This window comes from Macaca mulatta, chromosome 1, assembly GCF_049350105.2.
Source record: "Macaca mulatta isolate MMU2019108-1 chromosome 1, T2T-MMU8v2.0, whole genome shotgun sequence".
Lineage (NCBI taxonomy): Eukaryota > Metazoa > Chordata > Mammalia > Primates > Cercopithecidae > Macaca > Macaca mulatta.
In genome coordinates this window covers 175,526,033-175,655,528 of record NC_133406.1, presented here as the reverse complement: position 1 = coordinate 175,655,528, position 129,496 = coordinate 175,526,033, and the positions used below count along the sequence as shown (strand labels likewise).

Genomic DNA, 129,496 nt, shown 5'->3' with positions numbered 1-129,496 from the left:
GGGCGCGGTGGCTGAAGCCTGTAATCCCAGCACTTTGGGAGGCTGAGACGGGTGGATCACGAGGTCAGGAGATCGAGACCATCCTGGCGAACACGGTGAAACCCCGTATCTACTAAAAAATACAAAAAACTAGCCGGGCGAGATGGCGGGCGCCTGTAATCCCAGTTACTTGGGAGGCTGAGGCAGGAGAATGGCGTAAACCCGGGAGGCGGAGCTTGCAGTGAGCTGAGATCCGGCCACTGCACTCCAACCCGGGCGACAGAGTGAGACTCCGTCTCAAAAAAAAAAAAAAAAAAAAAAAAAAGGTAATGAGTCTACTGCAAGGGGAAGGAGTTGTTTGGTCCAGTGAGAAGGAACAGGCTTTCTATAAATAACTTTCCCTTCCCTGGACTCCATCCAAAATTAGAACCCATCAACCACAATTAACTACAATGCCCATCTTAGTTAATAATCCTGGATTTCAAGTAATACTACATATAAACTATAATTTTAAAGAAAAAAGTTCCAAAAGATATCAGTAGCTTTACTATATAGGCATATGACTTTTCTGAGAAATTAAATTTAAGAGTTTCCGTCTGAAGGACAGAAATTGTTAAGAGGTAACGTGCAGACCTCAGGCACCACATCATTTACCCTCCAATAATTAACTGCATTTCTCCCTAAATTCTTCTTATTGCACCTTAATTTCTCCAGCATCAAATCTTCTACTCTATAACCTCTTTTTAAACACTTCCTTTTAACCTCAATTTCCTCATGTTTTCATTATTGGGCACAATATTTATGTAATTAAACCAGAAGGTAAAAATAAATAAAACTAAAGTAATTTGCTGTGTACAGCTGTATGGAAGTGAGAAAGGTGCTCTTACATAAACCCTCTCTGCCTTCCACAATGTGTGTGTATCTACTTCCTGGTGAGTCTGAGGTTGGGAGAACTGCATCTTACTTTTCCTCCCCTATATTCCCTAGTGGGCAATATTAGAACCCAAGGGAGAAGAGCTGGCAAAGTTGTCATATCCCAAGTGGTCAATCCCTCCTGAAATGAAGGTAGGTTCACTTGGTCTTTCCTATGCAGAAATGAATATTCAAGAAATGAAATATTTTAAAAGCCATTGAAAATCCAACAAGCTCCAGCCTTGTTGAGGGAGAAAGGAATCAAGTCTCAGCATTCAGAAGCAGCCCTGGGTTCATCCTGATGAGGTCTCTCCCTCTTTCAGGGAGAGGTGGCTTTCCCTTGCTGGGAGGGAGGTGGAAGGAGGCATGACTTAGACATGGGTGGTGGTCTCCTTAGCAGGCTGGATACTGTTCATCTCCACAACGCAGTTCTTCCAGATCTATTTGCATTGTGTGCCCTCCCTTCAAAGGCCTGTGTGATATCCTCAAAAGTCCTGTAACACGTATCAGGGACTTTGAAGAAAGTAAAGATTAAGAAGGTGAAGAAAGTAAAGATTAAGAAGGTAATGAGGAAGTCGGTGAAGATAATAAAAACGTAGGCTCCTAAATAGTAAGCAGCAGAAGGGAAGAGCAATCCAACTAGGAAGTTGGAGGTCTGGTTGCAGCAGCTGGCCACTGCCATCACAGCTGGGCCAGGGCCCTGGCTGAAGAGTTCAGCCACAATAAACCAGGGAATGGGGCCTTGCCCAATTTCAAAGAAGGCCACAAAGACCAAGATAGCACCAATACAGACAAAGCTTATCCCATTATACTCATCCTTTAATAACAAACAGTCATGAGGATGGAACAAAAAGCCATCCCTCAAAGTCCTATCATATGTAGAGTCTTTCTTCCTGCCCTTTCCACCAAAAATAGGGAAACTACAGTGAAGATAGTATTAACCACACCACACCGATGGTGACACAGATAGGCTGTTGAACACCTGCACCCTTGAAGATTCCTGTTGAGTAATAGAACACAGCATTGATTCCAGCTAAGAGAGCTGGAGCATGATGGAAATGATGATGGGCTGTCGGTAGCTGGATACTCTAAAGAGCTGCAGCATAGTGACTTGCTTTTCTTGTGCCATCCTTGCACTCTCATCTTTCATCTCCTGGATGTCTTGGGATACATCCTGGGTGCCCCACAACCATTGGAGGATCTCCTTAGCATTCTCCTCTTCTTTTCTGTTAATGAGCAAGAATCTGGTACTTTCAGGGCAAAATGGAAGGGCTGCACTTTGCAGCATAGCAGGAGAGATGGGAAAGCCTAATTGCATGGGCCATAGCTCTTCAGACCCCAGGATGAATTTCAGACCAAAGATCTGGGTCACCAGAATTCCAACAACAATGCCCAGCTGGTTGAGAGTGCCAAAGACACCTCGCAGGGTAGTAGGCGAGATCTCTCCAATGTACGTGGGCACAAAACCTGTGCAGAGTCTGCAGAAGAAGCCAATAACCAAGTGGGCCAGGATCAGCATTTCAACCAACTCAGCTACTTTACACAATCGCATAAGGCAGCCACCAGTGACAGCCAACAGATTGATGGTAAGCATTGAATTACGCCTGTCAAAGCTGTTGACAAAGAGTCCAACGGAAGAGCAGCCAATCATACCACCAATGGAGAATATGGCCAAAGACAAGGACCAGAGGGACAAGCGCAACATCTCAGAGGGAGGGGTATTTGCCTTATCCTTCAAAGTGTTGACAAATTCCCTTACGATAGTCTCAGGAGCACTGATGATCCCAGTGTTATAGCCAAACTGGAAAGAGCCAATTGTAGCAATTGTGATGGCGAAGATCAGAGATGGAGTGACCTTCTGTGTCCCCCATGGCCTTAATCTAATTCTTTTTTTTTTTTTTTTCGAGACAGAGTTTCACTCTTGTTGCTCAGGCTGGAGTGCAACAGTGTGATCTCAGCTCACTGCAACCTCTGTCTCCCGGGTTCAAGCAATTCTTCTGCCTCAGCCTCCCAAGTAGCTGGCATTACAGGTGTGCACCACCACACCCTGCTAATTTTTTGTATTTTTAGTAGAGATGGGGTTTCACGACGTTGGCCAGGCTGGTCTCGAACTCCCGACTTCAGGTGACTCACCCACCTCGGCCTCCCAAAGTGCTGGGATTACAGGTGTAAGCCACTGTGCCTGGCCCCTAATCTAATTCTTTTCAAGTCTTTAAGAAAGATCTAGGAGTGTGATTCCAGAGACACCTTTTTCAACCAATGAAACCTTCAAAATTTCCTTCTTGGCAGCAAGTTTTCTCCAGGTCCTCAGGAACGCTCTAAAACTCTTACCATTACAGCATCTCCTATTTTCTGTCTTCTAAAGTTGTTGTGAAGATTAAGTTAAATAATAAGCTGGGTGCAGTGGCTCATGTCTATAATCCCAGCACTTTGGAGGGCTGAGGCAAGAAGATCACTTGAGCCCAGGTGTTATTCAAGACCAGCCTGGGAAACATAGAGAGACCCTGTCTCTACAAAAAATAATTAGCCAGGCATGGTGTTGCATGACTGTAGTCCCAGCTACTCGGGAGGCTGAGGTGGGAGGCTTGAGCCCAGGAGGTCAAGGCTGCAGTGAGCCATGATTGTGCCACCGCCCTCCAGCCTGGGTGACAGAGTGAGACCCTGCCCAACCCCCCCTGCCCCCCAAAAAAAGAATATAAAGCACTTAGTACAGTATCTGGCACATTGTAAGCTCTTTATAAAGTTGGTTATTATTTTATTATTAGCAGGGACCAAGGCCTTTACCTTGTAAGATGCAGGGAAATAACAAAAAGAAAGAAAGGCTCCCTGTTGCTGAAGAAGCCAATGCCACAGTCAGGTGCACAAGGTCTAGCACAATTTGGTTCCCAGCCAATCTTACCCTAAGGTTACCTGCACGCACTCCATGAAAACTTCCCTTAGTTCCTCAAGGTAGGCAGAATTCCTCCTTTAGTTTCCCAGAGTACTTTGCATGTACTTTCCTACTTCCCCTTATCACACTCCATTCTATTTTGCTTGCATATCTATTCACTCTACCCTACCTTATCCCAGGCTGTGAGTTTATGGACAGCAGGAACCAGCAGTCATCCTTGTATTTGCAGCCATAGGCATTCTGTAAGTATTGGATGAGGATGAAGGATGGATGGATAGAGAGATAGGGAACACGGGATAACGAGTGACTTGGTAAAGGATTAGTTCTGGGTACCCAGGGGACCAATTAAGACAGTCATTGCTTCACAAGCTTGACTAAGGCTGGATCTGAAAAGAAAAGCAGAGGACATGACATATGCAGAATTGTTTGCCTGGTGAGGGTAGTTAAGCAATCTACATGTGCCTCCAAGGGAAAAGCATGGCTAGTTGGTGACTGCTGACAGAGGTGGTATCAGGCAGAACACCTTGGCAACCAGAAGCCAAGGCAGGATGATGCCTCTAAGTTTTTGTGCAGCCTGCAAAGTTAATAGATTAGTCAATTAGGAGCAAGTCCTTTCAAGTGTGGTCAGTTTCAGGCAGACTTGTGGACAATGACTATTCTCTCTATGATTGTGTTCGCTGTAAACAATGATGCAAGATCTAAAGATAGAAAGGGGATATGAAACGTGGTTCTCACAGAAGATGGACTGTCTGGAAATAACATTTCCAAGTACCTAAAGTATTTTATAACATAGGGCAATATAGAGGGAGATGCTGTATCTTGACTTTTCAGAAACCATTCTTATTTTATTCATTTTGTTCAAAGCAATTGAAGATGATAATATTTATTGATTGATCACTTATTGTGTACCTCATACTTTTGTGTGTGTGTGTGAGATGGAGTCTTGCTCTCTCTCCCAGTCAGGAGTGCAGTGGCGTGATCTCAGCTCACTGCAAGCTCCGCCTCCTGGGTTCATGCCATTCTCCTGCCTCAGCGTCCCGAGTAGCTGGGACTACAGGCGCCCGCCACCACGCCTGGCTAATATTTTGTATTTTTTAACAGAGACAGGGTTTCACCGTGTTAGCCAGGATGGTCTCGATCTCCTGACCTCGTGATCTGCCCACCTCGGCCTCCCAAAGTGCTGGGATTACAGGTGTGAACCACTGTGCCCAGCCTGTGTACCTCATACTTTTTAAGAAAGTGATATGGTAGAGTTGGCCTTCCCTGGTTCGTGAGAGTCAATTATGTGTGTGTTTTCACAAGCCTGCCTGCATTAGAAGATTTTACATTGGCATCTTAAATTCACCCATGTCAGGAGTATTTACACCATGGAAACTGGCAAACACTAAAAATCAGGGTTTTCAGGCCCATCCCTTCTGAGAGCTGCTTGTCAAACATTTACTGCACACTACTGATTTTACAATAAATGATCCTAATTAGCCCTTCCCATATTCCTACTTTACAGATGAGAAATTGAAGTTTGGAGATTAAATAACTCACTTATTACAAACTTTTTGGTGGCAAAGGCAGGATTAAAATTTAGACCATCTGTCTCCAAAGTTCATGCATTTAACCATTTAATTATTTGCAACACTTTATTTTTAAAAATAAGGGGGAAGGCTGGGCGCGGTGGCTCATGCCTGTAATCCCAGCACTTTGGGAGGCCGAGGCTGGCGGATCACGAGGTCAGGAGATCGAGACCATCCTGGCTAACACGGTGAAACCCCGTCTCTACTAAAAATACAAAAAATTACCCGGGCATGGTGGCGAGCGCCTGTAGTCCCAGCTACTCCAGAGGCTGAGGCAGGAGAATGGCGTGAACTCAGGAGACAGAGCTTGCAGTGAGCCGAGATCGCGCCACTGCACTCCAGCCTGGACGACAGAGCCAGACTCCATCTCAAAATAATAAATAAATAAAGGGGAAAAAACCTACCTTATATCCTAATTTTAAGATTTCAAACCCTACTTAGGTCAGCAAAATGGCAGAATAGGCAGCCCCAAGCTCCTGTCCCTCCACAGAAACTCAAAAAACAAGCAGAATCTGTAAGAATTAACTTTGTCAGACTCTGGAAAAAAGTCAGAGGCTTACAGCAACCAAATGGATGCTGAATTAAGAAAAATAAAAAATGGGTCAGTTGCAGTGGCTCACGCCTGTAATCCCAGCATTTTGGGAGGTCAAGACAAGAGGATCTCTTCAGCCCAGGAGTTTCAGAATAGCCTGGGAAACACAGTGAGACCCTGTCTCTACAAAAAATAAAAAAATAAAAATTAGCCAGGCCTGGTGGTGCATGCCTGTAGTCCCAGCTACTGGGGAGGCTGAAGCGGGAGGATCATTTGAGCCTGGGAAGTCAAGGCTGCAGTGAACTATGATCTTGACACTGCACTGAAGCCTGGGTGACAGAATGAGTCCCTAACTAAGATAAATATATATATGTATATTATATATATACGTGTATATATTATATATGTATATATGTGTATATATAATATATATATAATTAATATATATAACATATATATAATAAATATATATAACATATATATAATATAGAGATAAGACTGGGCATGGTGGCTCACGCCTGTAATACCAGCACTTTGGGAGGCTGAGGTGGGCGGATCATGAGGTCAGGAGTTCGAGACCAGCCTGGCCAACATGGTGAAACCTCATCTCTACTAAAAATACAAAAAATTAGCCAGGCATTGTGGCACTCTCCTGTAATCCTAACTACTCAGGAGGCTGAGACAGGAGGATTGCTTGAGACCAGGAGGCAGTGGTTGCAGTGAGCCAAAATCGTCCCACTGCACTCCAGCCTGGGTGACAGAGACTCCGTCTCGAAAAATAAATAAATAAAGTAAACTCAAAAATGGTAGGAAAGTTTTGTGGCATTTTTATTTGCTCTTACTCCACACCTTACCTTGCAATGGTCCTGAAGACAGAAGCCCATACTGCCAGCATGTGAGTGTGGTCCCTGGTTCTAGAGGGAGCAAAGCAGACTTTATTTGTAAATTATTGTGTAGATCGGTTTTAAACTGTCTGAGGGTACATGAAGGACTGGCACAAAATACTCACCTCTGTGTAACTCTGAACTAACCCAGGTTGGAAAAGCAGCAGGCATTGCTTGAATCATCGTAAGGTAGAAGAACAAGGCCTGAGGCAAGAGGTCACAGTTGAGACATGTGATAAACCACCTAAGGCTTAGGCAAAAAATTTGAAGACAGAGTTTCTTTGGGAAGGTAGGACAAGCAGAAGCACCTGTGTATGCAGGGAATTTAGAAAGCCATGCATGGACCCAGGGCAAGATGCTTGTCAGAAAAGATGTGATAAAAACTTCAGCTTTCATCACAGTTGATTCCTAAGCTCAGTGCAAGCCTGGCTAAGTGTTGAAGGAGGGCCCCAGTACAGACCCAATAGGCAAAGACTGAGAAAAGTATTTTTGTTTGTTTGTTTGTTTCGTTTTTTAGCTCTTGACATTCAGGTAAAATTCTGTCAAAACACTCACTGAAGGCCAGGCATGGTGGCTCATGCCTATAATCTCAATACTTTGGGAGGCTGAGGCAAGCAGATCACTTGAGGTCAGGAGCTCGAGGCCAGTCTGGACAACATGGTGAAACCCCATCTCTACTAAAAATACAAAAATTAGCTGGGCGTGGTGGCATGTGCCTGCAATCTTAGCTACACAGGAGGTTGAGGCAGAATTGCTTGAACCTGGGAGGTTGCAATGCGCTGACATCATGCCAGTTCACTCCAGCCTAGGCAACAGAGCAAAAACTATGTCTCGAAAACAAACAAACAAATAAACAGACAAAAAAACCCCACTCACTGAATACAAGCTAAGGCACAGAGACTTCAGCAACCACAGCGACCATGACAAAGAGAAGTCTCTGCAAAAATAGGAAAAGTTACTAGAACAAGACTACTACGGGCCTCAACAATGAAAACAAAAACAACCACAATAAAGTAAAATAAAACAGTAAACCCCAAAGAAGGAGAAAAATCTTATTTTCAGAGTTGCTACAATATACTATTCAGAAGTCCAGTTTTCAAAAACAAACAAACAAAAAATCACAAGAAGGTACACAAAGAAACAGGAACATATACTTCAATAAAAGAAAATATGGGTCAGGCACGGTTGCTCACGCCTGTAATCCCAGCACTTTGGCAGGCAGAGACAGGCGGATTTCCTGAGCTCAGGAGTTCGAAACCAGCCTGGGCAACACGGTAAAACCCCATCTCTACTAAAATACAAAAAATTAGCCGGGAGTGGTGGCATGCGCCTGTAGTCCCAGCTACTTGGAAGGCTGAGGCAGGAGAATTGCTTGAACCTGGGAGGTGGGGAGGTTGCAGTGACCTGAGATTGCACCACTGCATTCCAGCCTCAGCGACAGAATGAGACTGTCTCAAAAAAAAAAAAAAAAAAAAAAAAAAAAAAGGAAAAGAAAAGAAAAGAAGCTGACAAAAACCATGCATGAGGAAGCCCAAATATTGAACATATTAGACAAAAACTTTAAAACAATGGTCTTAAATATGTTCAAAGAGCTAAAGGAAAATGAAGACATAAAACTAAAGAAAATCAGGAAAATAGTGTATAAACAAAATGAGAATACCAATACAAAGATAGAAATTATGAAAAGGAACCAAACAGAAGTTTTGGAGCAGAAAAGTAGTAGAATAACTGAAATGAAAAAACCACTAGAGAGGTTTGTATTAGTTTGCTAGGGCTACCATAACAAAATTTAACAGACTGAGTGGCTTGAACAACAGAAATATATTTTCTCACAGTTCTGGAAGCTGGAAGTCCAAGATCAAGATGCTGGCGGGATTGGTTTCCTCTGTGGCCTCTTTCCTTCGCTTGTAGATTGCTGCTCTCTTGCTACCTCTTCACATGGTTGTACTTCTGTGCATGCACACTCTGATATCTCTTCTTCTTATATGGACACCAATCATATTGGATTAAGGCCCTAACCTAGCCATTTAAATCTAATCATCTCAAACTAAATAATTACATTTATTTTAATTTAATTAGTTTGATCACCAGGAATGCAGATGCCTGCATTCAAAACTGCTATTCAACATCCTACTGAAAATTCTAGCCAGAGCAAGTTGACAAAAAGCAGAAAGAAAGAGCATCCAAATGACAAAGAAAGAAGTAAAACTGTATCTCTATGACCAAAGAATCTACAAGAAACCTACTTGAGCTAATAAATGAATTCAGTAAAGTTGCAGGTTACAAGATCAACACACAAAAATCAGTTGCCTATACATCAGCAGTGGATATTTGAAAAGGAAATAAAGCAATTCTATTTGCATTACAATAGCATCAAAAAGTATAAGATACTTAGGAATACATTTATCCAAGGAAGTGGAATATTATACACTGAAAACTATAAAAAAATTGCTGAAAGAGATTAATGAAGATATAAATAAATGAAAAGATACTCACATTCATAAATTGGAAGACTTAGTATTTGTTAAGATGACAATACCCAAAACAATGTACAGATTCGACACAATCCCTATAAAAATCCCAATAGCTTTTTTGCATAATGGAAAAAGCCTATCCTCACATTCATATGCGATTGTGGCCCAACACGTTGGCTTACACCTATAAGCCCAGCAATTTGGGAGGCCAAGGGCGGGTGGATCACCAGAGGTCAGGAGTTCGAGACCAGCCTGGCCACCATCGTGAAACTCCGTCACTACTAAAAATACAAAAGTTAGCTGAACGTGGTGGCTCACGCCTGTAGTCCAAGCTACTCAGGAGGCTGAGGCATGAGAATCACTTGAACCCGGGAGGCGGAGGTTGCAGAGAGCCAAGATTGTGCCACTGCACTCCAGCCTGGGCAACAGAGTGAGACTCAGTCTCAAAAAAATAAAAAATAAAAAATGCATATGGGATTGCAAGGGACCTGAAATAGCCAAAACAATCTTGGAAAAAAAGTCAAGGCTGGAGGACTCACATTTCTGATTTCAAAATTGACGAAACTACAGAAATCAAAACAGTATGATACTGGCATAAGAATAGACACAGAGACCAGTGGAATATAATTAGATGTCCAGAAATAAACCCTGTCATTTATAGCCAATTGATTTTTGACAAGGGTACCAAATCCATTCAATGGGGGAATGTATAGTCTCTTCAAAAGATGGTGCTAGCACAACTGGATTTCCACATGGAAAAAAATGAAGTTGGGCCCCTACCTCACACCATATACAAAATTTAACTCAAAATGGATCAATGATCTAAATATAAAAGCAAAAACCATAAAACTCTTAGAAGAAAACATAGGGGTAAATCTTGGTGACCTTGGATTTGGCAATGGATTCCAAGATATGATACCAAAGTATGAGCAACAACAACAATAAATAAATAAATAAGACTTCATCAAAATTATTAAAAAACTTTAATATAAACTGAGTACAACAATAATGCAAAAAGAACACTGAATAAAAGTTCTTAACAGCATTGGCAGACCATATTTTTTGTCCAGCAAAGGCTATTATTAATAAAGTGAGAAGGCAACCCACAAAATGAAAAAGATATTCACAAATCGCATATTTGATGAGGATTGACTATCCAAAATATGTAAGGAACTCCTACAACTAAACAACAGAAAGACAACTCAATTTAAAGACAGGCAAAGCACTTGAAAAGACATTTTTCGAATAGATATTACAATTCCCAATGAGCACATAAAAAATGCTCGACATCATTAGTCATTAGGAAAGTGCAACTCAAAACTGTAATTAGATAAGTACTTCACACCTACAATGATGGCTTCAAAACAAACACATATAACAAGTGATGGCAAAGATGTGGAGAAATTGGAACCCTCATACACTTTTGGTGAGAACACAAAATGCTGCGGTCCCTATGGAAAACAGTTCAAAAAGTAAAACATAGAATTACCATATGACCCAGGAATTTCATTCTTACACACTCAAAAGAACTGAAAAGAGAGATTCAAAATGCTAATATTCATTACAGCATTATTCAACAGCCAAAAGGTGAAGCAATCCAAGTCTATCAGCAGATGAACAAAATGTGGCATATGGACATTATATTTCCCAGCCATAAATAGGAATGAAGTTCTGATATATGCTACAATGTGGATATATCCTGAACATTATGCTAAGTAAAATAAGCCAGACACCAAAGGACAAATATTGTATAATTCCACTTATATACAATATATATCTAGAATAGGTAAATTCATAGAGACAAAAAGTAGACTAGAGTTTACCAGGGACTGAAAGGAGAGGGGAATGAAGAGTTATTGCTTAATGAGTACAGAGTTTTTGTTTGAGGTCATGGAAATATTTAGAAATAAGTAATGTTGCTGGTTGCACAACATTGTGAATGTAACTAATGCCACTAAAATATACACTTAAAAGTGGTTAAAAGGGGCTGGGCACAGTGGCTCATGCCTGTAATCCCAGCACTTTGGGAGGCTGAGGCGAGCGGATCACTTGAGGTCAGGAGTTCAAGACCAGCCTGGCCAACGTGGTGAAACCCCTGTTTCTACTAAAAATACAAAAATTAGCTGGGCATGGTGGCACACGCCTGTAATCCCAGCTACTCAGGGGGCTGAGGCAGGAGAATTGCTTGAACCTGGGAGGTGGAGGTTGCAGTGAGCCAAGATCACGCCACTATATTCCAGCCTGGGTGACAGAGTAAGACCCTGTCTCATTAAAAAAAAAAAAAAAGATTGGTTAAAATGGCATATTTTGTGTTATATATATATTTTTACCACAATTTTAAAACTCTGTTCATGTCTGTTAATCCCCACCTAATTTTCCAACATCTTCCTATCTACCTCCTTTGAGCCTAATTTTGCTCACTTCTCTCCCAGTTCTCAAAGTCTTTCTCCTACATGATCCTTGGTAACAACTGTGGAGAGAGGTGCAGCAGCCCACACTGTGCGCTTGCCAAATGTCACCATGTTGACAAAAACTATACAAAATAGGGCATTAGGAAAAAAGAAACCTTTAATATAAACTGAGTACAACAATATGTACAAACAGAACATTGAATAAAAGTTCTTGAAAGCACAGGCAAACCATATTTGCTAGCTTTAGAGATTTGTGTAGGGGGATGAGTGTTCTCCTGAATCACCTCCCTAAATGGTTCAAGAAACAAAGGTGTGGCATCCCAACTTTGTGAAGCTGACTGTTACCCAGGTGTCAGGCCACAAAGACTGAGTCTCTTAAAAAGATTTAGGCCCTGCGCGATGGCTCATGCCTGTAATCCCAGCACTTGCGGGGGGCCAAGGCGGGCAGATCACAAGGTCAGGAGATCGAGACCATCCTGGCTAACACGGTGAAAACCCGTCTCTACTAAAAATACAAAAAATTAGCCGGGCATGGTGGTGGGCCCCTGTAGTCCCAGCTGGGACTATCCCAAGTAGCTGGGATTACAGGCGCCCACCATCACGCCCGGCTAATTTTTGTATTTTTTAGTAAAGATGGGGTTTTGCCATGTTGGCCAGGATGGTCTTGAACTCCTGGCCTCAGGTGATCCACCCACTTCGGCCTCTGAAAGTGCTGGGATTACAGGCATGTGCCACCGCACCTAGCACCTTATTTTTTTGAGACAAGGTCTCTCTCTCTGGTGTCCAGGCTGGAGTGCAGTGGTGTAATCACAGTTTACTACAGCCTCAACCTCCTAGGCTCAGATGATCCTCCCACCTCAGCCTTCCAAGTAGCTGGGACTACAGGCACACACCACTACACCCAGCTAATTTTTGTATTTTTTGTAGAGACAGGTTTTGGCCATGTTGCCCAGGTCTCAAACTCTTGGGCTCAAGTAATCTGCCTTCCTTGGCCTTCCAAAGTGCTGGGATTGTAGTCATGAGCCACTGCACCTGACCTGTAGCCATTTTATATTGTACACAAACTTTCATCAAATAAACATTAAGTCATTTGAGAGTAGTGGCAATGTTGTGCACTCTTGCAGCCCCCAGAGCCTGATGCAGTCACACATGTAATGAGCCCTGAAGAAACATATCTTAGTTTTATGTGGCTATGAACAAAATACCTGAGATTGGATAATTTATAAAGAACAGAGATTTATTTCATACAGTTCTGGAGGCTGGGATATCAGTGTCGAGGGCTCTTCTGCTGCATCCTACCATGACAGAAAGTGGAAGGGCAAGACAGCATGCATAAGAGATGGAAAGCACAGTCTCAGCCCTTTTACAATCAGTATTAATCTATTCTTGAGGGCGGAGCTCTCTTGACCTAAACACCTCTGATTAGGCTCCATTTCCCAACACTGCTGCATTCAGGATTACATTTTCAACACACGCTTTTTGGGGCACACATTCAAACCACAACAGAACACATTTTAATTGAATGGCCAAGAAGTGACTTGGAGCCCAGGATAAAGCACTGGATTTGTCATTAAAAGACTGAGGTTCTAGTCTTGGTTTTCATATGGGTGCACTTTGTGACACTGGACAAGAAACTTCTAGGCAACTCTCATAATCAGTCTCTAAATTAGGCTAATAGGGCAGCCTTACCCACTTTCAGGAAGAATTACAATAAGAGTTAATGTGACACTATACATGTGAAAGTATTTGGTAATTCCTAAACTGCAAAAAATAAAAATAAATAAAAAATTAAAAAATTAAAAAATACCCAGAATCCATCAGGATTGTATCTTGAATCTATGTAAGCAACCAAATTCTCCTAGTGTTGTCTTTATTTTAGGCTGTTGATAAATGTTCCATAATTCTGGTGCTATAAAAAGGCATAATAAAGGAAAACAAAACCTGTTGGCTGCTAATCATTTACAATCAGATCATTGACTCAACCAATTAACCAATTACACTTAAAGCCCATTTGCAACCTACTGCCAGGATTAGGAGATTGATAGATTTTTAGTACAAAGGCGTATGCTCAAAACTCCCATTAGCAGTAATGGGAACTATGCCCGTTAGGCCCATCGAGAGATGAGAGTTGAATGTGATCTATAATCTATCTTGCTTAATGTCATCAGTTTCCCTATAGCCCCTTCAAACAATCAGACGCCAGTGAAATGCCCTAAATGGAACTAATAGCATTGAATTAGGAGAATATTAACAGCCTATTTCAGTGAGGCTTTCCAACACAGTAAGTCCGTAGGTATTTCAAATCTTGACATGCCTGTGCACGTTTTTTGTTTGTTCGTTTATTTAAGGAGGAAGGTAATCCTTTAATAATGAGAAAATACTAAAAAAGGATAATTTATATGACTATCTCAGACAAACTATTTCCCCTAATACTTGAGCTTTTTGTTATATAAAAAGTGATCAGTTGAGCCTTATACAGATTACAAAATCATTCACATTGCCTTTAGTTTACAAGAAATGAAGAAACCAAAAGAAAAGGGAAATTGGCCTTTTGTTTTGTTTTTGAAACAGGGGTCTCTCTCTGTCACTCAGGCTGGGGTGCAGTGGCATGATCATGGCTCACTGCAGCCTCAAACTCCCTACTCTCAGGTGATCCTCCCACCTCAGCCTCCTGAGTAGCTGGGACTACAGCTGTGCGCCACCCCAGCCAGCTAATTTTTATATTTTTTGTGGAGATGGGGTTTTGCCATATTGTCTAGGCTGGTCTTGAACTCCTTGGCTCAAGCAATCCACCCACCCATTTTGGCCATTGAAAGTGCTGGGATTATAGGCCTGAGCCACTGTGCCTGGCTGACATTGGGCTCTTTTTTTTTTCTTTCCTTCAATATAATCATTGAAGATACTCTTTAGACAGTCACAAAACATAATGCTTGGTTAAAATTTTCCCAACCACATAAGCAAGAAATATAACTTCTCCCTTACTCTTACACCACATGCATTATCAACTCCTGTCACATCATCTTTTAAATACTTGATAGCTGCCCTTTTCCTTCTAGTGCCATCATGCCCACCCTAGTTAAGGCTCCTTTAAAGCAGACTCAGACTGAGCCAATGACTTTCTAGTTGCTCTTCTTTAAATCTCTTGACACTTCAATCCATTTTGCACATTCTGTAATGCATAGAATGTAAAATTTTTGAGAGCAAGAACTATGTCCTATATTTCCCCATATTATAGATACAGTGATATTTCCTGAATTAAAAATCTAGACACATAATCTGACAATTACATTTATAGAGAAAAAGAAACAAATCTAAAATTGGACTTTTCCTTCCACATTTGTGGTTATTGTATCGAACAGATGCATTCTAACAAAATGCATTCTGCATCATATAAATACAATACACATCGGTTGATTGATGGGTTAATTGCTTAGTCTGTTTAGAACGGAGATTGTAAACTTATAAAGATCAAAAATGGCCCACGGTGATTTTTTCCCAGCACATTAAAACATTTTTTAAATTGTTTGCCAACACTTAAAAATTGCTGATTTCACATAAAAATCAGGCTACGCTTGAGAAATCTGAAGAACACTGGATTTTTAGACATCAGCTCAAGCTAAAGCTCACCTAAGATGGGAAAATCTAACAAAGCTGCAAACCCTAAAAGGGCTGCACTTCCAGTACGGTGACGAACAGGAAAGAAATCTGCTGCACAGAAAGGAGCAAGGAAACTTTCCCATCTGTATCTTGGCATTTGGTAAAGGAAATATGTATATTTCCTCTTTCAATAATTTATATCCAAAGTTGATACTCTCATACACATGGGTTTGCAGGTCAATTCACCCACTTACGTAGTTAAAAACAAAAACAAACAAAAAACCAAGGGAGAGAGATTAATTTGGTCCTGGGTAAGTCGTTAACCCCAGGCAACTAGTAAAAGTAAACACAAATAATCTCTGAATGAATGTAACATCAATCTATGCCTCAAGTAGTTTCTACAGATAAAATCCAAGGAAAATAAACTCAGAGTCAAAATCCACAAAACATAAAAGTAAACGGCACAATGGGTAAAAACTAGACAGAAGAGATGGTAAAAATCGTACCTGCAGTCTTCAAATGTAGAATGACAAGACATAGAATATAAAATAAGAATGTTTAATATTAACTCACATGACAAATATTATTTGAATACCTTCTATTTGCCAGGTATTGTTCTAGGCTTTAAGGATAAAGTGGCTAACAAAATAAACACCCTTGCTTTAAAGAAGGTTACATTTTAAGAAGGGGAGACAAATTACTTAATAAAAGATGTAGGATGGTAGGTGATTTTAAAAAATCTAGAAGAGAGATATGGAGTATTATGATATAGGATATTTCACTGTCCTTAGAGCCACATGGGGATTAGCTTTGGGTATGAGAGATAACCTAGAAGTCCTGGACTTTTTGTGTGACTGACATAAACAAGGACAACAGCATAATGGGTTTATAATGGTTGCAGAGAGTGGTGGTATGAGTGTGGGGCTGTGGGGGGTTGTTGTGGGGAAGATTCTCTTCTCCAGAACATACAGAGTCCTGGGCCTCCCTTTTCATTCTTGACAATGCTTATGTGAGGGATAGAGAAGGAATGTTCTTCTCCAAGGCACAGGTTACCCCAGGGATCCCTCTTGTTTCCTGCTGATGGAAGCCCAGAGCCATGAGAGAGCCATGGGGGGCAGGTCTTTTCCATGCTATTCTAGTGATAGTGAATAAGTCTCACGAGATCTGATGGTTTTAAAAATGGGAGTTTCCTTGTACAAGCTCTCTGTTTTTGCCTGCTGCCATCCATGTAAGATGTGACTTGTTCCTCCTTGCCTTCCACCATGATTGTGATGCCTTCCCAGTCATGTGGAACTTTGAGACCAAATAAAACCTCTTCCTTTTGTAAATTGCCCAGTTTCCGGTATGTCTTTATCAGCCACATGAAAATGGACTAATAGAGATGTTTAGGACCATACTTAACAATAACTACAGCACTTAAGTGTGATGAACATGGTAGTACATTCGATTGATTTTTCTGCGGTTTTCATTTCAATCCTCTTTTGGGATATTTCCCTTGTAAATCTTCCTATCCTTTGTTTTCTCTCCTCAGGAATGATTTTTGGGGTCCACAGAACACAGTGTCCTTCACTGGGTTAAGTGATGAGATCTAATTTCATCATGACCTTGAAGGTTTCATAAATCACTTTCTCTTGTTGCTATGTGAACAAAGTCCAAACCTTCTCATTATGACATAATAGGCTGTTTATTTGCCTTATGTCACTGCCCTCCTTCTCAGCTCTACTCTCAGTGCAAGCACATAAGATAACTCACATGTGTTCATTTATTTGAACACATACCCAGGCACCTTGTTTCCGTATAGGACATTCCCTTTGGCTCTCTCTTTGGCTTTCTCATCCTTCTTCAGTACTCCCCATTAACTTCCTCTCACCTCTCAATCTGTTAGTTTCAAGAAAGTCAGGTTGGGCACAAAGGCTCACGGCTGTAATCCCAGCACACTGGGAGGCCAAAGTGGGAGGCCTGAGCCCAGGAGCTCGAGACCAGCCTGGGCAACACGGGGAGACTCCATCTTTACAATAGAAAATTTTAAAATTAACTGGGTGTGGTGGCACATGCCTGTGGTCCCAGCTTCTTGGCTGACTGAAGCAGGAAGATCACTTAAGCTAGGGAGGTTAAGGCTGCAGTGAGCCATGATCACACCATTGCACTCCAGCCTGGGCAACAGAGTAAGATCCTCTCTTTAAAAAAGAAAAAAAATAAACTCTACTGGTCCTTCAGGACCCTCCTCAAACTGGGCGGGCACCTGGCTGCCCAAAGCTTTCTCTAACCGTATCTATGGCACCTTGAACTACAGTGTATTTTTTTGAGGTCTGTGCTATAATGTATCCATCTCTATATTCTGGCATGCCTGGCATGTGATGGGCACTCAAGCAATTTTTGGTAAATAAACATTATAGAAAGTCTGGGAAAATACTGGGGGTTAGGGGGAGAGAATCATAAGTCTTTTTTTTTTTTTTTTTTTTTTTTTTAAGATAGAGTCTCACTCTGTCACCAGGCTGGAGTGCAACCTCTGTCTCCCTGGTTCAAGCAATTCTCCTGCCTCAGCCTCCTGAGTAGCTGGGATAACAGGCACGTGTCACCACGCCCAGCTAATTTTTGTATTTTCAGTAGAGACGGGTTTCACCATGTTGGCCAGGAGGGTCTTGATCTCCTGACCTCGTGATCTGCCCGCCTCAGCCATCATAAGTCTTAAAAGATCACTGTAGGGCAATCCTTATTCCTGAACCCAGCAATACCACTTCCAGGAAATCTACCTATGCAAATAATTGAGAATGTGTTCAGATATAGTTACAGCTGGGCAAGATGAGTCCTGCCTGTAATCCCAGATACTTGGGAGGCTGAGGTGGGAGGATCACCTGAGTCCGGGAGGTCAAGGCTGCAGTAAGCCATGATTGTGCCACTACACTACAGCCTGGGTGAGAGAGACCCCATCTCTTTAAAAAAAAAAAAAAAAAGAATAAAAGAAAAAAAAATAACTACAAAGCTGCACACTCCAGTCCTGTTTAAATAGCAATACTTTTGGACACAATTTTTAAGTTCTTCAATTGGGCTTTGGTTAAATACATGTACAATGGAATACAAAGTAGTGATTTTAAAACATGTATAGAAAATATTTTTCCATGATATTTGATTCAAATGAAAAAGGTGACAAAGCATTGTGCTCGATGTGATTACATATAATGCTGTACATCAGATTAACAGTGGTTTTCTGGGTGGTGGGATTTCCATTTATTTTCTGATTCTGAAAAAAAATCTGATTTTTCTGCAATGCATAATAATTTTTGTGATTTTTAAACAGGAGGTTTTTTGGGGGGGTTGGATTTTTGCTTTGTTTTGTTTTTGAGATGGCGTCCCACTCTGTGGCCCAGGCTGGAGTGCGGTGGCGCCATGGAAGTTTGTTTCTAAAGGGTCCTTTCCTTTGGAGCTCCAACTCTACTAAGAGGCCATTCATATTCCCAACATTCCAGGGTGCCTAAGGGAAAGACCTGGCCAGTTATTTCAGCCTCAATTCACAAAATGGGGCCTTGGGAGGGGAAAAACAGCTGCTCTAGTTAGGCAGTGATTATTAAAACCCCCCGAAAATGGAGTGAATAATTTCCAAGATCTCATCATGTTAGAAAATTTTCATTCGCCGATTTCACTTTTCAAGTGAATCCTAAAGCCTATTTCCTTAATCTTCACAGTTCTGGACATTCCACAGCCCAACCCATGCGTTTCTCACTGGGCTGCAGTGATTCCCCTTGTTACCAAAAGGGGCCCAGTTCCCGCCAGCAGAGGCCTCCTGCGGAGCTGGCCGAGGGACTCCGGGCTGGGTCCCCCCTCCTTGTGCGCTGGCTGAGGGCGAGTTCAGTGACTGATTTCCGCTGTCCCGGAGGTCCCTGCCCACGCCACTGCCAAGGCTAGGAGGAAGTCACGTTCAGGCCTCAGAGCCGGTCTGAATCTTCCAGGAGAAAAAGAGGGGGTGCATGTGTGTGTGTGTGTATGTGTGGTAGTGTGTGTGTTGTATGTCTAAGAGGTAGCAAGTGTGTGTGCGTGTTATGTGTTTTTGAGAGGCAGCAAGTGTGAGTGTGTGTATGTGTGAGAGGTAGAAAGTGTGTGTGTGGGAGGTATGTGTGCTTGAGGGGCAGCAAGTGTGTGAGTGTGTGGTATGTGTGTTTGAGGGGCAGCAAGTGTGTGAGTGTGTGGTATGTGTGTTTGAAGGGTAGCAGGAACCCTCGCTTGGTGTCTGTCAGTAACTAGATGGTGATGCAGGTAAGTGATTTTCCCGTTGAGTGGATTAAATTCCTAGTCTGTCAGAGAGGGTGTTGACCTAGAATGACTGCGCAGGTCTCCTGTCCAGTGTTAAGGAGCGTGAGTGCCCTGATGTCCCCAGGAATGCTGCAAAAAGAGCGAAATGGCATATATCAGGCGTCCCCGAGATGCTGGCATCTATGTTAACACTATCTTATTTCATCTTCCAACTACTCCTTATGATAGGTGCCCCTGATCCCAATACAAGATTGAAAATAGAGGCTCAGAGTCTGCGGAATGCTTTCCAATATGCATACACACACACACACACGTATATATGTATGTTTGTGTGTATATATGTGTGTATATATACACATATGTGTGTGTATATGTATATATTTTACAGCCCATTTGGGCAAATAAGTGAGCCCCAGCCAGAAGCAAGTGCCCCCTCTGCCCCTGGGCAGTGGGCTTCGGGACGGCCACGCACCCATCTCATGTGTTACCTGCTCGCTGCTCTCTAGAGTCAAAGCCATTTAGTGGCTGATCCAAGAGAAGTATGAGCTAGTGGCATGTCGAGACAAACCTGGATTTGATTCGCAGCTCTGCCTTCTGTTTGACTACAAGCAAGTAACAAACTTTTGGAGCCTGTTTCCTCACTTCTAAGTGACGCTAATAATAGTATGTACGTCACAAGGATAGTGACATAAGTGATGACTGGGACCAAACTTGGATCACCAAGCCTGCACCCAGGGAGCGCTCAGTAACGCAGCGCTGAGGAGTAGGCCGCCCCAGAGGGCTCCAGGTTTGAGTGCAGGCTCCCGCGGAGCCAGCTGGATGCGTCACCATCCGAAAGTGCGAGCCTGGCCGGCGGCGGCGCAGGCGGGGGTACCGCGCTGCTGGAAGCCCGGGCGCTCTTCCCGCAAGCGCGAGCCGGGACTTCCCGACCGCGATCGATGTGGCCAGTCTGCGCCTGCCGCAGTTCCCGCTCGCACCCCGGCCGCTCGCAGAGTCCCGGGACAGCGCCGTGGCGGGCGGTCTCTGCCCCCTGGGGCGGACGCACGCACGCGCTGCTCCTTCCAGGTCCCGGCGGGGAAGCAATGCTTTCTTGGCCCGGGCTTGTGGCCAGCGGGAATTCGGCTGTCCGACCGCGCCGTCGCGCCTCGCACGGCGTGAGACAACCTAGCATTTTTTTTTTTTTTTTTTTTTTTTTTACAGAAAAGCCTTGGCACCGTAGCAGCCTCCCCCGCTTCTTCTCCACTAGGACGCCCGCCTGACTAACCCCATTGCACAATTCCTACCGTGGAACTGCCGCGTGACTCGGCGGGAGCCCAAAAGTTTCCCAGGTTTCCCTAGCCTAGAAAAGCGTGGGTGGGTGTCCTGCCCTGACCCCAGGCGCCCTTTAAGTTGTATTTCTTCGGGTAACTGGGGTGCCCTTTAAAGTGTAGAAATAGACCTTTATTTTGAAAGAAAGAAAATCTCAGGAGCTCGCTGGCCCCCCAGGTCTAGGTTGGCGCCGGGTGACTGCAACGAAACGCGTTTCTTTTCCCATGTACATTTTCAGACGGTAAAAGTGTTTCGATCTGTTTGGGGAAGAAGTCAGGCGCTGGTTTTAAAGGAGGAAGGGGAGTGATGCTTAAAAGCAGAGACACAATCTGGAGCGCTCCAAGAATCATAGTGTTTATTAACAATGATTGTGCTTAGTAGACACTGCGAAAATATCAAACAAATGAATATTTGGAGGAGGGATTTAAATGGGTGTCTACAGGCCAACGCTTTCATTCTGCAGAGAGAAAACCTAGAGGTTAAGTGATTTGCCTAAAGTCACCTGGCCAATTAATGTGGAAGGCAGGAATGGAATCTGTCTCGTTTTAACTCCAAATTTTCGTTATGAGAAGGGTGCGTTTTCCTCTCTTTATGAAAAAAAACAAAAAAACAAAAAAACAAAAAAAAACCTTCTGCAGTAATCTCTGTAAAGCCATACTCCACTCCCTCTGTCTACGCATCTAAAGCAAACATACAAAACACAAAAGAAAACAGCAATCCCCAAATGCAATGCATGCACTCAAATAGGCTAAATTTGGCAATGCCAAAACAAGATAGTAACAAGGCATTTTAGTTCTTATTCCTGTAAATAACACTTTTTTGTTTTGTTTTGTGTTTTGAGACATATTCTTGGTCTGTCACCCAGGCTGGAGCGCAGTGGCACGATCTCAGCTCACTGCAACCTCTGTCTCCTGGGATCAACTGACTCTCCTGCCTCAGCCTCCCGAGTAGCTGGGATTACAAGTGTGCACCACTATGCCTGGCTAATTTTTGTATTTTAGTAGAGACGGGGTTTCACCATGTTGGCCAGGCTGGTTTCAAACTCCTGACCTCAGGTGATCCACCTGCCTCGGCCTCCCAAAGTGCTGGGATTACAGGCATGAGCCAACCTGTCCAACCAATAGTACTTTCTTATTCACACAAAATATGTAAAGAAAAGGAGGAAGAGGAGGAGGAAACAGAATAAGCAAAACAGTGCTTCTCCAAGATGATATGGAAAATACCAAGCTCCCACTAACCTTACTTTTGTAAGTAAAGTGTTTGGTGCTCTGCATAGAAACTGCTGGACTCATGAGTGACCATCAGGGTTGCTTTAAGATTGTCAGTTATTTCACTCAGGCTTTGATTGGATTTGTTGCTCATCTTTCAGAATAGACAGATGCAATCTGTGCAAACACAAGGGACTTCAATGACAATCTTACAAATAGCTAGATAGCTTGTTGTCTTTGATGTTTCTAGGCTGACCAACTATACCAAATGTCTGATTTAGGGACCAAAATTGCAAAACAAGTAGATGTGACGATCAAAGGGAATCAAGACTATAAGTAGGGATCATGAGTAAAAATTCTTTTATGTGTTGTCCGTGATGTTTCCACCATAATTACAATGTGGTTATAATAATAAAATCCAAGTACAAGTTCTTATCCAGGAAGAAGCTGGGGCTTCTGGTGATGAGCAGACCAGAAGACCAAATTGTGAAATGTCTCATTTCAGCTAAATACGTTCTGAAATGGAGACAATTCTCATCTTTAACTCTGCTTTCTTCACTACCCTTCATTTCTGATATCATGAAGGTAGGGATGTATACTAATGTCCATAAATTTTTGAAATTCTAGGAGGCTAAATAGAATCTGTTAATTTTAGTTTGATAATCCACAATATTCCTGATATCAAAGCATCATCTCCTATATTTTTTCCATACTGTGATTTCTAGTTTGTCATTATACCAGGTTACTGAATCAGAACTCAAGAAACAAACAAACCAAAAGCATTTTATCACACGAAAACTGTCTTTTCCAATGCCAGGCATGTTGGCTCAGTACTGTAATCCCAGTACTTTGAGACGCCAAGGTGGGAGGATCACTTGAGCTTAGGAGCTCAAGACCAGCCTAGGTCTTGAATAGGGAGACCTTATCTCTGCAAAAAATTACCCAGGCATGGTGGCACTCACCTGTAGTCCCTGCTACTTGAGAGGCTGAGGTGGGAATATTGGTTAGGCCTGGGAAGTCAAGGGTGCAGTGAGCCATGATTGCACCACTGCACTCCAGCCTGGGCCACAGAGTAAGATCTTGTCTAAAAAAAAAATTTTAAAAGCCAAAAAACTATCTGTTCCAAGTCAGATTTTAAAAATAACAACCATTGTGAATGCAAATAATACTTTTTAACATACTATATATTTCATTCAACACCACTACAAAATTGATGTTGAAACTTTTTTGCTGAGAAAATATTTCAGGACAATTTCAATTGCTATCAACATTAATTTAACTATAAGATGATATCTATCAATATCATCATCCATGTTTATGGATTGGAAGGCAACATTTATTTATTTTTATTTTTATTTTTTGAGACAGGTCTTGCTCTGTCACCTGGGCTGGAGTGCAGTGGTGTGATCAGTTCAACGCAGCCTCAACCTCTGGGCTCAAGTGATCCTCTCACCTCAGCCTCCTAAGTAGGTAAGAGTATAGGCACAAGCCACCACGCCTGGCTAATTTATTTTTGTTTTTTGTAGAGACAGGGTCTCCCTATGTTGCCCAAGCTGGTACCAAACTCCTGGGCTCAAGCAGTCCTCCTGCCTTGGCCTCCCAAAATGCTGGGATTACAGGCATGAGTCGCTGTATCTGGCCAGAAAATAACAGTTAAAAATGTGAATTTGAGCCAGGCACCGTGGCTCATGCCTATAGTCCCAGCACTTTGGGAGGCCGAGGCAGGTGGATCACCTAAGGTCAGGAGTTCAAGACTAGCCTGGCCAACATGGTGAAGCCCCATCTCTACTAAAAATACAAAAATTAGCAGGGCATGGTGGCACGCACCTGTAATCCCAGCTACTGGGGAGGCAGAGGCAGAAGAATCACTTGAACCCAGGAGGCAGAGGTTGAAGTGAGCCAAGATCGTGCCATTCCTCTCTAGCCTGGACAACAAGAGCAAAATGCCATCTTAAAAAAAAAAAAAGTGAATTCTCTGTGGTTATTAGAGGCCGGGAAGGGTAGTGGGAGGGGAAGATGATGAGAGGTTACATAACAAATACAAATTTACAGCTGGATGAGAGGAATAAGTTCTAGTGTTCTATAGCACTATAGGGTGCATATGGGTAACAATAATTTAATGTATTTTTTCCAAGAAACTAGAAGACTTTTGAATGTTCACAACATAAAGAAAATCTTCAAGGTGATTGATATGCTAATTACCCAGATTTGATCATTGCACATTGTACACATGTCCTGAAATATCATTGTATCCAATAAATACGTACTGTGTCAACTAGAAATAAAGGGAAAATCAATTAATTCTTTAAAAATATGTGAGTTATCTCCAATTGACCTATAGATTTGATTGCAATTCCAATTAAAATCCCAGCAGACTTTTTGATGGAACTTGACAACTTAATTATAAAATGTATATGGAAGTGCAAAGGGCCAAAATTAGCCAAGATGATCTTGCAGAAGAATAAGTTAGGGGACTTGCCATTCCAGATATTAAAATTTTAAAAGTCATAATAATGAAGATATAAATAAGTATTGGTGAGGGATATAAAAAAAAAAATCAATGAATTTGAAGAGAGAACCCAGGCTTAAATCACTCATATATAAATGGAGGCACTAAAGAATAAAGGAGAAAGATAAAAGAAACTTTCAGTAAATGGTGCTGGGATGATTGGGTATCCATAGTCACAAAAATGAAATTGGACCCTTACTTTATACCATACATAGGAATAATTCCCAGGTGAATTAAAAATCTGGCAAAATTGTAAAAATCTTAGAAAATAATATGGGAGAAAATATGTGTTACCTTGAGGCAGGAAAGTTTTCCTAAATAAGACACAAAATACACTCGCCATAAAATAAAAGATCGGTAAACTAGAGTACATTAAAACTGAGAATATTTATTCATCAAAACTCTTAATATAACACCTACCATCAATTGGGAAAAGATATATAATTGCCCAGGTGCGGGGCTCACGTTTGTAATCCCAGCGCTTTGGGAGGCCGAGGCGGGCGGATCACAAGGTTCAAGACCAGCCTGGCGAATATGGTGAAACCCCGTCTCTACTAAAAATACAAAAATTAGCAGGCATGGTGGCGCACATCTCCCGCCGTCCCAGCTACTGGGGAGGTGGAGGCAGAAGAATTGCTTAAACCCGGGAGGCGGAGTTTGCAGTAAGCTGAAATCATGCCACTGCATTCCAGCCTAGGCGACAGAGGGAGGCTCCATCTCAAACAAAACAAAACAAACAAACAAACAAACAAAATTTGTGAGTCAATGACAGACTAACACAAGGTAGGAAAATGGGAAAAAGATTAAAACAGGTACCTTATAAAAGAGGAAACTCAAATCATCATAAACATATGAAAAGATGCTCAACCTTGTGAGTAAGAAGGAAAATGCCAAGTAGAACCACATTGAAATATTTTTGCATACCCAACACATAAATACAAATAAGCCTGACAATTTCAAATAAGGAAAATGCTGTGGAATGATGGGAATTTTATACACTGCTAGTAAGCTTGTAAATTTGTACAAGTACTCTGAAAAACAGTTTGGCATTACCTAGAAAGATTGAACATGTATATATCCTATGACTTTGCAATTCTGCCCCCAGTTATATACCCTAGAGGAATTCTTGCAGTAGGAAACATGTACTTGAATGTTCATAGCAGCATTGTTCATAATAAAAAACTGGAAGCAATCCAAATGTCCAACAAAAATACAATATATAGTCTCATGTACTCATTAAAGGGGATACTGTTACACAGCAGTGAAAATAAAGAACTAACCAGGCACAGTGGCTGATGGCTATAATCCCAGCACTTTGAGAGGCGGAGGCGGGTAGATCACTTGAGCTCAGGAGTTCAAGACCAACCTGGGCAACATAGCAAAATCCCCTGTCTACAAAAAATACAAAAATTATCCAGGTGTGGTGGCACGTGCCTGCAGTCCCAGCTACTTGGGAGGCTGAGATGGGAAGATCAATTGAGCCCAGGCGGTGGAGGCTGCAGTGAGCTGAGATCATGCCACTACACTCCAGCCTGGGTGAGTGAGATCCTGTCTAAAAAAAAAAAGAAAAAAGAACTAACATCTACGCACATCAATATAGACGACAGGAACAAAATGTTGAGAGAAGCAAGTCACAGAAGAAAACATACACTATGGGCTGGGTGCGGTGGCTCATGCCTGTAATCCCAGCACTTTGGGAGGCCGAGGTGGGCAGATCACGAGGTCAGGAGATCGAGACCATCCTGGCTAACACGGTGAAACCCCGTCTCTATTAAAAATACAGAAAATTAGCCGGGTGTGGTGGTGGGCGCCTGTAGTCCCAGCTACTCAGGAGGCTGAGGCACGAGAATGGTGTGAACGCAGCAGGCGGAGCTTGCAGTGAGCCGAGATTGTGCCACTGCACCCCACCCTGGGTGACAGAGAGCGAGACTCCATCTCAAAAATAAAAGAAAAGAAAACTACACTACGATTCTGTTTATATTAAGTGGCCCAGGCTGGAGTGCACTAAAACTAAATATTAATAAAACTTAACACTATTTTGTTTAGGGATGCACACAGGTGCTGAAGCTAAAAACAACCAAGGGAATAATGATCCTAAAAATCAGAACATTGATTATCTTGGTGGTGTAGGGAGAGGTGAGCAACTGAGGAGGCCTACACAGGGAATTTCTGCAACATGGACTATATTCTAAATACTTCTTAACCTGGAAGAGGTTAAACAGAATGCTCACTTTATTTTTATTCTTTAAAATGTACATTTTTGTCTTATACGTTGCTATGTGAGTATGGTGACTTAAAAAAATATCTATTCAATTAGAAATAAAACAAATATTGGCCAGGCACGGTGGCTCATGTCTGTAATCCCAACAATTTGAGAGGTCAAGCAGGCAGAAAGCTTGAGCTCAGGAGTTCGAGACCAGCCTGGACAACATGATGAGACCCCATCTGTTAGCCAGGTATGGGGGTGCTACTGTGGAAGCTGAGGTGGAAGGATCACTTGAGTCTGGCGGGGGGAGGGGCAGGGGGAGGTGCGTGGTCCAGGCTCCAGTGAGCTAAGATTGCGCCACTGCACTCCAGCCTGGGCAACAGAGTGAGACCTTGTCTCAAAACAAACAAACAAACAAAAACAACACAGAAATAAATTATACTAGAGGTTTTATAGTTGGGAACAAGAGTCTTAGCTCTTAGCTCTAAACCAAACCAAACCAAATAAGATTATTGTAAGTTAAGCAGTAAATACAATTTGTGAACTGTCATGCTCAGACACCAGTCACACCCATTTTAGGACATCTCACAATTAAATGTTTCACTAACCATTATGCCCACACTAACATAGAAGTAAACAATAAATATGGGCTTTCTAAGCAAGAGAGATTTTACCTCTTCACATAAGTGTGAAGAAATAATAGAGAAGTAACTGTTTCTTATAATGGAGAGTTGAGTTTGGTAAACTCAAATTGTATTTGGTAAACTAATTGATGAATCTCTTAAGGTTTTTTTAGTAGTTCACTATGTCATAAACTTAGCTTTCCCATCCACACAGACTGAAATATTTTACAGGACAGTATCTGAATTGGAAAATATCTTCAGGTCTAGGTGATTCGCTTCGTGGCTTTTCTTTAATTAAAATGGCTTCCATTCTTTCTTCTTTTTTATTTTTTAAAGATGTGGTCTTACTCTTTTGCCCAGGCTGGAGTGCAGTGATACTCTCATAGCTTACTATAACCTTGAGCTCCTGTGCTCAAGGGATCCTCCTGCCTCAGCCTCCTGAGTAGGTGAGACTACAGGTACTTGCCACAATGCATGGCTAATTTGTTTATATTTTGTAGAGATGGGGTCTTGCTGTGTTGCCCAGGCTGATCTTGAACACCTGGCCTCAAATAATCCTCCCATCTTGGCCTCCCAAAGCACTGGGATTACAGGTATAAATCACCACACCCAGCCCAGTTTCCATTCTTACAGGGGAACTCATATATCTGATTTCATATTTCTCTTTCTCAAACAGGGGCCTTATTTTGTTGTTTCAGTAGCAGGTACTTGCCATATTAGCTTAACCTGTAGATTCACTGAATTATGCCTTGTATATAAAGTATTTGATCTTCATAATATTTACCTTGACCCATCGAGAAATTATTAAATAGTAATGCACTCAATTTAATAAGCAAGTAAGTTTTGTCATCTGACCTTAGAAAGTTCCATCTAAGATGATTAACATTTTTAAAAGGAAAAAAATGTTAATCCTTATCTTCCTTATCTACAGTTCCTGTTTGCCCAGTAATGTCAGATAATCATGATTTTGAAACAAAGTGATGAAAATCAGTAGTTTAAGTTCCAACTGAGTGGACCTAATAATAGCCAAGCACACAAGTTCAGCCTGGGGCTTGGGTAGTCAAGGAAGCTTCACAGATCAAAAGTAACTGGATAAGCGCTTAAAGGAAGACACAATCAGACTCACTTTTATGAATGTAAATAGGACAAAGACAACTTCAGGAAGCCCAGTATTTGATAGAACCCAAGGCAGGCCTGTAGGTGGGTTCCAGAAAGCAAGAAGATCCGGGTGCCATACTGGAGAAACATCCAGACTTGGTCTCTTGTCTTCTCTCTGTAGGTCTGTCTTATTCTTGTTCTTTATCAGGCAACTTTGCCTGTGTGTCTGGATCCCATGGATCAGATAACCACCCCATCACTCCTGTGGTGATCCAGGTCTGGTCACCTGGAGAGAGGCTGATCCCTACTCTTATTTCTATCTTTCTTGTTTTTTTTTTTTTTTTTTTGAGATGGAGTTTTGCTCTTGTCACCCAGGCTGGAGTGCAACGGTGCAATCATGGCTCATCACAACCTTCGCCTCCTAGGTTCAAGCAATTCTCTTGCCTCGGCCTCCCAAGTAACTGGGACTACAGGTGCATGCCACCATGCTCAGCTAATTTTTGGCATTTTTAGTAGAGACGGGGTTTCTCCATGTTGGTCAGGCTGGTCTCGAACTCCTGATCTGCCCACCTCGGCCTCCCAAAGTGCTGGGATTACAGATATGATTTTTTTTTTTCTTTTTGAGACAGAGTTTTCCTCTGTCATCCAGGCTGAAGTGCAATGGCACAATCTTGGCTCACTGCAACCTCTGCCTCCTGGGTTCAAGTGATTCTCCTGCCTCAGCCTCCTGAGTAGCTGGGGCTACAGGTGTGCGCCACCATGCTTGGCTAATTTTTGCATTTTTAGTAGAAACAAGTTTCACCATGTTATCCAGGCTGGTGTCGAACTCCTGACCTCAGGTGATCCACCTGCCTCAGCCTCCCAAAGTGTTGGGATTACAGGAGTGAGCCACCATGCCCGGCCTCTTATTTATGATTTCTAAGTTCCCAGGAAATTTAGATTGTGATTAGCACAGCTTGGGTTTGGTGACAACCCCTGATCCAACCAACTATGATTAGGGTGGGAATCCAGGAAGCCACCCCTGTGGGATGGACAGACCACCTAATGATCACCCACTACAGAAGTGTAGGACAGAAAAGCCCAGGGGAGCAGGAAAGCAAGGAGAAAAGCCCAGGCAAAAGCCTGAAGACAGATATATGTATGGTGTATCCTAGTAACATTGAGTAGGGCAATTTGCAGCTTGATACATATGAGTTTATGCAAAAGTACTAAGAGATTAAATGGGAGAAATAGTTTGAGGTCACATTAGAGAAATTCCTGAATGTCAAACTAAAAGGTTTAAATTTTCTATGAAGTTCATTTTTTTTTTTTTTTAAGAGACAGGGTCTCATTATGTTTCTCAGGCTGGTCTCAAAATCCTGGCCTCAAGTGATGCTCCCACTAAGGCCTCCCAAAGTGTTGAAATTACAGGCATGAACCAGCATGCCCCGCTGACATTTCCTTATAGCTGTACAGGTTCAAATAACTAGTAGTCGTCGTCGTTGTCTTCCTCTTCTTCCTCCTCCTTCTCTTCCTCCTCCTCCTCCTCCTCCTCCTTCTTCTTCTTCCTTTTTCGTGGCAGGGTCTCACTCTTGCCCTGGCTGGAGTACAGTGGCATGATCACAGCTTATTGCAGCCTCAGCCTCCCTGGGCTTAAGCGACCCTCCCAGCTCAACCTCTCAAGTAGCTAGGGCTACAGGTGCATACCACGTGCCTGGCTAATTTTTAAATCTTTTGTAGAGACAGGGGTCTTCCTATGTTGCCAAGTCTGGTCTCAAACTCCTGGGCTCAAGCAAACCTTCCGTCTTGGCCTCCAGAAGTGCTGGGATTACAGGCGTGAGCCACTGCACCTGGCCCCTTGTAACAAGTCTTAATTGAAAACATATTCACAAAATCTTTGAAGGTTAGGAAATATATTTAAATGCTTATGCTCACTACACAGTTGTTTATAATAAAATGTTAGAAACAACCTGAATGTCCACCGATAGAAGAATGGTTAAAGCACTTATGCTATAGCCATCCTGCAGAATTTAATACAGTCATTAAAAGGAATGATGTAAAGCTATAATCACTAAGATAAAAAGATCTGTTAATTACAGAAAAAAATTGCATAGGATGATATGCATAGTTTGATTCCATTTATGTTAAAATATTTCAAAAACACATAGCTTTTAAATAGGCAGAAACATTTCTAAAAGAACATTCATGAAACTGTTAAAGTGGTTTCCTCTGGGGAAGGAAGTGGAATTGATGAGCGGGTGGAGGTGGAGGTAAAGAGTGACATTTACATTTTATGACATTTGTTAAATGCTTAAAAAGAAAAAAGTACAAATGTATCATTAAAAATTAAATTACATTGGGAAACTTACTGGAAATGAAAAATAATTAAATTAGGAAGAAAGTTAATTCCATTTTCAATAAGAGAGGGAAAAGGACATGTACCTAGTTTCAAAATTAGAATAATAATACCTGCCATTTCTGAAGTGGCTGGCAGTTTACAATTGATAACTAACACCTGCTACGATCCAGACATATGTTTAGCCTTTTATATATGCTAACTCATTTAATTCTCACAAAGACCCTATCAGATAAATACTGTCATTCTCCCATCTTACTGATGAGGAAACTGAGGTACAGAAAGGATGAGTTACTGGCCCATGGTCACATTGCCAGTAAGTGGCAGAGCTGGGATTCTGGCTCTTACATCTCAGCTCTTGATCCCCTTTGCTAAATTACACTTATGCAAAAGCATTTTTATATTGAGTCATGTGCCCCCAAACCTACTGTCCCCCATGTCACATGAGAGAAAACTAGGACCCCTATCTTAGTACACTGCAATGGATTATTTTCATGCTCATGTACCCATTACACTTTCGATGCCATCATGCAAGTAATCTCCAGTTTGTTGCTGCTATATCCTAGTTTTATACTTTGGCACACAGGAAGTGGGCAATTTTGAATGCTGTGGTGGTTTAAATTGTCCACAAGTTTTTTGGCACTCTCTTTAAGAGGTAGAATCTAATTGCCCTCCCCTTGGGTATGGGCTGGATTTAGTGACTCACTTCTAATGGATAGAATAAAGCAAAAGTGACATTGTGTGACTTCAGAGACTAGGACATACAAGGCACTGTGGCTTCCTGCTCTCTCTTGCGCTTGCGCTCTCTCTCGCATGCACATTCTCTCTCTCTCTCTCCCCCTTTCTCCATTGTCCTCCTGCCCTCAGAATGCTTGCTCTGAGGGCAACCAGTTGCCACGTCATGGGGAGAGGCCTACGTGGTGAGAAACTGAGGCCTCCAGCCAACAGCCAGCAAGAAACTAAGGCCTCCTGCTAACAGCCACGTGGATGAGCTTGGAAGTTGATCCTCCCGCCTCAGTCATGCCTTCTGATGACTGCAGCCCAGCTTTCCTCTGGACTGTATCATCCAGTTAAGCTCCTACCAATTTTGTAACCTTTAGAAACTGTAAAATAATAACTGTTCATTGTTCGAAGTCACTAAACATTGGGGCAATTTGTTACACTGCAATAGATAACCAATACAAATATTCTTTATTTTAAAAAAAATAGATGGCCAGGCATGGTGGCTCACACCTGTAATCCGAACATTCTGGGAAGCCAAAGCAGAGGAATTGCTTGAGGTTAGCAGTTTGAGACCAGCTGGGCAATAAAGTGAGACCCTTAAAAAAAATTAAGGGTCTCTTAAAAAAAATTAAGGGTCTCTTAAAAAAAATTAAGTCTCTTAAAAAAAATTAGTAAGGCCGGGCGCGGTGGCTCAAGCCTGTAATCCCAGCACTTTGGGAGGCCGAGACGGGTGGATCACGAGGTCAGGAGATCGAGACCATCCTGGCTAACACGGTGAAACCCCGTCTCTACTAAAAAAATACAAAAAAATAGCCAGGCGAGGTGGTGGGCGCCTGTAGTCCCAGCTACTCGGGAGGCTGAGGCAGGAGAATGGCGTGAACCCGGGAGGCGGAGCTTGCAGTGAGCTGAGATCCGGCCACTGCACTCCAGCCTGGGCGACAGAGCGAGACTCCGTCTCAAAAAAAAAAAAAAAAAAAAAAAATTAGTAAATAAACTAGCCAGCCATGGTGGCGTGCCTGTAGTCCTAGCTACTTGGGAGGTTGAGGTGGGAGGAAGCTATTTTCCTACTTCAAGGCCATCCAGCACTTTGAGGCTGTAGTAAGCTACAATTGCACCACTGCACTCAAGCCTGGGTAACAGAGACAGACTCTATCTCTAAAATAATAGTAATAATATATATGTTTATATTCACAACTTGAATATTTATGAAACATATTAATGTGCTTTTTTCTTTTTCATTTTCATGTATATGATCTTTTCTTTAGTAGACCAAAAGCATTCATTTGCCCGGGGGCAGTGTGTGGAGGGTGGGATTAGAACTGTCAAAGTAAAAATTTTAAAAGGGAGAGTTAAAAATCAGCTTCTGGCTGTACACAGTGGCTTATGCCTATAATCTCAGCACTTTGGTAGGCCAAGGCAGGAGGACTGATTGAGCTCAGGAGTTTGAGACCAGCCTGAGCCACATTGTGAGACCTCATTTCTGCAAAAAATCAAAAAATAAGCTGGGTGTGGTGGTGCATGCCAGTAGTCCCAACTACTTGGGAGGCTGAGGCAGGAGGATCAGTTGAGCCTGGGAGATTGAAGCTGTAGCAGCCTGGGTGACAGAGCAACACCCTGTCTCAAAAAACAAACCACCACCAACAAAAAACAAAAAACCAGCTTCTGATATCCAAAATAGGATTTTTCATTGAAATAGTTACTTAGAAAGCCAGAAGAAAGGTAAGAAAATATATTTTCCAGATTCCTTTTACTACCACTGACATATCGAAGGTTATACCTGGTAAACTAGATCATAGTTTCTTTTATAGTATAAGGAGACACATTTCTTCACTGTGATGACTAGACCATTGAGCTCACTGTCCCAGGATGGAGCAAGGATAAGACGTTGAGGAAGAGGAACGTCTGAACCTCTTCCTGTTCTAGTGGATGGCAGGGAGAAGAAGGGAAGTGGAGTTAGGAAAACTAGGTAATAAAAAGTTCTCTCGATGCCAGGAATAAATCCCAGGGAAGGAAGGTGTTTTAGACTGATTGAGGGGAAGGCTAAGGCCTGAGGGGTTTCTCTTCTATTTCTCATTTGGGATTCCAGAAGGAAATCACTAGTTAAGGTGAGTCAGCAGTACAGTTGGGTAGGCCCAGAAGAGGAAAGAGAGCAAAATAGAGGAGTCAGGAAAAGAGGGCCCAGTGTGGGCACCTGTTAGCTCCTGTGTGATGTGAAAGGCACTCAGATGTTCCTGCATCTCTGGTGGAGAACACAGAACCCAGCTCAGCTGAGAGATAACGGCTCTGTCATGGGGAGGTTGAAGTGACCCCACAGCAGAAGTGGAGAGGAAGTTGTTGAACAGAAGCTGTGGCCGAGACTCAAACAGGCCTATAGCGCTGGTGAGAACCATGGTGGTCTGTCGTCTGAGGTCTGAGGTCTAAGATCCTGACCAAGTAGAGAAAAAGGACCATCCTAGGAAATACCCCAGCTGCTGAGTAAAGATACCAGCAGAAGACGATAAAGAGCTCACCTGTGAGGCCTCAGTGGACACCAGTCCAGGAGCCAGCCTAGGGCAGCTCACCCCAGTCACCTGACTATAGAAACTGACAACTAAGAATGTTAGATTGAAGATCGAGTATCAAATATTAAAATAATTATTAGAAATAAAATTAGAAGTATCAAAGTACTCATAAGACAGTAAGGAATCAGCAGCACAAAATCTAAGGTATACTGAATACCGAAGTCACTTTTGCCCTGAGGACATTTGCCAATACAGCCAATTTGAGCCTCTAACTCCTAAGGAGGAAAGTACAAAATAAAATTCACCAAATTAGCTAGGCATGATGGTCTGCACCTGTGGTCCCAGCTACTGGGGAGGCTGAGGCAGGAAAATCACTTCAGCCCAGGAGTTCAAGGCTGCACGTGTTTGTGCCACACCACTGTACTCCAGCCTGAGCGACAGGAGTAAGACCCTGTCTCAAAAAAAAAAAAAAAAAAAAAAAAAAAAAAAAAAAAAAGCCTGGGGGCAGTGGCTCACACCTGTAATCCCAGCACTTTGGGAAGCCGAGGCAGACGGATCACGAAGTCAGGAGATCGAGACCATCCTGGTAAACATGGTGAAAACCCCGTCTCTACTAAAAATACAACAAAATTTAGCCGGGTGTGGTGGCGGCCACCTGTAGTCCCAGCTACTCCAGAGACTGAAGCAGGAGAATGGCGTGAACCTGGGAGGCGGAGCTTGCAGTGAGCCAAGATCATGCCACTGCACTCCAGCCTGGGCGACACAGCGAGACTCTGTCTCCAAAAAAAAAAAAAAAAGGCCGGTGTGGTGGCTCACATCTGTAATCCCAGCACTTTGGGAGGCTGAGGTGGACAGATCACTTGAAGTCAGGAGTTTGACACCAGCCTGCCCAACATGGTAAAACTCCATCTCTACTAAGAATACAAAAAATTAGCTGGGTGTGCTGGTGTGCACCTGTAATCACAGCTACTGGGGAGGCTGAGGCAGGAGAATCACTCCAATTGGGAGGCGGAGGTGGCAGTGAGCCGAGATCATGCCACTGCATTCCAACCTGGGCAACAGAGTGAGACTGTCTCAAAAAAAAAAAAAAAAAAACCTGAAAGAAACAAGAAAATCCATCAACAGAACTGGAATTCAAAGGCTACATTTTCCCCAAATTTCTGCTCTAAAGGGACTGCTGCTGACCAGTACAATGAGGAAAAAATTTCATATTTGAAAATTTGTAATCACTTGCTGGCATTATTGAAGTTATAACCACAGGGTGGTCCAAAGCAATTCAAGCCACAAATTTCATTTAATTTGGTGCCATATTGGTGAAGTCCCTAGGAGTCAAAGACACAAATACAAATCCATTTTAAGAAGTTACCCTCATCCTGGGTCTCAATGTATTTAATTTAACAAATAATTTTTCAAGGTTAATAAACAGTACTGGTAAAAAACAACTAAGCATACATAATAAGCACCACACACGCGAGCTAGAAGAAAGGAAAGAGTAGAAATAGAGTCAACAAGACTTCAGACAGGCACTGCACTCCAGCCTGGGTGCCAGAGTGAGACTCTGTTTCAAAAAAAAAAAGACTTCAGACACTGGAATTATCAGACACAGATTATAAAATTATGCCTACTATTTATTGTTAAAGAAATAAAAGATGAGCTTGAAAATATCTTCAAGATACTGGAACCTATAAAAAGTGACCAACAAAATTTTAAGAACAATAAAATTAAACTTCTAGAAATAAAATTTACCATTACTGAGATTGAAAGCAAAACCAAAACCAGCAGCTTAACAGCATATTAGATACAACTGAAAAGAGAATTAGAGAACAAGAAGGTTGGGTCACAAGATTTTACAGAATGAAGCACAGAAATTTAAAGAAATACAATATATGAAAGAGAAATTAAAATTCATAGAAGATAGAGTGAGAAAGTCTAACATATATTTAATTGGAGCACTAGAAGAAGAGAGATTATATGGCAGAAACAGTATTTGCAGAATACTGGCCTAAACTTTTCCAGAACCTATGAATGAAATTAATTCACACACTCAAAAGACCAAACAAATCCCAGGAAGGAAGGGGGCAGGAGCAGAAAGAGAAGAAGAAAAAGAAGAAAGGAGGGAGGGAAAGGGAAAAAAGAAGGAAAAGGAAAGAAGGAAGAAAGAAAAGAAAGAAAGAGAGAATGGGAGGGAGGGAAAGGAAAGGAAAGAAAGGAGAAAAAGAAAGAAAAATTCATACTCAGATTCAAGTGAACACCAAAGGAAAAAATTTGAGGGCAGGACAAGTGTGGAGATCATTATCAAAGGAGTGGCAGAGAGACCACTGACTTCTCAGTAGCTGCAATGGAAGCCAAATGACAATACATTAACATACTCCATGGGTTGAAAGAAAATAATTGATAATCTATTATTCTATTCTTAGTGAAAAAAATCTTTCAAGAATGAGGGCATAGTATTAATATATACATTTCCAAAACCAAATAGAAACACAGAGACTTTGCTATTAAAAGGAATTCAGAAGGGTGTCATTCTGGAAGAAAGAATGTGATCCTAGATGGATGCTCTGAGGTACAAGAAAGAATGAAGAGTAAAGAGAGTGGTAAGTACATGAATAAATGTAAACAATGCAAAATTGTGCATAACACAACATAACAATGTAATATGAGATGAAAAAGTATGATAAATACACAAAAATAAAAGCGTGCAAATTAAGAAGAGAGTAAATGAAGTTACTGTTTCGTTTTTGTGGTATTGAGCACAAGAACAACGTTAGTGACTTTTTACTTAATAGGTGATATATACATATAAACATGTTAGGCTAAACTCTAAAAAAAAAAAAGACAAAATGTAGTCTATAAACTATTAGAGTTTAAAAAAGGAATAAAAATAATACAAAAAAAGAAGAGAAAAAGAAGTATATAAAAGTAAAGCAAAGAGAAAGCAAAATGTAAAGTGATAGATTTAAAATATTAGTTACTAATATCAGTTAACTAAAATAAATAAAATATAAATGGATTAAATACTTCAGTTAAAAGACAAAGCTTCTCAGACTGGATAAAAATTTATAAATATTCAAACAGGTTGAAATATAAAAATGGAAATAGATCTACCCTGCAAATATAACTCCAAAAGAGCTGGCATTCTTATGTTAAGAGTACACAAAATAGACTTTAAGCAAAAAATCATTATTGAAAACAATTTGGCAATTCCTCAAAAAGCTAAAAATAGCATTACCATATGACCCAGCAATTCCACTCCAAAGTATTATACACATATTGCAAAGAATTGAAAGCAGGGATTCAAACAGGTACTTGTATACCAATGTTCATTGTAGCATTATTTACAATAGTCAAAAGGTGGAAATAACCCATGTTTCAAACACATGTATGAATAAAATGTGGTATATACATACAATGGAATATTATTCAGACATAAACAGGAGTGAAGTTCTAATATATGCCCCAACATAGATAAACCTTGAAGACATATGCTAAGTGATATAAACTAGATGCAAAAGGACAAAACTGTATAACTAAACTGACATGAAATATCTCAAATAGGAAAATTCATAGAAATGTAAAGTAGTAGTGCAGCCACAAATTATATAAGAGAAAAATCAGAAGACCCATACAGAGAAATGGACAAATCTACAATTATATGGGAAATTAAAAAATACATCTCTCAATAATTGATAGAACAAGAAGAAAAATCATTAAATAGGCTGGGAGTGGTGGCTCACGCCTGTAATCCCAGCACTTTGGGAGGCCTCCAAGGCAGGTGAATCACCTGAGCTCAGGAGTTCGAGACCAGCCTGGCCAACATGGCAGAACTCCATCTCTACTAAAAATATAAAAATTAGCTGGGCGTAGTGGCACAGCCTGTAGCTACTCGGGACGCTGAGGCACAAGCACAAGGAGGCACAAGCCCCCTGCTTGAACCCAGGGGGCGGAGGTTACGGTGAGCTGAAATTGCCCCACTGCACTCCAACCTGGGCAACAGAGCGAGACTCTGTCTCAAAAAAAATAAAAATAAAAATAAGTCATTAGATGATTCAAACAATAATGATTAATAAAACTGACCTAATAGAGATTATATATATTTCTTTCAACAACTGCAGAAAAAAATTCTGAAGTCCACACAGAATATTTCAAAAATGGACTCATACATAGTCATTAAAGCAAGCCTCAACAGATTTTACAGGATTAATACAGAAGATGTTTTCTGACCTAATGTGATCTAACTACAAATCAATAATAAAAAGGTAAACAGAGCATCTCCATGTTTGGAAAATTAAAGCCATGCTTCTAAATAACTCATGGGTCAAAGAAGAAATCAGAGTGGAAAAAATTTTTAATTGTGAACTGTGCCTTTTTGTTTTTTGACAGAGTCTTGCTCTTGTCGCCTAGGCTGGAGTGCAGTGATGGGATCTCACTGCAACCTCCACCTCCCAGGTTCAAGAGATTCTCCTGCCTCAGCCTCCTGAGTAGCTGGGATTACAGATGCCCGCCACCACGCTCGACTAATTTTTGTACTTTTAGTAGAGACCCAGGGTTTTGCTATGTTGGCCAGTCTGGTCTCGAACTCCTGACCTTGGGTGATCCGCCTGCCTCGGCCTCCCAAAGTGCTGGCATTACAGGTGTGAGCCACCACGCCTGGCCATGAACTGTGCCTTTTTAAAATGTGTGAGTTATTTAAAAATTACTTCATATCAAAAACTTGTAGAGTAAGAGCTAAAAATTGTTTACAGAGTTGATTTATAGCCTTACATTTTATATTAGAAAAGAAAAAAGGCTAAAAGTAAATGAACCAAGCATCCACCTCAGGATAGAAATAAACTGCAAGATAAACAGAAATAAAGTAGTAGGAAAGAGATAACAAATAAGAACAAAAATGTATAAAATAGAAAAACTATGTAATAGGAACAATAAAGCCAATAGTTGATTGATTCTTTGAGAAGACTAAAATCTTTGGTGAGACTAATGAGAGACATACATACACACACACACGGGGAGTGAGAGAGAACACACACACAACCACACACACGCTATCAGGAGTGAAAAAGGGGATATTACTCCAGATGTTGTACACACTGGAAGATAATAAGAGGATATAATGAATGACTTAATGTTAGTCCATTTGACAAAGTACACTATATGGACTAATTTCCTCGGGGAAAAATCAACAAACCTTATAAAGATATGTAAAAAACACGAGCGTGATTCTGCTAAGAGAGCATTTGAAAAACATAATACAGGCCAGGCACGGTGGCTCACGCCTGTAATCCCAGCACTATGGGAGGCTGAGGCGGGCGGATCACAAGGTCAAGAGATGGAGATTGAGGCCATCCTGGCTAACACGGTGAAACCTCGTCTCTACTAAAAATACAAAAAAATTAGCCGGGCATGGTGATGGGCGCCTGTAGTCCCAGCTACTAGGGAAGCTGAGGCAGGAGAATGGCATGAACCCAGGGGGCGGAGCTTGCAGTGAGCTGAGATTGCACCACTGCACTCCAGCCTGGGCGACAGAGAGAGACTCTGTCTCAAAAATAAAATAAAATAATATAATAATAATAATAACAATAAAACCTGAACAATCCCATGATCACTAAATAAATTGAATCGTTTACAGAAAATCCACGAAGAAAATTCCAGGACCAGAAGCCTTTCATGTGGGTTCCACCAATCTTTTAACGAACAAAGTATTTTAATATCACATAAACCCATACAAGAGGGAACAATTCTCAAACTCATAAGACACTAAAATTCACGTGAAGACTATGGCAAAATAAAATTACAATCTAATTTGACCTATGGATATATGTTGAAAAAAATCTGAAACAATATATTAGCAAACTGAATCCAGCAATACAAAAAGATAATAGAGAAAAGCAAGTTAAGTGTATTCTAGGAATACAAAATTGGTTTAATATTTGAAAATGAATCAATGTAATTTGTCATATTAATAGAATAAAGGAGAGAACCCATATGACCCCCCAAACATATTTAGGAAAAGTGAATTGTAAAAAAAGTCAATATGTATTCTTAATTTTAAAAATCACTAAACTTGAAATAAAAGGAAACTTTTAAGTCAAATAGGGTACCTACAGAAAATCTACAGCAAACATCATGCAAAATAGTGAAGTTGCTATGTCAGAAGATGCGAAGCCAGGCACATGGCTCACACCTGTAATCCTAACACTTTGGGAGGCCAAGGCGGGTGGATCACTTGAGGCCAGGAGTTCAAGACCAGCCTGGCCAATGTGATGAAACCCCATCTCTACTAAAAATTCAAAAATTAGCATGGTGCCTGTAATCCCATCTACTCAGGAGGCTAAGGCAGGAGAATCGCTTGAACCTGGGAAGCAGAGGTTGCAGTGAGCCGAGATCGTACCACTGCACTCCAGCCTAGGTGACAGGGCGAGAGTCTGTCTCAAAAAAAAAAAAAAGAAGAAGAAGAAGAAAAACAAGGCCGGGCATGGTGGCTCACGCCTATAATCCCAGAACTTTGGGAGGCTGAGGTGGGTGGATCATCTGAGGTCAACAGTTCAAGACCAGCCTGGCCAACATGGTGAAACCCCATCTCTACTAAAAATACAGAATTAGCCAGGCGTGGTGGTGCATGCCTGTAATCCCAGCTACATGGGAGGCTGAAGCAGGAGAATTGCTTGAACCCAGGAGGCGGAGGTTGCAGTGAGCTGAGATCGTGCCATTGCACTCCAGCCTGGGCAAAAAGAGCAAAACTCCATCTCAAAAAAAAAAAAAAAAAAGAAGGTGCATATAACTTTAGTTTTGCTAGACAATACCACATTCTTTCAAAGTGCTTGTGCTAATTTATACTCTCAGCAACAGCTCTTGAGAACTCTCATCACCACTCCACATTATCACCAAAAGACTGTGAACCACCGTCCTAGAGAAACTCTTGCAATGTGTACTACAGACAAGTACAAGAATTTTCTTAGCATCATTGTTCTGAGTAGCTTGAACCCGGAAACGATTCACTGTGCTTTTGGGGAGGCAGCAATATTTTATATCTGGATCACAGTACTGGTTATATAGCTGTTCATTTTATAATTATTCAAACTGCACATATATGCTTTATGCATTTTTCTATATGTATTGCATATGTTTCATTTGAACTTCTACAAAGTCATTATATTCTTCAAAGAAACTTCACACATATTTTAATAAATCTTATCTGATTTTACAATTACCGCTTGTGGTTCCTATAAGAAACTTGTCCATATTGGCCGGGCACGGTGGCTCAAGCCTGTAATCCCAGCACTTTGGGAGGCCGAGACGGGCGGATCACAAGGTCAGGAGATCGAGACCATCCTGGCTAACATGGTGAAACCCCGTCTCTACTAAAAATACAAAAAACTAGCCGGGCGAGGTGGCGGGCGCCTGTAGTCCCAGCTACTCCGGAGGCTGAGGCAGGAGAATGGCGTGAACCCGGGAGGCGGAGCTTGCAGTGAGCTGAGATCCGGCCACTGCACTCCAGCCTGGGCGACAGAGCGAGACTCCGTCTCAAAAAAAAAAAAAAAAAAAAAAAAGAAACTTGTCCATATTAGTTAGGGTTCCACTAGAAAAGAAATTATTTATTTGTACAAATTTGATAATTTGAGAAGAATTTAATTTAAAAGGACCATCTACAAAGGTGTGGGCAAGGTTTAAGGAACTCAAAAGTGGTAACAAAATACTCTAGAACTAGTAACTTGGGGTGCCTTTCCCACCCATTGGGGCAAGGAGAGAAAGCCTTTATTAGAACCAGGAGATAGAGCTATGTGGAGAGAGCTGCTCATGACATAGCTTGAGCTATGACCTCTAGTGGAAAGACAGAGCCAGTTCACAGAACAGTGACCTCATACAAAGGGGATAAATACCCTGATCTTGCTCTTCTCCCTTCCGTCTCCCAATCTTCTGTCTGTGCTCCTTGTTGCTGAACCCAACCTGAAGCCAGAACACAAGAGAATCTGTGGATGTAATGCATTTAGGTTAACCACCCAGGGAACCCAGCAGAATGGAGCTGGGCAAAGAGTAGATTCGGAGTGATGAGAAGTTGCTCACATGTCCACCTGAATCTAAAATGGTAGCCACTTCCAGTGTTTTTCTTTTAAAATACAAAGTTTGGGGAGAAGAAGAAATGACCAAGGGATTGAAATTACAGCTGGTATAACCCTTGCTTCTGCAGCTGGTGATAAGGCGTACACTGGTATTCAAGGCTACCTTCTTCCACCTCCCACTTCTGCTCTTTCCTTCCATCAGCACTTCAGCAGGATGTGTTTTACCTCTTTCCTTGTCCCAGGCTACTTGTCCCATAGTAAAGATGTTTTTGCCTATTTTCCAAAGTAGATTTGGAGAGACGCAAACTTTGTTGCATGTAGGATATGAGACACTGATAATCTTGTCTTTATTGGGTGGCTGCACTTTTCCATTGAGCAGACCACTGGGCCAAGAAATGCTAAGAAGTTGGTCATTGAATCCCTGAGTTCTAAACATAGCTCTCCCTGTCTATCCCCACTAGATAGCAGCAATCTAATTACTGCTATTAAGGATATATCACCCCTTTTCTATATATTGGTTCTATGAGGAACCCTTAATGGCTCGGGGTAAGTCTTAGCTCCCATTTCATTGGAACCATGTCTATTATACTTCCCATTTTTTTAGAAGAGGACACTAAAACCAAGATAATTTGCAATATTTGCCTAAGAGTGCACAGTTAGCACAACAATGGAACTAGAAGCTCAGCCTCCTGACTTTCAGAGTCATTTGCTTCCCACACACTGGAGGAATAGAGCTGTATCTTATCACTGTAACAGGTGGAATGGGAAACAGCAATAACACAATGTTAGACTGTGATAAAGGTGACTCAAGGGAGGGAGAAATACACAGTAGCAGATGTCCTGTAAATATTAAGGCACTGTAGAGAATAAGACATTTGTCATCCTGCCATCTCATTGTGCCAAGCTACAGGAGTAATATTTTTGCCCTGTGTTTTTCCAAAGCAGGGCCTCTTCCAAAACAATTCAGGGTGATGACTACTTGAGTGCATTATAATGTGTTTGCTAATGAATTTTCTTGATATTGGAAAATAACATTTTTCTTGTGTAATGTCCCCTCTCCTTTCTCTTAAAGGAGCCCACATTGCCATTTATTTTATTTTTTATTTTTCTTGGTCACAGAGAAGTCCATGCTAGTGAAGCAATTAAGGGCTCTTTCTAACCCATAAATCACCAACAAAATGGATATTCCAGTGCACCCATAGGGATTTGAGGGCTCATGTGAGGGAAGTCTGTAAATGACTCTGCATTTTAGGATTTCCATAGCCTTTCTGAGGCCCATTAAACTGATCAGTAGGTAGTAAGTGATGAGGCATAAAGCTGGGAGGTGGGGTGATGTAAAGAAAAAATTAACAAATGAGACTGAGTCAGCCAAAGTGAAAATTTCGTTTGTAAGGGTTGGTGCCTCTTCAGACTTCTAAGCAACTTGAAGAAGGTAATCACCATTTTATCATTTTTATTATCTTATTTATTTTTAGATTTTAACATAGTCAATACTGGGTTGCAGTACCTTGCTAAGAGGGAGGAGAACCAACTTCATACATTAGTGTCATGCTAAAATATTCATTGGGGAAATTAATATAGCATTTTATTTAGGGCTTTCAATGTGTATATCAAAGGAGAAGCTAATCAGGGGAAATTCAGTCTATTCTTAAGTTGGTGGGGAATGATATTTTTTGATAGGGAGTTTTTCACACCTGTTAGATCATATAAATTCAGTGGATGCTTTTTTTCCTCATGAAAAGTGAGGAAGCAGTAAACATTTAAAACACAGTATTTTTTTTTCCTGTCATCCTTACACAGTGGCCATGCTAATCTTCTCTGTATCATTCCAAGTATTAATTATTTTTAAGTGAAGTATTTAATATGCTGATCTTAAGGTTCAGTTCAATGACTTTTAAAAAAAATTTTAGAGGCAGAGTCTCATTCTGTCATCCAGGCTGAAGTACAGTGCAGTAATCATGGCTCACTGCAACCTCAACCTCAAGCCCCTGGGCTTAAGTGATTCTCCCACCTCAGCCTCCTGAGTATCTGGAGACACAGGCATACATAGCCATACTGGGCTAATTTTTTTTTTTTTTTTTTAAGACCAGCTATGTTGCCTAGGCTGGTCTTAAATTCCTGGCCTCAAGCAATCCTCCCACCTCGGCCTCCTGAAGCACTGGGATTACAAGCCTGAGCCACCATGCTTGGCCAATGGATTTCGATAATTGTACACATTCATGTTACTACCATCTAAAGTTCCAGAAAGTTGTCTCATCCTCTTGTCCCTTTCTAGTCAAATCCCTTTCCTTCTGACTAAGGGAACCTCTTTTTTTTTTTTTTTTTTTGAGACAGAGTCTCGCCCTGGTGCCCAGGCTGGAGTGCAGACGCAAGCTCTGCCTCCCGGGTTCATGCCATTCTCCTGCCTCAGCCTCCCTGGGACTACAGGCACCCGCCACCACACCCGGCTAATTTTTTGTATTTTTAGTAGAGACGGGGTTTTACTGTGTTAGCCAAGATGGTCTCGATCTCCTGACCTCGTGATCCACCCGCCTCGGCCTCCCAAAGTGCTGGGATTACAGGCATGAGCCACCGCGCCTGGCGGAGGGAACACTTTCTGATCCTATCACCATAGATTAGTTTGCCTGTTCTGGGACCGCACATAAATAGAGTCATACCACATTTATTATTTTGCGTCTGGTGTCTTTCACTCACCATGGTTCTAGAATCATCTTTTTTTTTTTTTTTGCATGTATCAGTGGCTAGTTCCTTTTATTGTTGAAGAGTATTCCTTTGTATGAATATATCACAATGTGTTTATCCAATCTCCTATTGCTGGACATTTGAGTTGTTTTCCATTTTCGGCTGTTATGAATACAAGTATTATGAGCATTCTTGTACAAAACGTTTTGTGGACATATATTTTCATTTTTGGGGGGGTATATACCTGGGAGTAGAATAGCTGGTAACTGTATGTTTAATTGTTTGAGGACCTGTCAGACTGTTTTCCGAAGTGGCTGTACCACCTACATTCCTACCAGCAAGGTACAAGGGTTCTAATTTCTCCATATCCTTCCAAAACTTGTTGTTCATATTTTTTATTACAGCCATCCTAGGGGGTGTAAAGTTATATCTCATTGTGGTTTTGATTTGCATTTTCCTAATGATTAATGAAGTTGAACATCTTTTCAAGAGTTTATTGGCTACTTGTACATCTTCTTTGGGGAAATGTCTATTCATGTCATTTGTTCATTTTAAATTGGGTAATTTGTCTTTTTATTGTTGAGTCCTAATTGGTTCTTAACTTGAGTGAAATTGAATTGAGAAAGTCTGTTGTAACAGGTAAGCCTCTTGCAGTTGAAAGTAACCAAAAATCCAACCTACATTATTAATTAAAGCATTCATGGAATTTGTTGTATCACAGACCTGAAAGTTCTTGGAGGTAGTTCTGGCTTCAAGAATGTTCTGGTCCAGAGGAAAAAAAAAAAAAAAAGGTTGGGGGTGGTGGTTCACACCTGTAATCCCAGCACTTTGGGAGGCTAAGGTGGGCAGATCACATGAGGTCAGGAGTTTGAGACCAGCCTGGCCAACATGGTGAAACCCTGTCTCTATTAAAAATACAAAAATTAGCTGGGCGTGGTGGCAGGCACCTGTAATCTCAGCTACTCAGGAGGCTGAGGCACGAGAATCGTTTGAACCCGTAAGGCAGAGGTTGCAGTGAGCCAAGATCATGCCATTGCTCTCCAGCCTGGGCAACAAGAGCAAAACTCTGTCTCAAAAAAAAAAAAAAAAAGTGACACCAGGATCAGTGTGTCCTGATCCTCCCCTCTTAGCTCTGTTTTCACTGTGTGAGCCCCATTCTTGGACAGGCCTCACCAAGATGGCTATAGCATCTCCAGCCACACATTCTTCCAGGTTCAGGCCAACTGGAGAAGAGTGCTTGCTCACAGAAGCACTGGCAAAAAGACTTACAGGTCCTGACTGATTACAGACCAATCTGAACTGCAGTGGCCAAGAGAAATAGGTACACTGATTTAGGGGGATTCACAGACCCCATTCCCAAAGCAAGGGTTAGAGTCCACCCGAAACACATGGATTCCAAGTGGGGGAGAAGCGAGTTCTCCAGAGAGAAATTAGAATACATTTACCAAAAGAGGAGGAAAAGGGATGTCGGGGATATCAAAAACTAGCAAATGTCCACTACAGTGCTTCCCAACCACGGCCTCACTAAAAATCAACATGATTTTTATCTAAGCAACTAAGCAAAGAGGTGAGGCCACAGAGTAAACTACTATTATTGACACAGGAATATGGATAAAGGCAAGAGAATAGTTAGCCAGCAGTAAAATCATTAAAATGTCACCAAATTTAGCATCTGAAGACCTGGCTCGAATCCTAGGTTTGCTACTTGCTAGCACTATGACCTTGGAAAAAATCACTTAACATTCCAAATCACATTTCTTTCTTTCTTTCTTTCTTTCTCTCTCTCTCTCTCTCTCTCTCTCTCTCTCTTTCCTTCCTTCCTTCCTTCCTTCCTTCCTTCCTTCCTTCCTTCCTTCCTTCCTTCCTTCCTTCCTTCTTTCTTTCTTTCTTTCTTTCTTTCTTTCTTTCTTTTTTCTTTCCTTTTTTGAGACACGGTCTTACTCTGTCACCCAGGCTAGAGTGCACTGGCATGATCATAGCTCACTGTAGCCTCAACCTCCTAGGCTCAAGAAATCCTTCCAGCTCAGCCTCCTGAGTAGCTGTGACTACAGGTGCATACCACCATGCCTGCCTAATGTTTATATTTTTTGTAGAGATGGGGTTTTGCCATGTTGCCCAGGCTAGTCTTGTACTCCTGGACTCAAGTGATCCTCCTGCTTCGACCTCCCATAATGCTGGGATTATAGGGATGAGCCATCACACCCAGCCAAACCACATTTTTCTAAGCCATAAAGTAGCGATTACCTCAAAGTATAATTCCAGCATCATAGGTTGGTTTTAGAAATATAAACTTGTAAAAGTGCCTGGCACATAGAGGATATTCACTCTGAAATCCTGGGTCATAACTTTGTCTACCTGCTTTCCATGTGATCCCACCCCAAGGCTGCTTCCTATCCAGCCAGTGTTTGCTTTCCGGATGGGACTGCAGAGATTTCCACAGAAATCTTTTGAACCATTACCTTACTGAGCCCCAAACTGTAATTTCAGCTATGTGATTAGAGCATTGTTCTACCAACACTGAGAATGGTTTCTGGCTGGAATGTCGGTGGAACGTGGTGAGCCAGACACAGGCAGTCCTTTGAACACAGCCTGGGGTATAAGACAGAGATGATCATCACAGTTGGAGATCTAGAAAATGTCCCTGGAGACCTCAGAATCCCATGGTTTGGCTTCCAGGAGTGGAAATGAGTGCCAACTTCCCCTCTCAAAGCACACTGCCCCTCTGGATTCTAGTGTGTTAACTAATCCCTTCCTCCTCCAGAACAGGAAAGAAGGAAGGAAGGGCTTAGAACTGTTCCATTGGTAGCCTCAGAATTTCTACATAAGGAAAGCATAGGGGCAGCCATCTGGCTGCTATGAGTTTCTAGAGGAGTTGCTTTTGAAATTGTTTGCATTTTAAATAAGAAGGTTTGGCCAGGCGCAGTGACTTACACCTGTAATCCCAGCACTTTGGGAGGCAGAGGTGGGCGGATCACCTGAGGCCAGGAGTTCAAGACCAACCTGGCCAACATGGTGAGACCCCATCTCTACTAAAAAATACGAAAATTAGCCAGGCGTGGCGGAGTGCACCTCCGGAGCCAGAGAGGTAGGAGAATTGCTTGAACCTGGAAGGTGGAGGCTGCAATGAGCTGAGATCGCGCCACTGTACCATCTAGCCTGGGCAACAGAGTAAGGCTGTCTAAAAAAAAAATTTTTTTTTTTTTTTAATAAGCAGGTTTCATTCAGATTGTATACTACTTGAGATGGCCTGGGTAGGGCTGGCTATCTGGAAACTTTTTTTTTTTTTTTAGACAGAGTCTCACTCTGTCGCCTAGGCTGGAGCACGGTGGTACGATCTCGACTCACTGCAACCTCTGCCTCCTGGGTTCAAGCTATTCTCCTGGCTCAGTCTCTTGAGTAAATGGGACTACAGGCACACATCACCACACCCGGCTTTTTTTTTTTTTCTTTTAGTAGAGATGGGGTTTCACCATGTTGGCCAGGCTGGTCTTGAACTCCTGACCTCAAGTGATTCACCCACCTCAGCCTCCCAAAGTGCTGGGATTACAGGTGTAAGCCACCGCACCCAGCCAATTATCTGGAAACTTTGATCATCCTTGACATCACTGCCAACTGACCTCCTCCAATTCCCTTGGTCTATCTCTGACTGATGCCGGCAGAAGAAGCAGAGTAAAATCTCCTTACATGTATTTTTGCTCTGCTTCCTGTCAATCTGGGTCCTCTAGGAAGCAGACAGACACCAGGATGGGTTTATAAGTGAAAGCACTGGGGTGTAATAACTGTGAAAGGCAAAAGGAGGCTGGGCGCGGTGGCTCAAGCCTGTAATCCCAGCACTTTGGGAGGCCGAGACGGGCGGATCACGAGGTCGGGAGATCGAGACCATCCTGGCTAACACGGTGAAACCCCGTCTCTACTAAAAAAAATACAAAAAACTAGCCGGGCGAGGTGGCGGGCGCCTATAGTCCCAGCTACTCGGGAGGCTGAGGCAGGAGAATGGCGGGAACCCAGGAGGCGGAGCTTGCAGTGAGCTGAGATCCGGCCACTGCACTCCAGCCTGGGAGACAGAGCGAGACTCCGTCTCAAAAAAAAAAAAAAAAAAAAAAAGAAAGGCAAAAGGAGAAGGGAGCTGGAGAGGGCAGGGAAAGCCTTAAAACCATGTTGCAGGTCTGAGACTTGTAAAAGGAGAAGGGTAAGGAAGGATGATTGTGTCGGTGAATAAAGTCTCAGACTGTGGTGCAGCTCTGGAAATGTCCTGGCCAGCCTAATAGGGAGTCTGGCACAAGGATCGCCCTCAAAAAAGTCCCACGTTGTATGGCAATGGTCATGCCCTTGTACCCCTGCCATGCTCAGTCATTGGTAGAGGGCTGCCTGGGAGAAAGTGCTGCACCCTGGATGCTGGGGCAGATTCAGACTGGAAGTTGTCAGCAAGCATTCTGCATTCCTTGCAGCAGGTTCTTTCTGGAAGGGAGGTCTGCATGGCACACTGCCACAGCTGGCACAACCCCAACAGCCGTCCAGCCTTTTTTGCTCTTATTCGGCTCTTACCTATAATCAAGCTCACAGAAGGGAAGTAGAGTGCTGTTGTGTTCCACAGAACTGCCTGAGCTCTTTTTATGATTCCTTTGGGTGAAACCTCAGTAAGTCAATCTATGCCTTAGGTTTCTCGTCTGAAATATTTCCTTTGCCTGGAGTTTCTCGTCTGAAATATTTCCTTTGCCTGGAATGCTTTTCCCTCAGCTACCCTAGTAACTCAATGCCTCATCTCCTTGAGGTCTCTGCTCATGTGCTGTCTCATCAGTGAGTCCTTCCCTGACTAATTAAAATAGCAGTCCCCTCACAATTCTTATTCTCCTTCCCAGTGTTATTTTTCTCCATGGCACTTACACTATCTAATTTAAAAAGTTTATTTCTATATTCATCATCTGTCTCCTTTGATTAGAATATAATGGATGTCAAGTCAGGAGATTTTGTCTGCTGTTCTATCCGTAGCACCCAGAATAGTGACTAGCATATAGCAAATGCCATTAACTATGTGGCCAATGGAAGAAAGGAAGGAAGGAGGGAGGGAGGGAGGGACTGGTATAACCACATGAATCATGTAAAAGTTGATAGATACCACTAATCCTTTCTCATTCTGATGCACACTTCATATGTAAGAAGATCATCTAACCCCTTGAAGAGAGCAATGAAGTCACTGAAACTTATAAAACTGTGTCACTAAAAATTGGAACTTTAAGTTAAAGACAGAAAACTTATTTACTAATTGCATTCTTTTTATCAGATACCATGTTACATGTTTTTACATACATTATCTGCTTTAATCCTCCTAATAGCACTGAGATAAGGGTTATCATCCCTATTTTGTGGGCAAGGAGGCTGAGGCCCAAATAACATGGCCAATGTCACACACAACTAGAAGTATGGAATTTAAATTCAGATTTATCTGATAGCAACAAATAAGAAACAGACTTCAGTGCCAAATAAGAATAGAGGAGCTGGGCTGGGAGCGGTGGCTCACGCCTGTAATCCCAGCACTTTGGGAGGCTGAGGCGGGTGGATCACGAGGTCAGGAGATGGAGGCCATCCTGGCTAACATGGTGAAACCCTGTCTCTACTAAAAATACAAAAAAAAATTAGCCAGGCGTGGTGGTGGGCACCTGTAGTCCTAGCTACTCGGGAAGCTGAGGCAGGAGAATGGCGTGAACCCAGGAAGTGGAGCTTGCAGTGAGCCGAGATCACACCACTGCACTCCAGCCTGGGTGACAGAGCAAGACTGTATCTCAAAAAAAAAAAAAAAAAGAAGAAGAGAGGAGCCAAATTAGATCACAATTTGATAGTAAAAACATGAACAAAGTAAAAGAATCATTACAAAAGACAAAGGAAGGAATTACTTTTACTATGCAGGAGTTCAAGGCTGAATATCAGTTACCCAATCCAATGAAGTAACCATCTACTTACAATAGGGGGTATTTACTTTTCCTTTTTTTTCTCCTGAGACAGGGTCTCACTCTGTCACCCAGGCTACAGGGCAATGGCATGATCATAGCTCACTGCAGCCTCAAACTCCAGGGCTCAGGTGATAGTCCCATCTCAGCCTCCCAAGTAGTTGGGACTACAGACATGTGCCACTGTGCCTGGCTCAAGCAATCTGCCTGCCTCAGCCTCCTAAAGTGCTGGGATTACAGGCGTGAGCCAACACACCCAGCCTATTTTTCCTTTTAAAAGTCTGTTATGCAGAAATACCATTTGACCCAGCAATCCCCTTACTGGGTATATACCCAAAGGAATATAAATCATACTGTCATAAAGATACATTCACGTGTATGTTCACTGCAGCACTACTTGCTATAGCAAATACTTGGAATCAACCTAAATGCCCATCATTGGTATTTGAAAAGAAAATGTGGTACATATACACCATGCAGTACTATGCAGCCATAAAAAAGAATGAGATCATGTCCTTTGCAGAAACATGGATGGAGCTCGAGGCCATTATTCTTAACAAACTAATGCAGGAACCAAAAACCAAATACCACATGTTGTCACTTATAAGTGTGAAGTAAATGATGAGAACGCATGGACACATAGAGGGGAACAACAGACACTGGGGCCTATTGGAGGGTGGAGAAAGAGCATCAGGAAGAATAACGAGTGGGTACTAGGCTTAATAGTGGGTAATGAAATAATCTGTACAACAAACCCCACGACACAAGTTTACCTACATAAGAAACCTGACATGTACTTCTGAACTTAAAAGCTAAAAAGTTAAAAAAAAAAAACAAAAAAAGTCTGTTATGGACTGCATGTGTTCTCCCACACCAAAATCCATATTTTGAAGCCCTAATCCCCAGTGTGATGGCATTAGGAGGTGGGGCTTTGGGGAAGTAATTAGGTTTAGCGAGGTAATGAGGATGGAGCCCATGGTGGGATTAGTGCCCTTATTAAAAGAGGAAGAGATACCAGCACTCTCTCTGCAACATGTGAGGGCACAGCAAGAAGGTAGCCATCTGCAAGCCAGGAAGAGAGCTCTCACAAGGAACTGAACCAGCTGGCATCTTGATCTTGGATTTCCCAGCCTCCAGAATTGTGAGAAATAAATTTCTGTTGTTTAAGCCACCTAGTCTACAATACTTCGTTATGGCAGCCCAAAAAAGCTGAAACAAAGTCTCAGAAACTCATAGACATGTAGTATCGGAAACCATCCCTTAGAAGAGAAAGTTTCTCATTCTTGCAGTAAAAAGCCAGTTAAGAAAAATGGGAGGATGGAATTTGAAATCATCAGTGAATGCTAAAACTAGTGGGTGAGTGTTTGATGAGGAACAGAATATTGACATAGTCCCCAAAACCTCCTGACAATTTTTTTTTTTTTTTGAGACAGAGTCACCCTGTCGCCCAGGCTGGAGTGCAGTGGTGCAATCTCTGCTCACTGCAACCTCCACGTCCCAGGTTCGAGCAATTCTCCTGCCTCAGCCTCCCAACTAGCTGGGATTACAGGTGCACACACCACGCCCAGCTAATTTTTGTATTTTTAGTAGAGACGAGGTTTCACCATGTTGGCCAGGCTGGTCTTGAACTCCTGACCTCAGGTGATCTGCCCGCCTCTGCCTCCCAAAGTGCTGGGATTACAGGAGTAAGCCACTGCACCTGGCCTCAATGACCAATTGCTTTTTTAATTACAAAAGGAAAAACAGTAGCTGGTGTAGTGGCTCATGCATGTGGTCCCAGGACTTTGGGGGGCAGAGGTGGGTGGAATGCTTAAGCCCAGGAGTTTAAGATCACCCTGGACAACATGGCAACACCCCATCTCTACAAAAAATACAACAATTAGCTGGGCATGCGGGGCACACACGTGTAGTCCCAGCTACTCCATAGGATGAGGTGGGAGGATCGGTTGAGCCAGGGAGGTTGAGACTGAAGTGATCCGAGATCGAGTCACTGCACTCCAGCCTGGGCAACAGAGTGAGAGACCCTGTCTCGGAAAAAAAAAAAAAAAAAAAAGTTAAAATAGTAACTTTACAGTGGGGAAATATGGTGGATATTGCCTTAACCAGACATCAAAGTATATGATGTTCTAAGATAAACCACCATCACCGACTTTCTCATATAAAGCGCTGAGAAGGAAAAAAACACTACTTCTATGGTATTTCTGCTCAAAATATACAACCTGAATGTAATCATTAGGCAAGTCAGAACATTTTAGAAATTATTTTGTAGAACATTCTACAAAATAACTGCCCTATACCTTTTTAAAAAATTTCAAGTAAGAGAAAATCAATGAAAAGCTCAAGAACTCTTCCAGATTAAAGATTACAGAGATGAGACAACCAAATGCATTGCATGGTCTAAGGCTAGATTTGACCTGGGAAAGTCAAACAACTACAGAAAGACATTACCAGGGCAATTAATGGAATTTGTCCACGGACCCTGGATTAGATAACAGTATTGTATCAAAGTTAAATTTCTTCTTTTAATCATTTTGCTATGGTTATATAAGAAAATGTCCTTTTTTCCAGCAAATAATCCGAAGTGTTCACGGGTCTCCTAACATCTCCTGTCTCCAATTTACTCTAAAACTTTTCAGGAAAAAATCATACACACATGCTAGAGAGAGAGAGAGAATGATGAAGCAAATAAGCTAAAACAATTGATGATTCTGGGTTAAGGGCACACAGAATTTGAGACTGTATCAAAATTAAAAATTAAAGAAATGTGCTTTGTATCTCAAAGACCCTCTCTTGATGTTAATCTAGGGGCTGGAGAAACATTTCAGGTAATTAGCACAGATTTTTATTTTTATTTCATTTTTTTCTGGTGAGATGGGGTCTTGCTTTGTTACCCAGGCTTGAGTGCAGTGGTGCGATCTCAACTCACTGCAACCTCTGCCTCCCGGGTTCAAGCAATTCTCCTGCCTCAGTTTCCTGAGTCACTGGGACTACAGGCGTGCACCACCATGATCAGCTAATTTTTGTGTTTTCAGTAGAGACGGGTTTTTGCCATGTTGGCCAGGCTGGTCTCAAATTCTTGACCTCAGGTGATTCACCCACCTCAGCCTCCCAAAGTGCTGGGATTACAGGCGTGAGCCACCACGCCCGGCCTAGATTTTTTCTTTAAAGCTTTGAATTATTTTGGAAATCAAAATAAGAAACTCAGGAGAGTTCCAGAATTCACAGCGCTAATTTCTATTGGAAATGTAATTTACTCTTTGTTCTAAGTGCTCATCAGATACTGCCTAAGTACTGGTCATTCTGTCTGAAGTGGTTGTTTACAGCGAGCCTTTTGCAAAATGGAACATTTTCTAATGCCAATTTCGTAAATGGAAACACAATATATGCAAAAAAGAATAAAAAAAGGCTAAAGGAAATACAATGAATCCACTCAATTTCAAATGACCTGCCTTTATTTTCTTAACCTTGACATTAATTTTATAATCCTTCCACACATGAAGCCTGAGTTGACAGTAGGTTTAGGGAGAAATCAGTGGGTGTCTATTTTCTTATAAAGTACTTATAAATTAGAAACTACATATGGCCATCTTCTCAGTTTCTTCATGCATCCGTTTTTTAAATTACCTTGGCTCCTGTCTATGTCTCTACGTTAGACTGCCCACCAGTGTCATGGGGCACCTACTAGGTGCTGTGAAAATATAAAAGACTGAGACATGGGTCTCTGTGGCTGAGACCACTATTTAACAGCCATTCTTTCTTGGAAACAAAAAACCTTTATTGTTGGGTATGTCAGTGTACTTGGCTATAAATATTTCCCAGCCTTCCTTGCAAATTTGGTGGCCAATGAGCTATTAGCGAGACTTCCAGAAAAAGTCTTTAAAATTTAGCTGGGAGGCCTACCCTTTATCCTTAATCCTTTCCACCTTGCCTGGAACAGAAATATGAGGTCTGGACTTCCAGCAGCCATCTCGTTAACACAAGGAAAAGGCCCCCACCCTGGGGATGGCAGAGGAAACAGCAAAAAGAGGCTATGTTCCTGTTTTTGGATTTTAGAGACAGACTCTTCCTCTGTCACCTAGACTGGAGTATACTGGTTGCAACCATAGCTCACTGCAGCCTCTAACTCCTGGGGTCAAGGGATCATCCCAGCTCAGCCTCCCAGGAGCTAGGATGACAGGTGTGGGCCCAATGTAATAATAAAATAATAAAATTTAATTTTTTTTTTTTGGTAGAAATGGAGTCTCAGTATGTTGCCCAGGATAGTTTCAAACTCCTAACCACAAGCAATCCTCCCACCTTGGCCTCTCAAGGAGCTGGAATTACAGGTATGAGCCACCACACCTGGTCTCAACTCCTGTATCTCCAGAACTAGTGACTGAATGCAACTCTTAAATTATATAGTATCTGATTTCATTAACAAATTTAGGAGAGACTAATGCACACAAAACAATTAGAAAACATTTTCCATTGACTCCCATAGTACCAAAAAAAAAAAAAAAAAAAAAAAAAGGAACACTTCTGTGTAGTATGTAGTGTAAGAGAAAGTATAGGTAGACAGAGTAAGAGCTTTAGAATCCATCACTCCTGTAGTTCACTCTTCAGCTTAGCAATTTAGAGTGTGTGATGTTGGGCAAATTATATAATGTTTCTGAACTTCTGTTTCCCTTTTCATTAAATGAAGATGATAATAATTACCTTGTGTAATTGGAATAAGGAGTAGAGATAATGGGCCTGGCACTCAATATGTGCTTAATAAACAATAGTAGTAATTTATAAGCTATACAAACTCACAGAAAGAAGAAATTGATATGGATCAGAAGCTTAGAGAATAAGTAGGATTTTGTTGGTAGTGAAGGATGAAAATATTTAGGATGGATAAAGGGGAAAGATATTCTACGTGAATAAAAGGAAAGGCAAGTACAATGTGGGTAGAGACATAGGAATTGGCTGAATATAACATATTTGATAACTATAAGGAAATTAACATAACTGGTATTGAAGGGTTGAGGAAAATGGGATGTCATATAAATAGGGTGAGATCAGGATGGCACAGAGGGTATGGGATCAGGCTGAAAGCCAAAGAGAATATACATGACTTGATATGGAAGAGCAAGGAGAATTCATAAATTTTGTACAAAAGGAAGGATCAGGACAGACATAATAAAAGCTCGTTACCCTAAGGTCTTCAGTTATCCTAAGTGATTTTCCTTTGGAACAAGTGACAAGGAAATGACTCTGAGTGCCAAATGGAAGGTGAGTGTCTAATCCAAAAAGGTAGCCATTAATTTAATGGAAAGATTGTCTAATGGCAAACATTAATCTAGTTGTTAGAAAGGTACTGTGGGGTAGCTTGAGTTCACACCAGCTTTCTTCCTGTGGTTTTGCTATAAAATGAATAATTATGGCAAAGGTGTTTTTCGCTTTAAAAAAAGTAATCAAGCCAATCAGACAAAATATGTTTCTCCATACAAACCATGAAACACCAGCTGAAATTCACCGTTTTGTTTCTCATGGTATCTTTTTTTCTCTATCTCATTTAAAAAATTATCTTAGTGGCCGGGCACGGTGGCTCATGCCTATAATCCCAGCACTTTGGGAAGCAGAAGCAGGCAGATCACTTGAGGTCAGGAGTTCAAGACCACCCTGGCTAACATGGTGAAACCCTGTTTCTACTAAAAATACAAAAAATTAGCCGAGCATACTGATGCATGCCTGTAATCCCAGCTACTCGGGAGGCTACATCTGAAATAATCATAGCAATCATAACTAAAATAAAAGAGCTGGCCAGGCGCAGTGGCTCATGCCTGTAATCCCAGCACTTTGGGAGGCCGAGGCAGGTGGATCACGAGGTCAGGAGTTTGAGACCAGCCTAGCCAACATGGTGAAACCCTGTCTCTACTAAAAACATAAAAAATTAGCCAGGTGTGGTTACGCATGCCTGTAGTCCCAGCTACTCAGGAGGCTGAGGCAGAAGAATTGCTTGAACCCAGAAGGTGGAGGTTGCAGTGAGCTGAGATTGTGCCACTGTACTCCAGCCTGGGTGACAGAGACTCTGTCTCAAAAAAAAGAAAAGAGCGGCAGTTTGGGATGATGAAAAAGTTTTTGGGATGATGAAAAAGTTATTGGGATGATAGTGTGATGGTCGCACAACAACGTGTATGTATTTAATGTCACTGAATTGTACACGTGAAAGTAGTGTACCTTGATTAAGGTGGGAAGATTGCTTGAGTCCAGGAGTTTGAGACCAGCCTAGGCAACATAGTGAAACCCCATCCCTACAAAAAAACTAAAAATAAAAATTACCCAAGAATAGTGGTACATGTCTATAGTCCTAGCTGACTGAGAGGCTAAAGTGGGAGAGTCACTCGAACCCAGGCGTTTGAGGCTGCAGTGAACTATGATAAAGTCACTGCACTCCAGCCTGGACAACAGAGTGAGACCCTGTCTCAAAAAAAAAAAAAAAAAAAAAAAAAAAGAGAGAGAAGAATATGGTCAAAATTGTAAATTTTATGTTGTATATATATTGTCACAATTTTTAGAAAAATGAAAACAAAACTAAAAATCCCCAAGAGCTAATAGATATCAAGGACTCCTTATGTGCCCTTCTTATAATCCTTGACAAGGATGATTTTATTACATCTTCTTAATAACCTTATGCAGTAGGTCTCAATATTATCCTCATTTTACAAATAAGCAAACAGAAACACAGAGAAGTTAGGTAACTAACTCTGGCTACATCCCTAGTAAGTGGTAGTGTTCAATTTGAATTTAGGCAGACCCCACAGCCTGGCCCCCACTGCCATTCCTTATGCCTGCTAGAAAAAAGAGGGCAGAGGCCCCAAAGGCAGGGGACCCTAACCACTCTTGCTCAAGAATCTTATATAAAAGATAAAGAAATTCTGGTCAGATAGTGGTTGGCTCTGGACTTTTGATTTAGACCTGGGGTCTCTGGTTCCAAGGCAAGTCAAAGCCCTGTGCAACTGTATTCCCAGCTATTCAGGAGGCTGAGGTGGGAGGATCACTTGAGCCCAGGGATTTGGGGCTACAGTGAGCTCTGATCACACAATTGCACTCCAGCCTGGGCAACAGAGAAAGACACCATCTCTAAAATAATAATAATAATAATAATAATAATAATAATAATAATAAAGTCCCCAAGCAGGTCAAAGTTATAAGGGAGCAAGGAGCAAGGTATGGGCAACAAAAGTCTAAAGGAAATAAGAGACCAGAGAAGATTGAGGGGGATTGTCTGACAACTTTCCTGTTTCTATGTGTCTTGCACATTGTATCTTCGTGACTGCCTATGTGCTTATTCACATAACTGCTTTCACTTAGGCTACTCCAATGAGCTTTGCAATTTGCAACCAAATGAGTTCTAATTCTTCTACAAAGTATTTCAAGAGTAAAGAAGAGCTGTGTATGCAAAAATATCTAGAGCATTGCTCTTTATAATAATGAAACTTTGGAAAGAACTGAGTTGCCCAATAACTAGGGAACAATAAATTGTACTATGTCCATTCAATGGACTATTATGTAATCATTACAGTACATGAACATAAAAACTGTGCATAACTAGAGTAATTACAATAGTCTTAAAAAATAAATACATGCTTATAAGGATTGAGAAAAGCTGGGTGTGTTGTTGCATGCCTATAATCCCAACACTTTGAGAGGCTGACGCAGGTGGATTACTTGAGACCAGGAGTTCAAGACAGCCTGGTTAACATAGCAAGACCCCATCTCTACAAAAAATTTAATAATTAGCAGGGCGTGGTAGCACATGCTTGTAGTCCCAGCTATTCAAGAGGTCAAGGCTGCAGCGAGCTGTGATGACACCACTGTACTCCAGCCTGGGCAACAGTGCGAGACCTTTTTTCTGAAGAAGAAAATAATAAATAAAAAAAATAAATCAATAAAGTAGCTATAAAGTGGCTGCCCACCCTCTGCTTGAACAACTTTGGTGACAGAAGTGCCCAACTTGCTCCTCTCTTTGATTGCCTTGTTACAAAGTTCTGCCTTATGTTTGTAGTTTCTTCCCCTTAGCTCTAGTTTTCTCTGTTGAGGTCAAGTCTATCCCTTCTTACATGGGAATGTTTGGGGCCCTGTGGATGCACAACCTGTGCAACAGGGCACTGTGTCCAGAAGGGCCCCAAGCTTGGTTTAATGCTCTTTTGTTGCCATTTTGAAATCCTTTTTTTTTTTTTTTGAGACAGAATTTCACTCTTGTTGCCCAGGCTGGAGTGCAGTGGCGCCATCTCGGCTCACCGCAACCGCTGCCTCCCTGGTTCAAGCAATTCTCATGCCTCAGCTTCCTGAGTAGCTGGGATTACAGGCATGTGCCACCACGCCCAGGTAATTTTTGTGTTTTTAGTAGAGAAGTGGTTTCTCCAGGTTGGTCAGGCTGGTCTGGAACTCCCGACCTCAGGTGATCCGCCCACCTTGGCCTCCCAAAGTGCTGGGATTACAGGCGTGAGCCACTGTGCTCGGCCATTCCATTTTGAAATTCTTAATACTTTTTGAACAAGGGGACCCACTTTTTCAGTTTGCATGGGTCCCACAAATTATGTAGCCAGTCCTGAAAACATTTCAAATAACTTTTATGTCAAAACTCCCCATTCCTTTAGACATCATTTTTTTATTTTTATTTTTATTTTTGGTTTGTTTGTTTGTTTTCAGACAGGGTCTCGCTCTGTCACCCAGGCTGGAGTGCACTGGCGTGGTCTTGGCTCACTGCAACCTCCGCCTCCCAGGTTCAAGCAATTCTCATGCCTCGGCCTCCTGAGTAGCTGGGACTACAGGCGCCCACCACCACGCCCAGCTAATTTTTGTATTTTTAGTAGAGACGGGGTTTCACCATGTTGGCCATGCTGGTCTCAAACTCCTGGCCTCAAGGGATCTGCGCACCTCGGCCTCCCAAAGTGCTGGGATTACAGGTGTGAGCGGCCACACCCAGCCAGCACACACACATACGTACATATTAACCTCATCTGATAGCTTGAGATAATAGATGGGAAAGTGTTTTGAACAGTAAAAGTCCTATGAAAATGCAAGGGGGCTAGGCATGCCACCATTGCCGACCTAGACATCCTTTTGACCATCCTGGTTGTTCTCTGACTTTGTTCCCACAACTCACTATAGACTCTGGATATGATTGAGTCAGTGTGGAGTATAGAGATGACTCAAACACTCTTGTTATAAAAGTTCCTAGTACATAAGTTTTTAGTAATAGATAATATTTATACAGTGTTTACTATATGGCAGACATTATGTTAAACACATTATTTGTGTCATTTAATCCACAATCTTTATAGTTAAGAAACAGATTTATCTCCAGTTTACAGATAAGTAAACTGTGGCTTCGAGAGGTTACATCATTTGTAAGCTCATACAGTCAATAGGAGGCAGAAAGAAACTCAAACCCAGGTTTGACTGACTCTTTTACACTATGTTCTACTATGGCTTCTCTCAAATTATTAGAGGTATTCACACTATTTGGGGAGGCTAAAGGCAACACACATTGAGCTACGTACCTGCAGTGATCTTACTGTCAATTACTTTTGATCTAGGGTGATTCAGCAGGGAAGGTATTTTTGGATGCTGACTGAGTTCCTCCAACACAGCCACTGCCTTTTCTAGGTTTATGTGCTCTATTTGGTTCCTTCCTGAGGATTCGCCCCCTTCCCCTAGGCTTAGCCTCTGTATTAGTTTCCAATAGCTGCTGTAAGAAACTACCACAAACTTAGTGTCTTAAAAACAACACAAGTTTATTATCTTATAGTTCTGCAGGTCAAAAGTCTGAAATGCAAAGAGGCACAGTGGCTTACATCTGTAATCCCAGCACTTTGGGAGGCTGCAGTGCGTGAATCACCTGAGGTCAGGAGTTCAAGACCAGCCTGGCCAATATGGCAAAACCCTGTCTCTACAAAAATTACAAAAATTAGCCGGGCGTGGTGGTGGGCACCTATAATCCCAGCTACTCTGGAGGCTGAGGCAGGAGAATCCCTTGAAATTAGGAGGTAGAGGTTGTAGTGAGCCAAGATTGCCCCACTGCACTCCAGCCTGGGTAACTAGAGTGAGACCCTGTCTCAAAAAAAAATAAATAAATAAAATAAAGAAGTCTGAAATGGGTCTCAAAGGGCTAACATCAAGGTGCTGGCACAGATGCTTTCCTTCTGGAGACTCTGGAAAGAATCTGTTCCTTGACCTTTCCATCTTCTAGAGATCACCATCCTTCTGTGGCTTGAGGCCACTTCACTCCAGCCTGTGCTTCAGTCATCACATCTTCTCTGACTCTCCTGCTTCCCACTTGTAAGAACCCTGTGATTACCCTGACCCGCCTGGGTAATCCATCTGGGTAATCCACAGTAATCTCTCGACCTCACAATCAGGGGATGAGCAACCTTCATTCCATCTGCAACCATAATTCCCTCTTGCATTTAGCATAACATGTTCTCAGGTTCCAGGGATCAGAATGTGGACCTTTATTCTACGGACCATTATTCTGTCCACAACAATCTCCCTACTCAGTCCTCACATGCACACACATGCCCAGTTCCTCCTGTGCTCTGGATTTCAGGGCCTTCCCCGTCTCACTTGCCTACCCATGGTGGCACTCTGTTTTTTCTGTATTCATTCAACAAACATTTTATAGAGCACCTATTATGTCCTAGGCATTTTGCAAGGAGCAAGAAGATACCAAGGAAAAAAACATAGTCCTGCTTTGAAGGACCTCACATTTCAGTGGAGCTGATAGAAAAATCATGAAACACAAGAAAACATGGCAAATGTTGGGATGGGGTAACGGAAGCCCAGGAAGTGAAGGGGCACTGAGGACTTGGGGTCTTGGGAGGGCAGGGACATACAAAGATGTATATCATCGCTCCTACTGCTATCACAGATCCACCATTTCAGTGTAGTGGGTATCATCACGGAAAAAGAGGGCCCGCGATCTGGGCTCAGGACTTTCTGAAATGTCAAGTGCCCGAAGTGATGGCAGGCAGGGCTGGCCTGCTCAGAGACCGCAAAGTGCAGGGACACACAGACCTCCTGAAGGCGTGGCTGTCGCACTGGCCGGGGCAGCCAGCAAGAGTTCCTTATCACCATGGCGAGGAGACCCCTGCCAAGTGGAAAAAGCTATTTACAGTGTTGAAGGGAGAAGAGCTCATCCCAGTAGGTGATTTTCTCATTTCCCCAGGCTGAATCTGACCTAAAACAAACTTTCATTTTCAAAGCTGAAAGGGGACAAATTGCTACATACACGAAGATGGAGTTTAGTTCCTCTGCGTTTCAAACATGGAGTCTGAGGAAAGAGCCAGTACCCCGTAAGCATTGAATGTTTTCTTAGATACTCTATCAGCCCAGAACCCTGGATATGCCTAGCGACCCACCTGTGCTCCAACTTATGCTCTCTGTGTCATCTCCTACCTGATGGCCTCTGTGTAATCCTTATCATGGCAAACAAGACACGATCATCTGATTCTGTATGTTCCTGGACACAGACATTTCACAGGAACCATGGGGCACTCGTTTCCAGCTCTGTACTGAACTCTACTGTCTCCTTTCAGAAACACAAGCAAATACATATACTATATATAAATACAGTCGGTCCTCCCATCTGAAGATTCAACCAACCATGGATCAAAAATATCTGGGCCAGGTGCGGTGGCTCATGCCTGTAATCCCAGCACTTTGGAAGGCTGAGGTGGGTGGATCACCTGACTTCAGGAGTTCTAGACCAGTCTGGCCAACATGGTGAAATCCCATCTCTACTAAAAATACAAAAAATTAGCCAGGTGTGTTGGCAGATGCCTGTAATCCCAGCTACTACTTGGAAGGCTGAGGCAGGATAATCACTTGAACCTGGGAGGCGGAGGTTGCAGTGAGCCGAGATCTCGCCACTGCACTCCAGCCTGAGCAAAAAAAGCAAAGCTCTGTCTCAAAACAAAACAAAACAAATCTGGAAAAGAAAAACAAAACAAAAAACCCCTCAAAACAGAAAACACTACAATAAAAAATAACAAACTTTTAAGCAGTACAGTATAACAACTATCTACATAGCATTTACATTGTATTAGATATTACAAGCAGTCTAGAGATGATTTAAAGTATACGAGAGGATGTGCGTGGGGTAAATGCAAATGCTATGCCATTTATTATCAGGAACTTCAGCTTCCATAGATTTTGGTCCCTGAGGGAATCCTGAACCAATCTCCCTCAGACACTGAAAGAAAACTGTATATACTTTTCCTTTTCTTAGTCTCCATAGTTATGAAAAACCAGGCACTCTTATTTAAAAAACACACACACGTACACAAACACACCCCCAAAATTTCCCTTTACAGTGGCTCGTATACAAAAAGCGTAGAGAAGACTGAATTCATGTTAAATCAGGTGACTTGGTGAAATAACTGGTGTTTTATATAGGGCTTTAGAGTTGGCCGAAGGTTGTCCTGACCATTGAATTTTGCTCCTTATGACAACCTTGTGGAATAGCTGTCTTTGATGGGGGTCCAGTAAGCACTAGGTACCTGTCAAATCCAGAGTCCTCTTCTGAGAACACTGACTGAGTGGGGACTTTTCATGTTTTACTACATTTGATAAAATCACTTCTGTTCTTTGTCTACAGCGAATTAAACTGAGGATGAGTTTAACTCTCTGCTTTTCTGCTTTTAGTCCCTATCTGCTGGGTGTTCATCAGTCTCAGCCAGAACACCTCTATGACATGGGCATCACCTCCAAGGCAACCTCCATCTTCAGTTGGTTCTGACTGACGGCCAGAGAGAGAAGCGTAAAGATTCTCCTAGTGCTTCTGCAAGAGAACCAGAGAGAGAAAAACATCTTTCAAGGGGTTTGGTGTGGGCCCATTACAGGTTCTATATGTTGGAAATGACAAACCAACCCAATCAGATCCTTTCTGCAGGACAATATGAATGACAGGTGGTCTCAGAAAAAGTAGATGATGGAATCTAATGTTTTTCACTCAAAATAGTGCATGAGACCTGCTGTTTATCCCAATTGCAGAAATATGAGGACTTGGAGTTACTCTGTGACTAAAGATGACATGGTATTACATCTTTGTAATTAGCCTCCATTAGTAAGGGGAATATAATATAAAGTCCTAATTTTTTTTTTGAGATGGAGTCTCGCTCTGTTGCCCAGGCTGGAGTGCAGCAGCGCGATCTCAGCTCACTGCAAGCTTCACCTCCTGGGTTCACACCATTCTCCTGCCTCAGCCTCCCGAGTAGCTGTAAAGTCCTAATTTTTATGCCTATTCTAAAGGTAAGGAGATGGAATCTCAGAGATATGAAGCAATCCACAAGGTCTCCTAGCTAGGAAGTGGCACCTACCTTCAATAACCTTAGTTACAGATTCTCATTAATAAAAAAAAAACTAAATAGAAAAACTTTTTTAAATGCATAGACTTCAGATAATAAAAACAAAAACCTATACCACAATTTGGAAGAATCTCCAGGGAGTCATCTACATTGAAAAAAAGCCAATTCCAAAATGTTACATACAATATGATTTTATATATTTGTATATTGTTTGTTTTTGTTTTTCTTTGTTTTTGAGACAAAGCCTTGCTCTGTTGCCCAGGCTGGAGTGGAGTGGCGCAATCTTGGTTCACTGCAACCTCTGTCTCCTGGACTCAAGTGATTCTCCCACTTCAGCCTCCTGAGTAGCTGGGACTACAGGCATGCACCACTATGCCTGGCTAATTTTTGTGTTTTTGTTTTTTTAGATGGAGTCTCCCTCTGTTGCCCAGGCTGGAGTGCAGTGGCACAATCTCAGCTCACTGCAACCTCCACCTCCTAGGGTCAACAATTCTCCTGCCTCAGCCTCCCAAGTAGCTGGGATTACAGGGGCCCACCACCACACCTGGCTAATTTTTGTATTTTTAGTGAAGACAGGGTTTCACCATGTTGGCCAGGCTGGTCTCGAACTCCTGACCTCAAGTGATCCACCCGCCTCAGCCTCCAAAAGTGCTGAGATTACAGATGTGAGTCACCGCGCCCAGCTGAATTTTTGTATTTTTTAAGAGATGAGGTTTCACCGTGTTGGCCAGGCTGATCTCAAACTCCCTACCCCAGGTAATCCACCTGCCTTGGCCTCCCAAAATGCTAGGATTACAGGTGTGAGCCACTGCGCCCAGCCCTATTTATATAACATTTTTAAAAGGACATAATTTTAGAAAGCAAGGATAAGCTAGTGGTTGGCAACGGTTAGAGATACAGATGGGGCGCGGTTTGGAGGCTTAGCAGGCTGGGACTCTGAGCTGGTGGTGTGGAGATGGTTGCTTCTGCTTTTTGGCAAAGTGCAGAGCGAGCTTTAGGTCAGATGCTTTTCAGTGAGCCCAACACAGGAAATCCTTGGATTTCAGGACAATTTCTGAGATTACTGTCTACCTTAGAGAAAGTAAATGAAGTTGCAAGTTTTCCAAATGGGTTAGTGTGACATTAGGATTTGTAGAAAAAGAATGCTTATGGCAGCTTGGTGCTGTAGAGAGTCAACTTGGCCTTTAAGTGAAGGTGAAGATTGATGACAATCTGCAAACCATTGCACCTGTGTTGTGGAAAGTCAGGGTGACCAAATGACTTAAGAAGTGGAGCCTGAAAAAGTAGTTCCAATTGGGTCTCATTGTTTTTGCTGAGCTGGTGGCTGTTTGTAGCCAATAGGCCAATGGCAAGCGGAGAGCTGTACACGCAGTTTGGGGGGCAGCACAAGAGAGGAGTGAAGCGAAAGAGTACAACTGAGTGCAACAGCAAGATTCATAGCTCCAGCAGGCTGTGTCCTGCTCTCTCCCTTGGAGACTGCGATGCTCTGGGCAAGTCTTTTCTCTCCATTTGTTTCTCTGTTTGTAAAACATAACAATGAACTGTTGCCCAGCCTACATTACCAGGTTGTTGGAACAAATGGAATGATGCAGGTAAAAAATACTGTGTATTATAGATTAGTAATGGGATTTGGTAGGATTCCAAATCTAGTGGTCCCTAAATAAAGAATTTCTGTACCTATGTTTTAGAAAGTAAGTCAGTCAACTCAGTCTGAAAACTGGTGGGTCCCCGGTCCTCGGTCAGCATGGCTAAATGATCGGGTCTTGGCAGCACCTGTCGCACTCACCATGCGTTCTTGTATTGGGTCATACAACTTGGGAGGAAGAAGGCATGACAGCCACATCAGAGCTCTAATAACTTCGGCAGACTTCTTACTTTGCTTCCATGGCTGATCTCTGGCCCAAAGCCAAGCATATAGCAAGTCTAATGAATGAATGAATGCTTATCTAATTTAGTGAAGGCTTTTTTCCCCCTCCTTTTCTGCTTAATTTGGTCAGTTACTAAGATTGGAAGTGACAGACAGGCTAAGAGAGACTATCATAGTGGGTAAGGGTCTAGCTAGAGACCCTCTGGGAGAGTGGCAGTTAGAGTTCGAAAACCTTCTCTGTGATGCGGCATTTGTGTGGTGGGAAGCATGAAATCACAGTGGCTCTGGAGTCGGGGGTTGTGTGAGTGACCTAGCTCTATCCTCTGTGAGCCACAGTTTCTGCATCTGTGCAATGGTGATGATGACAGTGCCCTCCTCATAGAACTGTCATGAGGACAAAATGAGATCAACAGATACAGAACAGCCGGCACAAGCAGGAACACAATAATATGGGCCCTTTCCTTTCTCTTTCCCTTCTTCAAATGATAGGAAGAAGATGTCATCACTCCTCTAAAATATCTCTCTTGCAAGTTTTTGAGAGAGAATGAAAATGAGAGCCTCAAATAGCTAAGCTTATCCTCTTTATAGCTCCTGGAAGTAAATCTTATCAAGCTTGGGATTTAGAGTCAGACAAACATAGCTTCAGATCCAAGCTCCACCAATTACAAGCTATGTGATCTTAAACACATCAGTTAATCTCTCCTAATCTGTCTTCTCAAGAGCTAAATCATATCTAAGAATATGGTTGTTTAGAAAGTTAAATGGGTGGTGGCCAGGCGCGGTGGCTCACGCCTGTAATCCCAGCACTTTGGGAGGCCGAGATGGGTGGATCACGAGGTCAGGAGATCGAGACCATACTGGCTAACACGGTGAAACCCCGTCTCTACTAAAAAAATACAAAAAACTAGCCGGGCGCGGTGGCGGGCGCCTGTAGTCCCAGCTACTCGGGAGGCTGAGGCAGGAGAATGGCGTGAACCTGGGAGGTGGAGCTTGCAGTGAGCTGAGATCCGGCCACTGCACTCCAGCCTGGGCGACAGAGCGAGACTCCGTCTCAAAAAAACAAAAAAACAAAAAAACAAAAAAAAAACAGAAAGTTAAATGGGTGGTGTATGTAAAGTGTCTAGGACAGTATCTTATACACAGTCACAACTCAGTCAGTGGTCATTCTTTTAAGAACCGTCTTGGGTGTGGCAGAGGGAGTGCACAGAGAAACAGAGGGCAGAGTGTCCACAGACATCACTATTATTTTTCATAATCATCAGCAATCCTTGGTTCCACCTGTGCAGCACTTTCTTCCTACCAGAGTTCAACAATAGTTCACTTTAAAGGACTTGGGGGATGTGAATGAGCAACAGGGTGGTATGATGTATTCCCAATACCCCACCTGCAGTCCCAGAGGAGGCACTTAAGTCAGACACAGACAAGCTGGAGGCCATGCCAAAGGGAGCCAACAGGATGGAAAATGGTTGGAAAGATGCCACACAAGGAGTATCTGAGGGACTGGGACAAGAGACACCCACGAGTGAGTATAAGTAAACCAAGATTATATTTTCCTTTATTCTGTCATTCCTAAAGGGGAGAACTCAGACCAATGGTGGAAGTTACCTGGAGATAAAATTCAGCTCGATACAAAGAATTTTCCAACAATGTAGTCATTCAATGACAGCGTAGCTGTCCATCAGTGGAACAGGCCATTTGGTTGAAGGAGACCTGAGTCTCAAATCTGGTACTGGCGATAGGGTTGAAGGGGGTTGGTAGGTTGGCTCAAATAGCTCCCAGGTCTCTCACAGCTCTGAAATTCTGTTTTTTTGTATTTTCAGTACAGATGCGGTTTTGGCATGTTGGTCAGGCTGGTCTCAAACTCCTGGCCTCAAGCGATCAACTCGCCTTTCTCCCAAAGTGCTGGGATTACAGGAGTGAGCCACCTCATCCAGCCCCAACCTCTTTTTGTTGTTATTGTTAACTTTTTCATTTCTGTCACACACAATGGCCCACACCTATAATCACAGCACTTTAAGAGGCTGAGGATCACTTGAGGCCTGAAATTCAAGACCAGCCTAGGCAACATAGTGAGCTCCCATCTCTACAGAAAAGAAAAATTAGGCATCTTGGCACATACCTGTAGTCCTAATTACTTGGAGGCTGAGGCAAGAGGATAGCTTGAGCCCAGGAGTTGGAGTCAACAGTGACCTATAATTATGCCACTAAACTCTAGCCTGGGTAAAACCCTGTCTCTAAAAAATTTTTTTGTTTCATTCTAACAATACAGTGGAGAAAGGAAGCTACTGTTACCGTTAATATTTAAAAACGGATTTTGAAGTTAAAAATTACTTCCACTTTCAAACACCTTATTTAATCCCATGAACCTCAGTTTCCATATCTGTAAATGGGGATGATATTTACCTATATAGATTGGTCCTTAATGCAAAAACATTTGAACCTGGTCCTGCTTGGTAGGGACTTACCTCGTAACTAAAAAGTCATACAGCTCGCACAGAGCTTACATTCTAGTGGAGTTACACAGCGTTAAACACAGTAAGTAGGCTGAAGTACATTAGTGTGGATGTATTGTGTGCAAGTATTAATACTATGAACAAATAAGGCAGAAAAAGGGACAGGGAGGAGGATGCAGCTTCTGTGAAAGGATTGAGATAATGCAGGCAAAAAAATCAGTTATGGACAGTTCAACAGAAAGTCCTCGAACAATATTAGCTATTACCACCTCGGGGACTTCTGAGCTCACGGACCTACAGTTAAGTGCATCATCCCACTTCTGAACGATTAAATAGGTAATGTGTACTCAAAGAAAAAAAAAACAAACAAAAAGGAGTGGATCCTGATGTTGTTTGCACATGGAAGAAAGGAATCAATGAAAATGTCATGATTTGGGGGTTCCGGCATAGCCTCATTTGTCAAGGATGCTGGTAAGAATCTGTGGAAAGTTTAGAAATGCAGAAACCTGGGCTTGAACTGAGTGACATCAGGTAAGTGATCTAGTTTTTCTAAGCCTTTGTTTTCCCCGCATTTGACCAGGGCTGTTGCGACACTCAGTCATAACATGTAAAATACCAGATACATGGCAGGTATCGCTAGCATATATTATTACCATTGTCCAAGCAAACTCATGTGGATTGTCAGAGATTTTCAGTGTGCTTAGGATAAAAAAATAAGGCACTATTTCTCAGGAGGGCACATTCCACAATAATGTGTTACTAGGAGTTGGACTAAGGTCACTTGTTATGAGAACACACAAGGAAAACATAAGGAAGTATTCAACTGATTAAATGCTCAATCCATCTCTCAGCCTTACTAGCTCCTTGGCTGCAGTCTTCAGAATCCCAGAAGATGCAAACAAAGACACACTGATTCACTTAAAATAGTTCTTCGTATAAATCTGAGGGTTTAGCCAAAAAGCAGTCCAAAAGGATTTATGAGGTGTGCTTCCCTTCACAGAGCCTGCAAGCCGAGGAGATACACAGGCTACCTTTAATCAGCCCGAGTTTCCCAGACACCTCTGTAGCGTCCACCCTTTGCTTCTTACCGCTCTGAGAGTCTTGGGAAATGGGCATTTAATGTTTTCTGTTGAACTTTTTTCTCATGGGGGCAGCTGTACGAGGAAGGGTTTCTTTCTGCTTTCCCAGGGGAGAAATCAGAAACCACTTCACTCCCATTTCTGCAATTTTAAAAGCAGATGAAATCTTTGAGGCATTTATTGGTGTTAGTACCTTGTACACTATCCCACCCCTAAGACAAGGGGAGCTATTTCTAGAATTGGAAGTCCGTCTTTCACTGTAAATAACCTTTTCCTGCTGTCAGGGGGCTTGCATCCACAATCTGCCCCTTCCAGGAGCAGCTGTAACCATCTGCACTTCAAAAGGAGTAAGGGAGAGCCTGGCATGGTGGCTCACGCCTGTAATCCCAGCACTTTGGGAAGCTAAGGCGGGAATATCTCCTGAAGCCAGGTGTTTTGTGACCAGCCTGAGCAACAATGAGAGATCCCGTCTCCACAGAAAAATTTAAAACTTGGCCAGGCACAATAGTGCACACCTGTAGTCCCAGATACTCAAGAGGCTGAGGCAGGAGGATCCTTTGAGCCCAGAAGTTTGAGGCTGCAGTGAGCCATGATCGTGGCCCTGCACTCCAGCCTCGGTGACAGAGTGAGATCCTGTCTCAAACAAACAAACAACAACAAAAAACGCAACCCAAACAACAACAAAAAGACTACATAAAAACTCACTTCTTCATGAACTTCAAAAGAGGTTGAACCACCCACCTTGGTGGGCATGAGCTTTCTGACTGGCCCTGGGTCTCTCCTTTGGGATAACATCTATATCCTAACTCGCTCTTTAGGGTACATGTTTGTTGAGAGGCACTGCTGGGGTCCACAGATGGGTTACAGAGGGTACTCTTTTGTGGGGCACTAGCAAAAAAGCTTAAGTCCCAAGCCATGGTCCACATATTCACTGGAGGCCATGATGTCCAAGGAACCTCATATCCTCACCCCACCAAATATAGTGTCGCTCTCTGTCTCTCTCCTCCCTCCTTCTCTTAGCATTGCAAGCCCTGGGCTTGGGGAGCTCTTTCTGGAATAGTGGCTCACCAATTTTCAGACAAATCGTGACGTCAAATTTTCATGCTCCCCTTCGCTGAGAGAAATTCCCACAAAAGGTGTCATCTCCCCCTCCTCCAGTCATCTTTTTATTGGGGTGAAGGGTGGGGGCAATGTGAGAATTGGTTCTGCTGAAATGACACCTTTTGAAAAAGCTCTGCAGGAAAATACTGGCCACAGAGATGCAGATCTCTGACCACAGAAAGTGGGGATTTTGAACACCTTGTTTTTAGCTGCGGGTTCTTCTCACCCATACTTAGCAAACAGGAAACATTCCACTCACATCTCACACTACATTAGTTTTCTACTGTGAACTGCATGCCAGGCTTATGCCAGACACCGCGAACACAACAATAGGTAAAGCCATGGTTCCTGTTCTCAGGGAACTCACCATCTAACGAGACATTAAAAATAAGCACCCACAACACACGTGATTCAACTGTGACAAGTGCTCTGAAAGAAAAGCGCAAAGTGCCATGAGATCGGACCTAGGCAGGATGTCAGGAAAACATCTCTGAGGAATCAGTGCTTAGCCAGAAACTGAAGGATAAGAGGTAAGGTGAACTGAATGGTAAGTGTGTTCCAGACAGAAGGAAATGCACCTGACACAGAAAGGACTTGATTCCCTGACCAAGGCCAGGCCAGTCAACTGGGTACAAGGGATGCGAGCTGAGGAGTAGGTGGGACCACACTGCCCAGGGCCTCATGGGGCAGCTGAAGAGGAGGAGCCACCACAGGGTTTTAACCCAGAGGGTTTTTAAGGCATCAGAAAAAGGCAAAAGTGGACAAGGGAGGCACTGTATAGTGCAAATTTTAAAGCAATTTTACACATCCTGGGTCTGTTTCGACCCCTCACCTACTAATCAATATATTAACTTCTTACATTGTTTCTGGACTCAAATCCCTGCTCCATCACTGACTAGCTGTGTGGCTTAGGGACCCACTGGGAGCCTGAGAGCCTCCTCAGGTTCCTCAATTATGAAATGTGGAGAACTCTTCTACTCTTTGAGGATTTCAATGATGAAATGAGTGCTTTGGTACACTGGCGCTCAACAAATATTGACTCATCTCAAGCAAATAATTGTCAATTAATAAAAGGAGAAAGTAAGACCTCTTCTAGCTATTTGATCCAATTACTTAAAATTCTACCTGTAAATTATGCAGGGGATAAACATTTATTTAACAGTAGCAAATTTTATGCTATTAGACTAGTGCTATTAGAAGAGCTTGAGACCTGATAGGTATGTCAGGGTTTTTTTGTTTTTGTTTTTGTTTTTAAACAGATGTTAGTGAATGGTAAGTGGAAAGATTCATGTCTCAATATACACTATATATTACACTAGGGTAGACTTTTAAAATTAACAATCCATAATTCCCTCTCCATAAAAAAAGGTGTCTATATTCCCAGTGACACGGTTTTCCAGAAATCTAGGAATTTCTGCCATTCCAGAGGATCTAAGCTTCTACACTACAAATATTGCTGTACTAAGGTATCAGCAAATGTAGCACTCCTCCTCAGTCTGATGTCCACAGCACACCCGGGTTGATCACAGGTAGACCTAGACAGGTGGTTACAGCACTCCTTCCTGTAGAGCCCAGATGTGGTCTCAGACGTCTTCCTGGCAAAGTGCCCTAGAAAGCTACCCCCCAATGGACCCCAAAATATTCCTGGTTCGAAGACACTCATTTTCAAACTGAAAAAAAAAACAATGGGAGTCTAAGTAATTTTTCTGGAATTTCATTTACAAAGATAGTAGCCAAAAAGTGAAAATACATTTTCTACAGACTAAATCAAAATGGTTCTCTATTTCTTCTCACTTTTTAACATCAATCTCCTTATAATCTCATGGAAAATAAAATACATTAATAGTCCAAATGTACAAAGCAAGGTATGATCAGCCTACTTTACTCCACTTCAATTATGTGAATTTTAACATATTTACATTAGACGCATGTATTACAACCTGAAACCTTGTCAGACAGCTTAAAGAACCCAGCTGAGAATGTTCCATGCCTGCTTGCTTATTTATTTATTAAGAGACAGGGTCTGGCTGTTACCCAGGCTGGAGTGCTGTGGTACCATCCTAGCTCATTGCAGCATCGAACTCCTGGGCTCACGCGATCCTGCCTCAGCCTCCCGAATTGCTGGGGCTACAAGCATGCGCCACCATGCTTGGCTACTTTTTTTTTTTTTTGGTAGACAGTCTCACTTTGTTACTCAGGCTGGTGTTGACCACCTTGGTCTCCCAGAGTACTGGGATCACAGGTGTGAGCCACCATGCCCAGCTCAGGCACATGTTCTTGTACTTGGCAATCACCTCCAGTGGGAATCCTTACACTTATCATGTCTTAAATATGAAAGAAAAATACAAAATGGACTTTTGGTGCCTCCCTTACCTAACTTGTTTATGCTTGATGAAGTATCCTTGTGGTTAAAAATGATGACTAGGCCGGGCGCGGTGGCTCACGCCTGTAATCCCAGCACTTTGGGAGGCTAAGGTGGGTCGATCACGAGGTCAGGAGATCAAGACCATCCTGGCTAACACGGTGAAATCCCATCTCTACTAAAAATACAAAAAACTTATCCGGGTGTGGTGGCGGGTGCCTGCAATCCCAGCTACTTGGGAGGCTGAGGCAGGCGAATGGCATAAACCCAGGAGGCAGAGCTTGCAGTGAGCTGAGATCTCACCACTGCACTCCAGCCTGGGTGACAGAGCAAGTCTCCATCTCAAAAAAAAAAAAAAAAAAAAAAAATTAGCCAAGCGTTGTGATGCATTCCTGTAATCCCAGCTACTCGGGAGGCTGAGGCAGAATTGCCTGAACCCGGGCGGCAGAGGTTGCAGTGAGCCGAGATCACGCCATTGCACTCCAGCCTGGTGACAGAGCAAGACTCTGTCTCAAAAAAAAAAATAAATAAAATGATGACTAGAGGCCGGGCACAGTGGCTCACACCTGTAATCCCAGCACTTTGGGAGGCTGGGGCAGGCAGATCACCTGACGTCAGGAGTTCGAGAGCAGCCTGGTCAACATGGCGAAACCCCATCTCTAAAACAATTTAAAAAATTAGCCAGGCATGGTGGTCCATGCCTGTAGTCCCAGCTACTCGGGAGGTTGAGGCAGGAAAATTGCTTGACCCCGGAGGTGGAGGTTGCAATAAGGCAAGATTGTGCCACTGCACTCCAACTGGGCGACAGACCAAGACTCCGTTTCAGAAAAACAAAAACAAAAAATGGTGACTGGTAATGGTGAAGACAAACTATGAATAGACCTGTAAATATGAATGCAGATTTTAAGGAAGCAATTTATAAAGGAAAAAAAATTCTCTCGAGTGTAAAAACGTCTAAGAGGCTTGTCTCAAAGAGCAACTGATCTGAAAGAAAGATACTCACTTAAGAACGGGATAGACAAGCCAACGTGGTGGCTTAGGCCTGTAATCCCAGCACTTCGGGAGGCCAAAGCAGGAGGACTGCTTGAGCCCAGGTGTTCAAGGTCAGCCTGAGGAATACAGTGAGAACCTGTCTCTACAAAAAAAATTTTGAAAAATTAGCTGGGCATGGTGGTATACACCCATAGTCTCAGCTAATCAGGAGGCTGAGGCTGCAGTGAGCCAAGATGGCACCACTGCACTCTAAGCCTGGGCTATGAAGACCCTGTCTCCCCTGGGCCCCCCAAAACAGGATAAGGCAAGTTTGCGGCACACTTACAACTGGCTGGTTATTCAGAGAAGCTAGAAATGTACTAGGCATAGCAAAATATTTGAAATTAATGTGGCAGACAGGAACAAGAGCTAGCTGTCTGCTCCAGCTCTGTGTGGGATGATCAAGGTAGAATACTGTGCAGGATCTGGTGGGTGTAGTCCAATGTTCCTAAAACTAAAATCTGATTTCCAAAGCATGACGCTAAGTGAGGACTTTGTGATGAAACAGATATGGTCCACAAATGAATGCTTTTTACCCACAGCTAATAAAATATCCCTTAGGGAAGGTTATTGCTATTTCCAGCTTCAATGGTTGTATTCTTATTATCAAATTTAAGCATATAACAAATAGGAAAACTATTTGTGACAGACAGCAAGTTGTAGAATGCACCTTTAATGAAGCTGCTAATACTTGACTTTTAAGACTAGGATACTTTTTAAAAACTATACTTAATACTAATGCTATTGTTTTATTTCATATATTGTATGTTTATATTTTAAGAAATAACATGCCACATTTAAATGCTGCTTTAGTCTCTTATATGTATGATTATTTATATATATGATTTCCCTAAGAAGGCAAAGGTCTGAGATTGGTGAATCTTCAAGTAATTTGAAACACTAAATTTTTAACATTACGAGTATTTCAAATTACTTGAGGATTCACCAATCCCAGACCTCTCCCTTCTTATGAGTTCTTGCAGAGTTTGTCAGAAATTCCTTTTCTGTTTAAGAAAACTCCAAAGAATTTCAGGAGAGGTAGCATAACTCCAAAGAGGTGCACAGTCGAGGCAGCTGGAACAGGGGGGGACCAGTGAGTTGCCCAGTTTCACCAGAAAAGACACAAAGCCAACGAGATGCTACATCAGCTAACTTCTTGTCCACACCTTTTTCTCATTGTTTTTAATACTCATTGCTACTATATTTAGTTTTCTTTACATTTTACACAATTTTAAAGCTATGCTATGTTGGAAACCCTGAAACATGTGTAAAGGACTTCAGATTAGAGAACTTGAAATGCATAAAGATATGGCAATTACATTTTACTTGCTTACTTGAAACAGCAGTTATCTTCACACTGAAAACTAAAGGAGAGCAGATAAATCAACTAAATCCTGTTTTTGGCTTGAAGAGGATTATTATCCTGAATCTCTTTTACTGTGGTAAATTACACATAAAATTTTCCATTTTTAGGTGTACATTGTGGCATTAGGTACATTCATGTTGTTGTGCAACTAACATCATCCATCTCCAGAATTTTTTCATCTTCCCCAAATACAACTTCATTAAACACTAACTCTCCATTTCCCCCTCTCCCCCAGCTCCTGGCAACCATCAGCTTCCTGGCTGTAAGAATTTAACGACTCTAGGGGCCTCATATGAGTGGAATCATACAGTATATGTCCTTTTGTGTTTGGCTTATTTCACTTAGCATGGTATCTTCAAGGTTTATCCATGTTGTAGCATATGTCAGAATTTTCTTCCTTTTAAGGCTGAATCATATTCCAATGTAGGTATACGCTACATTTCATTTATCTACTTATCCATCAGTGGACACTTGGGTTGCTCCTACCTTTTAGCTATTGTGAATCATGTTGCTATAAACATGCGTGTACAACATCTGTCAGACTGCCGCCTTTCACATCTTTTGGGTATGTACCCAGAAGTGGAATTGCTGGATTATATGGTATTTCTAGGTTTAACTGCAATCTTCCCATTCTCACATACTTCACCTAAACTGAAAAATGCAATGAATACACCAACCAAACACATATTGTGTTTTAAGCAAGGCAGTGGAAAAACCCCATCGGATCTGTCTTGCATCACTTCTCACTTAACCTGTTGGAACACCTTACATCTAAGAAATGCCTTGAAGATGCCAAAGACCTCCAGGTCCAGGCAAGCTTCTGGAACTCCTGCTGCAGACTGAGCCTCAGCCTTCTTGTTTAGAGGAAAGGGGACCCAGCACAACTCTGTCCGCAGGGGTGACTGCAAATGACACCCAACACTCAGTTCTACAACACCCCACAGGCCTGGCTGTAGATTTTGGGGTCAAGGTTGGGTAAGTATAAAACCCAATGAATTTTTATAAAACTAGTAACGGGGAAAACAGGAAGATCAGGGAAGGTGGCGAAATCTTCACCAAGGCCAATGTTTGCACAACACGTTACTTCTTGAAGCACTTTTTTCCACCTGCTGAAACACAAAACATTAGGAGTGTTTCAAATTACTTGAGGATTCACCAACCTCATAACTTTCCCTTCCTAAAAGTTCTTCCAGAGTTTCTGTCAGAAATTCCTTATAAGAAAACTCCAAGGAATTTCAGGAGTGGTAGCATAATAACTGGGGAGAGCCCTGTCTGTAATTAATGAAAAACGTAGTGTAGCTTACACAGCTTAGAGAAATTGTGGATCTATGAGGAGATGTGAAGGTACTGGGCTATAATGTGGTCAATGTATCTGAAAAATAACAGTTCTGGGCCAACCAAGTGTGGTTCAAGGGGTCACTACTAAGAATGATTCCTCTTTGGGTAAAGAGGGAAGAGACACTAAAGGGAACTGCAATCGCCAGCAAAGCAACACAGTGACCATCGATGTCTGACGACTGGCACAATGAAGGACAAGACAGAACCTCTCTGTATCAGGGCTACTCCCTTCCAGTTCTGTTTCTTTCCCATTGTGTCCCACTGGAGGACCTGATAATACACCTGGCCCATATCTAAGACATGGAGTTGGCAGTGCTGATAGTAGGTAAGGTTCACAGTATGTTAAAAAGTCACACGAGGCTGGGTGCAGTGGCTCATGCCTGTAATCTCAGCACTTTGGGAGGCTGAGGTAGGAGAATCACTTGAGGACAGGAGTTCAAAACCAGTTTGGCCAACATGGTGAAACCCCATCTCTACCAAAAATACAAAATTAGCTGGGCATGGTGGCACACACCTGTAATCCCAGCTACTCGGCAGGCTGAGGCACAAGGATTGCTTGACCCCGGGAGGCAGAGGCTGCACTGAGCCAAGACTTGAGCCACTGCACTCCAGCCTGAGACTCTGTCTTTAAAACAAACAAACAAAACTCACATATGGTTTTCCCCTCCCTGGCCCCTCTTCTCTCTGTGGTAGGTAGGTTCAAATTAGGGCCTGACCTCGGCCATCTCCATTCTCTTTGCTCAAGCATGTCGGTCACTGCTTTGGGTTCCCACACCAGTCAGACATCCACAGGCTCCCTGATACAGACATGAGCCTAGGAAGAGGTAACATACCCAATTAGGCTCTGAGCCTAAAATACATTCCATGAAATTACCTGAGCCGTGCACAGTACTGTGATCTAACACATAATCAAAGTCATGCACTTTTGTTTCTTGCTTGCTATTGTTACATGTGTACAGTGTCCTTAGGAGTCTAGAGGGAAGAGGGATGATTGGCAGAGGGCATGTGAGAAATCCTGGGTTCTCCAATAACCACCTTTCACCCCTAGCAGTACTCTCTAGAGTAAGATGGAGGTTGAAGATGTGTGCTCTGTTAAATTTCCTAATCATGGCTGGGTGTAGTGGCTCATGCCTGTAATCCCAACGCTTTGGGAGGCTGAGGTGGGATGATCAATTAAGCTCAGGAGGTCAAGACCAGCCTTGGCAACATAGTGAACTCTTGTTTCTACTAAAAATTTGCAGGTGGGTGGTCTGAGCCTACAGTCTACTCGGGACTACTCGGGAGGTTGAGGCGGGAGGACTGCTTGAGCCTGGGAGATCAAGGCTGCAGTGAACTATGATCACACCACTGCACTCCAGTGTGGGCCACAACAACAAAAAAATTTCCTAGTCTTTCATGCACATGTGATGCTGGCTTGGTGTTTACAGTTTCATATTCCTGAAATCGATTTATGCCAGATATCACTGCAGACTAGTCCTTATTTGATAGAAATAACTTACATTTTACTTTCATGTAAAGGTGACAGCAGCAGCAATAACAAAGGTATTCAGTAAATATTCTTTTGAATTAGGCCAGATCCTAAATATCCTGAAAGAAATATGACATGTCACTATCTACTCCTTCAAGACAAAGATACACTTTTTTCTTTCCTCACTTCAGTAAGCCCGTCTACAATGATGGACTTTTATTTATGTAATAATTTCAATACTGTTCAACATATTGGGCTTTTTTTTTTTCTCCCTGTAAGTAGAATCTGATTTTGAAATCTAGCAGTGTACCAGCAAATGCCAAGCTGTTCTAATTAGGTTACCTTTCACATTTATAAAAATGGTACAAAGTTCTCTGACTACCATTCCAGAAATACTAACTCATACTTACCTATTTTCAGTCTCCTAAAGGTTCCAAAGATCTTAATATATGTTCACTCAGCACAACACTGCTGCCCCAACAACTACCCCATGTAACAAAACAAGGCAAAGAGAAGCAGAACAACTCTCCCTATGCCCCGGGAGAAGTATGACAGAGGTACAGGGTAAGGGGGTTTCTGGGTCCCGGCCACCTGTTTCACATTCCTCTTTTGCCTTCTTTCTTCCTGGGCACGGTGAGGCTCCTCTGATGGAAGGCAAGATGGCTGCCATCCTTCAGTTATCACAGTACTGTACCTTTAGAATGGACAGCATCAGCACTGTGATAACTGAGCCAGGGCAGCCTGTCAGTCACTGTGTCGGTCAACGGCATCCTTTCTTGTGGCTGCATTACTCTCTCTGAAGGCTCCCCATGAAGTGAAGGACTAAAAGATCCCCTTCTGGTTGGAGACGTGAGGAGGCAGAAGAAAAAGAAGGATCAGGGCCCAGCAAGTGGTGAGGCTGAAATATTAAAAGGCCCAGTTGAATTATATTAGAATGAAAGATGAACACATGACTTATACATATTAATGAGGATGAACAACTGCATGATTAGGTTTTCACTCTGATAATACATCAAATATGCAGTAAGCCTCCAGCATATTTCACACCCTATTTCTTCCATGCATGGATTCACTGACTGTGCCTCCCTGACCTCAATCATTGATTATATATATACTGAGGATCTACTATGTTCTAAGGCCTCTTCTAGATGTTCAGGAAATAAAGATAAATAAGACATGATTCCTGTCTTCAAAGTGCTCTTAACCAAACATGACAATAATACGTCACATCTGCCAAACATTCAAAAAGGGGCTAGCAATGAATTATTCATTAATTCATCAAAAAAGGATTCTGGAAATAGATTAAATATTACCCCATTTTATAGATAGAAAAAAAAATACAACTTAGAGAGGTTAGGTGATTTACCAGAGATCATATATTGCTCAGTTTTGGTGAACCCACGCCCAGATCCATGCCAAATGAGTGAACCCAGTGCTTTGTTTTCTCTACCCTACCCTAGCTGTCCAACTCCATCAACTGGATATTCAGTTTACACAATTTCCACAAACAAAAGGATTTCTAAAAACATTTACTTTTTGCTTAGTTTTCTCAGTAACTGAGATCATGAAGCAGAAACTAGTGGGGTTTTATAATTAAGAAGGAAAATGCACATTAGCAAAAAATGACTCTCAATCCTCTTGCTCTGAGTGCTAAGAATGCACTCAAATTAGTAACATTGATATTTTTCACTATAGTATACGTCAATTCTATACCTATGGTGATACAACCTTCAGAATATCTTTTTAAAAAGTAATAATAACATATACACATTACTTGCTTTTAAATTATTTGTACCTTTGAGATGTACTCTGAAGTCATTTTAGGGATGCTTCTTACTTTTAATAAAAAGTACAAAGGATTCTGAAATTGGAATTCAGGCATCGGAATATCAACTTATTAAAACCATGATTCACTTGGGTTTTTTCCATGTCATAAGGTTTCAAGTTATTTCAGTATGAGTGGAACTTGACAGATATTTGAAAAATAATTATGTTTTCATTAGGCATTTGCTCAATTTCAAAGACTCATTATATGCATATTAGATATTCGCACTGTACTTCAAATAAGTCAGATAGATGAATCAATTCTTTATAAAGATCAGCGGAAGTCAGAAAATAAGAGTACACTGAATCTAACTCAACTATTAACTTTATGTACTATGAAAATGACCTTGGCCGGGCGCGGTGGCTCAAGCCTGTAATCCCAGCACTTTGGGAGGCCGAGATGGGCGGATCACGAGGTCAGGAGATCGAGACCATCCTGGCTAACACAGTGAAACCACGTCTCTACTAAAAATTCAAAAAATTAGCCGGGCGTGGTGGCGGCGCCTGTAGTCCCAGCTACGCGGGAGGCTGAGGCAGGAGAATGGCGGGAACCCGGGAGGCGGAGCTTGCAGTGAGCTGAGATCTGGCCACTGCACTCCAGCCTGGGCGACAGAGCAAGACTCCGCCTCAAAAAAAAAAAAAAAAAAAAAAGAAAATGACCTTATCTTCAGAAAAGTAATATCCAATGAAACAATCCACCTACACACAAATTAAAACAACACTGTCTAAAATGCAAAAATATCTAAAAATTAAGGAGGTCAACATCTAGGTCTTAGCCAACTGTAATACAGAGTTGAAACACGAGAGGGCAACGAAGATTCAAAAAAAAAAAAAAAAAATCACAGTTGGATCCCATAACCTAAGGTTCTTGGAAATAGTTGCACATTTTTACCCAAATTATAAACATCTGCTGCGTGAACAAAGATACTGTGATGATTTTAGAGTAAAATTTTAGATAGCCATTCCACTAAAAAGGTTAAGAAGATTACCAACTAATATTTCTTGACCACAAATTCTGTCAGCTTTGGAAAAATGAATACTTACCCTGAAATACTGAAGGTTGGGTAAGTTATGGAGACAAATAAATAATCCTGACATATTCAGTAGTTATTAGACTGTTCTTCACCAAAATAAGTATTAGTGTGATTCAATGTCTAAATATGAAATATAAATATGAAGCGAATGTACTGCAAAGTTGAAATCCACTCTATTAGCCGTCACCAAAACCCATGCAACAACTAAACATTTTTGGTACAATAAGTAAAAGATACTTCCTTTTTCTCCTTACTTTTTTGTCATTTGATTCCTTTCTACCTAAATGAGAAAAAAAAAGAAGCCAAGCATCCATAATAACAAGCAGCAAATTGTCATTATTCTGTGAATAGTTACTTAAATTAATATTCTCTAAAATATGGGTTTTCAAAATGGTATTTTTAAAATAAATGCTTCAAAAATGTGTCTTGCTTTTTCTTGAAAATTATGTTTATAAATGTGCATTTCTGAAAATTTAAATCCATCAGAAGTATTTCTTTTTCAACATGTTTCTTCTAAGAACTGAACTGTCTAAACTTATAAACAAGTGACTACAGGTACTCAGGCTACAGTAAGAAAAAATAACTGCATACTAAGAGAGGAAGAGAGAAAACAGTGAAGTAAAATGCTTTCTTCCAGGACCCAAACTGATTTTAAACTAGTTCTTCTATGTTAAAAATGATACAACTAGGAATAATTCCTTCATCACGCATATACCAAATATTATCACAAAATCAGGTACTTATAGAAAACTGGCATACCAAAGAACTTTTAAAATAATATGGAGTACAAGGCCAGGCATGGTAGCTCACACCTGTAATCTCAGCCCCTTAGGAGGCTGAGGCGGGAGGATTGCTTGAGTCTAGTTCAAGACCAACCTGGGCAACATAGTGGTAGCCTGTCTCTACAAAAAATAGTATTAGCAGGGTATGGTGGCACAGGCCTGTAGTCCCAGCTATTTCGGAGGCTGAGGTCGGAGGACTGCTTGAACATGAAAGGCTGAGGCTGCCACGATTGCACCACAGCACTCCAGCCTAGGTGACAAAGATCTTTTCTCAAGCAATCAATCAACGTGGAATACAAAATACAAGCACAAAAAACACACTACATCCCTCTTATTTATAAACTAAAATGAAAATTCTGTTTTAAACCTTTAAGTATCTGATTACATATTAAATAATTGAAGGTAACGTAAGTTGTTGGCCAAGCAAAATATTTGAAAATACTTTTAAATTTAAACTATAGTTTAGTATATTTAAATCCACTGGTCTTTTAACAAGTGCAATTTGTTTTCCAATTTGAAAATCATCATCTAATTTGGTGATACTATATAAAATGGCCAAATTTGACCACACTGAAATGTTATAAATATGTCAGCGAAAGTTGCTCAAATGTCAATTACTGCTTTGTCACAAGTACACAGAATGTATACTTGCATTTTATTGCAAAATTTTGCTATGCTGGGTTTTTAAAAACTAATTTGTGCCAAAGATTCATGGGGGTGGTAGGTTAATTTTCTTCTCTTTGATGGAAAAAGAAATAGGCAGAAAGGCAAGAAAAAGTCAAGGACCACTGCCCTATGCAAAGTTAGCCCCAATTCTCAAAGAAAAGCATTAACTGAGAGTGATTAGAGGAGTGTCATCATTTTACTGACTGAGCACTGGCCCCTAATTAATCTCATGCTACATGACTTTAGCAGGTCCATGTGGATGAAAAAGAAAAAACCCTATGGACACAGCAACACAGAGAAGAATGAGCTTTCTTCCTCATGTTAACCAAGAGTTTAGTCCAAAAAGGCTCCAGGAGACTAAAAATTTATAAATACATGACTGGCCCCTCTATTATATTAAATGGGCCTGTCCCCTTCAAACATGTACCCAGCACAAATATTTTTAGTCCAACTGTATACTCCACAGTTAATTTACTTTCTGATTTTGCTCTATATCACATTTCACCACTCTCACCCCTCAGATTTTAGATTTTATGGTTTGCTCACAAGTCAGTTTTATATGCCAGATAACTTCAAAATGATCCACCCCTGGCTAAACATCTCTAAAAACCCGATGGTCTCCAACTAATCTATGATTTCCTTATTACTGCAGCACCACCATTCGAAAATGCTGGGTCTCGGATTTTCAAATTCCCTTAATGGACAGCCAAAGGGGCCAATACCAAAGACTTGCAATGACCTCCAACTGTACAGCCTTGGGCTGTTCCAGGAACACAATTACACTCCACGTCCCTGCAGGTTCCATCTTTCTCGAAGCTTCTATTCCCACATCTACAAAATGAACGCATTTCTACTAGTAACACATGCCACAGTGGCACTGCACTCATTAACTGTTGTGTTGTAGGCCGGGCGCGGTGGCTCACGCCTGTAATCCCAGCACTTTGGGAGGCCGAGATGGGCGGATCACGAGGTCAGGAGATCGAGACCATCCTGGCTAACACGGTGAAACCCTGTCTCTACTAAAAAATACAAAAAAACTAGCCGGGTGAGGTGGCGGGCGCCTGTAGTCCCAGCTACTCGGGAGGCTGAGGCAGGAGAATGGCATAAACCCGGGAGGTGGAGCTTGCAGTGAGCTGAGATCTCGCCACTGCACTCCGGCCTGGGCAACAGAGCGAGACTCTGTCTCAAAAAAAAAAAAAAAAAAAAAAAGTGTTGTGTTGTATACTGCAATTTAATGTGGTGCTGTTTATATCTTATTTCCTCAAGTCAAGAGGACTCTTTCTAAAGTCAGAAACTGCTTTACTCACATCCCTTCACAACACTTAGTGGTCATTTCCACAAAATGCTAGCTCAACAAATACTGATTAATTGATGAACCTCTCCATTTCTCAGGGAGCCTCTAAACAGTTATCAACAAGAGTATGTTTAATTCCAGTCTGTCTACAAGGTCTTAGGTGAGGTGTTTGGCAGTTTGTCATCTATAAAATAAAGGGATAGCACTGAATAGCCCCTAAGTTCCTTCCAGTGCGATTTCTGAATCTCATTAGACAAAACCCAAAGACAGCACTACCTCTATTCATGTTAGCACTGTACTTTTTTTGGAGGAAAGGAGTCAGCAACCTTGTGGGCCTAGTCACCAGTGGAACCGTGATTTGGTGGGGATGGGGTCAGAAAGTAGATGAAGCAAATAAAAAATAAATGGAAGTGAGTGACAGATGAGTAGAATTACTAAAATGCCACCAGGTGTCACAATTGTTACTTTGCCACACATTGTACCTTTTGCTATCCCAGGATCTTTTTACAAAAGCAGCAATAGCCAGGTATGTGTGTAACCAAATTTTCCCATCACACCCCTGCTAGCCGTTCTAGAACCTGGGACTTTTACATTGATCTATTGTAATAGTAATAATGTAATACTTGGGGTCCCCAATCATCACATGGAACACAGCAGTGGAAAGTAGAAACACAGATATGAAATAACAATATTTCATACAGTTACCACTTTTGAAATTAATCCATGGGGCTAGGCACAGTGGCTCATGCCTGTAATCCCAGCACTTTGGGAGGCCAAGGCGGGTGAATCGCCCGAGCTTAGGAGTTCAACACCAGTCTGGCCAAAGTGGGGAAACCCCATCTCTGCTAAAAATACAAAAAATCTGCCAGGCATGGTGGCGCACACCTGTAGTCCCAGCTACTCTGGAGGCTGAGACAGGAGAATCGCTTGAACCTGGGAGGTGGAGGTTGCAGTGAGCTGGTATCGTGTCACTGCACAGCCTGAAAGACAGACAGAGACTCTATCTCAAAAAAAAAAAAAAAAAAGAAAAGAAAAAAAAGAAATTAATCCACAGACAAAAAGGAGTGATGCAGGCCTGAGCTGTCCAATGAAGTATAATAGAAGCTACACATGTAATTTTTAATTCTCTAGTAGCTACATTAATAAACACGTGGAATTAATAGCATATTCATTTAACCCAATATATCTAAAACATTATCATCTAAACATGGAATCAACATATAATTAATGGGCTATTCTACTGTCTTTTTCTGCACTAAGTCTTTGAAATCTGAAGAGTACTTTCCACTTACCTATCCCAATTCTAAACCTTCATCAAAATACTTAATTTTTCTTTGAATTTCAAAACACTTAGTTTCAAAAGTAGATGCGTAAGCTCAAGTATGTTTCCAAACATAAATAAGCTTTCTAATAACTAAATCAAGTTATCAATTTTTAAAATTAAGTAAAATTTAAAATTGAGCTCTTCCTCACCCTAGCCATATTTCAGGTGGTTAATAGCCGCATAGCTAGTGGCTACCATATTAGGGCAGGTATCCTGTCTCTGTCACCTGGATTCTTTTAAACCTGAACCAGAGTAAAAGATGTTACCCCATCAACCAGCAAGTCACCTTACAGCACCCACCAAGTGCTCAAATTATACCACGTATTTTCTGCTCCACTTCCAATCCTTAAGTTGTCAACACTTCAGTGATTATCATTTATTAGGCAGCCCTTCCAAAAGACTGAGTAACTATTTTAGCTCAGAGAGGAAGGCATATCTCAATTCAGGGACTGAATGGAGACATTGAGATTCAAAGATAAGGAGTTAATTTCCAAGGTAAAGCTGGAAATCCTGACATCCTTACTTCTTTGTCCAAGGTATCAGTCATCCACAAAAGTTACAATTATTGTTTATTACAATTATTGTTTATGAGCCTCTCAACTTACATACTCACAACAGCTGTCACTGCATCCTTTAGGTTCTCTGTCTTCCTGAAGTGCCCTCCTAGCTTCCTGAAACAACATTCTCTATCTACAGCAGATTCTGCAGAGGAGCCCCTCTTTCATATTCTGAAAAGTCCTTGTTATTGTTCTCACATCAAAACTTAGGAATAATAAATGAATCTTGAGCTATCCTATTTATCATTCAGTGGTCTAGGTACCCAACTCTAGAGGAAAGTTTTCCTGAAATACATGGAAAGTATCCCCCAACCCTCCCCTCAAGGAACCAATTATGAACACTACACAGTCTTCTCTTCCTTCTCACTCCCCATGTCAAAGTTCACTGTGTTCTTTCTGCAGCTGATTTAAAAGTTGATCTTTTCAAGGAGCTGGATTCCTAAGGTAGTTCTATTTTGAGCCTTCTTCCTGTTCTGAAGCTAAAGTTGGAAGGGCTTAGGTGGTGATGTCATGGAAGGGAGACTGTTGGTTTTTACAGGAGGGTCTTCTCTGGCAACTCTGCGGATGCTCAAATGGGGAAAACTGAGAGCGTTACTTTTGACCTTTTCCCCCCTCCTTCCCTTTAGAATATCAGCTATTCCTTACCAGCAAGAAAACAAGTTCAAATAAGCCTGCAAACAGATTCACATATTTTACATGCTAAACATCTAATAAATGAAAAGACTAAGAAAAAGAAAAATGCCTCACTGTAAAGAAGAGAGGGTGACAACCTCTTTCTCCACCGGTCTCCCCAAATACCTGTAATAGGACAAGGGGAAAGAGGAGGGGAGGGTCAACTGGTAAGAAGAATAAAGGGATTATAAAGCTAGGAGGCTTTTAGAGGGAAACGCTGTTGGAATATTCAGGACAGAAAGAGACCCTTGGGTCCCTGCTCTTCCTCTGTGTTCTCCTCCCTTTTGGAATGGTTAGACTTGGGCTGGGTGTGTCTTCTGCTTGGGAGGCGTTTTTTTGGCGCTGGAAAAGCAAAAGGGGCCAGGGTGGGGCCTGGGGAAAGAAAGCCAGAGACAGGCTGCTTAGGCCTGGCTCTGGGTTAACCTTAGGGGGAAACTATAGGGGGCTATGGGATGAGAGCAGATTCTATTAGAAGACCCAGAGGGGAATAAAAAACAGCGCACTGGCCGAAGGGGGTCACTTCTCTCTCCCTCAACCTAGGCCCAGGAGCTATTTGCTAGTTGGTGGGGGACACGTCCAGAGGTAAGAGAAAATCCCAAAACATCTGCAGACCACAACTTGCCGGGGGAAAGGGAGGCTGGGGACAGACATGCCAAATGAAATCAGCAGGTGAAAGCAACAATTTTTGGCCAATGCTGGGATTGGGGAGGGGAATAACTAAGAACCCTGGAGAGCAGAGAATTCCCTGGTTTCTTAGCTCACCTCTCCTCCAAAGCGGGGATAAGCACAGGTGTGGTCTTTCTCCAGGAAGGTGGCAGCTGGAGTGCGGATAGCAGAGTGAGAGAAAGAATTCCTCGCACAGGAAGGCAGGGAGAAGCCCTCGGGTCAGCTGCGGCCAGGAGCCGGCGTCTCCGCCAAGTCCCCTCCCCCTTCCTGAAAACCGACCTGGACCAGCACAAATTACAGCAAGGCACCCCTCTCCCCAATAATGTTTCTAATAAAAGAAACAGACCCTTATGCCTATATAAAAAACCGCGAGCTCTAGCTGAGGGAAATAAACAGGTGAGCCCGGAGAGAAGCGGGAAAAGACTGGGAATGGGAGAATGAAGGGGTAGAAGGCGTTCCCGAACGTGCAGAGAAACCGAGGCTTCCCCGCCCTCCCTCCACCCTCCTCCCCTCCGGCCAGGGAGAATCTGCGTGGCAGGGTGCAAGCTAAAAATACCACTGACGGACCCCTCTTCCCGCCCCGTGCCCGTTCTCCCCTCCTACCCCAGACTCCAGCGTCCCGGCCTCGTGGTAGCGCCCGGTCCCCGGGGCCGCGCGGGGCTCGCCCTCTCTCCGGACCGCCGCCGCCGCGGGGACTCCGGTCTTCCTCTCTCCTCCCTCCCTCCTCCTCCTCCTCCACCGCCGCCTCCTCCTCTTAGACTCCTCCCGCCGGATCCTTCATGTAAACAACATCCAGGCTCTATTTACAGTCGCCGCCGGACGGCGAAGGACCCACGCCAGCACCCTGGACGCGGGCGGGGGCGGGGGAAAAGCGAGTGCGCAACATTTACACACACCCCGCCCCTCCGCGCCGATCCCCTCCGGGGGGCTGAGCCGGGCGCCCGGGGCTCCCCGCGTCGCCACTGACACCCCAACGAGGGCCGCGCAAAACCGCGGAAATGCCCATGGGCGAGGTCGCCCCGCTACCCCTCGGGAAGAACACGCGCGCGCGCTAACAACAACAAACCCAGCCCGGCAACACCCTCGGAGTCGGTCCGGGAGTGCTGAGGCCCGGCCCGCCCCGCGCCGCCGCCCCCGCGCCCCGCCGCCTACCCCGAGGTGACGAACTGTGTGCGGTCCCCCGAGCAGGCTGAAGGCAGGCGCTAGACGCCCGGCAGTGGCGCGCCCTCGCCCCCGGCGCCGCCTGGCCCGCCCCCAGACCCCAGTGCGGATGCCGAGCGGGCCGAGCCCCACGGCTGCGTGTGCGTGTGCGCCGCGGCCAGCCTCGCCGGAGCCGCTCTGTGCGCCCCACAGCTTCCCGCGCCCCCAGGCCGGCTCCGACGCGCCGTGAGACGGGGCCGGGAGCCCAGCGGCCAGCGCTCCACGGCGGCGCACGGGCGCGCACTCGGACGTCCACAGTCCGCACCCCGAGCCCCGCGCGGCCGCACGCCCCACGCCGCCCGCCGCCCGCCTCACGCCTCCCGCCTCCCGCGGGCGCTTGGCCCCGCGCGCCCCGCCGCCCCCGCGCCCAGCCGCCGCCCCCACACCCACCTGCGCCCCCGAGGGTCCCGGGCCCCCCTTCCTTTGTTCTTCCCGCTATTTGCATGAGGATTATCTAATGACGCAGCAAGGCTCGCCACAACGTGACCGTCGCCATTTTTCTGTTTTTATTCTATCTCTGCCATGTGATAGATGGCGGGGGGGTTGGAAAAGGGAGAGAGACTGGATTAAAAAAAAAAAAAAAAAAAACTTCCGGGTCTCATGACCGGGAAGGGAGAAAAACAAAAGGGAGACGAGACACAACTCTAGGGGAAGGATGTGTGTGCGTGCGTGTGTGTGAGAGAGTGTGTGTACGTGCGCGCACCCTCCCTCCTCTGCTGCTAGAAGGGAGGCTCCGGCAGCGGACAGGCAGCATCCATCCTCCCACCCTGGAGACCAGTGACCCCGGTGGGTCCAGCTCGCACCCTCTGGCTGTGGCGGTCGCCTGTCCCGGCCCCGCACGCGCCGCAGAAGCTGGGGGAGCTGTCAGTCTGCTCCCCTCCTCTGGCTGCCTTCATTCGCCCATCCGCTCCAGAAGAGCTCGCTCTCCCTCTCGGGCGGCTGTACCGTTGTGGGCTACGTTCAGAGAAGTCTCACAATTGCCATGAGCAGGGACATAATAGAGTTTAAAGGCCGCCGTATTTCCTAAGTTTTAAAACAGTTTGCTTCGACGCTGTTGTTTATGACAACCGCATGGCAACACCAGGCACAATCTAATGTAGGTTCCAATTCTTCCCCTCTTTCTCTACCCCCGTTTTCCCCGTTTTCCCAGTGTGGGACACACCCAGGTGTGGTCTTCAATGGGGACTGGTTTTATGGGGATGGACCATTCAGTACGGATTGATTTATTTAAGAACCGCTTATTTAAATAAGTGGTTGTTCAGAGTCAGAGAGGAATGTTTCAGAAGACAGTTGCATACAGCAAGGTGGATTCGTGTTACACTGATCTTATTCACATTCAGAGGGCGTGATACACATTTCATTCTTTTCGAAGTTCACGGTTGCTGAAAAAAATTTGGGAACTCTGCCACGTTTTCCGGTGAGATATAGAATTTTGTACTCGTGTTTACTACTGGGTTCCCTTCTGTGACTTTCACTTTTGTTTCTCGTGAATTTCCTTTCTGGTTTTGGGTTTTTTGTTTTTTGTTTTTGTTGTGTGTGTGTGTGTGTGTGGTTTTTTTTTTTTTTTTTTTTGCCTCGATTTCATAATTCGGAGCAGAAATGGACTTTATAGTTGAGCAGGGTTCCTGGCTTTTACAGACAGAGAAACAGAGGCTCTGAGTAGTGCTAGGAGTTGCTCTAGGGCACACATTTAATTAGAGCCCAGCCTGGATTGTGCCTTGCTCACCTGTCGTTTCTCTTAGGGGTTGGCAATAGAGGATAGGGTGGGGATGGAACTCACAGAACATCGCTATGTGATTGTTGTGAATTATTTTTATTAGACTCACAGAGTTGACCACTCCCCCCTTTGTGCACCCACTGTGTGGTTTTTACATTTATTTCCTGGTGCCTTTCACAGATCAGCGTACAGCACAGTTGCTATGTCTCCCTCTGAGGCTAAGCTCCAGAGGGCCATGCCATATTCATTTTATATCTCCCATATTTAGCACCATGACTAGCAATGAATGAACAAATGAAGGCCTGAAGAGGATCTTTTCCATAATTCCATCCTAGGAAATTCCTTGCATGTTTCTGGTGAAGGTAGAACACTGGAGATATTTTTTGATTCTTATACCTTTACAGACCATTTTTGGCAGGCTTCTTTAGTTACAAAGCCAGGCAAAACATGTTTTGCTTTTCTCAATTTTTAAAATCAACTGCTTCCCCCGCCCCCCGCCCCTCGTTTTACCATATTTGGTTCCTCTTCTTTAAATTATTTCTAATTCATATGAATAAATTAGTTATGCCAACCCTTGCACTTTGTGAGTTGCTTTTGCTTTTAGACTCCAAAAGTTTGGTAAAGTTTAAGCTGTGATTTAACCGTGCAGACTGGAGGCAAATCATCATGAGCAGACAAGACTCTGATTCTTCCTGGTATCAGTGAACTGGGAGGTTGGCAGTTGAGCAGGCAAAAGAGGGCTGTTGAAAAGATGTTAGCATCAGGCAAAAAGTACACATTTACCAAACAACAAAACGAAACACAGAATAACTGCCATATACAATTACATTTACAGCTCAGAGGAGGATCTAGATTGTCACAGATAAATGATGATACATCTAGACTGTTAAGGTTGCATTGCATATCTGAACATGATCTGCATGTATTCCTCTGGATGGGGTAAATGAAGTTGGTATGAATGATTGTAACATGTACAACCCATATGTTCCTGATAACAACAATGTGATAATAATTTAAGTGTATCATCAGTTTGCAGTCAAGATGGAGATGAAGTCTAATTATATACGTAAAGTCATTTGTTCTTTTAAATACAAAACTGAACAGAAAAAAAGAACATGGCTCAAAATATAGTTTTAAGAAATACCTCCATACCTCTTGTCTTACACACATGTGCACTCACACATTTTTAAAATATCAAACTTTAGTCTTCTGAGGTACCATGTAGTGACTGATTAAAGAAAGTTCTTATAAACACCTCACCAATCTTCCTGTCTCCAATATATATTTGAAAATGACAATTCCTGGAGTCATGTTGAGAGCATAGACTTCGGAGTCTGGTATTAATCTCAGCTCTGCCAATTTGTTAACTGTGTCAGTCTGGGCAAGTTACTTATCAGTTGCGATTCTTAGTTTCTTTACCCATAACATGAGCATTATAATAGCTAGCTCAGAGAAGAGTTTTTAGAATTGAGGTATAATTAGAATGTATTAAGACATATGTAAAGCACCTAGCATGATACTTGGAACATAATCTTCAATAAAGGGTCATTATAATAATTTTTAAATTGCATTTTATTTACCCCATGCACTTCCCAGAATTATTATTTCCCTTTTGGCTGCCTGACCTTGGAATTCAATAAACCTACTATTAATGAAAGTTCTGTGACTGTGAAGATAAATCAGAATAGTTCCTGCCCTCAAAAAATTCACACATCAGCTTTGAAAGAGACACAGATACAAGAAACTAGACTGATAATGGTAACTGAAGGAGAAGACCACTTTGTACCAGTTTATGATGATCTACTTGGTATGTGTTTAATTAAGATTGGGTTTTTTTTTTAAGATTTACTAATATCTACACAATGATAAAGCTTATGGAAGCAGGAACATTCAAGAAAAAAACTCACATTTTCACATAAATGAAGAATATTATCTTTAAAACTCCATCTAGTCAGTATAATTCCTCAGCTTTAAAAAACAATTTTCTGGTCCATTATAAGAAGTAGGCTTCTTTTGCATTCATGTGAAAAATATGCCAAGTTGTACCTTTGAAGTAATGTTGGAGAAATGTAGTTAATAGGAAGCACTTCTGGTTGTTAATTACTTAGACCACTTTAATCAAGAACTATTTTCTGAGAAACTTATTCCCAGCCCTGGGTCAGGTGCTAAAGAAACAAAGATGATGAAGTTACAGACTTTGCCCTTATGGAACTCATAATCTAAGAATCAAATGTTTATTGATAACCTACAGGGGATGCAATATGGAAAGAGATATTGAGCTTAGTCTATTGAGAGATTGATATATACACATATCTTTCTAGCTTCCTCAAGAAGTATGTGATTGACACTGGATTTGGGCAAGACACTATATTATATGTATAAAAATATATTCTATGCTCCACCAGAGCTTTTTGTTGTTGTTGTTCCTTAAAACAAAGAGTAGGCTGGGTGTGGTGGCTCACGCCTATAATCCCAGCACTTTGGGAGGCTGAGACAGGTGGATCACAAGGTCAGGAGATCGAGACCATCCTGGCCAACATGGTGAAACCCCATCTCTACTAAAAAAAAAAAAAAAAATTAGCTGGGCATGGTGGCATGCACCTGTAGTTTCAGCTACTCGGGAGGCTGAGGCAGGAGAGGCAGGAGAATCACTTGAACCCGGAGGGTGGAGATTGCAGTGAGCTGAGATCACGCCACTGCAGTCTAGCCTGGTGACAGAGCAAGACTCTGTCTCAAACAAAACAAAAACAAAAATGAAGAGTAGCTCTTGAAAGAATAGTTCGGTCTCCAGAGCCCAAGTGAACCTGGGAGCCTTGCTAGCTTTAGGCAGAACTGTGAAGTAGGTTAAGTTATTTTCAATTTCCCTCAAATCTGAACTATTGAAATCGCTTTCTGGTCTCTCAGTTCCTGTCCTTCTGAACTCTGTTTTGTTTCCCACAGGCTATTACAATGATTCTAAAACGCAAACCCTGTAATACTGTTCCCCTGCTTATAAAAACTTTCCTGGCTCCCCATTATCTGCCAAGCATGGCACACAAGACCCTTTGTGATCTTGCTCTGCCAAGCCTTCCAGCCTCATCCTCCATCACACCCACAGGAAGAGTTGCCAGATTTAGTAAATAAAAATGTGAGATCCATAGTTAAATATAAATTTCAGATAAACAATAAATTTTTGGCGTAAACATGTCCCAAATATTGCATGACACATACTTATACTAAAACATTTCCATTGTTTATCTGAAATCCAAATTTCAGTAGGCATCCTATATTTTATCTGGCAACGCTACTCATGCCAGGCTGAGTGATTAACTTTCCAATTCCTACTAGTCTCTTCTTGCCTTTGCAGGTGCCTGATAACCTCTACACCATGTCCCTTATCCACATGATATTCTTTGCTACTTCTTCAAAGCCAGGCATGGAGTTCTGGAACTCTGCGGGTGTGAGCTTGGAATCCAATGTGCCTGAGGACGGGCCTCGCCACCTGTGTGCTTTGTTTACTATCTGGGCTTCTGCCCCAGTTCCTGTTCACCCTTTCCATTCTCCCTCCTGGAACTGGAGTTCTGCCCTGAACCCCAGTTTACTTGGCTGGAGTCCACATATAGTTTTTCACCCTTGCCAGCTCTCTCTCTGGGACTGTGGGTAAGAGCCTTTCTCCCAGCTGCTGGGTGGGCTTCTGATCTAAACAGGATGGATCATTGAAACCTGCCACAGATGCTGCTACTTTTTTGTCTTGCTTGCTACAAAGGATGGACAAGAAACTCAAATGAAATCAAGTTTGTGAAGTAGTTTGTAAAGTGTAACATGTCCATTATGGTGGTTTAACTTACAGAGAAAGTTCGAGCCCTTACTGGTATTGCACATGAAAGCCCCACTGTAAAGTGCCCCAGATTCCTCGTTTCTGCTCATGCCTAGTGATATATGATGCTGAAAATGATGTGGAAAATGTCCAAATGTTCTTGAATTTTGATTAGTACATTCTGCCGCACTGGTTATTGCATTATGGATGGAGACGGGAGAATTGCTTGAACCCGGGAGACAGTGGTTGCAGTGAGCCGACATCACACCACTGCACTTCAGCCTGGGTGGCTGAGCGAGACTCTGTCTCAAAAAAAAAAAAATTGTAATTTTATGAACCAGGACATACCTTTTCACAACTGAAACCAAAGTCTCACAAACTGTCTTATCCTAAGTATGTGTAATGCACTCTATTTTCTATTTTATTTCATTTTTTAAAAAATTGGTCAACCCATCAGATTAATTTTGTAACTCACTAATGGATTGTTACCTGCATTTTCCCAGACACTGATATGCACTATCTAATGAGATTCCCTATATTAACCAACTGATTGGGACAATTGTTAAATGTTTACCTCATTTGGTGCTAGGGCCATAGGAATCACCCTGCCCACTAAAGGAGTGAGGCTACCTCACTGAGGTAAGTCACAGTTGTTCCCACTGCTAAGATCAGAAAGTGCAGTACTGCAGCCAGACTTTCAAAGCTACCTGAGATTAATATATATAATTCCTGGCTGGGCCATTTTTAAAAAGGGATAGCTGTAAAATTACCACAACTACATTTATCTTAGAGGGATATTGTTTGGAGGCAACTCTTTCTTAGACTGTTTAAATCATTCCTGGTTAGGTTAAAGAGACTTTTAGGTTTCTGAGGTTTCATGTCAATTTCAGAGATAAGAAAATATAAAATAAAAGCTCACTCACTGCTATGATTTTGTTTTACTCTCCGTTCCCTAAATGGTGAGCCGATTAGTCTAATATTCAGATTTCACTCTAATTGGCTGCTTTGAGAGTCTGGGAAACACTAGGTTCCAAAGAAAATAAGGAAATGTATATACATATATGTATATATAAGTATGGTCCAAATGGAATGGAAAGACTACACAACATGTAAGGAATTCTTCTTTTGATACAGGTACTCAATCCAGTCCTCTTCTGCCCATCTCCTTCTCCTAACATGTCTTCCCTAACTTACAGCTGCCTCATTCCTTTTTTTCCTTCTGATAGAGTTTTGTTGGTTTTGTTGATCTTGGAAAGATCAGTTTCAGCTCAGTGGTGCACAAAAGCTGGATTGGAGGGAATTTAAGAGAGAATAATAGGAGAAGAGGAATTAGAAACAGCTAGTATAGACAACTGGCTACAAGGGTTACAGATAAATAAGATGGTAACCAATAAGGGAAGTGCAGTCAAGAGATTTTTGTTTTTGAAATGGTTGACACAACAGCATGGTTGTATACTGATCCAGTAGAGGAAAAAATTGATGGTAGGGTAGACAGGGAGGATTTGCTGGTCTAGTGTTCTTGATTCTGCGAGAGGGGTGAGATCTGATGCACAAGTGGAGGCTTTTGCATGGCTGCACCAAGAATGCTTCCTTATTGACAGGGAGAAAGGCAGGGCCTAAAGCCTTACCCCTGCATCGATAAGTGGGCATGGTAAGAGTGAATGGAAGTTCTCTTCTGATTCTTCAGTTTTGTCAGTGAGGAAAGAAGCACAGTTCGCAGCTGAGAGTGAGAATGGGGGAGAAGAGAAGAACAGAGATGAAAATGTCCATGAATAGAGTAGGAGAGTGAAAGGACCAGGGAAATACAGGACATTCGCTGGGAAATAGCAAGAGCCTACTTAAGTTCCTAGTGACACGTTTAAAGTAAGACCAGGCCGGGCTCAGTGGCTCACGCCTGTAATCCCAGCACTTTGGGAGGCCGAGGCGGGCGGATCACGAGGTCAGGAGATCGAGACCATCCTGGCTAACACGGTGAAACCGTGTCTCTACTAAAAATACAAAAAATTAGCCGGGCGTGGTGGCGGGCGCCTGTAGTCCCAGCTACTAGGAGGCTGAGGCAGGAGAATGGCGTGAACCCGGGAGGCGGAGCTTGCAATGAGCCGAGATCGCGCCACCGCACTCGTCTGGGCGACAAAGCAAGACTCCATCTCAAAATAAATAAATAAATAAATAAAGACCAAACAGCATGGTGTGTGGGTGGGTGGGTGTGTTTGTCTATCTGTCTGTCTGTTTTCCATCTATGACCAGCTCATGGGTACAGAAACAGTACAGGTGGAAAGTTGGATTTAACTGGAGTTGCAATTTTGCCCACCAGCATGACAGAATTAAGGTGGTCAGGGAGTTCAGGGAGTGGTTATACAGATCAACTGTGACATTTAAGCTGGTTAAAGATGGAACAGAGGGCTTCATATGGCTATGGCTATGGCAGTTAAGACAGAAATGGTGCCTCAGATGTGCCTCCCTCTGGTCTTTGCATGACTGGCTCCCTCTTGTGGTTCAGTCATTCTGTGATCTCACCCTTTTAACTGCAGAGGACTTAAGTTGTTTTCTTATTACTTTCTTTTATTTATCCACCCAGCATATCTGTGCTATGCTTTATATTATTAGAATATAAGCTCCATAAGAGCAAGCGCCTTGTCAGTAATGTTCATTGTTTTATAGCCACAGCACTTATTTGACTTATTTGGCAGAGTGAAGACAACAAGTATTTAACGGAAGAATGAGGAATGATTAGAACATGATTATAAGGCCTTTGCCATCCTGCGCATGGTCTTCTACATGTGCTCCTGTTCGTCAGTTTTCTCTTTCTAACCTCCACCAAGAGAAAGAAGATGCTCCCCCAGGGTTAGGGCTACTTGCTAATCAATCCACTCCAGGTCTCCCACAAGGCCTTCCAAGGCTCTGGGGAGGCCAGAGCTCAAGGAGAAATTTACCCCAGAGTTACTGAGGCACCAGATGTTTCAGAGGCCAGCCAAAGAGGAAGGAGGTGCCATAAAGACATAATTGCTTTCCGTTTTGTTTTGAATTTGTTTTTTTCTTTTAAGACAGGGTCTCACTTTGTCTCCCAGGCTGGAGTGCAGTGGTACAATCTCTGCTCACTTCAACCTCCACCTCCTGGGCTCAGGTGATCCTCTTGCCTTAGCCTCCCAAGTAGCTGGCACTACAGGTATGCACTACCACGCCTGGCTAATTTTTTAATTTTTTTGTAGTAATGGGGTTTTGTCATGTTGACCAAGCTAGTCTTTTTTTTTTTTTTTTTTTTGAGACGGAGTCTTGCTCTGTCGCCCAAGCTGGAGTGCAGTGGCGCGATCCTGGCTCACTGCAAGCTCCGCCTCCCGGGTTCACGCCATTCTCCTGCCCCAGCCTCCCGAGTAGCTGGGACTACAGGCGCCCGCCACTGCGCCCAGCTCATTTTTTGTATTTTTAGTAGAGACGGGGTTTCACCGTGGTCTCGATCTCCTGACCTTGTGATCCGCCCGCCTCGGCCTCCCAAAGTGCTGGGATTACAGGCGTGAGCCACCGCGCCCGGCCGACCAAGCTAGTCTTGAACTCATGGGCTCAAGCGATCCACCTGCCTCTGCCTCCTAAAGTGCTGGGATTACAGGACTGAGCCACCGCATCCAGCGTAAAATACTTTCATCACCACAAAAAGTTCTCACCTGCCTGTTTGCAATCCGTCTCTGCTCCCACCCGCAGCCCTAGGAAACCACTGATCTTTCTGTCTCTACAGTTTTGCCTTTTCTAAAATTTTCATATAAACAGATTCACACAATATATAGTCCTTTGTGTCTGAGTCCTTCAATTTCTTATCATGTTTTTATTGTGAATAATATTTTACACTATAGATATACAACATTTCGTTTATTGAGTCACCAGTTGATGGACATTGTTTCCAGGTTGAGGGCTAATTATGAATATACTGCCATGAATATTTGTATACACATCTTTCTGTGGACATAGACTTTTTATTTCTGCTGGGTAGATACTTCAGAGTTGAATTGCTAAGTTAAATAAGTTTAAGTGGCCGCACCATTTTACATTCCCACCAGCAATATATGAGTTTCTCCATATCCTGGCCAACACTTAGTCAATCTTTTTGTTTTAGCCATTCTAGTAGATGTGTAGTGGTATCTCACTTTGGTTTTAATTTGCATTTTTCTGATAACTTACGATGTTCAGCATCTTTTCATGTGCTTATTTACTATTTATATATCTTCTTTGGAGAGAAGATATGTAATATTTAAGTAATCATTTTCTTAAATATTTTGTGCATTTTCTTTTTTTTTCTTTTCTTTTTTTTTTTTTTTGAGACAGGATCTCACTTTGTCACCCAGGCTGGAGTGCTGTGGCACAATCACGGCTCAATGCAGCCTCAACCTCCTGGGCACAAGTGATCCTCCCGCCTCATTCCCCCAAGTAGCTGGGACTACAGGCCCATGGCACCCTACTCAACTAATTTTTGTATTTGTTTGTATTATTTTGTTCCACCATGTCACCCAGGCTGGTCTTGAATTCCTGGGCTCAAGCAGTCCTCTAGCCTTGGTCTCCCAAAGTGCTGGAATTACAGGCATCAGCAACTGTGCATGGTCTATTTTGCTAATTTCTTACTGGGTTGTTTATTTTCTTATTGCCGAATTTTAGACGTTTTTAATATATTATGAATGCAAGGCCTTCATCAGATGTATGTTTTGCAAATATTTTCATTTCTCAGTAGTGTCTTTTGAAGAGCAGAAGTTTTAATTTTTATAAAGTTTTAACTATATAAAAATTTTTTGGCCGGGCGCGGTGGCTCAAGCCTGTAATCCCAGCACTTTGGGAGGCCGAGACGGGCGGATCACGAGGTCAGGAGATCGAGACCATCCTGGCTAACACGGTGAAACCCCGTCTCTACTAAAAAATACAAAAAACTAGCCGGGCGTGGTGGCAGCGCCTGTAGTCCCAGCTACTCGGGAGGCTGAGGCAGGAGAATGGCGGGAACCCGGGAGGCGGAGCTTGCAGTGAGCTGAGATCCGGCCACCGCACTCCAGCCTGGGCGGCAGAGCAAGACTCCGTCTCAAAAAAAAAAAAAAAAAAATGTTTTCTGTCATGTGCAAGAGATCTGCCTAATGGAAGGTTGCAAAGATTTTGCTCTGTTTTATTCAAGTTGTTGTATATAATGTGAAGTTAAGGTCAAATTTCATCTTTTTGCATGTGGTTATTCAGCCGTTCCAGCACCTTCTGTTGAAAAAACTATTCTTTCCCCACTGAATTACTTGGCACGTTTCTTGAAAATCAATTGAATCAAAGTGTGGGCCGCACAGTGGCTCAGGCCTGTAATCCCAGCACTTTGGGAGGGCAAGGAGGGCAGATCACCAGAGGTCCAGAGTTCAAGACCAGCGTGGCCAACAGGGCAAAGCCCCATCTCTACTTAAAAAAATACGAAAATTAGCCAGGTGTGGTGGCACGCATCTGCAATCCCAGCTACTCAGGAGGCTGAGGCAGGAATATTGCTTGAACCCAGGAGGCAGAGGTTGCAGTGAGCCGAGATTGTGCCATTGCACTCCAGCCTGGGTGAGAGTGAGACTGTCTGAAAAACAACAACAACAACAACAACAACAAAAAAGTGTGAAGGTCTGCTACTGGACCTTCTATTCTTCCATTTATCTAAATATCTATTGTTCTGTCTTTATAATGCTTTCTTGATTATGCTAGCATTGTAGTAAGATTTAGAATCAGGTAAATCCTTCAGCTTTTTCTTTATCAAAATTGTTTCACTATTCTGGATTCTTTGCACTTTCATATACTTTTTTGCCACATGAAAGTTATTAGCTTATTAATCTTCTTATGAAAAGTCCACACAGTAGCTGCAGATAATGTCATTGAAGCATCTTTATTCCTTTGGCTTTTGCCAACACCACCATTGGCCTTTGCAATGGTGAGGTTCTTTGTTCTGTTCTTGTGTTCTTTTTGAGGTCTTTTCTTCTCATCCAAGCCATGTCTTGCAAGTCTATGTTTGGCTTCATTTTTCTTTGCATAACCCAAGGAATCATAAATCATGTCAAAGCCAGTTGTCTTGCCACCACCAAAATGAGTTCTGAATCCAAATACATTCCCACCAGCAATATATGAGTTTCTCCATATGCTGGTCAACACTTGTTCACTTTTAGCCATTCTAGTAAGTGTGTAGTGGTATCTCATTTTGGTTTTAATTTGCATTTTTCTGATGACTTATGATGTTCAGCGTCTTTTTTATTTTGAGACAGAGTCTCACTCTGTTGCCCAGGCTGGAGTGCGGTGGTGTGATCTTGGCTCACTGCAACCTCCACCTCCCAGGTTCAAGCAATTTCCATGCCTCAGCCAAGTAACTGACCAGTGTGGTCTTGTACATTTTGGATAGTTTTTCCCAAATTTCTGTGTTGGGTACTGATAACTTTCCAGGGTGAAGGACATCAGTGACCATTTGTTCATCTCAAGGAGTTGACTGGTCATAAAGTTCCTGGTTCAGTTAGTTACTGTGTCATTCATGATGGCGATCAATCCTCAGGTAGCCACTTCCATATAAATTTTAGGAATAACTTGTCAATTTAAAGAAAAAAAGGCTGGACATGGTGGCTCATGCCTGTAATCTTAGCTCTTTGAGAGGCCAAGGCAGGAGGACTGCTTGAGCCCAGTAGTTCAAGACCAGTCTGGGCAATATAGTGAGACGCCTTCTCTAAAAATATTTTTTTTTTTGTAATTAGCCAGGCATGGTGGTACACACCTGTAGTCTCAGCTACTTGGGTGCGCTGAAGTGGGAGGATTGCTTGAGCCTGGTAGTTTGAGACTAGCCTGGGCAATATAGTGAGACCCCTTCTCAAAAAAAAAATTTTTTTTTTTAATTAGCCAGTCATAGTGGTGCACACCTGTAGTCTCGGGTAGTTGAGGGGCTGAGGTGGGAGGACTGCTTGAGCCCAGGAGTTTGAGACCAGCCTGGACAATATAGTGAGACCCCTTATGTTAAAAAAATGTTTTTTAATTAGCCAGTCATGGTGGTGCACAACTGTAGTCTCAGGTAGTTGAGGGGCTGAGGCGGGAGGATTGTTTGAGTCCAGGAAGTTGAGGCTGCAGTGAGCCATGATTGCACAACTGCATAGAGCAAGACTCTGTCTCAACAACAACAAAAATAGCCTATTAGGATTTTGACAGATATTACATTGAATTTATTTTATTTATTTATATATATATATTTTTGAGAGAGAGAGTCTTGCTCTGTCACCCAGGCTGAAGTGCAGTGGCATGATCATCTAATATCTCACTGCTACCTCAAACTCCTGGGCTCATGGGATCCTCCCACCTCAGCCTCTGCAGTAGCTAGAACTACAGGCACATGCCACTATACCCAGCTAATTTTTTTTTTTTTTTTTTTGGTTGAGACAGATCTCGCTAGGCTGGCCTCAAGCAACCTCCAGCCTTGGCCTCCCAAAGTGTTGGGATTACAGGCTTGAGCCACCACATTCAGCCTACACTGAATTTACACATCAATATTGGGAAATTGTCATCTTAACAATATTGAATCTTCCAACTCATGGATATCATATCTCTCCCATTTTATGTAAGTCCTTTTAAATTTATCTTAGCAGTGTTTTGTACAAGTTTGCCTTTCTTTTGTCTAATTTATTCCTAAGTATCTTATTCTTTTGATGCTCATTAAACAGACTTACTAGTTTTGATACATTTTTGTAGATTCTTTGCAATTTCTTACATACAAGATAATGTTGCTTGAGAATCACAATAGCTTTTAAACTCTTTGCTCACTGCCTCTCAGTTAACCCTCTCACTCCATCTAGCACCCAAGACCATAGCCCAAAAATATCCGAATGCTTCTCTTCTAAGGATAGAGCTGTGTGTCCTTAAATTTCTCCTAAAGATTGGAATGTTCCACCAACAGTAGTGTTGATCTTCTACTATGGAAGTGTGCTACGTCCATCTCTAGTACAAAGATAAACATGTCACAAGAACCATGCATTCATGCACTTAGGATTATTTTCCCCTTTGCCCCTGTGACTTGTGTGTATCTTTGCTTCAGTCATTGACCAACCATCCTACAGATGGCTATACTCTTTTAGATAAGTTTTAGGTAAGTTTCTGTCTGTAGTAATTTTGTCTTTGCTCAAATCTCAGACAGTTCTCTCATAGTTACATCTTGACCACTGGGATATTTTTGGATCCTGATTCTGCCATTCAACATATTAGTTATTGCAACAAAATGCATGCTTTCTCATATTTGGGCAGTAAATCATAGTCTTTAGCCAAGTAAATTTTGAACAAAAATCTTATAGCAGACAGACCACTGTGGCATGGCATTGGAGACTTTCTCTCTGGTTGCCTTTGATCAGCAATTAGTACTCTTTAGGAATGATTGCTCTGCTAATTACACATGAACTTACCTATGCTTCCTTTCTTCAACTGTAAAATGAGGATAATAATAGTACTCTCCTCACAAGACTGTTGTAAGGATTAGATGACTAAACATATGTAATGAAGTCACAGTAGTAACTACCACAGAGAAGTGCGCAAGAAAGTGAGTCATGTTGGGCATTGTGGCTCATGGCTGTAATCTCAGCACTTTGGGAGGTCGAGGTGGGAGGATCACTTGAGCTCAGGAGTTCAAGACCAGCCTGGGCAACATAGGGAGACTTCATCTCTAAAAAAAAAAAGAAGGAAAATGAGTCATTATTATTTGGGGAAGAAAGAAAAGACTCTACAGTCAATAGCGTGGCCTTTATCCTTGCCTTTTCATTTCCTACCTGTGTGCATCCTTAGACAAGTTATTTAACTCTTAGCAGTTTCTTCATCTTAAAATAATTGTAAAAACAATGCCTTATTCATAAGGTTTTTGTGAGAATTAAATGAAATAATGCAGATAGAGTAACACCATGCATGACACTCAATCAGTATTTGTTGCAATGACAATTACTGACATTCAACTTGTACACATTTTTATCTCCCCTCCACTGCAATCCTCCTGTCAAATTATTTCCAAAAGCTTGAGGATATTTGGACACATTACATTTATACCACTTCACTGATCAACCTACTTGATAACTTAGTAGCCAGTTTAGAGCATTATGGTTAATTTAAGTCATCTTTTATTTATTTATTTTTATTTGTTTTTTTTTTTTGAGACAAGAGTCTTGCTCTATCACCCAGGCTGGAATGCAATGGCGCAATCTTGGCTCGCTGCAACCTCCGCCTCCCGGGCTCAAACGATTCTCCTGCGTCAGCCTCCTGAGCAGCTGGGATTACAGGCACTCACCACCATGCCCAGCTAATTTTTGTATTTTTAGTAAAGATGGGGTTTCACTATGTTGGCCAGGCTGGTCTCAAACTCCTGACCTCGTGATCTACCCACAGATCATGGCCTCCCAAAGTGCTGGGACTACAGGCGTGAGCCACCGCACCCAGCTAAGTCATCTTTTAAAATTCTTCTAAACTTCTAAAATGCCAGCAAAATTCTTATTTAAATGTTTAATTTATATATATACACATATATGTATACAAATATATAATGGCTAGAATGTTAATTTTGGGTTCATTTTATGAGACTCTAGACTCGTATGTTGTATATGCTATATGTAGTGTTTATAAGAGTACTCGGGGGATCAGTCCTTGAAAAATTGTGTTCATTTTATAGGCTATGAGGCACAGTTTGATTATTCAAAGTTATTATAAAGGTATATGTTTGTTTTTATCACTGCTTCTTCCTTTGATTTATTTGGTGCTGAGAATGTAGCTCAGGAATGCAACCACCAATGACAGAGCTGTTTCTATGAGAAAATAGTCTGCCCCTCAGTGATCAATTGTGATATGGAAGCTAGGACTCACTGTGGTGGAAGCAGTTGCTGCTTGCCAAATCACAACACTCACTGTGTGTTAGGAAAAGACATCCCAAATCTGAAAGGTAGGATTTCCACAAAACAAATAATTCAGAAGTTAATGCCTCATAGCAACTAAAAAGTAAGACTTGACTTTTTGGTGTAGTTTTTTCAAAGTATTACATGTCAAATTTTCTAAAAGTATCTGTGTGTGTGGGTAATACAAAATGTTGCAAGTCAGAACCACTTGGATTTTATTTTCTATCCTGTGCACTGTTAAAAAGAATTGGGGCACATTACCTATCAATTTTATTTCTTTTTTTCCCCAAAATGCAGATAATAATTACAAAAGATTAAATGATAAATATAAAGTACAGAACATAGTACCTGGCACATGGTAGGTGCTCAATAAATGTTTCCTTCCTTTTTCATTGTCATTGATGGTCCATTACAAAATATATATTAAAAGAAAAGATGCTGAAAGCCTGGTAGATTTGGGTACTTCTATGTCAAAGATACCATTCATGGCCTTTTATAAGTGATTCAAAAAATTAACATGTGCCTCAACTTCTACCTTGCTGTGAGCTCTCGAAAGGTGGCAACAAATCCTTTTAGAGTTTCTTACAACAGAGAAAGTCCAACTGTGATGCTACAGAATATTGGCTCCTCTGTTGTGTTCTTGGATTTTCTCTCAATAGTTGCTTGCTGTGGTTTCTTAGGTTACAGGTACAATTAGTGAACTAAGGATTTAAGGTATGAGGCTTATTATTATTATTGGCTTTAATGTAACTATGGCTTATGCCTTATTATTTCTGGACTTCAGTCATCACTGTCATTATCAGACCTGCTGATCATCAGTCATTTCAGGGCCAAAAATAACAAAAGCACCAGAAACTGAAATACTGAGGACAATATAATCAACTCTGTTATTCAGGGACTTATTATTTCAAATCTCCGATTTAGAATTTGTTAGAATTTCCCAACTGGATGTGCATTTGAGTGTAACTTTGTTATGTGAGTAGCAAAATACTTTGCAAAGCAAAATAATAAACAAGATTTCAGGAGGAATGTTCAACCCGCTAAAGAAAACAGTAGGATGAGAACATTGAGAACCCATAGAGGTTTCCATTTACTTAAAGAATTAGAAGCATGCATGTATACACTAAGATACCACAATATATTTGGCTGATCTATTTTCTTCTCTGTCTCCCTCATTAGACTTGGCTTTTTTGAGAATAGGAACAAAGTTCCTGTAAGAGTAGGTTTTTGTACATGTTAGCTAAATTAGTAGGTCCTTCAGTGCTGCGTGGAAGGCTTAGGTGTTAATCATATTCATGAATCTCTTACCAAACACACACACACACACACACACACACAGACACACAGGTGCAAAATTCTGTCAGTAGGATTCACTGAGCTGGAGTTAGGATTGCAAGAGGTTTGTTGGGGATAATTATGCCTATAAAAGATAAGAGTGGGGAAGAAGCAGGATTGTGTAGGAAAAGCCTCAGACCATGATGTGGATCTGGGAATGTCTTGGTTGACCCTCTGGAAAGTTCTGGAACAAAGATAACTCATTAGAAAAGCCCCACATTAGGCAAAAACAGCCAGGCCCTAGTATCCCTACCATGCTTAGTTATTGGCTGGGGGATGGCCAAGAAGAGCATGACCTCAGCTCAATAGCTGAGACAGATCCTGCAGATGCTAACAAATGGAGGCTATTGGCTAACTGCACTGCTTGCAGCTGAGCAGCAACTTCTTTCTTAAAGGAAGATCTGAGTGATGCACCTTTGTGGTTACCACAAGCCCTGAGATAATGAACCTCCCTCATAACACAAATTCAGATATGAGGTGATTGACTCTGATTGCCACTTCCAAAAATGTCTGCCCACCTCTTCTCTGAGGAAGCATGAACAGAAAGTCTTGGGTGGACAAAGACAGAGAGCTGTATTTCACTGAGTCCCCAGGGTCTGGAAACTTGGTTGACAATAAGAGAATCAGCCAACTGGAAGATACGGTGAATTGCCACTGTTGAAACCCAGCCAGGGCCAGATGTGGTGGCTGATGCCTGTAATCCCAGCACTTTGGGAGGCCGAGGTAGAGGGATTGCTTGAGCCCAGGAGTTCAAGACCAGTCTGTGTAACACAGCAAGACCTCTAAAGACAATTTTTAAAATTAGCCAGACGTGGTAATACACACCTGTGGCCCAGCTACTTGGGAAGCTGAGGTGGGTGGATTGTTTTAACCTGGGTGGTCAAGGCTGCGGTGAGCCATGATTGCACCACTGCACTCCAGCCTGGGTCACAGAATGAGACCTCATCTAAAAGGAAGGATGGAAGGAAGGGAGGGAGGGAGGGAGGGAGGGAGGGGCGTGCTGGCTCACACCTGTAATCCCAGCACTTTGGGAGGCCCAGGCAGGCAGATCACGAGGTCAGGAGATCGAGACCATCCTGGCTAACATGGTGAAACCCCGTCTCTACTAAAAATACCAAAAAATTAGCCATGTGTGGTGGTGGGTGCCTGTAGTCCCAGCTACTTGGGAGGCTGAGGCTGGAGAATGGCATGAACCCGGGAGGCAGAGCTTGCCTTGAGCCGAGATCGTGTCACTGCACTCCAGCCTGAGCAACAGAGCAAGACAAGAAAGAGAAAGAAAGAAAGAAAGAAAGAAAGAAAGAAAGAAAGAAAGAAAGAAAGAAAGAAAGAGAGAGAGAAAGAAGAGAAGGAAAAAGAGAGAAAGGAAGAGTGGAGAGAGAGGAAGAAAAGAAAAAGAAAGAAAAAGAAAGAAGAAAGAAAAAAGAAAGAAAGAAAGAAAGAAAGAAAGAAAGAAAGAAAGAAAGAAAGAGAGAAAGAAAGAAAGAAAATCCAGCCAGCCACAGTTCCCAGAATCATTTTCATGAATATTTAAAGTAAAGAGGACAGTCACTAATAGGAAGTGCTAAACCACAGCCAGGGGATGGATGGCACCAACTGACTCCCCTTCCGAGTCTTCCCCAGCCAGCTGCTCAGGTTTTTCCTGGTTGTTTCAGTAATCTCATAGTATCAAGGCCCCACATTTCTTTTCTTTCTTTCTTTTTTTTCTGTGAGACAGGGTCTCTGTCACCCAGACTGGAGTGCAGTGGGGCAATTATGGCTCCCTGGGTGATCCTCACACCTCAGCCTCCCAAGTAGCTAGGACTACAGGCACACACCATTGCACCCAGCTAATGTTTGTGTATTTTGTAGAGATAGGATGTTGCCATGTTACACAGGCTGGTCTTGAATTCCTGCGCTCAGGTGATCTACCTGCCTCAACCTCCCAAAATGCTGAGATTACAGGCATGATCCACCATGCCTGGCTTTCTTTTCTTTTTTCTTTTCTTTTTTTTTTTTTTTTGGGCGGGGGGACAGCATCTCACTCTGTTGCCCAGGCTGGAGTGCAGTGGTGCAAACTTGGCTCACTGCAATCTCTGCCTCCAGTATTCAAGCACTTCTTGCGCCTCAGCCCCACAAGTAGCTGGGACTACAGGTGCACACCAGCACGCCCAGGTAATGTTTGCATTTTTTGGTAGAGACAGGGTTTCAACATGTTGATCAGGCTGACCTTGAACCTGACCTCAAGTGATCCGCCCGCCTCAGCCTCCCAAAGTGCTGGGATTACAGGCGTGAGTCCCCATGCCCTGGCCTTTATTTTCAATCATACAAGTCAAACATTCTCTTCACAGAAAATTTAGACAGTACAACTTATTCTGCAGAATAAAATAAGTCACTCGTAATATCACATCCCAGAAACAATTATTCTCAATTTTGTTTTCCAGTCACATTCATAACAAAATATACCCCTTCCTCCCTCCAGTGATCTAATGTCATATACATTTTCCAAAGACAGGCCATTCTTGCAGCCTGCCTGGACTGAGAAGCTGGCAGTGCTAGGGTCAGATGGCAAAGTGCTGAGAGGAAGAAGAGTGGATGGGGGATACAGAGTAATCACCTTCCAGAGTTCTTTTTTGATTGGGTACTCTTTGAGGGTAGATCTGAGCATCCTGGGGCCTCATGTTGAAATGACCTCTGTCCTCTTTTTGGCCTGGAGTCAGGCAGAGCAAGTAGATGTTCTTGGGTGTGGGAAAACATGGGGCTAAGGCAAATCCATTCCCTGTACCCATCCGTGTGTATGACCACCACCCAAGCCACCATGCAGAATTGCAGACAGACTCCTTTAGTTAATACTAAGTCCTTATTGTGTAATAGAATATTTTTTCTTGCCCTCAAGAAGTTTAAAGTCTAGTGAGAGAGACAGGAAAACTGACCTTTAAAATACATCATGCTGTGGCCAGGTGTGGTGGTGCATGCCTGTAATCCTAGCACTTTAGGAGGCCAAGACGGGTCGATCACTCGAGTTCAGGAGTCCGAGACCAGTCTGGGCAACATGGTGAAACCCTGTCTCTATTTTAAAAATTAATTTAAAAAGATTAAAATATATCATGCTTTGGATGTGGTGGCTCCCATCTGTAATCCCAGTACTTCGGGAGGCAAAGGCGAGAGGATCATTTGATTACAGGAGTTCAAGACCAGCCTGGGCAACATAGTAAGACCCCATCTCTACAAAAAAGTTTTAAAAATTAGCCAGATGTGGTGACCCATAACTATGGTCCCAGGTACTTGCGAGGACAAGTTGGGAGGATGGCTTGAGCCCAGGAGGTCAAGGCTGTAGTGGCCTGTGATTGTGCCACTGCACTCCAGCCTGGGTGACAGAGTGAGACCCTGTCTCAAAAATTTTCTAAAAATTAAAAAATAAAATACATCATGCTATTTGCTAAATAGCAAGATGTGTATGATACTGTGAGAGACGAGGGAGTAAACACTGTAACATATAAGTCAGAACATGATGACTAAGTTGGCATTCAAGGGAAAAGGGCATTCAAGGATGACAGGAAGCTAAGACACAAGACAATGAGAGATAGGCGGCTTGGGGATGAGAATTAGGCTCAGTGAAACCAAAAAACAGGTATGGAAGGGGCAGGGTTTTGGGGTGATGGATTTCACTATATCAGGTGAATGCCTTTCAGGTATTAGGCTACGGGTATTTTGTTGTTGTTGTTGTTGGTTTTGTTTGTTTGTTTTTGAGATGGAGTCTCGCTCTGTCATTGAGACTGGAGTGCAGTGGTGCGATCTTGGCTCACTGTAACCTCTACCTCCCAGGTTCAAGTGATTCTCCTACCTCAGCCTCCTGAGTAGCTGGGATTATAGTGCATGGCAATTAATTTTTGTATTTTTAGTAGAGATGGAGTTTCACTATGTTAGCCGGGCTGGTCTCTAACTCCTGACCTCAAGTGATCCGCCCACCTTAGCCTCCCAACGTGCTGGGATTACAGACATGAGCCACCATGCCTGGCCGTAACATTTAATGAGATGGAATCTCTGCTTCCAGTCAGGCCACAGTCTGGTTGAGAAGGCCCCTGAAGTGATGTTTGAGACCCAGCAGCATCATTAATTCTGAGAGTTCCACTAGAGCAGTTCTCAGTGTCCACCTCAAGCCAGTTAAGCATTTAGTAACACCAAATTATTAGACTTTCCTTCTAAGAGAATTTACATCTGACATACAACAATTAACCAACTAATTTAATTTTTAATAACTCTTTGATAAACTCTAGGCTCATAGTTTTAAAATGTATTTAATGCACACATATTGCATTCCCCCCCCCAAATTCATATGTTGAAGCCCTAATCCCTGGTACTGCAGAATGTGACTGTATTTGGAGATAGGGTCTTTAAAAAGGTAATTAAGTTAAATGAGGGCATTAGGGTCAGCTCTAATCCAAACTGACTTTATAAAAGGAAATTTGTACACACACAGAGACACCAGTGGAGTGTGTGCACAGAGCAAGGACCATGTGAGGACACAGGGAGAAGACGGCCATCTGTAAGCCAAGATGAAATCTCTTCAAAAGAAACCAATCCTGCTGACACTTTGATGTTGGACTTCTAGCCTCCAGAACTGTGAGAATATAAATTTAGTTTAAGCCAACTAGTTGGTGGTACTTTGTTATGGCAGCCCTTGCAAACTAATAGATATATGATCCTGCCAGTAAAATGCATATGTACATGCATTTTTAAATGTACTCATGGTTTCCCTGTGTTAAAAAGTCTACCTCATCTTATAGAAATCAGGAACCATTGAGATAGTTTTTGAGCAAAGGAGTGACAGGACCAGATCTGTGTTCTAGAAAGAGAATTCTGATGTCAACTAGGAGAATGAGTTGGAAAGGTGGTGATACGGTTTAGCTGTGTCCCCACCCAAATCTCATCTTGAATTTCCATGTGTTGTGGGAGGGATCTGGTGGGAGGTAATTGAATCATGAGGGCAAGTCTTTCCTGTGTTGTTCTTGTGATAAAGAATAAGTCTCATGAGATCTGGTGGTTTTAAAAATAGGAGTTCCCCTGCACAAGCTCTTACCCTCTTTGCCTGCTGCCATCCATGTAAGACGTGAGTTGCTCCTCCTTGCCTTCCACTATGATTGTGAGGCTTCTCCAGCCACATGGAACTGTAAGTCCAATTAAACGTCTTTCTTTCATAAATTTCCCAGTCTCGGGTATGTCTTTATCAGCAGCGTGAAAACAAACTGATACTGAGACTGAGGGTAGGAAATCTGACAAGGAGGCTGCTGCCATCAGTAGAGTCACCAATCCCTTGACGAAAGGCCCTGAAACATTTAGAGGGTATGCTGAGGGCAGGGGTGCAAAGGGGGGTTTACCCTGGGGAAAGAAAGGCATTTTGCACAATATTACCCATTGACCTGAATTTAAACTTTCATCATGGTGTAGGCTAGCCTTGGTGACAAAGCATTTGAGGGAAGCTGACTTTGCTTGTGCAGGAGATCCCTAAGTGTTGGACACCAGTCTCTTACAGAGAGCTGTGTGTTTCTTTTTCAGATACTTGCTGTTCTTGGCCAGGCCTGGTGGCTCATGCCTGTAACCTCAGTACTGTGGGAGGCCAAAGCAGGAGAATTGCTTGAAGCCAGGAGTTGGAGGCTGCAGTGAGCTAAGAAGCTGCTGCTGCACTCCAGCCTGAATAGCAGAGCAAGGCTCTGTCCAAAAAATAAAAATAAAAATAAAAAGTTTTAAAAAATTAATTTGCTGTTCTTTACTTGGCCTGCCAACTGAGATATCTACTTGTAGCCTAGGAAAAATTACTTCTTAGGTAGATAGTTAAGAGATTTTATAAATTTACCACATGGGAAAAAGAAATAGTTTGGGACTTGACATTAAGATACCAGGTTCAAACTCTGGGTGTTTTCCAGACTAGCAATTTGATATTGTTTAGATCTTTTTACTTCTCTGGGCCTTAAGCTGCTGATTGGTAAAATGAAGAGAGGAAGAAAAACAATTCTTCAGTTTTCTTATATCCAAGGCACTGTATACTGAAGATGTTCCTAATTAGAGGGTGTTTATGCTATTTAATACTCAGAAAAACTGTGAAATATTACTATCCTCATTTGACAGATGAAAAAACTAAGGTTTGTCCGAGAAGCCAGCATTCAAACTCATGTGTCAAGCTCTAAACCCACAATTTCTAAGGCTCCTTCTCATTCCAAAATGCTGTAATTCATGTGCAGTACCTGGAACATTTTAGGCTGAATAAACGCTAATGTCTAATCAAGCCACAATAGTAAAAACAATAGGTTTTCCAGTGATTACTAAGTGGCTGCGAAAGAAGCACTCATCCAGCAGGGAAATATAGTTTCTCACTGGCAGAGAATGTAACAGGCAAAGGGAGGCCAACAATAAGTCAGCAAATTTTCAGGAGCAAATGACATTTTCTCAAGTTGAAATTGTAGAACTCTGTAGTCTGGAATTTGACTCAAACTCTGGGACAAGTGCTGGAGGAATGGTGAAAATAAATGCCCTAAATCATGTTAGACCCAGTTAATCTTCTGATGCTGCTGCTAAAAGGCTCTCCTCCAATACTAACATGAAGCAGAGAAGAATAATCCAGGTCCCCTAATTTCAAGTCTCGTGTCCTTTCATTGTCCTCAAGTAGCTTCTACCTGGGTTGAGGAAACATACAACTCTTATCTGTTCTTTATTCATTCATCCACTCAACAAGCACTTATCAAGCACTGTCTATATGTTAACACAGAGTTGCCGGGCGCGGTGGCTCAAGCCTGTAATCCCAGCACTTTGGGAGGCCGAGACGGGCGGATCACGAGGTCGGGAGATCGAGACCATCCTGGCTAACATGGTGAAACCCCGTCTCTACTAAAAAATACAAAAAACTAGCCGGGCGAGGTGGCGGCGCCTGTAGTCCCAGCTACTCGGGAGGCTGAGGCAGGAGAATGGCGTAAACCCGGGAGGCGGAGCTTGCAGTGAGCTGAGATCCGGCCACTGCACTCCAGCCTGGGCGGCAGAGCGAGACTCCGTCTCAAAAAAACAAACAAACAAACAAACAAAAAAAAAAACACAGAGTTGTGTATGGGGACGTAAAAGCAAGATCCCACTGGGCACAGTGGCTCATGCCTGTAATCCCAGCACTTTGGGAGGCCGAGGTGAGTGGATTCCCTGAGGTCAAGAGTTTGAGACAAGCCTGGCCAACATGGTGAAACCCCATCTCTACTAAAAATACAAAAAATTAGCTAGGCATGGTGGCAGGTGCCTGTAATCCCAGCTACTCGGGAGGCTGAGGCAGGTGAATTGTTTGAACCCAGGAGGCAGAGGTTGCAGTGAGCCAAGATCGTACCACTACACTCCAGCCTGGGCAACAAGAGCAAAACTCCGTCTCAAAAAAAAAAAGCAAGGCCCCTGTCTCATGTGTCCGTGTGAAGAGACCACCAAACAGGCTTTGTGTGAGCAACATGGCTGTTTATTTCACCTGGGTGCAGGCAGGCTGAGTCTGAAAGGATTATCGTTAGTTCTTACAGGTTTGGGGATAAGCAGTGGAGTTAGGAGCAATGTTTTGTGGGCAGGGGGTGGATCTCACAAAGTACATTCTCAAGGGTGGGGAGAATTACAAAGAATCTTCTTAAGGGTGCGGGAGATTACAAAGTACATCAGTTAGAGTGGGGCAGAAACAAATCACAATTGTGGAATGTCATCAGTTAAGGCTATTTTCACTTCTTTTGTGGATGTTCAGTTGCTTCAGGCTATCTGGATGTATACGTGCAGGTCACAGGGAATATGATGGTTTAGCTTGGGCTCAGAGGCCTAACAGTCCCCTTGCTGCTGGGCGCAGTGGCTTATGCCTGTAATCTCAGCCCTGTGGGAGGCTAAGGCAGGAGGATCACTTGAGCCCAGGAGTTCAAGACCAACCTGGGCAACAGGATGAAAACCCATCTCTACCAAAAATACAAAAATTAGGTGGGTATGGTGGTGAGTGCCTGTAATCCCAGCTATTCCGGAGACTGAGGCAGGAGACTTGCTTGAACCCGGGAGGCAGAGGTTGTGGTGAGTAGAGATTCCGCCACTGCACTCCAGGCTGGGCAACAAAGGGAGACCCTATCTCAAAAATAAATAAATAAACAAATAAATAAATAAATAATAAGAAAGAAAGAAAATAAATAAATAAATAAAAGCAAAGCAGGGTCCCCTGCTTAGCAGGGGTTTATGGTTTTGATGGGGGAAGCAAGGAAAGCAACAAGAACAGAGGGGAGCCCAGGAAATCATGGGTACACAGAGGTGGGACATTCTGCTTAGACTGCAGAGGGAGGTAACCAGGAAAGAATTCCAGGAAGTGTCACTCGAGTAGAGTCCTGAAAGATGAGCTTGGAGAAAACCCAAGCAGAGACGGAGAGAAAAGCTCCTGCCTAGACATGGAGACAAGAAAAAACACGGCACCTGCAGGAAGGGCAAGTCATTTGAAATACAGTGGTGGGAGGAAATGTTATTGCTATTGTGTGGTTTCTACACAAGTACATTAGGAGTTCAGAGAAAGGAGACATTTTTAACCCCAGTAATGATAATATCTTACATTTTTTATAGCACTTTACAGTCTGACAAGAGTCTCTACCTTATCTTATGGGTTTGACCATTTCATAGATAAGGCAAATGAGGGTCAGGAGGTCAAATGCCTTGGGCATAGCCTTACAGGAAGTGAGTGGCAAGGCTGAATCAAAAGCTCAGGGATTTTCCTTCCCAATTCAGAATGGGATGGAGTGTCAGAGGACTCTTGGCGAGATCAGCTGTGTTTTGTCCTAACTCTGTGCTCACAGAACCACACAAGGGGCCGCCTAAGGACGGGAGCGTCTCAGTTTAGGGGGTTCTACCAGACAGGAAGGAGCTAAAGATTAGAGACCCATGACAAGACCACAACATCTATCCAGGACATAACACCTCCTGGAGCCGTGAAAAGAGTTCTGGCCTCTGTGGAAGCGCTTATCTTCTAATTCATTCTGTTTCTATGTATTTATTTTATTTTTAGAGACAGGGTTTCGCTCTGTCATCCAGGCTGGAGTACAGTGGCATGATCCTAGCTCTCTCTAGCCTTGAACTCCTGGGCTCAAGAGATCCTCCCACCTCAGCCTCCCGAGCAGCTGGGACTACAGGTATGCACCAGTACCTCTGGCTAAGGTTTTTAAATTTTTTGTAAAGACAGGGTCTCGCTATGTTGCCAAGGCTGGTCTTGAACTCCTGGCCTCAAGTGATCCTCCCACCTCAGCTTCTCAAACTGTTGAGATTACAGGCATGATCCACTATGCCCGGCCCTATTCTGTTTCTAATAAAAGGGCATTACTTGTCTCTGTACCCCATTTTCTTCATTTGCAAAATAGACACAATAGCAAGACCATTTCTGCCCTCCCTGTCTCTCAGGAAGGACATTTCATAACTCTGGGGAGCCCTGAACATTCAGGGATGGCCACTGGTGCTCTTTGCAGGGGTATCACGTCAGGGTTATAAAGGTGAGAGAAAGGTTTTTAAAGTGCAGGTGTTTCACAAATGCAAGACAATACTTTTATCTGTTTGGAATGGGCTGTACTTAGGAGCTGGGGAAGAGGAAAAGGGAACAGTTTCAAGCAGTTCTATTAGGTTGGTGCAAAAGTAATTGCAGTTTTGGCAATTACTTTAATGGCAAAAACTGAAATTACGTTTACACCAATACTTCACTCCTCACCTTTATCCCTGTAGCAGGGGCTGCAGGTGGGCCCCCCATATTCCTTGACCTTAACTGCTTCCATGGTTGCCAGCCTGAATACTAATTGCCAGCACCTGTGTCTCTTTGCCTAGGGGTGTTCTCTGGATGCCAGTGATCACTATGCCTTCGCCTGCTGCAGGCTGGAAGCACCATGGGGCTAGCTCTCCCTGACAGTGGATCTCAATCATTGCCAAATGGGATTTGGTAGATAAGTACCCCGGCTCCTTCCTTTTTGTTTGTTTAGACTTTCGAACAATTTTTTGTAGTAAAATGTAAAATCTACCATCTTAACCATTTAAATGTACAGTTCAGTGGCATTAAGTACATTCACCTTTTTGTGTAACCACCACCACCAACCATCATCCATCTCCTGAACGTTTTCATCTTCCCAAACTGAAACTCTGTACTGTGAAACAATAACTCCTCATTGCCTCCTTCTCAGCCCCTGGCAAACACCATTCTACTCCTAGACTACTTTCAGACTCCGTTTCTTCTTCCATTTAATAAAAGAGAGTCCACTGCTGACCAATGGGATTGTTTCTATATGTGGAGGCCTTCTCGCAAACATATGATTGAGTTTTTTGTGGAGAACGGTAATAGGAAATGCGATTGTAAAAAGAAGAGAGAGACAAAACTGGATGAGAGTTTCATACTGGGTGTTGCGTCCACAGGTCTCAGCAACCCTGCACGGGTCTGCCCAATTCTTGCGCATCAAAAGTTGATCTTGCGAGCCATTTCCATGCGTAGATCCACCAGCACCTTTCGTAGCTTTCCCCTGTCGCCGGCAGCATGGCTTCTCATAGTACTGCCGAGGCTTAGTGCCCTCAATCAGCCTATCCATAGTGAGGATTCTGCTTAGGGTCCTGTATGCACCTTCCATGTTCCTTTCCCGTACCATCACAGTCCTGGCAATGAACTTCAGATGTTTTGCCATGACCTTGGATTTAACTCTCCGCTCTGCAGGACCTGGTGTGTTCAGTACCTAGCTGACCCGAAGGCTTCTCCTCTTTCCTCTTTTGTGGGGGTAACTACACGGGTTCCTGGAGTTCTCCAGCAGAATTAAGCTCTGGTTGCCTCTAGTGATGACTTGCTTGGTAACACAATTTTTACTGGTATCTGTTCCTTCCCTACCTTACTTCTCCACTGTTCTACCAGCATTTCCTGGGGTCACTTCCCAAATAAACAACTTGCACTCCGTTGCTTGTCTCATGGTTTGCTTCTGGGGAAACCCAAACCAGGATGACCCCTCCCTGAGTTGTATGCTGCTTTCAACATTGTGGAAGGGGTTGGAGAGGAAAACTGGGGGGAGACTCAGAAAAATAATGTATTTATTCATTCATACTTTCTACACCCAGCAAATACTTATTAAGCATCTATTTCATGCCAAGCACTGTGCTAGGTACTGGCTAGAATCCCCATCTCTTAGGACCTTGAGGAATCCCCCATCACTTGAATCCTAGCTCACATACGCTCGCCCCATCTCTGTGGATTGCAGATGGGAGTGTTATTAGAGGAGACTTCATGTGAAGAAGGTGGGGCCCCGAAAAAAGGAGGAAAAAATAGAAGTTCTGGGAATGTGTGGAAGGGAAATGGACAAGAGGAAATAATGGTCAGTGGGGAGAATGAAATTCACAAATGAAAGGAGCACAGGCCGGGCTCGGTGGCTCAAGCCTGTAATCCCAGCACTTTGGGAGGCCGAGACGGGCGGATCACGAGGTCAGGAGATCGAGACCATCCTGGCTAACACAGTGAAACCCCGTCTCTACTAAAAAATACACAAAAACTAGCCGGGCGAGGTGGCGGGCGCCTGTAGTCCCAGCTACTTGGGAGGCTGAGGCAGGAGAATGGCGTAAACCCGGGAGGCGGAGCTTGCAGTGAGCTGAGATCCGGCCACTGTACTCCAGCCTGGGCGACAGAGCGAGACTCGGTCTCAAAAAAAAAAAAAAAAAAAAGAAAGGAGCAGAGGCATACCTGTGTTCTTGGGGAGCCCCTGAGTCTTGGGTGATCAACTGTCAGAGCAGAAAAGAGCCTTAGAGGCCACAAGTAACTCCCCTTCATTTTACTTCTGGAAAACTGAGGACCAAAGACAAAATCATTTAGTCGACCCCTTGTGCAGTGAGTGCTTTTCTCTTGAGGGAAATAAGACAGTATCGGTCTTTCTTAAACTTTTTCATTATTGCTGCCTGTCCAGGAACCTTTTTAGACATTTTTCCTAATCACTTCCTCTAATGAAATGTTAATACCACAGATACATTGTATCTCTGTTGTGTGGTATAGATAGATTTGTTTGTGTGCTATATCTATTAAAAAGTAAGATATTTTTCCAACCCCTGAGAACTACATTTGCCCTCTTGGGCGTGATATTACCCCTGTCGAGAATGTGTGAACTAGAGAGGCCAAATGTGGCCAGGTTACTGAGGCCTTAATAGTTAGACAGAGAAACTGAATTTAGTAGAGTAAGCAATAAGGAGCCATAGTAGGTTGCTGAGCAAGAGCATGTGGTGAGGAAAAATGTGAAGAGCCTACTCCACATAGTAGTATCTACCAAACACTACGTGCCAGCTACTCTGTTAGCACCACAGAAATCACGGAGGACAAGGCAGACATGGCTCTCCTATGTCCTTACGGGCTACGGGGAAACATACAATGCTAAATATTTGGACAAATAATTATTCGTTAGAGTTTTAATAAATACTACAACCACATTTATTATGAACTTTATTATTTTAATTAAAAACTTTATTTGGGCCGGGCGCGGTGGCTCAAGCCTGTAATCCCAGCACTTTGGGAGGCCGAGACGGGCGGATCACGAGGTCGGGAGATCGAGACCATCCTGGCTAACACGGTGAAACCCCGTCTCTACTAAAAAAAAAAATACAAAAAACTAGCCGGGCGAGGTGGTGGGCGCCTGTAGTCCCAGCTACTCGGGAGGCTGAGGCAGGAGAATGGCGTGAACCCGGGAGGCGGAGCTTGCAGTGAGCTGAGATCCGGCCACTGCACTCCAGCCTGGGCGACAGAGCGAGACTCCGTCTCAAAAAAAAAAAAAAAAACAAAAAACTTTATTTGTACAAATTTATGAAGTACATGTGAAATTTTGTTACATATATATAATGCGTGGTGATCCAGTCGGAGGCATTTAGAGTATCCATCACCTGAGTACAATACATTTGTGTTAATTGTAGTCACCCTATTCTGCTATTAAACATAGGATTTATTCCTTCTCTCCAACTTATGTTTGTACCCTTTAATCCACTTTTCATTCTCTCCCACTGCCCCCACTCACACTTCCCAGTCTCTGTTATCCGTCTTGCTACTCTCTACCACCCAGTGATCAAATTTTTTAGCTTCCACATATAAGTGAGAATATGTGATATTTGTCTTTTTGTGCCTGGCTTATGTCATTTAAGAAACCTCCAGTTCCATCCATGTTACTGCAAATGGTATGATTTCATTCTGTTTTAATGACCAAATAGTATTCAATTGTGTATATATATATATCATATTCTCTATATCCATTTATCCACTGATAGACACAAGTTGATTGCACATTTTTACCATTGTAAATAGTACTGCATGAGATCACACCACTGCACTCCAGCCTGGGCAAGAGAGCCAGACTCTGTCTCAAAAAAAAAAAAAAAAGTGCTGCAATAAACGTATGAGTGCAGATATCCCTTTGATACCTTTATTTCTTTTCTTTTGGTAAAGTAATGAAATTGCCAGGTCAAATGCTAATTCTATTTCTAGTTTTTCTAGAAATATCCATACTGTTTTCCATAGTGGTTATACTAATTTACATTGCCATCAACAGTGTATAAGTTCTCTTTGCTCCGCACCAGCATCCTCACCAACATCTGTTATTTTTGTCTTTTCACAACAGTTATTCTGGCCTGGATAAGATGGTATCTCATTATGGTTTTGATTTTCATTTTTCTGATGATTAATGTATTAGTGCGTTCTCACATTGCTATGAAGAAATACCCAAGACTGGGTAATTTATAAAGGAAAGAGGTTTAATTGACTCACAGTTCTGCATTGCTGGGGAGGCCTCAATAAACTTATAATTATGGCAGAAGGCAGAGGAGAAGTAGATACCTTCCTCACAGGGCAGAAGGACAGAGTGAGGGCAAGCAGGGGAAATACCAGCTGCTTATAAAACCACCAGATCTCGTGAGACTCATTCATTATCACGAGAACAGCATGAGGGAAATGGCCCCCTATGATCCAATTAACTCCCTTGACACATGGGGACAATGGAATTTACAATTCAAGGTGAGATTTGGGTGAGCACACAGAGCCAAATCATATCAATTAGTGAAGTTTCACATTTTTTCATATACCTGTTGCCCATTAGTATGTCTTCTTTTGAGAAATGTCTATTCATGTCCTTTACTCACTTTTTAATAGAATTATTCACTGTTGTTGTTGTTGCTGTTTCCTGTTGTTTGAATTCCTTGTTTATTCTGGATGTTACTCTCCTGTCAGATGAATAATTTGCAAATACCTTTTTCCATTCAACAAGATGTCTCTTCACTCTGTTGATTATTTATTTTGCTGTGCAGAAGCTTTTTTATTTAATTAAGTCCCATTTGTGTATTTTGGTTTTGTTGCCTGTGCTTTTGAAGTCTTAGTCATAAATTCTTCGCCCAGACCAAAGTGCAATAGAGTTTTCCCTGGGTTTTCTTTCTTGTGTTGTTATAGTTTTGAGTCTTAAAAATTTAACCTTTTAATCCATTTTTGACTTGATTTTTTCTAGATGGTGAAGGATAAGGGTCCAGTTTTTTTTTGTTTTTGTTTTTGTTTTGTTTTGCATGTGGCTATCCAATTATCTCAGCACCACTTATTGAAGCAGGTATCCTTTCCCTACTGTAAGTTTGTGTCAGCTCTGCTGAGGATTAGTTGGTTGTAAGTATGTGGCTTTATTTTGGGATTCTGTATTCTGTCCCATTGGTCTATGTGTCTATATTTAGCCATACTATGCTGTTTTGGTTACTATAGCCTTGTAATATATTTTGAAATCAGAAAATGTGACTTCAAGTCATGTTCTTTTTGCACAGGATTGCTTTGGTTATTTGGGCTCTTTTTGGGTTTCATGTGATTTTTAAGATTTTTTCTACTTCTGTAAAGAATAATGTTGGTATTTTTCTAGGGATTAATTTGAATCTGTAGATTGCTTTGGACAATATGAATATTATAACAAGATTAACTCTTCCAATCCATAAGCATGGGATGGTTTTCCATTTATTTGTGTCCTTTTTACTTTCTTTCATCAGTGTTTTACAGTTTTCCTTGCAGATCTTTCACCTCCTTGTTTAAATTTATTCCTAGATATTTTAATTGTTTGATAGCTATTATACTATACGTGGGATTGCCTTCTTGATTTTTTTTTTTTTTGGCTAGATCGTTATTGGTATATAGAAATGGTTGTAATTTGTATACATTAATTTTGCATCCTGCAACTTTACTGAATTTATTTATCAGAACTAAGAGTTTTTGGTGGGGTCTTTAGGTTTTTCTACAAATAAAATAATGTCATCAGCAAAGAGGCACCATTTGAATTCCTCTTTTCCAATCTGGACACCTTTTTTTTCTTTCTCTTGCCTAATGGCTGTAGCTGGGACTTCTAGTACTATATTGAATGAGAGTGGTAAAAGTGGGCATCCTTGTCTTGTTCTGGTTCTTAGAGGAAAGGCTTTCAATTTTTCCCCACTCAGTATAATGTTAGCTGCGGCTTTGTCATATATGACCTTTATTATTTTGAGATATGTTCCTTCTATGCTTAGTTTGTTGAGAGTTTTTATCATGAAGGGATGTTGAATTTTAGCAAATGCTTTTTCTCTATCTATTGAGATGATCATATGTTTTTTGTCTTTCATCAAGTTGATGTGATGTACCATGTTTATTGATTTGTGTATGTTGAACCATTATTATATCCCTGGTATAAATCTCACCTAATTGTTTTATACTATCTATTTAAAAAATTAATAAATGGATTTTTTTTAAAAACACGGGGTCTTGCTCCATTGCCCAGACTGAGGAGCAGTAGTGTGATCTTGGTACACTGCAGCCAGGACCTTTTGGGCTCAAGTAATCCTCCTACCTCGGCTTCCTGAGTAGCTAAGACTACAGATGGTTCACACCACCACGCCTGCCTAATTTTTGTATTTTTTGTGGAGACAGGGACTTGCGTGGTTGCCCAAGCAATCCTGCCTTGGCCTCCTGTATTATCTTTGTAATGTGTTGTTGGACTTGGTTTCCTAGTATTTTTTTGGAGACTTTTATATCTATGATCATCAGGGATATTGGTCTGCAGTTTTCTTTTGTGATATCCTTGCCTGGTTTTGTTATCAGGGTGATACTGGTCTTGAAAAATGACTTAGGAAGTATTCTCAATTTTTTTGGAATAGTTTCAGGAAGATCGTTATTAGCTCTTCTTTGTACATTCAGTAGAATTCACCTGTGAATCCGTCTGGTCCTGGGCTGTTCTTTGTTGGGAGACTTTTTATTACAGATTCAATCTCTCTACTCATCGGTCTCTTCTAGGTTTTTATTTCTTCCTGATTAAATCTTGGTAGGTTGTATGTTTCCAGGAATTTATCCATTTCCTCTAGGTTTTCCAGTTTGTCAGTGTCTATTTGTTCATAATAGTCTCTGAAGAGCTTTTGTATTTCCGTGGCATCAGTTGCAATAACTCCTTTTTCATTTCTTTTTTTTTTTTTTTTTTTTTTTTTTTTTTTTTTTTTTTGAGACGGAGTCTCGCTCTGGCACCCAGGCTGGAGTGCAGTGGCCGGATCTCAGCTCACTGCAAGCTCCGCCTCCCGGGTTCACGCCATTCTCCTGCCTCAGCCTCCGGAGTAGCTGGGACTACAGGCGCCCGCCACCTCGCCCGGCTAGTTTTTTTTGTATTTTTTTAGTAGAGACGGGGTTTCACCATGTTAGCTAGGATGGTCTTGATCTTGTGACCTCGTGATCCGCCCGTCTCGGCCTCCCAAAGTGCTGGGATTACAGGCTTGAGCCACCGCGCCCGGCCTTTTTTTTCATTTCTGATTTTGTTTTTCAGGACTTCTCTTCTTGGTTAGTCTAGCTAGTGATTTATCAATTTTGTTTATCTTTTTGAATAACCAACTTCTTGTTTTGTTTATCTTTTTTTTTTTTTTTTTTTTGAAACAGGGTCTCACTCTGTCACCCAGGCTGGAATGCAGTGGAGTGATCAAAGGTCACTGCAACCTCCTGGGATCAAACGATCATTCTGCCTCAACCTCCTGAGTGGCTAGGACTACAGGTACATGCCACCATGACTACCTTATTTATTTTCTTCTGATAATGTTTGGTTTGGTTTGTATTTGCTTTTCTAATTCCTTGAAGTACCTTGTTAGATTGTTAATTTGTAATTTTTCTTTTTTGGCCAGATGTGGTGGCTCATGCCTGTAATCCCAGCACTTTGGGAGACCGAGACAGGAGGATCACTTGAGGCCAGGAGTTCGAGACCAGCCTGGCCAACATGGTGAAACCCCATTTCTATTAAAAATACAAAAATCAGCCAGGCATGATAGTGTGTGCCTGTAGTCTCAACTATTTGGGAGGCTGAGGAAGGAGAATCACTTGAACCCGGGAGGCAGAGGTTGCAGTGAGCCAAGATCTCGCCGCCACAGTACTTCAGCCTGGGTGACAGAGCAAGATTCTATCTCAAAAAAAAAAAAAAAAAGAAAGAAAGAAAAGAAAAAAAAAAGCCCCCTCTTAGTGCAGCTTTTGCTTTTGCTGTATCCTGCAGGTTTTGGTATGTTGTAACTCCATTTTCACTTATTTTAAGAAATTTTTTTATTTCCTTCCTGATTTCTTCATCGACCCACTTATCATTCAGGAGCTTATTGCTTAATCTCCACGTTTTTGTATAGTTTTCACAGTTTCTCTTGGTATTGATTTCTTATTTTATTCCATTGTGGTCTGAGAGGATGCTTGATATTATTTTGATTTTTAGAAATTTGGTTGAGAGGCCAGGTGTGGTGGCTCACGCCTGTAATTCCAGCACTTTGGGAGGCTGAGGCAGGCAGATCACCTGAGGTCAGGAGTTTGAGATCGGCCTGGCCAACATAGTGAAACCCCGTCTCTATTAAAAATACAAAAATTAGCCGGGTGTGGTGGCACGTACCTGTGGTCCCAGCTACTTGGGAGGCTGGGGCAGGAGAATCACTTGAACCCGGGAGATGGAGGTTGCAGTGAGCCAGATTCACCACTGTACTTCAGCCTGGGTGACAGAGCGAGACTCCATCTCAAAAAAAAAGAAAAAGAAAATTGGTTGAGACTTGTTTTGTGGCCTAACATATGGTCTATCCTGGAGAATCTTCCATGTACTGAGGAAAAGAATGTATATTCTGGCCAGGCGTGGTGGCTCATACCTCTAATCCAGCACTTTGGGAGGCCAGGGCAGGTGGATCACTTGAGGTCAGGAGTTCGAGACCAGCATGGCCAACATAGTGAAGCCCCATCTCTACAGAAAATACAAAAATTAACTGGGCATGGTGGTGTGCACCTGTAATTCCAGCTACTTGGAAGACTGAAACATGAGAATTTCTTGAACCCAGGAGCTGGAGGTTGCAGTAGGCCAAGATCATGTCACTGCACTCCAGCCTGGGTGACAAAGTGAGACTCTCTCTCAAAAAACTAAGCTAAACTAAAATAATAATGTATATTATGCAGTTGTTAGAATGTTCTGTAAATTTCTATTAGGTCCATTTGGTCTAAAGTCCAGTTTACATCCAATGTTTCTTTCCTTCTTTTCTGTCTGGATGATCTAATGCTGAGAGTGAGGTCTTAAAGTTCCTGTCTATTATTGTATTGCAGTCTATCTCTCTCTTTTTAGATCTAGTATTATTTGCTTTCTGGTGCTCCAGAGTTGGGAGCATATATATTTAGAATTGTTATTTCCTCTTCCTGGAATGATCCCTTAATCATTATATAATGACTTTCTTTGTCTCTCTCTCTTTTTTTTTTTTTTTTTTTTTTTTTTTTTTTTTAGACAGAGTCTCGCTCTGTCACCCAGGCTGGAGTGCAGTGGCCGGATCTCAGCTCACTACAAGCTCTGCCTCCCAGGTTTACGCCATTCTCCTGCCTCAGCCTCCCAAATAGCTGGGACTACAGGCGCCCGCCACCTCGCCTGGCTAGTTTTTTGTATTTTTAGTAGAGACGGGGTTTCACCGTGTTAGCCAGGCTGGTCTCGATCTCCTGACCTCGTGATCCGCCCGTCTCGGCCTCCCAAAGTGCTGGGATTACAGGCTTGAGCCACCGTGCCCGGCCTTTTTTTTTTTTTTTAAACTACTTTTGACTTAGTCTGTTTTGTTTTGTTTTTTGTTTTTTGAGACAGGATCTCACCCTGTCACCCAGGCTAAAGTGCTGTGGCACAATCTCCATCTCTAGGGCTCAAACAGTCCTCCCACCTAAGCCTCCCAAATAGCTGGGACTACAGATGTGCACCACCATGACTGGGTAATTTTTGACTTTTTTGTAGAGACAAGGTCTTACTGTGTTGCCTAGGTTGGTCTTGAACTCCTGGGCTCAAGTGATTCTCTCACTTTGGCCTCCCGAAGTGCTGGGGTTAAAAGTGTGAGCCACTGTGTCTGGCCTAAAGTCTGTTTTGTCTCATATAAGTGTAGCTATTCCTGCTCACTTTTGGTTTTCATTTGCATGGAATATATTTTTCCATCCCATTACTTTCAGCCTGTATGTGTCTTTACTGACAAAGTGAGTTTCTTTTTTTTTTAATATATAGTCTTGCTCTGTCACTCAGGTTGGAGCGCAGTGGTGCGATCTTGGCTCACTGCAACCTCTGCCTCCTGGGTTCAAGTAATTCTCATGCCTCAGCCTCCTAAGTAGATGGGATTACAGGAGCATGCTACCATGCTGGGCTAATTTTTGTATTTTTAGTGGATACGGGGTTTTGCCAAGTTGGCCAGGCTAGTCTTGAACTCTTTACCTCAGGTGATCCACCCACCATGGCCTCCAAAGTGCTGGGATTACAAAGTGAGTTTTTTGTAAGCAGCATATTGTTAAATCCTATATTATTACTATTATTATTTTAATCCATTTAGCTATTCTGTATTTTTTAAGTGGAGAATTTCACCTATTTATGTTTAAGGCTATTATTGATATATGAGGCTTTGTTCTTGTCATATTGTTAATTGTTTTCTGGCTATTTTATATATTCTTTGTTCCTTTCTTTCTCTCTTACTGTTTCTTGTGTGCTTTGGTGGCTATCTGTACGGATACCATTTGAGCTTTTTCTCTTCCTCCTTTGTGTGATTGCTTTACCAGTGAGTTTTATACTTTTGTATGTTTTCATGATGGTAAATGTCATCCTTTTACTTTCAGGTTTGGGACTCCCTTGAGCATTTCTTATGGGGCCAGTGTACCAATAAAGAATATCCTTAGGCCAGGTGCAGTGGCTCATGCCTGTAATCTCAACACTTTCAGAGGCCAAGGTGGGAGGATCCCTTGAGCCCAGGAGTTTGAGACTAGCCTGGGCAACAAAGCCAAACCCCATCTCAAAAAACATTTAAAAGTTAACCGAACTTGTTGGTGTGTATCTGTGGTCTCAGCTATTTGAGAGGCTGAGGCAGAAGGATCACTTGAGCCTGGGAGGTTGAGGCTACAGTGAGCTATAATCATGCCACTGTACTCCAAACTGGGCAATAGAGTGAGACCCTGCCTCAAACAACCAACCAAAACCCTCAGCATTTGTTTGTCTGAGAAAGACTTTATTTCTCCTTCATTAATGAAAAATAATTTTTCTGGATATAGTATCCTTGGCTGACAGGCTTTTTTTTTTTACTTTCAGCACTTTGAATATATCATCTCATTCTCTTCTGGCCTATAAGGTTTCTGCTCTGAAACTTATTGTTAAGCAGCCAGGGCAACATACTGAGACCTATCTCTACTAAAAATTAAGAAATTAGCCAGGTGTGAAAAGCCAGAGTTCAGGAGTTTGAGACCAGCCTGAGCAACATAGTAAGACCTCATCTTTACTACTAATAATTTTTTAAAAATAGGCTGGCATGTCCAGGTGTAGTGGCTCACTCCCCTAATCCCAGCACTTTGGTGGGATTACATGTAGTAACTAGAACTACATGCTTGTAGTTGTAGATACTTGGGAGGATTGCTTGAGACTGGCAGGCCAAGGCTGCAGTAAGCAGTGATCATGCCACTGCACTATAGCCTGGGCAATAGAGTGACACCCTGTCTCAAAAAAAAAAAAAAAAAAAAAGGAAAGCAATCCACTGTTAGTCTGTCTGATGTAGTTTCCCTTATAGGTGACTAGATGCTTTTTTCTTGCCATTTTTAATATTTGCTCTTTGTCTTTTATTATAGACAGTCTGGACTATAATGTGCCATGGAGAATACATCTTTGCATTATATCTTCCTGGGGATCGTTGAGCCTCTTGTACCTGGATGTCTAAATTTCCTGCTAAACTTGGGAAGTTTTCATTTATTATTTAGTTAAATAGGTTTTCTAATTCTTTTACTCTGTCTTAGCCCTCAGGGACACCAATAATTAGAATATTCAGATGCTTTATGTTGTCTCAAATATCGTGAATACTTTGCTTATTCTTTTTTCTTTTCTTTTTTTTTTCCAAGATAGGGTCTTGTTCTTGCCTTGTCCAGGCTACAGGGCAGTGGCACAATTATACTTCACTGCAGGCTTGACATCCCAGGCTCAAGCAGTCCTCCCACTTCAGCCTCCTGAGTAGGTAGGACTACAGGTGTGTGCCATCATGCCAGCCTATTTTTGTTTTTGAGACGGAGTTTGCTCTTGTTGCCCAGGCTGGAGTGCAATGGCGCAATCTTGGCTCACCACAACCTCCGCCTCTCGGGTTCAAGCAATTCTCCTGCCTCAGCCTCCCGAGTAGCTGGGATTACATGCATGCGCCACTGTGCCCAGCAAATTTTGTATTTTTTTAAGAGACGGGGTTTCTCCATGTTGGTCAGGCTGGTCTCAAACTCCCAACCTCAGCTGATACGCCCACCTTGGCCTCCCAAAGTGCTTGGATTACAGGAGTGAGCCACCATGCCTGGCCATGCCAGCCTACTTTAAAAAAATTATTAGTAGTAAAGATGAGGTCTTACTATGTTGCTCAGGCTGGTCTCAAACTCCTGAACTCAAGCAATCTTTCTACTGTGGCCTTCCAAAGAGTTGGGTTTACTGACCTGAGCCACTGTGGCTGGCCTCATTCTTTTTTTCCTTATTCTTATCTTACTATTTCTTTTTTTTCTTTTCTTTCTTTTTTTTTTTTTTTTTTGAGGCGGAGTCTCGCTCTGTTGCCCAGGCTCGAGTGCAGTGGCGCATCTCAGCTCACTGCAAGCTCCGCCTCCCGGGTTCGTGCCATTCTCCTGCTTCAGCCTCCCGAGTTGCTGGGACTACAGGCGCCTGCCACCATGCCTGGCTAAATTTTTGTATTTTTAATTTTTTTTTGTATTTTTAGTAGAGATGGGGTTTCACCATGTTAGCCAGGATGGTCTCGATTTCCTGACCTCGTGATCTGCCCGCCTCGGCCTCCCAAAGTGCTGGGTTTACAGGCGTGAGCTACCACGCCCGGCCTAAATTGTTTCAAAAGACTTGTCCTGATGTTCTGAAATTCTGTCTTCTGTTTGATCTAGTCTTTTTTTTTTTTTTTGAGACGGAGTTTCCCTCTTGTTGTCCAGGCTGGAATGCAATGGCACGATCTCGGCTCACTGCAATCTCCACCTCCCGGGTTCAAGTGATTCTCCTACCTAATCCTCCTGAGTAGCTGGGATTACAGGTACGCACCACCACGCCTAGCTAATGTTTGTATTTTTAGTACAGATGGAGTTTCACCATGTTGGACAGGATGGTCTCAATCTCTTGACCTCGTGATCCACCTGCCTCAGCCTCACGATTACAGGCGTGAGCCACCACACCTGGCGATCTAGTCTATTGTTGAAGCTTTCTTTTCTTTCCCTTTTTTTTTTTTTTTTTTTGAGACACACAGTCTTATTCTGTCACCCAGCCTGCAGTGGCATGATCTGCATTAACTGCAACCTTCACCTCCTGGGTTCAAGTGATTCTTGTGCCTCAGCTTCCTGCGTAGCTGGGATTACAGGTGCATGCCACCACGCCCAGCTAATTGTTTGCATCTTTAGTAGACACAGAGTTTTGCCATTTTTGAGCAGGCTGGTCTCAAACTCCTGAGCTCTGGCAATCCACCTGTCTTGACCTCCCAAATTGCTAAGATTACAGGTATGAGCTATTGTTGAAGCTTTCAAGTGTATTTTGTATTTCCTTAAATAAATGAATTCTTCAGTTCTAAGCTTTCGGTTTTTTTTTTTTTTTTTTTTTTTTTCTGAGACTGAGTCTCCCTCTGTCGCCCAGGTTCGAGTGCAGTGGTGCGATCTCTGCTAACTGCAAGCGCCGCCTCCTGGGTTCATGCCATTCTCCTGCCTCAGCCTCCTGAGTAGCTGGGACTACAGGTGCCCGCCACCACACCCGGCTAATTTTTTGTTTATTTAGTAGAGATGGGGTTTCACCATGTTAGCCAGTATGGTGTTGATCTCCTGACTTTGTGATCCACCCGCCTCAGCCTCCCAAAGTGCCAGGATTACAGGCGTGAGCCACCACGCCCGGCCTGTTTGGTTCTTTATAAAAATACCTCTGGTAAATTTCTCATTCATATCCTGAGTTGTTTTTCTGATTTCTCTGTATTCTTTTTCAGAATTCTCTTGTAACTCACTAAGGTTCTTTAAAATCAGTATTTTGTGAATTTCTTTTTTATTGGGATCTACTGCTGGAGAATTATTGTTTTCCTTTAGTGGTGTCATATTTCCTTGCTTTTTCATGTTTCCTGTGTCCTTGCATTGACATCTGCATATCTAGTATAATTGTCACTTCTAATTTTTTGAAATTGCTTTTCCCTAAAGAAGTCCATATGTTTTTGGTTAGATAGGGTGTCGTTGGTTGGTCTTGATTTGGGGTGCATGCAATAGCATGTGGGCTATGTGATTTCTTTTTTTTTGAGATGGAATCTCAGTCTGTCACCCGGGCTGGAGTACAGTGGTGCGATCTTATCTCACTGTAACCTCTGCCTCCCAGGGGTTCAAGCAATTCTGCTGTCTCAGCCTCCTGAGGAGCTGGGACTACAGGCGCATACCACCATGCCCAGCTAATTTTTGTATTTTTAGTAGAGATGAGGTTTCACCATATGGGTCGGACTGGTCTCAAACTCCTGACCTCAGGTGATCCACCCACCTTGGCCTCCCAAAGTGCTGGGATTATAGGTGTGAGCCACCGCACCCAGCCTGGCTGTGTTTCTTCAGCTATAAATGGCATCAGTGGCATCCATGCTTTTTTGGTGGCTCTAGGTGTGGTTATCGGTGGAGTCTGTGGTTAGGTTTTGCTGGAACTAGGGTGCCAAGTGGGCCAGTGTTTGAGCCCCAGTGGCAGTAGTGGTAGGCCAAGCAGTGTGTTGGGCATATGTGCAAATTCTCAGGCCCCTTGGCAGCTGGTATGCTGTGGGCCATGGCAGTAGCAGTGGTGGAACAAACCCACTGGAGTCCAGGAGGTCCATGGTGGTGTTGGTAGTGGCTGTGACAGGTTGCCAGGCTAGTCCCCTGGCCCTCTGGTGATGCATGCAGTTGGGTGATAGCTGTAGTGGTATTGGCAGGTTGGGTTGACCCAACCTCTGGGTAACATACTTGAGTACTGGTGGAAGGAGACCAGGCTGATAGACATGTCCTCAGGCCCCCTTGGTAGTGCATTCAGGTGCTGGCTGCAATAGGAACAGGCAGTGTGGCTCAGATGTGGGCAATGGTGACTACACTGTGGGCCTGCCACCATTGAAGGTGGAGCCCATCTCTGCTGGAGCGGCCAAGGCAGGTAACTGCGGGCAGTGTAATTTGCTCACGCCTTGGTCCCACAGTATTCTGCCGCAGCAGCAGTGG

At 42.5% G+C, this 129,496-nt stretch overlaps 2 long non-coding RNA genes, 2 other non-coding genes and 3 pseudogenes across 10 annotated transcripts; 1 reads left to right on the top strand and 6 right to left on the bottom strand.

The window, feature by feature from the left end:
- Positions 1-308: 308 nt before the first annotated feature.
- On the bottom strand, positions 309-5,042 carry LOC702093 (solute carrier family 2, facilitated glucose transporter member 3 pseudogene; annotated as a pseudogene). Its single transcript, XR_013401223.1, has one exon. The product of XR_013401223.1 is annotated as a solute carrier family 2, facilitated glucose transporter member 3 pseudogene (transcript).
- A 38,772-nt stretch (positions 5,043-43,814) lies between these two features.
- On the bottom strand, positions 43,815-43,922 carry LOC114674951 (U6 spliceosomal RNA). Its single transcript, XR_003726045.2, has one exon. It is a non-coding gene; the product is annotated as a U6 spliceosomal RNA (small nuclear RNA).
- Positions 43,923-72,219: 28,297 nt separating this feature from the next.
- On the bottom strand, positions 72,220-88,675 carry LOC144332946 (uncharacterized). 6 transcript variants are annotated; one of them, XR_013401208.1, is made up of 4 exons: positions 87,510-87,603; positions 87,003-87,058; positions 78,782-86,366; positions 72,220-78,206 (listed from the first exon to the last, which is right to left on the bottom strand). It is a non-coding gene; the product is annotated as an uncharacterized LOC144332946 (long non-coding RNA). The 6 variants fall into 6 exon arrangements; XR_013401209.1 differs by lacking the exons at positions 87,003-87,058; positions 87,510-87,603 and adding an exon at positions 88,497-88,675 and having other exon boundaries at positions 78,782-78,985; XR_013401207.1 differs by having other exon boundaries at positions 78,782-87,058.
- Positions 78,752-78,826, bottom strand: MIR101-1 (microRNA mir-101-1). The gene has a single exon (NR_032016.1). It is a non-coding gene; the product is annotated as a microRNA mir-101-1 (primary transcript).
- Positions 88,676-89,382: 707 nt separating the features above from the next.
- Positions 89,383-110,492, top strand: LOC144332949 (uncharacterized). The gene is made up of 4 exons (XR_013401222.1): positions 89,383-89,523; positions 109,283-109,425; positions 109,859-109,972; positions 110,359-110,492. It is a non-coding gene; the product is annotated as an uncharacterized LOC144332949 (long non-coding RNA).
- Positions 99,395-100,123, bottom strand: LOC114677389 (small ribosomal subunit protein eS24 pseudogene; annotated as a pseudogene).
- A 4,524-nt stretch (positions 110,493-115,016) lies between the features above and the next one.
- Positions 115,017-115,484, bottom strand: LOC702531 (small ribosomal subunit protein bS21m pseudogene; annotated as a pseudogene).
- Between the last annotated feature and the right edge of the window lie 14,012 nt (positions 115,485-129,496).